General features: G+C 41.6%; 2 protein-coding genes across 3 annotated transcripts; one reads left to right on the forward strand and one right to left on the reverse strand.

Annotated features, from left to right (window-relative positions):
* The first annotated feature begins 2,064 nt into the window (after window positions 1-2,064).
* Window positions 2,065-17,859, forward strand: RTRAF (RNA transcription, translation and transport factor). Of its 2 annotated transcripts, XM_079700560.1 has the most exons (8): window positions 2,065-2,201; window positions 3,818-3,942; window positions 7,167-7,266; window positions 11,612-11,698; window positions 12,597-12,685; window positions 15,122-15,190; window positions 17,360-17,408; window positions 17,522-17,859. In XM_079700560.1, the coding sequence occupies exons 1-8, from the start codon at window positions 2,141-2,143 to the stop codon at window positions 17,674-17,676; spliced, it is 735 nt and encodes a 244-aa protein (XP_079556686.1). In that variant the 5' UTR covers window positions 2,065-2,140; the 3' UTR covers window positions 17,677-17,859. The 2 variants fall into 2 exon arrangements, with proteins under 2 accessions (XP_079556686.1, XP_079556687.1); XM_079700561.1 differs by lacking the exon at window positions 15,122-15,190.
* Window positions 17,860-18,013: 154 nt separating this feature from the next.
* On the reverse strand, window positions 18,014-97,197 carry NID2 (nidogen 2). Its single transcript, XM_079699501.1, has 21 exons — window positions 96,952-97,197; window positions 95,976-96,284; window positions 86,483-86,715; window positions 79,547-80,259; window positions 68,884-69,033; window positions 68,215-68,460; window positions 66,541-66,741; window positions 64,772-65,002; window positions 39,338-39,481; window positions 38,504-38,632; window positions 37,413-37,556; window positions 30,416-30,535; window positions 29,356-29,586; window positions 25,461-25,682; window positions 24,692-24,861; window positions 22,368-22,497; window positions 21,788-21,959; window positions 20,808-20,965; window positions 19,514-19,637; window positions 18,937-19,049; window positions 18,014-18,664 (listed from the first exon to the last, which is right to left on the reverse strand). The coding sequence occupies exons 1-21, from the start codon at window positions 97,180-97,182 to the stop codon at window positions 18,654-18,656; spliced, it is 4,182 nt and encodes a 1,393-aa protein (XP_079555627.1). The 5' UTR covers window positions 97,183-97,197; the 3' UTR covers window positions 18,014-18,653.
* Window positions 97,198-144,179: the final 46,982 nt, after the last annotated feature.

Consider the following 144,179-nt stretch of genomic DNA (forward strand, 5'->3'; position numbering starts at 1 on the left):
ATATAATTGTCATGTGTCCTGAAATATTCTTTTGATTTTTCAATTATGTAAAAATATATAAACCTTCCCCATCTCTCGTTTGCACTGAGTACTCTACTAGAACCGTCTTCCCCCTTTTATTCATGTGGCTAACTCCCTTACCTCCTTACATCTCTACATTTACCTTCTCAATGAGGCCTAACCTGACCATCCTGTTGAAAACTGCAAGCTGCATCGTTGCCCACTGCCTCCACTGTCCCTACCTCCCCTCCTATTCCTCTTATCTTATGACTTTCCCATAGGACTTACTGCCTTCTAAAATATGAAATAATTTACTTACTTATAATTATATTGCTCATCTTCCCTTGCCAGATGGCAAGCTCTCCGAGGGCAGAGGTTTCTGTGTAAAAGTCACAGGTGCATCCAAAATGCCTAGAAGACTGCCTGGCACACAGACAATATTGAACAACTTTGTTGAATAATTAAACAGATGGATTAATGACCTATCAACCCCCTGGTCAACTATTAGATTGGAGTTCAGGTCATCTGATAATAAAAGTCGACTTCCCCTTCTTGATGTAAATACATAGAGGGCTCAGTCTTCAGAAATGGAATTGTCTAAGATTCACTTCTTGTTGGACACTTCATTCAAGATAAGCCAAAGGACTCCTTCAAATGCAGGAAAAAAAAGACAAAATGGTTTATAAATAAAAAAGAAGTTGAATGCTTATAATCTGCTATACGTCTTTTCCAAAATTAGCTTTAACCCCTGCTCGAGTCTGGGGGTCCCTGCAGCCTTCTCTGTGTCTGAATCCTCTTCCAATCTTCTCACACCTGGCGGTGATGACCAGAGTTTCAAGTGGCTGATAACTTTGGGCCTGAAATAGAGAGACATGGTTAGGAGCAAACAACTTAGTTTTTTGCACTAAAGAGTCAATTCCAGAAAAGAAAATTGAAAAGCTGCTTTCCCCCACTTTTTACCTTAGTGTGGCATGAAAGGTCTTTCTTGATCAGGTCCTTGCCTCTGTCCAAGTCTCATCAGCTGTCAGTCTCTCCTACCCTCCAGCTCCCATAAGCTCTAGCCCCTCTGGGCCGTGCTGCTGCTCACTCCTTGCCTTTGTACATCCTCTTCCCTCAAAACAAGTTACCCTTTTGACTGCAAAAGGGTGTGTCTGTGTGTCTGTTTATTGCTTGTTTTCCCTCAAGGGCCTTTTAAACTTCATGAAGTAGAAGCTTAGTCTGTCTTGCTCACTGTTGTCTCTCCAGTGTCTGAAAGCAGATGGGACTGGATCCGAGAGGGTGTTAAAATAAAAGTTTTGATTATTACTAGAAGGCAACGAGGACCCACTAAAAGATTCTAAGCATTAAACTGTTATGGACAGGTTTTTGTTTTAGAAAATCAGTATTATTGCTGTGTGGGGGAATGGATTGGAGAAGGCAAGACTGGACCTAAGAAATCAGACAATTAGAGTAAGCAAAAATGATGAGGGCCTGATTGGAGGCAGCATCAGTGGGGTTGGGAGAAGATGAGGGATTTGAGAGAGACATGAGAGAGAACAGCAGGAATCAATGAACTACTGGATGTTGTAACTTCAGTGAGAGGGAGTAAAGGATAAGTCCAGGTTTCTGGCTTCAAGATTCCGTGGCTGCTGGTGATGTCTGGAACTATCACACAGTATTACCGTTGTATGTTTACCTGTGGATCACTCCCAAAGAGTCGTAAAGGAACCTTGCTAAAAGTCTTTGCATTAGCAGTGTTAGAAGAGCACCTATTATGTAGGAGGCATATAATAATTAAATGAATGAATGAATACACTGAAAATACTAAACAGTTTGTATGATCAAGACGGCGAGGAAAGCAAGAGGTAACTGGCTTCTCAGTTGCTTTTTGCCTATTGTACAACTAGGAGGCTGACAATAAAGTTTATTTGAGCGTCAACGTGCCCCGACGTGGCCCCGCCTTCCCAGCCGGAGCCGCGATTGGTGGGCATTGGCCAGCGGCGGCCGTTCCTAAGCTACGATTGGCTAAGGCCGCCGTCATTTCGGAGCGCCCGGCGCCCGCCCGCCCTCTCGCCGCGTCGCCGGTGTCTGGGCCGCCCGCTCCTCTTCGCCTCTCCTCTCCCGGCCGCAGCCCGGGGGACCGGAGCGAGCAGCGGGCACCATGTTCCGACGCAAGCTGACGGCCCTCGACTACCACAACCCTGCCGGCTTCAACTGCAAAGGTGAGGAGGCGGTCCCGGGCCCGCCGCGCGTCAGTGACCACCCCCCCCCACCCTTCCCCGCCGCCCGGCCGCCGTTCTCTCAGCGCCGGCACCTGGGCTCCCCACCCGGACCGTCCGCGGCCTTGTCTCCCCCGGACTCCTCTCCTCCCGGCCGCCAAGCACCTCTGCTTTCCGCCTTCCTTCCCCGGCTTCGGAGCCCCGTCACCCGCTCTTGCCTCGGCATCAGCACTTTCTGCACTTGCTGAACTCCAGACCCCACGCCCACCCCCCTCGCCCGCACCCTCAGCGCTCTAGAGGGAAAGTCTTCGCTTTTTGACGTAGCCCTTCAGCCCCGTGGTTCCCGGGTGATGGGGCGATACCGTGAGCACCTGCTGTGGGCCAGCACAGTGCTGGAATCCGAGGAAGATGCTGAGTAACTTGAAGACTCGTTCACTGCCTCTTGGGAACTAAGGGGTGGGGAGGGGGCAGTGGGAGCCCATCCGGCAGTTTGAGCTCGAGATAGAACGAAGTCCAGGACTGACAGTGTCGGGGCAAGCGCGTATAGGAACGAACTAATGACAGTGTGCGAGTCGTGCAAAAAAAAGTTAATAGCAGACGAGCGGGCGGTTGAATTGTAAATACAAAGGTATTTGGGATTTCACAGCATTAAAATTGTAAAAAATATTAACATTGCTACCCACTGCTACTCACCTACTACCCACTATTCATTTTCTTCCAGAGTTCTTGGCCTGTGGTAGACTAATAAGTTTGAAAGTGATGAAGCACAACCTGGGATGTTCAGACCATTGTATAAGTCTCAAGACTTCATAAGGGAGGCCTGAATTTGAATTCAAGCTTGAATTTTGTAATTGAAAATAATTTCCAAGCAGGATAGCAGTGTTTTGTTGATCTCCTGTAGAAGCATGTCAATTTATAGAATCTTGTTTTTCTGCTTTGCCTTTTATGTAACAAAAAAGGTTCAGTGGTAGTAGAGTTTAGATCTGAATTTGAATCTTTGAGCCTCAGGTTTTTTCACTGGTACAATCGGGATATTACCTACCTCGAAACGGTGTGAGAGGATTAAATGAAACAACATCTGTTCTTTTTCATGAATGCCTTTAATGTGCCATAACAGTAAATGACAATGGTAGTCAGTATCTTCTTTCTGTTTGCCCTTTAGTTTCTTGTACATTATGATTGCTGTAAATTTAACCTGGCCCAGTCCTTCCTCCTCCTCTTCCCCATAGGAACTGGAATAATAACTGACACTTAAATAGCAAAACTATGTGCTAGACACTATTTTGATCCTTAAATATTTTATTTAATCTTCATAACAACCCTATGAGGTAAGTCTTACTATTACTCCCCATTTTGTAACTCAAGAATCTGAGGCCTGGAAAATTTAGGTGATTAGCCCAAGTTCACAGAACCACTAAATGTCTGGAATCAATTTGAATTCAGGCCAGGATATGAACATAAGTTAATCCAAAGTCTGCACTTTCAACTCCTACTTCAAGCAGCTCAAGTAACTTATAATTTTGGAGTTAAAAAAAAAAATTCCACAAGACTGTTTGTGAAGGAAGTGTTTTACCTGTTACCTAGTGCTTCTCGTGATTTATATGGTGTTTTTATTGCAGATGAAACAGAATTTAGAAACTTTATTGTTTGGCTCGAAGACCAGAAAATCAGACACTACAAGATTGAAGACAGAGGTAATTTAAGAAACATCCACAGCAGTGACTGGCCCAAGTTCTTTGAAAAGGTAATGAATTAGAAAGTAAAATAAAACGTACAGAGAGCTTGTCTAAAAATTATATAAAGACAGGCAGGTTTAAAATTACTGTGTTCTTTTAAAATAAATAAAACTAATAATGATCAGTGTTAGAAAAGCTAGACTTCAGGGATTTTACTTTTTTCTTACCATACTTTTTTGTTTTTAAAGCAGATTATATTATCTCTTCCTACCAAGCATTCAGTATTAGATAGAAATAGTATGGTGAATCATTAGGCATGAGGGTGGGGGGGAGTATAGGGTAGGCTGAGGAGAGAGGAAAGCTCGTGTGCCATAAAGAGTTTGAACTTGACCCAACTGGGGAGGTATCACAGTTTTAGGTGATATGACTGGACTAGTCTTCCCACTCCTCACCTTTCCCAACCAATCCCTGGTTTCTCGAAACTGTCAGCTTTAAGCTTAAGTAGCTGGAGAGGAGGCGCTTATCCCCAGTACTTAGATGTGTGCCTGACATACAATAGAGAGACCTGTTTGTTTCATGAATTTATATATTTGTGTGTGTTTATTTGTATACATATATGTGTATGTATGTAAATGAATGATACATGAATATTCATTTCTGCATTTTCTCTATAGCAAAACTTACTCTGTATTCACATCCTTTAGGGCCCTATACCTGACTAGCCCGCTGCCCATTGAAAACTAACTTTATAGACTATTAACTAATAAAGGTAATGGCACAAGTAGACACTCAAAAAAAAGGAAGAAATAGTTTTGTCCAGAAACACTGAGACTTCTTAAATAAACAGTGACACATATTCTCTAAATACTAAAAATGGCAAAAATCAGAATTTTTACATTACGTTAAAAATATAGCAGAGAAACAGTGTTATATTAAAATAAGACATTATTGACACGCTTGAAAACTAAGATTATGTCTTGTTTTTGCTTATTTTTAACATATACAGTTGTCCCTAGTTATGTACAATAGAAATAATCCTAAAAAGATCTGCGTGTATTATCTTATTTTTGTGGCTGGAATAACTCTCCTGTTGACCTAGTTTAATTTTAGTAATGTTTTTGCAGAAAACAGAGTTGTTTTCAAATTAGAATAAAAATTACATTTTACAGTATCATTATTTACATTAAACATTTTTATTGGCTCTATTACTTTAATGAGATCTCTTCCTTTAAGAATATGAAAAGTAATGGTCACTTCGGCAGCACATATACTAAAATTGGAACAACGATATAGAGAGGATTAGCATGGCCACTGCGAGGATGACACGCAAATTCGTGAAGTGTTCCATATTTTTAATTGAGTTATTTGTAGTGAGGTGGATGGACCTAGAGACTGTCATACAGAGTGCGGTAGGTCAGAAAGGGAAAAACAAATACCATATGCTAACACATATATATGGAATCTAAAAAAAAAAAAAAAGAGGTTCTGATGAACCTAGGGGCAGGACAGGAATAAAGACACAGACGTAGAGAATGGACTTGAGGACACGGGGAGGGGGAAGGGGAAGCTGGGACGAAGTGAGAGAGTGGCATGGACATATATACACTACCAAATGTAAAATAGATAGCTAGTGGGAAGCAGCCGCATAGCACAGGGAGATCAGCTCGGTGCTTTGTGACCACCTAGAGGGGTGGGATAGGGAGGGTGGGAGGGAGATGCAAGAGGGAGGGGATATGGGGGTATATGTATACGTAGAGCTGATTCACTTTGTTGTATAGCAGAAACTAACACAACATTGTAAAGCAGTTATAGTCCAATAAAAATGTTAAATAAAAAAAGAATATGAAAAGTGACTAAACTTTCATTTACTGGTGTTTAGGTACCTAAGTTTCTAGTTTTATGAATTAGAGGATTGTGTAAGTTACATACTGCCTCTGACAATGGGCAAGTTTATTAACCATTCTGTGGCTCAATATTGTTATCAATAAATGGGGATAACAGTGGTATGTATTGCTATTGAAATATACCTATGTACCTTTTCACAGAGGTGCCTGGCCCATAGCAAGTGTTATATGTTTATTAATTTCCCTGCCTCTACTACTATTATTGCTACTACTGGATTATTTTCCTTTGCCCTTCAAGAGTATTTTTGAAAATTTTGATAGGCTTCTTAAGACTTTGAAATATATTATTAGGATTTTATATTTCTTATATTACATCTTATGATGGCCCACTCACGTGTACAAGACAATACAGAGTTCCACATGTGGAAGGGTATTGAAGAATATAAAAAACTTTCTGATGAAAAACACCCAGAAATGACAGTAAAGTAGTATAACCTAAAGATAAATATATTGGAACTTACACTGATATTATCTTTCAAGGTGGTTTCTTTGGAATGATGATGTCATTGCCTAAAGCATATTTGGAACTTCTTTTGGAATTACTTTTAGATCAGGAGACATCTTTTGAATATCCTTAATATTGACAGTTTTTTAATACTTTGAACATGGATTTGCTTTTTGCATCATGACTAAATCTTGTGAATGAGGTGCTTTTTTTTAAAGCAGGGGGATAAAATTTTTGGTTAGAAAATATGTTACGGCTAAAAAGTGCTGATTAATTAATTATCCCCCAAAGGATTTCCAAAAAGGAGTTCCAGAAGTTTTGAGTAACGTCATTGTTGGTGGAATTAGATTTTAAGTTCCTAAGAGACTTATTTTAAGGACATACTCATTTGAATATGCAGCTTCTGACATTTATTCAAACGCTTGTATGTCACATGGCTTACTCTATTCAGAAGCATTTCCACGATATGAAAGCTAAGGTTTAGATAATAATTGGTTTTGTTTTGTTTTGTTTGGGGTTTTTGGTATATCCTCCTTTTTAAAGTCCTTTTTATTTACCTGCTCTATGTGTATTGAGACCTGGAATCAGAAAGTTTAGATTCAGCTTCCCAATTTAAGTCATATAACTGTCAGCAAGTGTTGACCTCTAGGCTTCAGTTTTCTCATCTACAAAATGAAGTTATTCTACATCAGTGGTGCCCTATCTGGAATCTGCAAAAGTAAAAATTTCAAAAAGCATGATGGGCCTACTTCATTTTTTTTCCCTGAGTGGTACACTTAAGTGTTTCCTTCCTTTGGGTTATATAATCGCATCAAAGGTTTAGTAATGTAAATGTTATAAGAAATTCTTAGAGATCCAAACTAAGGTCTCTTTCAACTCTACCATTTTTTTATTTTGTGACTTTATAGTAATAATGAAACCAGACTTTTTATTCCCCTCACAGTATCTCAGAGATGTTAACTGTCCTTTCAAGATTCAAGATCGACCAGAAGCAATCGACTGGCTTCTTGGTTTAGCTGTTAGACTTGAATATGGAGATAATGGTATGTTTTGTGGGGAATGTGTGTTTTAAAGAGAGAGAGAGGAAAGGTGGGAAAGGAGTGTAAAAATGTAGGGGACTTGCCAGTTAGTCTTACATTGTTTTACCTTTGGTTCATTTTAAGTTCTGTACATCCTCATCTCACTTTACAGCATCTGTTTAAAAATTTACTTTTTGTAATTATTCTTCTGTATCCAGCTCCCAAATTGTCTAAGAAAGAATTTTCTTTTCTAAAATTAGAGTCTCCTTACTATCATAAGATATTAAAAGTACTGGTTTCCATTGGTATTTAGATTTTTCTTTTAGAATTTGAAGGTGATGTCTTCTGAAGAAGAAGGCTAATTGAATGTCTTCTCACAATGTCACATTACTTTGGTGAATTTGCCATCTTTCAGTCTGTACCTTAGCCTTTCAAGTTCACTTGTTGCTGCTGTCCCAGAATTGACAGGATTTCAAGTGTTGGTTGCAGCAGGTAATTTCACAAGAGACTGAAATATACATCTAATGCAAATGTGCACTATAGGCCAAAATATATTTATTATTAATGTTTAATGTTATTTTATTACAGTTACTTGTATCGTTGGAAGGTTTTGAATGTTAGTACCTATAGTAAAAATAGTTTTCCAATAAACTGTTTTCTCTCAGGCCATTTCATTTTGAAAGGCCTGCTAACATCTGAATGTAATATCTGATTATCTTACTTTACCTCCATCCTCTGCATTGATGTTGTTCTCTTTCATGGGACTGTCAGTTCCAGTCCTCTTAATCATTTACGTTTGAAGCCTTTTTAATGTCTTTGGCCTCTCCCTTTTCCTCTCATTCTGTTACATCCGTTTTTCCCTTGTCGTATCTTTCCTTCTCCATCCTCACTGCTGTCGCCCTAATTCAAGCTCTTGCCACTTTTTCCTGAGATTATTGGAATGTCTTTCATACTAGTCTCCCATCTATGTCACCCTCTAGTCTCATCCACATGGCCCACCAAGCTAAATTTTTGAAACATAAATGTTTTAGAATGCTGTACTTTGTTTCCAAACGATAGTTCCTTTTATATATTCAGAAACCATTGCTTTCCTATTTAACCCTATAGCTTTTTAAGTCATTCGCCACTTTCCATTTTGCTTATGTCTTACTTGCACCACTAAATCGTAAGCTGATACTCAGCTTTGTTTCCTACATGGTACCTCTGTTAGTTTCCTGTTGCTGCTGTAACAAATTACCACAAACTCAGTGACTTAAAAGACTGTTTATTATCTTACAGTTTTGGAGGTCAGAAGTCCAACATCTGTATTAGGACTGAAGTCAATTTGTTGACTGGGTTGGTTCCTTTTGGAGGTTCTAGGGGAAGATCCATTTCTTTGTCTTTTCCATCTTCTAGAGGCTGCCTGCATTCTGTGACTCTGGCCCCTTTATCTTCAAATCTAGCAGCATATCATCTTCTAAGCTCTCTGTGATTCTGCTTTCATTGTCACACCTTCTCTGACTCTGACCTTCCTGCCTCCCTCTTATAAGGATGCTTTGATTACATTGGGCCCACCTAGGTAATCCAGGATAACCCCCATACCCCCAATTTCAAGGTCCTTAATTTAATCACATCCACAAAGTCCCTTTTGCCATGTAAGATACCATATTCATAAGTTCCAAGGATTGGAATATGGACACTTTTTTTGCGGGGGAAGGAGCAGTCATGATTCTTTCTGCCACAGTACCTGACATAGTTTCTTGTGTACAGTAGATGTGCTTATCAACTATAAATGCTTGGTAAATTCAATATATGAATGTTTATACATACTGGTGTGGAGCACCAGCCAGCTTTTTTTTTTGCTGGTTCTTCAAACTTAAGTTTCAGATGCCTTATGGCAGAAATCTTAAGGAAAGCTCAAAGACTTTTTCTTTACTATGGAGCCTTTAGCAAAATCTACCTGCTCTGGTCTGAGTTGGTAGGAACTCTGTTAGTTAGTTTGCAACAAAGTATTCTCCAGCTTTTCAAGTGTTTTTCAGCTATTCCCACATAAAATTATAGTCGCATCTCAATTTATTTCTATTTTACCCTTATTTAGTCCATTTGTCCCATTTTTTATAATACTTGAACTTAGGTTGCCTAGGTTGTACCAAGAACAGTAGATGCCATATGATTGTGTATCCTTGTAGTTGACTGTAACTGTTAAGTACAGTTACTTCTCAGTGATAGCATGGTCTTTTTTAATGTATTAAAAAACTGAGTTTGCATGAGAAACACTGCCCCTTATCGGTAGGAGGCACTGCTGTGCTTTTATGGTTTTACATTAATAAGTTGCATTCTTCTTGACTTTTAAGTTATTTAAAATTTTTATTCTTATTTGATAAAACCATTGTGAATTTTTATTGTTTGTGCCTTAATGTTTTTTAAAGCCTTTTGCTAGCTTGTCAATTAAGGTGATTAAAATCTGACTTAAATTCTTTTAACTCTTTTGACATAATTTTAGATTTACAGAAAAATTGCAAGAATAGTAAAAAGAATGTTTCCATACTCAGATTCTGCAGATATTATTAACATTTTACTTCATTTGCCTTATCCTTCTCTCTCTCTATATATATATATACATACTCCTAATTTTTTCTAAACCATTTGACACTAAGTTGTAAATGATTTCTCTTTTACCCTTATGTGCATTTCCTAAAAAAAGTCATTGTCTTACATAGCTACAGTACATTTATCAAAATCAGGAAATTAACTTTGATTCTTTACTGTTACCTGTAGATGAGATTCACATTTCACCATTTGTCTCAATGTTCCTTATGGCAAAAACAAGCAAACAAAAACCTCCAAAGCAGTCCTGGATCATGTGTTACATTCATTCTCCTTAGTCTCTTTAGTCTCCTACAGTCTGGAATAGTTACTCAGTCGTCATGCTTCAGGACACTGACATTTATTTTGTAGAATGTCCTTCAGTTTGAGTGAGTCTGATGTTTCCTCATGATTAGATTCAGGGTTTGTAGTTTTGTTAAGAGTAACACAGAAGTGATGTTGTGTTCTTTTAAGTGCATCATATCAGGAGGCATGTGTTGGTGATATGCCTGAATACTGGTCATGTTATTCTGATCACTTGGTTAAGCTTTCTTCAGTGTAAAAATTACGTATCTTGTGGAGAGATACGAGATGATTTCTATATGCTTCTCCTCTTCAAACCTTAGCTGTAGTATACATTTGATGATTTTTGCCTGAGTCAATTATTATGTTGATTATGATGACTAGAAGGTGTTTTTCTAATTCCATCATTCCTTTACATTTTCTACTATAAGGAAGAGCTTTCCCTTCTCACCAGTTTATGTTTGTTTGTTTATTCAGATCAGTGTAGATATGTGGATTCTTATTTTACTCAGTGGGTCTTAATCCTTTTTTGTCATCGTGTATTTTGATGTTTACATTGTTCCAGGTTTGGCCAGTAGCTCCTTTAAGCTAACTCCTGTCTGATTTAAATTTTAATCCTTTTGTTTTCCCTTTTCTTTTTTATTAGCAAATCATATAAGCACTATAGCCAAAGATGGCATTTTGGGCATTAAGTTTGGTGAATTACTATTAAATATTTTTATTTGTAAAGTCTTTTAAAATATTATTATTTAGTATTTTTTCAGGTAAGAGTAATAAAATCTCCTTTTGGAATTCTACATTTTAAGTCTCCATAAAATAAGTTTAGGTTTGTATATGATGGTGTATTTGAAGTGATTTTTTTTTTTTTTTTTTTTTTTGCGGTACGCGGGCCTCTCACTGTTGTGGCCTCTCCCGTTGCGGAGCACAGGCTCCGGACGCGCAGGCTCAGCGGCCACGGCTCACGGGCCCAGCCGCTCCGCGGCATGTGGGATCTTCCCGGACTGGGGTACAAACCTGTGTCCCCCGCATCGGCAGGCGGACTCTCAACCACTGCGCCACCAGGGAAGCCCTGAAGTGATTTTTTTAGAAAGCAAGGTTTTTGGTTTTGTATACAGCATTCACAAGATTTGCGAAGAAACTTCTTAGTGTGTTTGTATTTAACCTCATGTGACCTATACTTACCCTTCTCCCATTCTTCTACCAAGTTTGACAGGAAGCTGAAAAGCAGGCTTTCTCCTCTAAAATTTAGATAGTGTTTGAAATGTTTTACTCTAAGAAATGTTAATGAAAAGATATTTGTGTCTGATAATCATTTCAGCTTAATTAAAAAGCTAGTCACATTGTCTTCTAGTAGATTTTTTATTATAGCATTTTTTTTTTTGAATGCTTGAGTTGTCTTATGCTTATAACCAGTTTGGCTCAGTTAAATTCAGTAAATAAGCAACGTTTGTTTTACCTTAAGTTGAAGCTCTACAAATTGTATTTTTGCCTATTTTTACAGCTGAAAAATACAAGGACTTGGTACCTGATAATATAAAAAATGCTGACAATGCAGGTAAAAATGCAGAGCCCTTGATCAATTTGGATGGTAAGTTTATAAATGCATAAAAATGATCATCAACATTTTTGGTTTCTTAAATGTTTTTTACTTCCTAGAATGAAGTCTGGGTTTATTTGGTTTTAGTAGATTAAGAATGTTTCATGCAGACAACATTTGTGTTGATATTTTATTCTCTATGCTGTTTTTTACTGTTAGTTATAGTGTGCTTTCTCCCTCCTCTTGTAGCTGAATATCTGAAACTGAAAATGCTCTTCTTTCATCTGCTCATAGTAACTTGGGGGTTTTGATTTTATTTAATCATGGTGGTGATTGTTTGCCTTCCTGGGTGCAGAAAATATTTTTTCTAATCTAATGGCAGTATGAGACAAGTGTTAAAATTTTTCATTGTTTTAAGTCCCAGATGTCTTTAAATAATTCTTTCTCCTTTTAAAAGTATTAAGATTCTAATTACTTAGATTATAAAATGTTAAATATTCTTTCACTGACTGATTGTGACCTGTAATTTATGATTTACCCTTATGAATTAATAAGCTTCTTGGATGCTCTAGAGCTGCTGCTTGGAGAAAAGGTTTTGGGAAAACTGTCCATTGAAGGGAATCTGTGTATTAAAATTAATAGCTTTGGGAAGAAAGGTTAATTAATAGTGTTACATAAATGGGCCTTGCAGAGAAAGTTACAGAACAAACCTCATGTGAGTTAATTTAGTCATTTATTGGATTGTTCACTTTGGTTGATTAGTAGGAAAACCATTGATCTCATCAATTTACCTAATTTACCCCATACTGCTTTTGTCAGCAATTTTAGAAATTAAAGAGATTTGTTGTTACTAGAAAATAAAAATATTTTTTTAAGTTTATATGTTTACATATACGTTTGTAATTACATGCTTGCAGAGCTGTAAGTTTCCATTTTTAATCTTTTATAGTAAATAATCCTGATTTTAAGGCTGGTGTAATGGCTTTGGCTAACCTTCTTCAGATTCAGCGTCATGATGATTACCTGGTAATGCTTAAGGTCAGCTTCATATTCTTGATTCTTGACAAAAACTCTGTATATAATTTTAAAAACTTTGTTTTCTAAAAATAACTGTGTTTGATATTTAAATCTATGGTAGAATGAGGGAAATGTTGGAGGAATGTGGGACATAAAGCAGATTTGTTGAATTCATTGGTTTTAGCTTACCTAACTAATATCAAGAGTGTTTACTGGGCTTCCCTGGTGGCGCAGTGCTTGAGAGTCCGCCTGCCGATGCAGGGGACACGGGTTTGTGCCCCGGTCCGGGAAGATCCCACATGGCGCGGAGCGGCTGGGCCCGTGAGCCATGGCCGCTGAGCCTGCGCGTCCGGAGCCTGTGCTCCGCAACCGGAGAGGCCACAACAGTGAGAGGCCCGCATACAGGAAAAAAAAAAAAAGAGTGTTTACTGTGTGCCTGCCACTGTGCTAAATCCTGTGCACAGATGACTCATTCAGTCCTCCCAGCAATCCTAGAGGTGGATGCTAGTGTCTTTTTAAAATATGTATATGAAGAAACTGAAACTTAAAGATAATAGATAAATAATGTTCAAGCTGACATAGAAAACGATAGTCAGGATTTTAATCTAGGCACTTGACCTTATGGTCTATTCTTTTCTTCCTTTTTTTTTTTTGGCCGCATGGCATCTGGGATCTTAGTTCCCAGACCAGAGATCGAACCCACACCCCCTGCATTGGAAGCACAGAGTCCTAACCACTGGACTACCAAGGACGTCCTGGTCCATTTTTTTTCCTATATCACCCCACTTCTGTTTAATCAGTCCTTTTAAATATTTATGGTCTGTATTCATTAAGATTGTGGAAAATGCCAAACTTGTAATGGTGAATTTGGTCAAAAACATACCCCCAAATCTCTTTGAGGAATGAATGTTTCTGTCCTCCAAGCCCCCCATCCTAGATAGGCCACTCAGTTCATACCTTACAGCAGGGAATCTGATGGCCTAAAAGAGGCCTCTTATTTCTGAGTGGGAAAATATACTCATGCTTCAGAAGATTTATGTCAAGTAATTATGATAGTCTAGTGGGGGGAAGGGGAGGGGCCGGGGAGTGGTACTTAAGATACCAGACTTGGAAGTTATTTTAGAAATTATTACTGATTTTATGAGAAATTAAAGAGCTTTAAATTACTTTAAACTGCTTTGCAGGAAATTGAATAATTTCACTCTACCCACAAGAGATCATAATTTATTCTCCTTTTTAGAATTGTATTTATTAAATGACAGTTGTAATATGGGAATACTGTTCTATTCCTAGATTATTATAATTCTGAATCTGAGTGTTAACTCAGATTTTCTCAACTCAGATTGGACGCCAAGAGACAAAAGTTGTTTTTAGTGAAATTTAGCTCTTTCAAAGGCTTGTTCCTTACTCAGGCAATTATAGAAATTGCTTTGGAACAGTTCTACAGTGGTTATGTCAGCTTTAATCGTAAACTGAGTGAGAGGAGAACAGACAATGCTAGCATATTTGGGGTGCTAAAGTACAATATAAGTCAGTTATAATCAAAAGCTTTATAAAATTCTAATCCTAGCATGTTTGTCCTTTTGAGTTATTTTAAGAAGCATTCAAACAATACATGACAATATGGAAAACATCCATATTGCAGCTGCGAGAATCAATACATTAACTGTTTGGCAACTGGACTGTGTAAATACACTTGCAATCACTGTTAGATTGGTTTAATTCTTTTTCAAATGTAGCATTTGGTTTTTATTAAAAATAATTTTTCAAATTTTCACACTTATCTTGGGGTTGCAACTGTCATCCACTAATTAAAATTCCATTAAAAAATCTTACTTTTTAAGTGTGTGCAGGTGCGTGCATGCATGTGTCTGCAGTGGTAAAATGCCTTGCTAATGAAAAAAAACAATGTGTCCTTTGAAAGATCTGAAAACATTTTACTGTAATAAAGTGAAGAAAGCAGGGACAGTGTGCATGATATGCTACCCTTTGTATCAAAGGTGCATGTTTGTGTGTGTGTGTGTGTGTGTGCGCGCGGGCGCGCATGCACTTGCATATATCCCTGAGCGTGCTTGTAATTTGATAGAGGCCTTGTGAGTATACACAAGGATCTGGTAGCAATAATTGTTTTCTGAAAGTATGGCTGAAGCTTGGGTAGAAAGGAGACATACTTTTTCGCCATGTATCCTTCTTTATTTAAAAAAATTTTTTAGCACACACAAATTACCTATTCAAAAAATGTAATTGTTATGAACATCATTCCACATTATTAAATATTAGAAGTGAAAACTTTGATTACAGTAGCTATTTTTTAATTTTTAATTTGCTGGGGAATTTGTTAATGAATTTAGATATTTCTAATTTCATCAAATTGGGCATCCTTATTCTGTAGTCTCAGAGAAGAAAAGATAAAAAACAGCTGATAAAAAGTAAAAATACTATTTTGGGATTTCTTAGGCAATTCGCATTTTGGTCCAGGAGCGCCTGACACAGGATGCAGTTGCTAAAGCAAATCAAACAAAAGAGGTATGCTGTTTTTTTAATTTAAATAACTTCTAAATTAATTATTACTGAAAGTTTCTTTTGGTTGTCATGAGTTTGAACTTTGCCTGAGAATGCTTAAGATATTCTGTGTTAGAACTGCCCAGAGAAAGAATAGCTTACTTCAGTGGGATTGAATTTGATTCTGAAGCAAACTGTTATCCAGTCATTTTTGAGTGAAAAGTGAACTTCATGTTTATCTCACTTCATTACTTTTAAGAAGCCTCCAATAGCATATCCACAGTCTTATCAGTTCAAAACCACCACATGTGCCCAGTTAGTTTATTTAAAAGAACTTACACTTGTGAAATTTACTGGGTTATTTTGACTAACTGCTAGAAAACAGGACACACCTTCTCTTTTTTAGTAATTCATTTTCTTTTCTATCTAAGGCTTTATCTTCACCCTTTTGTTTCTTCAGAGAAATCTCAGTTTATTCTATTTCCTAGCATAAATCATAAAAAAGTAACTTGTTAATAAATCTAGGATATTTTTAGATGAACTCTCCAAGAAACCCAAATGCCCCTGAAGTCCTCGACTATGGGTCAGTACAGAGAATGTCCTCAGGGGTTAGCAGCTGCAGGTGTCTGATAATGCCCCTTCCTGCTACACAGATGAATGTCTTGGGTACAGTCCACATTCTGGACCCTGGTCCTTCTATTGTGCCTCCCTCACCCTCCAATTCCCCAATGTCTTTTGTCCTCTGATCCCATCTTTATCGAAGCCCAACAGTATTAAGGTTATTAATGCCGGGGCAGTGTAGTCTCCTCTGAAAGACACTCAGTTTCTTTTAAAGGTTCTTATTGGCTTATTAATTATGTATGAATCAGGCCACTGGAAATTGGATTAAAGATCAGCTTATTTCACCCACACTATAGAACAGACAGTAAATTGTTCTGGCATAATAAAATCATTCATCATTCAGCAAAATTATGCCTTTGGTTTGGAAGGCAGTGCAAATAAAGCCATAGCCAAATCTCTTTGCTCTTGTTTGCAAAGTTAAATCAGTTTATTTTCAATGCTCCAAATAAATCTGAACTTTAATGTCATCTCAAAAGATACTATGCTATAATAATACAGTGGAAGAGTTCTATAGTTGTGTGTTCTTGTTTGCAGTCGTTCATAACTAGCATTTGGGGTGTGTGGTCATCTTCAGGGGTGCCTGTTCCTAGGTGGTCTGTTGGCAGATGAAGGGAGAACAGAAACTCTGGTACCAGACTGACATAGAAAGCTACTCAAGTACAATTCTACTCTAGTTTTTTGCTCACAGAATTTTCATACCCATTTGTTTCTTCATGTGTATAATGTATTACTAGTGATTTTAAAGCATTTTGAGTCTGGGTAGATTTGCATTAATAATTAGGCAAGAAGTGAGTAGTGACAGCTTAGCATTTGTAACGTTGCAAGTATAGTGACTTTTTTTTAAAACTGGTAATGATTTTATACAGTATAATCAGCAGAAAGTCTAGACTGCCTGTCCTCGTTTTTATTTGATAGTTATTGTGAACTTTATACAGGTTGGCGCTACCATAGTCACCATCTCTGGTATATCTGTATGCAGGTGCTGACTGGTTAGCTAAATGGTTTAGATTCTGTTCATTTTCCTAGATGACTTCAAAGTAACTTTTAAATGAACTGTTGAAAATTAATATATAGATAATCTGGTAAACATCATGCTTGCAGAAAAAAGTTATATATATTTTAGATTTGTGCAATTCATAAAGACAAATTAATGTGCTCCAAAGTAAACTTGCTTGAGGAAAATCATCTTAAAAGTAGTCCTGTTTGCCCGGTACACTGCTGCTTACTACAACTAAAACGGTGACAGTAGCAGCCCTGCTCAACCTTGCTTCCATAGCAGTAGTGACAGCACTTCTGCAAAAAAGAGCTATCCTTTTATATGCCTGGTCTTAAAGGATTGGATGTGTTATGGGACTAGCTGCCCACTACATGTAAAGGCCATTCTTTCCTAACTAGTTGTAGTAGGAAAAAACTCACTCATAAAAAGGCAAATTTAAAGAGAAAATTCTCAGGCACCATGCCACTGCAGCTAAAAGGGTTAAAATAACAATGGCTAGCTGCTTTTCAATTTGAGGTGAGAAAATGTGAACGTATAACTATACAGTCTGATTTTTGTCCTTTTTTTTCCTAAAGGGCTTGCCTGTTGCTTTAGACAAGCATATTCTTGGTTTTGACACAGGAGGTAAGTGATTTTGTTTTAATTCAAACTGTTTTTAGAGCAATAGTGAATATTTGGGGGAAATGAGTGAATATATGCAAACGTTATTGATCAATGCAGTGTTTCTCATGAAACAGATGCAGTTCTTAATGAAGCTGCTCAAATTCTGCGACTGCTGCATATAGAGGAGCTCAGAGAGCTACAGACAAAGATTAATGAAGCCATAGTAGCTGTTCAGGCGATTATTGCTGATCCAAAGACAGACCACAGACTGGGGAAAGTTGGAAGGTGAACATTTTAGGATTTCAGCTTCTCACCTACTTAGTACAGTTGGGAACCATGTACGCTTTGGCATGTGTTTGGAAATGTCATGTCTTCAAGGGAAGAATTCCAGAAAATTGACTATGTTCTAGAGCTATTTACCATCACTGCATTTTCTTTAATAAAGTTGGGAAGGTGATTTTTTGTTTTTTGACCATGAGTTATGTTTATGTATTTGTATAATTAATTAATCTGCTTCCTCCCTGGTGGTTTAGGTACATGCCACCCCCCGACTTCATTATACATATAGACAATACAGATCCTTAAGTAAGTCATAGGAAAACTTAAAATATTTTATTGGAGTAATCTAGAAAATTTGAGAACTGTTACATCTTTGATATTTATATATAAATGTAGTAATTTCTGTGGGTAATTCTATAGAGGGACTTACAGGATCAGAAAATACAAACTGAAACATTGTAGCACCTTTTAATATAAATAGAAATGCACTTATGCAGAGGTAAAAAAAAAAAAAAATAAGTTGGCTCTTTCCCATCAGTTCTGCATAGCCTTCTCTACGTCAAGATTTATGATCTTTAGGATCGTATTTTCATACTGATCACATGTACTTTAATATCTTGGCCAGGAAGAATCTGTAGCAATAGTCATATTTAGGGTCTTAACGTGCTCTAATTGGTTCTTAGTTCAATTAATTTGATCTATTAAATATGACATAAGTGTTTATTAAAAGTTGCTTTAATAAGCAACAAAATTGTTACCTTTTTAAACTTGAAATAACTTTTGTTTTTAAAAATACAGTAGTAAAGATTGAGGTATAAACTTTTCACAAAATATACTTAGTCTTTTTGCACTGAAAATGTTCATCTTATATGTCCAGAACTTCTAATGGCCAATTGCTTTTTCACTTTCTTCACCTTTGTTTGCAGTAAATGTTCTTCAGGGTCCTGATTCCGATTGTAAACTCTCAAGTCCTTTATAATACCATATTTACTTTCTTCCTGTGGAGGGAGGGGACAGCATGTGAGTATTTTATATCCAGTTTGCCACAGCAAGTCTTTTAAAGAGGAAATATCCTAATAGACCTTTTCTTTGTGTATAGTTAAGCTAGGTAGACTTAAGGTAGTAGAATGGTCACCCCTATGTGTTGGCCATTAGCTTTTCTAGGTCAGAGTGGCTCTCACCGGTGGCAGCAGCAGGCCCAGTGTGGTCAGTTACCAGATCTTTCTCTACCTGGCCGATCCAAAGGAGCCACCTGAGCATGTCCGTTTACCTGTTGGGCAGTAGGGGTAGACTGCAGTTATCCCGTAGAGATGAGATCGCTGCTCTGGGAGATACTCATCAGTAAACTGGCCACTGTCTCTATTTACTGATATAACACCATCCCTGGTAACAGAAAGGAAGAGTGAATTAAGAGGATTTAAGGTTGGATAGAAAAAGCCAGTTTATCCGGAAGAGAAATCTCTGCCAGACTTCTAGAATACATTTTTAAAAGTCATTTTAAATCACATAACTAAGTAAGATACCTCATGGTACCATTTAAAGGTAGTCTTTTATTCTCTGAAGATCAGATTCAGAGTAATGTGCTTCCTTTTTGGATAGTTTTTTACCAAATAGCTCTGCCATTTTTAAGCTACATGTGAGCAATACCATTAAATTTCTGGGTGATGTAAAAGTATGCTTTTAAAAGCAGTAACACTTGAGTGATGTCTGCTAATGGAGAGAGAATGAAATGAAAACTTCAGCAGGAGGGCTTAATAACTAGAGTTGCTTACTAACATTTGGTACAAATGGTGTGTCCTCCAAAACAGTTTGCCTTTTCAGGCTTGTCCAGAGTGTGTCAGGCTCACCTTCTCCAGTCGGTGTGGTAGAAGTGATCTGCATAGCTCACAATGCTGAAGGGGTAGTTGAGGTTGTTTTGAATAACACGCCGTCCAGTTCCATCAGGTAGTGTACACTCTAGTTTTTTAGTTCCTTTTAAAACATCAAAGAGGGAAAAGAGATCCTTTCATGCGATGGGAAAAAAAAATCCTTTACCAAAAATAGCAGCAGGTAAATTCATTCTCAAAGGAAACAAAGGTAGAACTAGAGTATTCTATCCCCATTGCAATAATACAAATTAAAAACTGTAAAATTTTCCTATTCTATTACCAGTCCTCAGTTTGTTTAAGAGCATTCTAGTTTTTAGTGGAATTTAAACTCTTAATCCTTTTTTGGAAGAAAGGATTGCATTGACAGAAATCTGGCTAAGTTTCTCCCAAAGTAGGACATTGGAGATGAAATTATATCAGTGTTAAAGTTTGTATTAGCTCTTAAATAGTTACAAACATAACATTTGGACAACTATTAATACTTGCCCTTTGTAAGCAATGTACAATAATAGCCAAGGCTGCCTTTTAACTAAAACCCTTAATTTTTTTTTTTTAAGACTGTATTATTTTCTAGTTAGGAATAAAAAGCGCCATTTTTCAATGTAAATTTTTAAATAGCTAAACGAGGCAAGAATCTCCAAGTTTCACATTTCTCATGGAACCCTGATTTAAATTTCAAATACTTATTAAAAATATAAATGCAGTATAATGAAACAGCATCTTTTCAGTTGTGCTAATAATGAAATCACACAACAGAAAGAGAGAACCTGGGAATAGGCAACCCAGATTTATTACTGAAGGAAGCCATCCTGCCACATCGCTTTTCACAGAATGTCCTCAGCACACTAGCATACTGACTGTTAAAGTAACAGATGTTTATAAATGTTATAATACTGGCAAAAAAGGAAAATAACTCCTGTTCATTTATCTAAGCCTGTCGATTCCAACAGTAGGTAATATTTATTTTTAACCTAAAAAGTGTGCCAAGTGCCCATGTGGAGGAAGGGCAAGCAGTACAAAAGTAGGCTGGACATAGTACTAGCCCTCAGACTTACCACCTGATTCAAACACATACATCCAGGACCTCAGGAAATGCATCACAGGAGGCATCACAAAGTGTCCTCTAAAAGGAGTAGATCGTTTGCTGTACTCTTATAAATGTAAGCCCGAAGTCCTAAATGGTGGGATTTGGTTTTACTGTAAAACCTGTTAGAGTGCTCACGCTTACTGAACATTGTAGTGTTCTGTATTTGCATTCCATGAGTAGTAGTACCTGCGTCTGCCCAGCAGAGCAATTTGGAGAAGGGGTCAAAGGTTAAACCATTGGGTAGTCCGATGTCTTTATTCACTAGAATTCTTCTATTTTCTCCATCTAAAGATGACGATTCAATTTTAGGAGCTTCTCGATTCCAATCTGTCCAGTACAGGTTGCTGTGGATAAATTAAATGGAGAAAGATAAACCTTCCCCAGTGTATAGAACCCAAATTTCAGAACCATCTTTGAGGCTTTTCACTAAGCATTTCTGAGTCAAAAACACTTCACTGAAAATGAAAGCTGAAGGTTATCTTTACTGATTTGAAGGTTTCTCTGGAATTTCATTTGGTAGAAGCCCCATTAAATATGGCAAGAGTTTCTCAAGGTATAGAAATCCTCCCTGATTGTAACAAGTCCTACTGAAACACAGACCAAGTTATACGTCCCAGTTGATGACCTTAGCAATTATCATAGACAGGAAACATTGTTCTTTGGACTGTTGCCACTGTGAAAATGAGGCCAGAGGAATAACATGCCTGGTGTCTGAGTTTTGCTTACTCACCAACTAATGCAGGTAACCTCACTGCAGGTTTAACACTGGGATTTCCTAATGTGTTGCTGGAGGAGACCGACTTCATTCCGGTTGAAGTGCTGTCTCAGGCTTGGCCTGATCATCTGATCCAAAGTAGCCCCCAGTCTCACTCACATACTCTGAATTCTCTATGTATCACATCACAGGCCTAATAATTTCCTTGTTATCCATTAGTTTACTGTCTTACTTCCTCCTAGTAGAACATAAACTCCATGAAAGGACAGACCTTGTCTTTGCCTAAACAGTACCTGACACCTAGTAGATCCTCAGTGAGTACTATTAACTTAATATATTTTGAACTTTTATGCCCATGTTCTAGACTCTCCCCTACAACTATACTTAGAGCCCAAGGGCTTCAAATGAGGATCTACAGGTAACAGAGGAGAATTAGGGAAGCCCGGCTGACCCTCGGATTGGATCCACAGCGATGGCACGGGGGTTCACCAGGTCCGTGTGGAAGAGGGCCCTGCGCTCAGAGCCGTCCAGCCTGGCCCTCTCTATCTTATCCAGGCCGCTGTCTGTCCAGTACATCGTTCTACGAAAGTGGTCGATGGCAAGTCCTTCGGGACTTATCAGACCTGGAATAAAACAAAGGCAGGGCTGGAGCAACTGCAGCTATGAAAGGTGAACCTGAAGCAGAGAGCTCTGCTTACCGTGTTTGAATAGTTGGGGGAAAAAAAAGTCTTGAGAGTTTCTAAGTCAAAACACACAGAGTCAATAGAGGAACAGATCCTGCGTTAGGCTTTCTGCCATCTCTAGTACCCTCTAGCCTAACAAGACCTCCCAGCCTGATGGCACCAGGCGTCCCCAGGGCTGGGGCCAGGCAGCATCAGCTGTAGCCACACCTTGAATTCTTACTGCAAGCCCTTTCTATTCAGAGTCCTATCAAGAAGGTAGAGGGGAGACTTGGGCATAAAAGAGACAAATAACTTGGACTTGGTAGAATGAAATGGAATGGGAATTGTCTTCTGGGTGAAGCTGCTGACCTGAGTTAATGATGGTCTCGGGCTCTGCTCCCGATTCCAGACGGGCACGGCTAATTGTCCGTCCAGCAACGTCTGTCCAGTACACCATCCTCTCCCGGCAGTCGTAATCAATTCCCACGACTATGGAGCCCTTTGTGACCAAGACACAGAATTGGAAGAATTAGGATTCCTTGCATTTCCCCCGACTTCATGCTCGGCTGCCTCACTCATGCATGGCTGCAGCGAACAACCCTGCGTCACATGGTTTTATGGCAGCCAAGCACAGTGGTTAGATGTGTTGGTGATGGAGGCCAACTTCCCGGGGCAGAGCCAGGCTTGGCCACTTGCTAGCTGTGTGACTTTGGTACTGAACTTCTATATGCCTTTGTCTCCTCATTTGCCAAATGAAGATAACAATACCTACTTCACGTGGCTGCTATAAACATTAATACCATAATTGCTTATAAAATATCCTAATCAGTAATTAATATACTGTAAGCTCTCAATAAGCACTATTAGTGGTAAAAACAGAAGGGACTTCATGAAAAGATTAGCCCCTTCAGTGATTAGAGGACAAATGCTAGTCTCAGCGAAGTCAGTCTTTTAATATTTCACTGGACAAAAACTGTGACTCTTTCAAACGTTATCAGCACTTTTTCAAAAAGCCTTTCTAAAATTTGCCAATATATAACAAAATCTACCCTCCCCTCCCCTCCCCTGTGAGATCTTTCTGCTATCTGAGGTGCAGTCACCCTTACCCCCATCTCGGCCTCTTACTCCAAGGCAATCATTTAGTTGTACTCTTGTGTAAAAGAAGGTATACAACTTGATGGGTTAAGGAACTGGGGAATAGTGGTCACCTCACCTCTGGCTAGGGAGCTCTCCCCTCCTTCCTTATTACTAAATAAATGATGCAGTCCTCTTTTAAATGCCGAGTCTGTGATATTCCTTTCCAAAACTCTGCACAGAAGTTGCTTCATTCAATTTCCAACCCAGAGTCCTGCTCTGAGAAGCCTGGCAGATGTGCAGAGGCAACATGCAGGGGCCACCCAGCTGTCCCTGAGGTCATGCAAGCTCCCTGCTTGCCTAACAGCCTCCTGGGGCTGTCCTGAACTTATGCCTCTGGGAGAGGAGTCAGTACAAGAAACTACAAGGCAGGATTAAGAGTGGGCAGTCTATATGGGAGGATCTGAAGGTCAAGTACAATTTTAAAATTTAAAGTCATCTGTCTCAGGCACGGGTGCACGGGCCTCCATTAACCCAGGGAATCATGAGATCCATTAACTCATGTAAATGATTTCAGGGTTTCTTGGAGGAAGAAGTCCCAGTTTAAGTTTCCACAAGATGTGCTTAGAACCCATATTCCATTGCTCTTTCAGTTCCACCACCATTACCATCAACAACCCTGCCCTCATCAGAGGCAAGTTCAGAAATGCAGTGAAGCCACCTGACTTGGCTAGAATAAATAGACAGCTTGAGGTGATGACAATTTTCTCTTTTAGAGAAACTACAAAACAGCAGCGAGTATTTGGAAACGCATACACAACTCACATCTTAAAAAAAAAAAAAAACCCACATTGTTTTCTGAACACCGGCTACTTCTAAACTTTTTTGGACCAGATAAGAGGTTATTCATTAACAGAAGTAAATGTAAACATGGACGCTGTATTATTCTTTCTCATAGATGAGCAAGTACCTGGAGCGTGAAGTTTAGAAATGGAATTAGGCGATTTTCCATTGTAAGTGTCAGTGCCTTTCTGGTGAACTCCCTTCTCTTTTCAACATTTTAGAGAAGAAATCCCTTCTCCAAAATGGAGTGCCTCGACCATAGGGAGGCTGCTGGCTCAGGAAGCAGCCAGCATCCCCTGGGGAAAGCCCTGTCCGTTCCTTTCCATGATCACACACTCCCCAAAGTTTCATCTATGACGGAGTCAGAGAAGAGGCTGGTCGACAGAACCAAATGGGAGGGCAGAGGGCTGCAGCGATGAGGCCGTCATTAGTTGGCTTCCAGGATCTCTGCAGAGATGTCTATGGCTTAAAGAGAATGCTGGGGACTTGGGTTTACCTTCTGTCATTTTCCCTTGGATCCCCACATGCCCCCTCAATATGCTGACAACTCTGAAATTCCCTTACCACATATCCGAAACCCCATGAGCCAACTGGAGAAAGCGGCCTTGGTCAGTCAGACGTGACTCCCAGCCACAGAGAGCCCCCTCCTCTTCTGTGTGTCAGGCTCCCGAAGACCGAAGCCCAGAAACCTTCCAGGATCCCCCTCCACCTCAGGCCTTGCCCAGATCTGGAAACCCGATGCAGACCCGCCCCCCCTGGGGAGAAATCCACTTTACATGCAGCGACAGCAGGGTCTTGGCTGTGTCCTTCTGAAGCCTGGTACCATTGAGGGGCAAGTGGCCGATCTGCTGGCCCTGGGCATAGAGCAGGAAGGTGCCCACAGGTGGAGGGGTCACATCGGGTCGGGGCGTGGGCCGGGCTGTGGGCGGAGCAAGCGTGGGTATACCTGCCGTGGGGAAGAGGAGGGTATGGGTAGCAGAGAGGGAAGGAAACGGGGTGGGTGGGGGGAGGGGAAGAGAAGTTACTTTCCCGCATACCAGAGCCTCCAGAAACATCAAAAGTTTTCACCCTGGGCAGATGTGCTCCAGATGTTCCTTAAATTGTAATTTCTAGGGTTTTTTCCCAAAGATCAATTATGTAAATCACTGCCAATTACTGGGGAGGAAGACAACAAAACATTCCCCTCAGAACAAAGGAGAAAGTTTTTTCTTTTTTTAAGGGAAAAACTCCAGAGCCAGTGTTGTGTCAGCTTCTCTCTGGGGCCCCAGGGTGACACGTGTCCCCTTTCACCCTGGGCTCAGAGTAGGGGAAGGGAGGAGAAACTGCATATCGAATTTAGTTCCAGATGTTCTAATTACAGAAACTGTTAATGACAAAACCAAATGTTAAATCTGAACCGGGATCTGGGGCAGACCAGGTTATAAATCAACACGGCTTATCAGCGACTTCTTCTCTTGGACCTGTTCACCCCTCATTCCCCCACCTGCACCCGCAGCTGGCAGCTTTCCTTCAGGGACACCTCAGATGCTGCCCCTGGGTGCTTACATGCAGGGGTGATGCCTGGCTGGGAGCGGGTGCCCGGCACCTCTCTGCCATCCTGGTCCACACACCAGCAGAAGTCACTCTTCCCGTGGCACTGCATGGGCACGAAGTAGCCCAGGTCATCGCACTGGGGCACGTACTGGTCGTCCCTTGGTGTGCCACCGTAGTGCTCCAGCAGGCTTTCCCTCCAGCGCTCACAGACGGTCCGGGGCCTCTGGGTGGGCTCTGAGCAGGTGGGGACAAAAAGCCTTTGATTGTGAACCAAGGACAGAATGTAGCATGTGGCTCAAGATCCCCACTCCTGGCCTCCTGGCCACCTTCCTCCTCGTGTCCATTAACGACGCCTCAGCCAAGCCCCTGGATGCTGGCCCTGAGTAGCGAAGTGCTCTAAGAAGTTCTCCACAGGAATCAGGAGGAGGGGTCGTCCTGATGCTCCTGTCTCCCTAGGCCAGAAGGATTGTCATCAAGGCCCAGCCACATCAGGAAAGAACAAGAGGAGGTAACATCCGGGGTGCAAGGCTCGCTCAGCCTGGGAAGGGGTGTCTAACAGTCCTTGGGGACTCAGGGCCTACATGATGCTTAAAGCCAATATTTATTCTTTCTTGTTTCAAACTCCAGGACTTGCGTCTGAGAGGGCTGTCTGACACTGGCCAGCGTGTCTTAGAAAGTATTACTGAATGCCCTACTTACGTGGCCCTGAGTATCTGTCCATTGGAAAACTATATTGAGTAAAAGTAAAACCTACTGTAATTAGTATGTGTGAGCGTAGGAGAGTTGGTGGCAAACAACTTGATACTGACTGTGAGACACTCCAGCTCCGTGAAGTCCTTTGGCCGCCCTGCTCTGGGCTTATCTCAAAGCTGAACCTTCTTCTGGAGGCTCCAGCTTCCCACCATGTTGCTCTGTCTCCTCCTTTCTCCAGCTTCCTTCCCCATCCTTCCCCCTGCCCCCCATGCCCATACCCCCCTTCCTCACCACCATGCTTAAACTCCTGTTAGCTGCCCTTGCAGAGCAGTTTCTCTGCCTGCAATTTTTTCCCAGCCTGCTTCCACAGGGCTGCCAAGGCTCTGTCCCAAACATGGCCGTTCTCTGAGAGGACTGCTTCAGGCAGTTTAACTTGTACAGCCTCCTAAGATAGGATTACCTAAAGGAACTTAAGTAGAAGGTACTTCTTCATTAATTCCTGCAATTCATGCCTATGGTCTGTAGAATCATACAGCCAAGTACCTACTTATACCACCATGTGGATGTGTAACAGAGATCTCGGAGGAGAACAAAAACTGGGCTTTCCCCCATCAAAGCTGCTCTCCCCTAGACTTTTCCATGTCAGTAGACAGCACCTCCATTCTTTCCATTGCTCAGGCCCAGTCATCCCTGACTCCCTTCTCTCACTCTCCACGTCTGATATGTCAAAAAATGTCAGCTGTATATCTTCACATCTCACCACACCCACCCCTGTCATCTTATGCCAGGATTACTACGACAGCCTTCTTACTGGTTTCCCTGCTTCCATCATCTTTCCTGCCCACCCTTTCCACCACCCCACTGTAAACTCAACTAGCAGCCAGAAAGAGTCCCTTTAAAAAAAACTCATTTCATGTCACTCCTTTGGTCAAAACCTCCAATGGCTTCAAAGAACAGTTGGAAACATTACATTTGGGCTCCAGCACCTACACTTCCCCTAGGAAAGGATGGTGAATAAAATCTTCAGAGCTCAAACCCAATGAGCACAACTCCAAGACTCATGACATTTGCGGGAAACGGATGCCCTTCAGGCTGTCTCTATAGCTTATGACCCACAAGAAGCAAAGCTCTTTTTAAAACATCTTGGAGAAGGAGAGACTGACTTCCTCACCCAGATGTGTCTCAAAGGAGCCAGAGAAGGAAATGCCACTCCCTCAGCCACTCACCATCCATCACAAGGTGGGATTCCCTGGAGAAGTTCCCAGCACTGCCCCAGATCCACATAACAAACTCAGAGGATCGATTCTCAGGGGACCACCCAACGAGGCCCATCTCTTTGTTTGGAATGCGACACACAGCACAGTCAGCTTCTGGGAAAGGCGCACCTCACGTCACCTACACGTGGGCATCCCAATCATTCCTTACTATTTCAAGCTACTTCTTGATCCAACCATGGATTTATTTCTATTTCTGGTTGGCAGGGTTTTAAATATTTTTAAATTTTGGGCACAGAGTGTTCTCTCTCCCTTCAAAGCTAACCCCATTATGCAGATGAGACTGGTCAGGAATGGCAACCGAAGCCAAACCAGCACCAAGAGAGAAGCTTGGCCATGGGAAAGAGTCTGCACAAAGGAACATGTTCTTCTTTTAGTAATTAACTTTTCATTCTCTTGGCTCCCTTCTGGATTACTGTTCTTAACACATGCCTGTCTTAATAAATTTCATAGAATTCTGAACCATTCCCTTAAGATGCCTCCCAACCATCTGATTTCTTCAAACCACAGCTGGAGTTAGAACCAAGACTTTTTAAGGACTAGGAATGAGTGAAACAATTTCTCTGTATTCCTTTTTTTTTTTTTTGGACCTGCAAAATATTTTCCTAAAAATAGGGACAGAGAGGAACTAGGAGTGTCACTGAGGAAGCAAGGGTATATATACATCTAGATCAAGCATTAACACTTTTTACTTATATGAATCTTAGAACCACTAATGTCCTGGCCATCACAATTCATATTATTGAAAGGATCAAAACTGGTAGTAATTCTCCAGTTCTTACTCTCATACATTAAAAGCCAAGACTAGTACTTATGGAACCCTTTTCAATAGTAAAAATGGATCTTCAGGGGCTTCCCTGGTGGCGCAGTGGTTGAGAGTCCGCCTGCCGATGCAGGGGACACGGGTTCGTGCCCCGTCCGGGAAGATCCCACATGCCGCAGAGCGGCTGGGCCTGTGAGCCATGGCCGCTGAGCCTGCGCGTCCAGAGCCTGTGTTCCGCAACGGGAGAGGCTACAACAGTGAGAGGCCCAGGTACCGCAAAAAAAAAAAAAAAGGATCTTTGAATAGCAAGCTCATGGATATGTACAGGAATTATTTTGGCTAAAACAATATAAAACCAATTCTATGTTCTTCATAATAAAGTTCTTCTGTATTAAAAGAAAAAGGTCTTCCCATCTTTGAACAACTCAGCGAGGCGTAGAAACCTGCCTTGGCAACCTGCAGTTGGCATGAACTGTGAGCGCTTGGGAACCACGCCTCACACAGGTGGGGAGTGCTCAGACGGTAACAGACAGGTTCATGTGCTGCATCTCAGATCACGCAGGCTAACAAAACAGGTTCCTGCATCTCTTCTAAAGGTGACAGGAGCAAGAGCGATTCCCCATCGACATGCGAGCCTGGCTAGAGAGGGCTGGGGTTACTTGCTTAGAGCAAACTAGCTGCATCCACCTACCCGTGTCATACTTATTTTTCCCACTGATGCTAAAACAGCCTTCAGACAGTTTCCTGCACTCCAGAAGTCAGAGTTAAGTGATACAAAGTTACATGGGAAGGCCGTTTTCCTTTTGGACAAGAGGCTGGTCTGGCAAGGTCATCAAGCTCTAAGATCTCCCTAAGCTGCAGTAACAGATATGGGCAGTGACCTCAGCCTGACCTCCACACTCAGTCTCAACTTCTAGTCTTGTACTTGTCTAAGAGGCTGGAGTCCAACATGCATGTCACGCACGGGTCTCTGTGTCCCTGTAAGATGAACGTGCACATAGGTGTGTGCCCACCATTCAAGTGTTCCTAGGAGGAAGGAGGCTACACGCAAGGATGATGATCAGCCCTGAGTCTGCGTGGTCTGGGCAGGGGTTACAATCTACCCCACAGTAAGCACCATTCTGCTGCCCTGCCCCAGGCCTGTGCTGGGACCGGGTGTCTTTCCTGACTGGCTTACCTTGTGGTCCGCAGCGAGGCGGGACGGAGCCGGGTGGGGTCTGGGTGCCAGGGACTTCCTGACCATCGGGGTCCACACACCAGCAGAAGCCAGTGCTGCTGTGACACTGCAGTGGCAGGAAGTGGCCCTGCTCATCGCACTGCGGGATGTGGAGCTGGGCGACAGGATGAGTGCGCTGGGCCTGGGCATCACGCTGCTGGTGCTCACAGGGTCTCAGTCCAGAGGTGGGGTCTTCCAGGACCAGAGCAGAGGAGATACAAAGGAGGAGTAAAAGGCATTGCAACCCATCCACTTTTACCAGCCAGCCTCAAAGTCTCCTGAGGGTTTCTTTTTTTCTATAACTGGAAGACAGGATAACATGGGAAAAATAGCAAGGCGCCGGAATTTTGGAGTCCTGGGTTCTTATTTTAGCTCTGCCACTATCTCCCTAATTTCTCCCTAATTCCCACAGTTTACCCTGTAAGTCCTGGCTGATTATACAGTGAAACAGGCCTCTCCCCTCAGCACTCAGGGTCCTATTGCTATTTGGGTAAAATGAAGAGCAACCCATGACTTCTGTCCAAACATCCTAAGAGACTCCAGAGAAAACAATTAAAAGTGTGTCCATCCCCTGAGGTCCAGAGCTGAAGTTTGAGAAACTCCAGGTCAAGGGCAGTTGCTAGACTGCACCATGTTGGCCACGTTCTACTAGAACAGTCACCATGGGGGCTAACTCCCCGCTCGCTACAGCATGTGCCTCCTGGTCGGTCAGCTTGATCTCAAGGCTTCATCTAAATTGCACTTATCAAGGCAAAGCAGATCACCAAGAGAGTTAACCAGAACTGCTACTAGGTAGGACCATGGATGGGTCATACATCAGGCCTCCCAGGATGCTAATAACCAGTGAACTATCAATAAACTAGGCAGCCAGAAATAATGCAGGAAAAAATCCAGAGCCTGGAAAATCCACCAACTCAGGCCTCAGACCCGGATAAGTCAAGAGTGGGCTGAGGTGCTGTAGAAAAACAGCATTGAAGGATCCGGGAGTTTTCTGTGCCTGATCTGGCCCCCCAGACCTTACCAGGTGTGCACTGAAATCCATCCCCATGATATCCAGGTTGGCAACGGCAGGAGAAGGAGCCAGGAGTATTGGAGCAGGTGGCTGAGGGGTGACATCTGTTTTCCGAGCATTCATCAACATCTGCAGTGGTCAGGGAGAGGGAGGGAGGGAGGGAGGGAGGGAGGGAAGGAAGGAAGGAAGGAGCATGACTTCACTGCACACAATCTATGCCACCACGTGGCTTTAGTGCACGTGGATCAACCATGAGGGCTCCACTTCAGAAGACCTTGGGCATGAGCAGAAACACGTCGGCACCTTAAAGGCAAGCTCAACAGTCCAAAGTCGAGCAACACGTTCAGTGTAGAAATCAAACATATACTTCACAGAGAAATATATCCTGGCACCTTTTATCTACAGTGAATTCCAGGAAGTTTTTACCTTTGAACTAGCCTTTAGTCCATAAACCATTCATTCCCTTCCGTTGTATTCCATATAATAAATACACGTAACAATAGTTTTTTTTTTTTTTCCTTTCCTTATTGGCACCATCTCCCTGTAGCACTGATTTACAGATGCAAAGAACCCATTGAGGCTCCAAATACTTCTTCAACTAAGTTAGAAGCACATTCAGTCTTACATAGTCAGAGAGTCCTACTACCTAGAATGCCCAATTAATCAGAAATTTTCTTTATTTTCCACCTTTAGAAGAAATAGAGAAGTATAAGAAAAATATTATCAGAGATTTTGAAACAACACATAGAAAAGAAAATCTAAATTTGTCTGGCTTATCAGTACAAACAATTCAGGTCCCAACATTCTCCATATGGTACCATGAGGATTAATTCTCACATTTCTCAAAACTGCAACGTCCTGGAACTTCAAACAAAGGCTGACTTACATTCCTTTTATTTACTGAAATCAGCACAGGCTGACGATAGCAAGACACCACCCCCGCTCCACCCTGCTGCCAAAAAATAAATAAATAAAAGTCTGAAAATATAACTGTTGAAACCAATGGCCAGTGGTTGAGATAAGCCATCTTCAGGGACAGGAAGTCTTCCTGAGTAAAAGAAGGATAAAGGGTGTAGATCTGATCAAGGCTCAACTGAAAATAAAACAGAGTAGTCACATCTGAGGTAACATCCAAGATATGTTTTTAAAATGTGTGAACAGGGAAAAATGTGGGACAGGGTGATCGGTGTAAAACCTAGAGAAGAGGAGTCCCAGAAGGAGAGAACGGCATCAATTCCGTACAGCTCGTGCAGAGACACATCGCACCCTGGAAGCCAGAGACTTACAGCCCTGAATGTAATGTCAATCAGATGTGGCTCCTTGCCCAGCCTCCGGGACCCAGGTGAAATCTCTTCTAGGGCGATCAGTGCCACCCTTGCTGTGACCATGCTTTCACTGAGCCACCTTCCCATGACTAAGGGCCTTTCCCGGGTACCAGTAAGTGGATGTGCTGGATACACAACACAGGCCTTCTGTTCAGGGGAGATGAGTCTCTGACATCGTAATTAGCAGTGTAATTACTTATACTGCTTATCCTCAGGCTCAGGGAGTTTACTGCACGTAAATCAGTTTACTCTGAAGTCCAAAACCCTTGAATGCCCGACACAACCAAGTTTAATGCCACCCAGAGAGGCTCTGCCTAGATGAGCAGTGGGCCTGTCTAGTCACCTTCCTTTCACTGACAAAGGCTGGAAAGTGGTTATAAATTCATTTGCAAGGTTAGAATCAAACAAGGTTTGCTGGTTAGCTCCTCAGTTAACCAAAAATAAACCAAATAAAAATAATTACAACAACAAAAAGCTTATCTCCAATCCAATCATCATGGCTTCTATATTGTCATATTTAATTATCTTTGAGGTTGGCCCACTGTCTCTTCAGAAGGACAACTCAAATGCCCAGCTGGATGAAGCTGGTGCCCATCCAGATCCTTGGGACTGGAAGATGCTATAAAACCAAAGCTGTAAAAATTAACGTCCAGCCAAATGCAGGAAATTAAAGCTATTCATAATGCATATGCTAAAAGTACTTCTCATGGTAACAGGAACCCCAGGCAATGGCAGGAAGCAGGAATTCCTGAGATACAGGGCCTATTTCTAGAAACCACGGATCAGTTGCTTGTGATTATTTTTGAACTAAGAGAAAGAGGACTCCCCAGAGGTACCGAGTCATGATCTTTTTTTTGGCAGTACATGGGCCTCCCACTGTTGTGGCCTCTCCCGTTGCGGAGCACAGGCTCCGGATGTGCAGACTCAGCGGCCATGGCTCACGGGCCCAGCCGCTCCGCGGCATGTGGGATCTTCCCAGACCGGGGCACGAACCCGTGTCCCCTGCATCGGCAGGCAGACTCTCAACCACTGTGCCACCAGGGGAGCCCCCGAGTCATGTTCTTAAAGCCTATGGCCTAGGAATTCTGACCAGACCCGAAAGAGCAGCCATCCTCCCACAGAAACCAAAGTCATGGGGAGACAATAACTGATGAACGACCAACAGGGAGAAAGTCTCTGAAGAGACTGAAAGCATCACAAGTGAGCAACACCTGTCCCCCAAAGCTGGAGAAGTTTAAGACCCCCTGAAGCACAGTATCCAACACCTCTTTGGAGAACCTTGCACCGTGACAGGAAACTGGAGCCTCGCCAGCTACTCCAGGGCCTGGGTACAGAGCAGGCTACACCCCTCCTTAGGCGGGGGAAACCAGAGCTTTTGTGTAAAGGAGAAGTCTTCCCAATTTCACAGGCGGTCAGGTGTCAAGAGAAAGTGCAGAGAGATTTTCAACTCCTTGGCAAGAGAGGAGCTTCCTGTTACATCACTGGGGACGGGGGCTGCTTAACCATCACTGTTGGGGTCTTCAAGGACTGGTAGAGCACTGAGGTCAAGGCAGCGGGGTCCAAGGCAGAGTGGAGCCCCTTACCCGTCAGATGATGCAAGGTGGCCGATTCTCAGGGTAATTCTCCATTCTGTCCTCTGCCAAGCTGCTAAGAAAACCTGTCTGGAAACTGTATTAAAAATTCTCTCTTTTGAGTTCATGCTTTGGTGCTTCAACATTCTTCTCCCTGCCTTACTTCTGAGCCCACACCCAAAACCAGCTGAAATCCCTTCAAAACAAACCCAACCCCTGGACTCGAGCGTCCCCCTCTCTAACTCCCCTGCTTTGCTTTTGAACCACCCAGTGAAATTTCCTGGCGCCAACTCAAATCGACCCGCCTCCAGACCCCAACAAAGGCTTCGGCCCATGAGTTCTTGCTCCCCACCTACTCGGTCAAGAACCCTGCTGCTGGCTGTGCCCTTTGGATCCTGCGTGGCATGCAGTGACCCGCTCTCTGGGACCTGTGAGTATAATCAGCTTCTTCTCTGCTTCTGCTGTGGCCACGCCAACTTTACTATACCTTACCCAGCATCTACATGCTTCCAATAGAAACCACGAGAGAAGACAGTGTAAGTACCTCTCCTCACAGCCCTTCTCTGGGTAATGGGCCATCTGTAACCCAGTACCTCAACTCACACGTGAGGAAAGGTCCCAGCTCAAAACATTCTGCTTTTCCACCCAGCAGCATCATCAAGATCTGCAGGGACAAACATGCCTGAGAAATATCCAGCTCACACCAATGCAGGGCTGAAATCAATCCCCACTGAAGGGAGCTGGAAAGATTTCATTCTGGTTGCACAAAAGTAATTCCTCTTCGTGACTCAGACTAGGTCAAGAACCCAAAGCCAAGTGCAGCCTCCCCGGGGAACCTGGTTTTGAACAAACTGGCTGGAGAAAAACCCACACACCCTTTTAATGCTAGTTTGATGGAGTGAAAACAAATGTGTGTTTCAAGTGTGCACACCTTCCACAAAATAGAGCCTTCATCTCTATTTTTCTCTTTTTTCTCTGTCGCTATGGTCACTGGGACACATGCACACTGGGACATGCCTTTAAAAATGCACACACACACACACATTTATATACTTATCCTGCAAGCCTCCTTCATGATTAGCCCAGCCTGATTTAGGCATAGCACAGGTATTTAGGAAAATGACTATTCATTCTCTACTACCCCACAGTCTGGAAGCTTGGACGGCAACCATAGGGTAACTATGGCAGGCAGCCTCTCAGATGGTCCCCAAAGATCCCTTCCTCCTGATAGTCAGTGTCTTATGTAATCCCCTTCCTTTGAGTAACTTGCTTCCAACCAAGACACTAAAGCAGTATTGAGGGGATGTCATTTTTGTGATCACTGCCAACCTGCTGGCAGACCCCCTGCTGAAGGCTTTGATGAAGGAAGCTACTTTGTAGGAGAGGTCCGCGTGGCAAGAAGCTGAAGGTCACCTCCAGGCAACAGCCAGCGGGGACCTGAGGCTCTCAGTCGGATAGTCCTTGGGGAACTGAATCCTGCCAATAACCACGTGAGGCTCTTTCCCCACCTGGGCCTTCAGATGAGGCCCCAGGTCTGACAGAGACCCCCTGACTAGACCATATAGAGAATAATAATGTGTATTGTTTTAAGCTGCTATGTTTCGGGGGAATTGGTTATGCTGCAGTAGATCACTAATACACTGGGGAAGCAATGGATGGGATTGGCCTATTTTTAAGTTTGTGGGTTCCAGATAGAATCTCAAAAATAGAGAACCAGAAATGAAACAGGGACAACTGAAAATGGCAGAAATCAGCAAGAAGACAACAATAACAAAGAATGACAACCCTATAAAATTCCCAGCATGGAAAAGTAGCTAATTTCAGGATCCTAATATGACCCCAAAATGTAACCCAAGTCCTACAGGACAAGCAGAAGTTAAAAGAAGGGAGAGAGAATGATTCTAGAAGGGGTTAGGACAAGAAGCAGCTCACCTACATTAACATTCTGATTTTAACACTCATCACATCTAAGCTGCAATAATTTCAACTTCTTTGTTTTAAACCAAAGCCCTAAGGAATGAAATACTTTCAAAACACCATCTCTGCTGACCTGAGCAGCCAGATGTTTAAATATGAAATTCTACTGACAAGATTTTTTCCTTTGTGCATTCTCGTTTCTGAGAGCCAGTAGTGTGTGAAATCGAACTGAATGATGAGTCCCACGAGGTGGAAAGAGCAGTATTTCCACTGCGGGGCTTAGCAGAAACATGAGAAGTTTATGTGTGTCACCTGACACCCCTCCCTCCAGACCTAGAGGGTACCTCTGTCTGTACAGAGTATCTATTACACATGGAGTTCTCTGGCTGGTCAACTGGGACAAGCATCTGTGACTTACAAATCTGCCTCATCCTAACTTGAAAAGCATATGAGCTCTGTCTAAGCCTGGGGGTTGGGACTTCCCTGGTGGCTTAGTGGTTAAGAATCCGCCTGCCAATGCAAGGGACACATGTTCGATCCCTGGTCCGGGAAGATCCCACATGCCATGAAGCAACTAAGCCCGTGTGCCACAACTACTGAGCATGCGCTCTAGAGCCCATGAGCCACAACTACTGAGCTTGTGTGCCACAACTACTGAAGCCTGTGCGCCTAGAGCCCGTGCTCCACAACAAGAGAAGCCACCACAATGAGAAGCCCGTGCACCGCAACGAAGAGTAGCCCCTGCTCACCACAACTACAGAAAGCCCGTGTGCAGCAACGAAGACCCAACGCAACCACAAATAAATAAAATTGATTCTTTAAAAAATAATAATAATAAATAAATAAACAAACAAACAAACCTGGGGGTGTTTTTAGGGAGAAAAAAAAAACCTCAGGGTTGAACTGAGCCACAGCTTTGGGTCATTTCAATATAAACTATGTTTTCAGAAGTAAACCATACAGCTGAGCTTCTGTACAGCAGAAGTGGAAACATTAAAGAGCCAGGTTCAGACAATCCCTAAAAACCCCACATCTGGAAAGCAGTAGAGGGGCTGTGCTGCCCTGACATGTCTGTTCTGTCAATAACATATGGCTTCAGGCTGCTGGTCCACTCAGCCTGCCCTGCTGAAACCAAAGGGAAAAGGAAGGAGGAGGAGAATCAAACATCTAGCGAGGAGGTCAGGGCCAAGCTATTCAATCAGTTAAGAAGCTCCCAGGAGTTACAAGGCTGTTCTTAGCAAATCAGCTCAGTGGGCCCAGGTATACGGGGGCAGAGGCAAGAAGCAATTTGATGAGACAGGGAAAGCCTGCATTTTAGGTTTATATTCCTAAAACCAACCCTTTTCCCACCATCCTCTGATTCCCAGTGTCTCATTTAACCATTATTTGTGTGCATTACTACCAGATGTTTTGAAGATCTTTAGTGATTATGTAGATTTACTGAATGATCTCTATATTAAGGTACTACTAATCCCAGTTTCATGAACATTTATAATCAGTATTATGCCTAGTTTTTCAGTAATAACCTCATACATTTCTAAGTTAAATTTCAACAGTTAGTCCTGCTTTCTGGTTTAGTGATTTTATAAAGTTCAGTATGAAGTCTTAAAGATAGTTAGATTTCTGGGAGAAAAGCTTTGAGTACTTAGGTATGCATTAATATCCTTTTATATCTGTGGATTTATTTCTTCTCTCTCTCTCTCCCTCTCCCCTTCCAGAGAGAGAGAAGAAGGAATAAATTACACAGAAAGAACTGTATGTATGTTTAGAGATTGCTTAAATTACCACTTCACGCAGGGGAATAGCAACTAAAAATTAGGCAGGACTGGAAGTGCTGAATTAAGCCATTAGCCAGAGAGACTGAAGGATGGAGACTTCCTCCCAGGAGGATATATGCCTTTCCCCACATCTCTCCTGGCTACACTAGCTCCAGGGAACAGAAGGTTACAAGCTGGCAGGGTCTCCCCACTGCTCCAGGCACGGCTCTTCCAAGGACAACCATACATGCTCAACAATCTGGTCCCAGGGCAATCACCCTCGGCCTCTCTTTCTGACTCAAAGGACACCTTTTCTTTCTCTTTCGGCAGTTCCACAGCGGTGTGAGTCAAAGGAAGGGAGAGGCTTCTGAGAGGCCTTGGGGATGTGCATCCAAAGCAATGTTCAGGGTCGCTGAGGCCGCCCACAGTTACTCACCGGTGCACTGGTGCCCGTCGCCGGCATAACCAGGCAGGCAGGCGCAGCTGAACGAGCTGCCTCCGTGGTGAATGCACTGGGCCTGGCTGGCGGGAGCACAGTTGTGACGGCCATCCTCACAGGGGTTGGGAGGTGGGGCGATCACTGAAAAGAGAAGAAGGCAAGGATGTCCAAGAGCCCAGGCCTGCGAATGGGTGAACCCTGCACACCAACAGCATCAGGACATCTGGGGGCTTATAAGGAATGCAGGTTCTCAGGCCCCAGAGCAGAGCCAGTGAATCAGAATAGGAATTTTAACAAGATCCCTAGATGGTTTGTATGCATATTAAAATTTGAGAAGTGCTGATCATGGTTTGTGGCTATAACACTAGGCATGAAGATCAGTCATCAAAAACTGTCCTTGATTAAAGTTTATAACTCCCCAGAGCACTGCTGCTTTGCATGCCTGCATACGTACGTACGTACACACTCACACACTCACACACACACAGAGTCTCTGTGGTCGCTACTTTTTCATCTCACTGGATTAAAAAGTGGGTTGTCTCTAATATCATCTTGCTCTAACAGTGGGATGAATTTGCAATTCTAGTTCTTTTGGATCCACTCTTGGGTCAAGTATTTTTCTGGAATTCTAGAAAGGCTATATTTATTACAGACGGAGCTCTTTGACCAGTCAAGTGGGACAGGCCTCTTTGAATTACAAATCCATTTCATTCTAATTTGAGAAACATTTGACCTCTATCTAGACCTGTTGGTATTAGAGAAGTTCATAGTCTTGTTACACGATTGGGCCAAACACCAAGATACACAGCAGTCCCGACAGAGGTGAGCATCCTTCCATAACTTACACCAAAAATATCTATTTAGAGAAAAACAACAACACAACAACACAAAAACACCCAAACAAAAACAAAACCCCAACAAACAGGGCGGAACTGAGCCATAGCTTTGGGTTATTTCAATGTAAATTGTCTGTTTTCTAGAAAACCATCCAACAAAACTTCTGTATAACGGAAGTGGAAACAGTAATGAGTCCAAGAGCAAGGTTCAGCATGATTTTGGCCAAAAAGAGGCACAGTTTTGGCACTCACAGACGCAGGTGTGCCGGTCGTCTGCAAACTCATAACCACTCCGGCACTCACACCTGTAGCTTCCCAGCAAGTTGACACACACAGAGTTGGGGCCACAGCGATGGAAGCCAGTTGCACATTCATTTACATCTAAGAAGGAATAAGAACAGAAAAGGCTGCTTAAACCAAAGTCCCCACAAGTGGAAGGTCTGCAAGCTCAATGTTCTCTCACCCCTAAGAGGTTTCAATGGGACTAATGGTTGGTAGACTCAACAGGGGTTGAAATGTACACTGTCTAAGCACCAGATGTGGTTGCATGTTGCAGATCGTCATAAAAATAAACATTTATTTCAAGTCATTCAAGTATGAGCCCCAGGGGGATATGTTTTGAACAAATATTCTGCGAATTCTTTAAACATTTAAACAATTCTGAACATTTAGAAGAGAAACACACAAAGTAACGATTTTTCTTTTAAAATGTAAAGAAATTTCCACTACTGCTTTTGAGATACAGTAAGTGAAAGAAATAGGTGAATGTCTGAAATCTGAAGGTAACCAGAAAATGTACTCTTTAATGAATGTAAAAAATACTTGATTCCGTCTTAAAATGACAACATTTGAGAATGTAAAATATCCAGGAGTTACAATAGCCATTTTCAGAGTCCAAGCCAAAAATACCCACCTCCAAACTATCCTCTTAAACCTAACCAGAATATGCTTAGTTTTTAAATAGCTGTATTTAGATGAACAGCTGCTAAACTCATTGATCCATGGAGATGACAAAGCAGACACTTGTCTTCTATGGACATAATGTTGGAGGACTCCATGAGGGAACACAGAGCGTACGGCTCTTACCCACGCAACTCCGTCCATCTCCCTGGTACCCAGATGCACACTCGCAGGTGTAGTCTACACCTGTCGTCGGATGGCACCGAGCCATGGTGGCACATGTGTGACTCCCGTCATAGCAAGGATTCACTGGGGTGGGATCTGAGTCCCCTGCATGGGTAGAGAGAAAATAAAAAACAAAAGCACAATCTGGCTGTCATAAAGAGAATGGCACAGAAGGAAGAATATCGGCAAGTCCTTGGAACTGGCTGTGGACCTGTCTGTCTGGGGCCCGCCTGGCGACCTTACTAAATTATTAATATCCAAAGCGAGGGCGGATCATCTGCGTCGCAGTTTTCGATTCCAGAATGGCTTCCCCTTGCCTACTCCACAGACAACTAACCTTTTCTTGTTTACAGCAGGTTTGTGTCAGGGAATAAAAATATCCAACACATGGCATCCTTTTATTTAAAAGTGCTTTCATTCTATCTTCTCAGGATAATTCTGTGAGGCAGGCTGTCATTCCTTTTATTGGCAATTTTCACCGATAAGGAAAATAAGCGAGACACATTAGAAAAATTGCCCAAGCTCACAAAGCCAGGAAGTGGTACATCAAGGACTTATACCCCAAATTTCTGCCTCCTAATTGAGCAGTCTCTCACTAAGTGCACTATTCCATGGGTCAAAATTCAATTAATGAGAAAATCTTGCTTTTTAAAAAAAAAAAGATTTATAAGACCAAATAAATAGGAATGGCTTTCACAGTATTTACTCTTTAGGATTAACCTTACCATGACTCCATCCATCCACTGGGTAGTGATGACTGTTAACATCTGAAATCTTCCCTAAAGACCTTTACTTCTAGATCAAGTGTAACAGAAATGTGTATTAAGCACTTATGTGCCTAGCACTGTTCTAAACCCATACATATACCATTCCATTAAATACTCATGTCTATAACGTGAGGAAGGTATTGTCATCATCTTCATTTTACTGCAGCACAGAGAGGTCAAGTAACCTGCCCAAGGTCACACAGCCAGAAGAGGTGGATGCATCAAAAAGCTGGGCAGTCTGGCTGCGGAGCCCACCCATGCTTTCCATCATTTTGCTACAACTACCACCAAAGGAACTTCATGAAATCGAGGCCAAGAGCACAGAGATGGTGGCGCTGGAGACAGCCCCAGTTGCCCAGACTGGATGAATCCATTAACTTTGGGCACTTCCATTTACTTCTCTGATTCCTCAGGTGTAAAATGAGAATAAAAATAATGCTTATATCTGCTAGAACTGCTGAAGAAAATAAAGAAAACCCAATTCAGTGTATGTGAAAGGAAACTCCGCCACAGGCCAGCCCACACAGCCCCCAGTGACTGCGTTCCTTCTTCCTCATCAGCTGGGCAGAGTTCATTCTCGCTTGAAGTTTTAGCTTCGTCTCAGTCCTGAGAATTAATTCTGACCTTAGATTCAAAAGATTGCACGAGCCCCACCCAAACCTCCCAGGCTCTACCTCAAGCCATCCCTGCTCCTAATGGGGCTCCATCTAAGTCATGATAACTAGACTTCTGTCCCCGGGTTTCTGTCTGTCTCGACAGCCAGCTTGGCGCACAAGCCTACCTTGCCCTCCACAGCTGTCTCACTGCCCTAGAAACCAGCAGCTTGGCATCCCTAGACTTTGGCAGTACCACCTCCTCCTGGACTCCCTTTGCTTTCACTCTAGCTCACACACATCTCCCCACCCCCTGACCTCATGTGGGTGGGCCTCACTCACATAATTCCCAGTCTAGATCCAAGTGCTTGCTGCTGTCGCCTGCCTCACAGATGGACTTCCCTCCAGTCCTTAGGATGCCTGGCCACTTCCCCAGTGCTAGCCCACCACCCACGTTACGACTCTTCCAGTTTCCTCTATGGGTCTGCTGTGAATGGGGATGCCTTGGCCGAGTCCCTGATGGGACGCCTTCACTCTCTGGTAAACTTCCATCATCGCTTTATAAGAAACACCATGTGTGGTCTCGCGGCGGAATATTCTCCTATCATGGATTCCCACATTATGGCCTGAAAATAAGGAGGGCCATGGGTTTACCCTCAGTTCACCTCAGTGACATTGGCTGGAGTAACGGAATCTCTGCAAGAAAACAGGACCAACAGTGGCTCTAGCATGTTTAAACCTGAGGCGCTGAAGTACGCCAGCAGAGGCCTCGCTCCCCAAATCACGCGGACATCCATGGACGTCCCTCATCCCTCCCCTCTGGTTCTCTTGCCAGATGGGCCCGGGAGCACAGCACTGGGGTTGTAGTTGCGGGGTTGACTTGGGTTGACTTGATCGTATTGCCCAACGTACTGAGTCAGTCCCCTGTGTATTGCAGTTGAGAAAGACAGGGTTGCATCCTCACTGAAGGCCCCACATGAGACAAGAACCTGATTGCCCCCCATTATTCTCTCTCCATTTTAGGAGAAGGTTTTGTACCAATTCCTGACATACCCAGTCAAAGGAAGAAGTGAGCTTTGAAATGTTTTCGTTTACAAACACTAGTGGCTTAGCCCTCATGTTCAGTACTTTCCAGTATCAAAACGTCACCGTGGCACACTCCAGCAGAGATTAGTGAGTATATGTAATGTCAGGAGTTTACCACCCGGTGAGGCATTAAAAGAAAAAATATGCAGCACAGAAGTTGATTGGCAAACTTGGACAGGACACACTAGCGTACCTGAAATTGAGGAGAAAGTGTGCATAATTACATCACGCTGACTTAAAATAGACTTCACTGACAGCACGGCCACATCATTTGCTGAGCCCAGCGCAAAACGAAAATGTGGGACTCTTTGTTCAAAAATTATTAAGTTTCAAGGTGGTGACAGCACAGCTTTAAGCCAAGTGTCAACCCTCTCTGAGCCTGAGGCCCTGTGCTCAGAATTTGGTTTCCAAACACACTATATTAAAAACCCATTTCTAAAACTGTTTGGTTATCCGTTCTCTATGGCTAGTTAGCTTTTCTCCTATTATAGTAAATAAAGAAGAGCTGTATCCTTCTTAAGACATTTTCTATTTCACCCTTACCCTCTTGAACAGCTTGACTCTCTGACAGAGGATCTGGAACTAATTTACCCATTTAATCAAGAGGGGAAGAGTGGTTTTCCTTAAAGGAACAGCTTCAACGCAAAGGAGCCCAAAGCCTCCTAAGCTGGAGAGCTGAGCGGGAGAGCAAAGGCAGGAAGCATTCCTGGATCCTGCCCTGCGAACCCACCAATACCAGCCAAGCCGCATGGGAAGCTCAAACCCTCGGGGACGGCAGGGGGCTGACTGGAGGGTTGTGGAGGTTCTGGACACTGCTTCTAGAACCCGGGACGCTGAACCTGGAGCTCCCACGTCAGGTGGGGCAGCTGTGCTGTTTCGCGCACATGCCAGCCAGATAACCGCTCCCTCCAGAAAAAGGCAAAGGCTCTCGAGACCATACTGCCATGCACTGCGAGGGGAAAGAAAAAAAAAGGTTGTGTTTTGTTTTCCTTTTAATAAATTTTCTTGGGCTTCCCTGGTGGCGTAGTGGGTGAGAGTCCGCCTGCCGATGCAGGGGACGCGGGTTCGTGCCCCGGTCCGGGAAGATCCCACATGCCGTGGAGCGGCTGGGCCCCTGAGCCATGGCCGCTGAGCCTGCGTGTCCGGAGCCTGTGCTCCGCAACGGGAGAGGCCACAACAGTGAGAGGCCCACGTACTGAAAAACTAAATAAATAAATAAATAAATTTTCTTCTTTCTTCCCCATTTTTCTCCTATTCAGGTAGAATGAACAGTATTGCTATTTTCTGTAGGGGTGGATGAGCAGGGTTGAAACCCAAAGGGTAAATCCCCACGTTCCTTCTTTTAAAGTTTGGTCTATATTACGAGGCAGTCCCGGGGTCTGTGGAGTCGATGTGGAGCCGCAGTGCCCTGAGGGGGAAACAGTGGGCTCTGGAGCTGGCGTTGGGTTCAAGTCCCAGCTCAACACTTCTAGCTGTGACCAGGCAGACTACTTCATGTCTACACCGCAGTCTCTGTAAAATGAGTAATAATTCCCTTACTGGGTAGGGCTGTGGTGGGGATTAAATGAGTTAATTCATGCAAGGTACTTAGAACAGTGCTTGGCGTCAGGAAGACTGTCCTTTGCTACTACACTAGCACTACTACTACTGCTTATTATTATTTGACCTGGGTAGAAGGGAAAAATCATGCAATTCTAAAGGCAAATTAGCAACTTGGTATCTGCCAGTTTGCTGGCTTTCTGACCCTTTACTACTTCTCCCTTTGGGTATGTCTCTAGGAAAGATACACCCAGAGATCTGTCTTTTCCTTACATGATTCCAGAGTCTGAATGAGACCTTGAGGGCTGGGAGGCTCTCCTGATAAACTACTCTTCTTACAGATCAGACGCCTACACCCAGCGAAGGGCTGAACTGGACATTCAAAGGTGAAGGTCATTTTCCCCTGGTGTTTCTGTTGAAATCTCTCCTTGAGATCTTTTCCTTCCTTCTGAGGTACGTGTTCCTGTAAAGTCAGCTGACATTTTTATACTATTAATTCACTACCGTATAATCCCTTCTTCAGACACTCAATGGCTGCACCCCCCAACCCAGTTTCTTAAAACCAAACCAACCAACCACACCAACAAGCTCAGGATTCCCGTTTCAAATCACCTCTACATCCTAGGTGGGGAGCCCTGTCCTCTTACCTTAATCTCCTGTTATCATACTGCTGAAGTGACCGCTGCACATCGAGCCCAAGGAGGCTTAGGGGGCCCTCAGCTCCAGTGGTGAAGCACAGACTCTCCAGTTACAGACTCACCTCTCTGAGGTATGGATTCTGGGCTCAGCAGTATCAATACGGAACTGAACAAGGGAAACATTCTTTCTCCTCATGTGCCTCTTCTAGGGGAAGACTGCCTACTGGTTTTCAGAATTAAAATGCTCCCTTGATCTGACAAGGTCATTTCACATCTGTAGAGTTCCCTGACTTCCCAGGCTCATCCTCTGGCTTGCCTAGAACATTTTTTAAAAATTAACATACTTAATTTTTTTAAAACAGGTTTACGTTTACCAAAAAATTGAGCAGAAAGTACAGTTTCCATAGCTACCTCCTACCAATTTGCACAGTTTCCCCTGTTATTAATATCATGTATTAGTGTGGTACATTTGTTATAACTGATAAACCAATATTGATATATTGTTATTAACTAAAATCCATAGTTTACATTGGCATACACTCCTTGTGTGGTCCAGTTCTACAGGTTTTGACAAATGTATAATGCTGTGTATCCACCATTACAGTATCATACAGAATAGCTTCACTGCCCTAAAAATCCCCTGTGCTCCACCTATTCATCCCTCTCTCCCTCCCCCCGAGCCCCTGGCAACCACTGATCTACTTACTGTCTCTACAGTTTTACCTTTTCTAGAAAGTCTAGAATCACACAGTACAAAGCCTTTTCAGACTGGCTTCTTTCACTTAATAATATGCACTTAAAGTTCCTCATGTCCTGTAGTTCCTTGATAGATCTAGAACATTTGTATCCAGATTTTTTGTGTGTGTGTGGTACGCGGGCCTCTCATTGCTGTGGCCTCTCCCGTTGTGGAGCACAGGCTCCGGACACGCAGGCTCAGCGGCCATGGCTCACGGGCCTAGCCGCTCCGCGGCATGTGGGATCTTCCCGGACCGGGGCACGAACCCGTGTCCCCTGCATCGGCAGGCGGACTCTCAACCACTGCACCACCAGGGAAGCCCATATCCAGATTTTTAATCAAGCTTCACAGGTGAGGCTAATGATGATTGAACTATAAGAACCACTGCTTTAGAGTTTTGGTTTTTTCCCCACAACTGTTTTTTCAAGTTGAGATATAGTTCACATACCATGTAATTCACCCATCTAAAGTACACATTCCATGCAAATGGAAATGAAAAAAAAATGAAAAAACATCAAGTGCGCAATTAGCTTTTAATATATTCACAGAGTTGTGTAACCATCAACCACAATTAATTTTAGAATATTTTAATTTTAATCCCCCTCCCAAAAAGCAACCTTGTGCCTTTTAGCAATCAACTCCCTATCCCACTATTATGCCTCCAACCTAGGCAACCACTAATCTACTTTCTGCCTCTGTAGATTTGCCTATCTGGATATTTCACATAAGTAGAATCATGTAATATGTTATCCTTCATGACTCATTACCTTCACTTAGCATAATGCTTTCAAAGCTCATCCATATTGTACCATGTAACAGTGCTTCATTCCTTTTCATGTTTTATGTTTATGTCTCCATGGCGTATCCTCTCCACCTAGGTTTTCAAGATGCAGCATCAGCCATTATAGAAGAACTACTACACTTTCATGATCATATGTTAATAATCATATTTTTAATCAGCTCCTTGGTCCTCTATATTATTTTACTCATATTAGCAACTAAACTAACACATACAAGTACAATAGATGCACAAGAAGTAGAAACTGTCTGGACAATCTTACCAGCCATTATCCTAATTCTAATTGCCCTGCCATCATTACAAATGCTTTACATGCTGGACTAAATAACCCTTCCCTTACCGTAAAGACTACAGGACACCAATGATACTGAAGCTATGATATACAGACTACGAAGAATTAAATTTTGACTCCTATATAATTCCAACATCAGACCTAAAAACAGGAGAATTACGACTAGTAGAAGTAGACAACGGAGTAGTTTTACCTACAGAAATAACAATCTGAATACTAACCTCCTCAGAAGACATTTTTACACTCATGAGCTGTGCCTTTACTAGGCGTAAAAACAGAGGCAATTTCAGGATGCCTAAACCAAACTCTCATATGACCATGACCAGGTCTATATTACAGACAATGCTCAGAAATTTGTGGATCAAATCATAGCTTTATACCCATTGTCCTTGAACTAGTACCACTTAAATACTTTGAAAAATGATCCTCATCAATATTATAAATTCCTTAAGAAGCTAAATAGCATTCACTTTTTTTTTTTTTTTGCGATACACGGGCCTCTCACCGTTGTGGCGTCTCCCATTGTGGAGCACAGGCTCCGGATGCGCAGGCTCAGCGGCCATGGCTCACGGGCCCAGCCGCTCCATGGCATGTGGGATCTTCCCGGACTGGGGCACGAACCCGCGTCACCTGCACTGGCAGGCGGACTCTCAACCACTGCGCCACCAGGGAGGCCCAGCATTCACCTTTTTAAGTTAAAGACTGGGAGTTAAAACTCCCTTTCATGATATGCCACAATTCAACACATCAACATGATTTATTACTATTCTATTAATAATTCTAGTCCTATTTACTATATTCCAACTAAAAATTTCAAAATATACTTATTATTCAAATCCAGAGTTGATGTCTACCAAAGTACAAAAACAATCTACCCCTTGAGAAACAAAATGAACGAAAATCTATTTGCCTCTTTCACTGATTGCCGCAACAATAATAGGACTTCCTATTGTTATCTTAATCATTATATTCCTAGGTATTTTATTCCCAACACCTAATCAACTAATTAACCATTGTATAGTTTCTATTCAGCAATGATTAGTTCAACTCACATTGAAACAAATAATAGCTCTTCACAATCACAAAGGACAGACCCGAGCCCTAATACTTAACATCACTTATTTATTCGATCAACAAAGCTATTAGGACTATTACCACATTCATTTATACCTACTACACAACTCTCAATAATATTAATAGCAATTTATAATATTAGGAATATTATAATAATAATATTAGGAACAGCAGTTTCTCTATGGGCAGGAACTGTAGTTACAGGCTTCCATCACAAAACAAAAGCATGCTTAGCTCACTTTCTACCACAAGGAACACCGGTTCCTCTTATTCCTATGCTAGCAGTCATCAAAACTATTAGCTTATTCATTCAACCAACAGCTTTAGCCATACTATTAACAGCTAACATCACAGCAGGACCCCTATTGATTCATTTAATTGGAAGAGTGACTCTAGCATTGCTGAGTATTAGCACCACCACAGCTCTCATTACATTTCCTATTCTTGTCTTACTTACTATCCTCAAATTCACCATTGCAATCATTCTAGTTTATGCATTTACCTTACTAGCAAATCTTTACCTACATGACAATACATAATGTCCCACCAAACTCATGCACATCACATAGTAAATCCCAGTCCCTGACCCCTTACAGGAGCTCTCTCAGCCCTTTTAATAACAGCAGACCTAGTTATATGATTTCACTTCAACATTATTATTAGCACTAGACCTACTAACTAATACATTATTAATAGATCAGTGATGACCAGACATCATCTGAGAAAGCACTTTTCAAGGCCATCATACATCAAGTGTTCAAAAAGGACTTTGATATGGAATAATCCTATTTATTATTCCAGAAGTCCGCTTTTTTACCAGTTTCTTTTTGAGCCTTCTACCACTCAAGTCTTGCCCCTACACCTGAACTAGGGGGATGCTGACCACCAACAGGCATCCGTCCTCTAAATCCATTAGAAGTACTACTTCTTAATACCTCCGTATTATTAGCCTCTGGGGTATCCACTATCTGACCTCACCACAGCCTCATAGAAGAAAACTGAAAACACATACTCCAAGGTCTTTTTTGTGTGTGTGTGTGGTACGTGGGCCCTCTCACTGTTGTGGAGCACAGGCTCCGGACGCGCAGGCTCAGCGGCCATGGCTCACGGGCCCAGCCGCTCCGCGACATGTGGGATGTTATAATAACATGTTATAATAACTTGGAGTGGGGAAGCCCACTCCAAGGTCTTTTTATCAAAGTCGCCCTAGGCGTTTATTTTACATTTCTACGAGCCTCAGAATATTACGAAACATCCTTTACAATTTCAGATTGGGTATACAGGTCAACTTTCTTCATAGCTACAGGATTCCACAGACTGCGTGTAACTATTGGCTCTTCCTTATTGTCTGCTTCTTACACCAATTAAAATATCACTTCATGGGGCTTCCCTGGTGGTGCAGTGGTTGAGAGTCCGCCTGCCGATGCAGGGGACTCAGGTTCGTGCCCCGGTCCAGGAAGATCCCTACATGCCGTGGAGCGGCTGGGCCCGTGAGCCATGGCTGCTGAGCCTGCGCGTCCGGAGCCTGTGCTCCGCAACGGGAGAGGCCACAACAGTGAGAGGCCCACGTACCGCAAAAAAAAAAAAAAAAAAAAATCACTTCACATCTAACCACCATTTCGGCTTCAAAGCCACTGCCTGATATTGACATTCTGTAGATGGAGTATGACTATCCCTTTACATACCCATTTATTGAAGAGGATCTTATTATTTTAGTATCAAATAGTACAATTGACTTACAATCAATTGGCTTCAGTAGAATCCGAAAAAGAATAACTCTAATATTGACATTAATTACAAACATAGCACTAGCCTCACTACTTGTATTTATCACATTCTGACTTCCCCAATTAAATATTTACACAGAAGGAACAAGTCCTTATGAGTGCGGATTTGACCTTACAGGATCAGCACGTCCACCTTTTTCCATAAAATTTTTCCTGGTAGCCATTATATTCCCCCTTTTTGATTTAGAAATTGCTCTTTTACCCCCTACCCTGAGCATCTCAGACAAATAATCTAAAAACAATACTCATTATAGCTTTATTCCTAATTTTATTACTAGCAATAAGCTTAGCCTAATGAATGAACCCAAAAAAGGACTAGAATGAACTGAATATGGTAATTAAACTAAATGATTTCAACTCATTAGATTATGATTAAGTTCATAATTACCAAGTGCTTTTAGTGTATATAATTATTATAACATTTACAGTATCTCTTATAGAATTATTAATATGTTGATCTCACCTAATATCTTCACTATCATGCCTTGAAGGCATAATATTATCATTATTCATTATAGCAACGCTAATAATCCTAAATACACATTTTGCCCTAGCCAGCATAATACCAATTCTTCTGCTAGTATTCTCAGCTTGAGAAACCACACTCAGACTAGCTCTACTAGTAATAGTATCAAACACATATGGCACTGATTATGTACAAAATCTTAATCTCCTCCAATGTTAAAAGTTATTATTCCTACAATTATACTAATACTACTAACATAATTATCAAAGAACATAATCTGAATTAATACCACAGTCCATAGCTTATTAGTCTCATAGCCTTTTTTTCTTAATCAATTTAATGACAATAGCCTCAACTTTTCACTAATTCTGTTTCCCTCATTAGCACCATTATTAATTTTAACAACATGATCCTTAGCATAATTAATAGCCAGCCAATTTCACCTACTCAAAGAATCATTAACTCAAAAAAAATTATATATTACCATGCTAATTACATTACAAATATTCCTAATTATAAAATTCACTGCCACAGAATTAATCTTATTTTATATTTTATTTGAAGCAACACTAGTTCCAACACTTATTATCATTACCCGGTGGGGTAATCAAACAGAATGTCTTAACACAGGACTTTATTTCTTATTTTATACACTAGTAGGATCACTTCCACTCTTAGTAGAACTAATACATATTCAAAATGTCACAGGCTCACTAAATTTTCTAATACTTCAATATCGAACACAAGCAATAGCCAGCTCCTGATCCAACATTTTCATATGACTAGCATGTATGATAGTCTTTATAGTAAAAATACTCCTCAACGGCCTTCACCTTTGATTACCTGAAGCACATGTAGAAGCCCCCATTGCAGGATCCATAGTCCTTGCAGCCGTACTACTAAAACTCAGAGGCTATGGTATATTGCGAATTACAACAATACTAAACCCACTAATACATTTCATAACATACCCTTTTCTCATACTCTCCTTATGAGGAATAATCATAACTAGTTCGATTTGTTTATGCCAAACAGATCTAAGATCACCTATCGCGTATTCTTCCATCAGTCACGTAGCACTTGTTATTGCAGTCATTCTTATCCAAACACCTTGAAGTTATATTGGAGCCACTGCTCTAATAATTGCCCACTGCCTCACATCATCCATATTATTCTGCCTAGCAAATTCAAATTACAAACGAATTTACAGCAGAACAATAATTGTAGCCCGAGGTCTACAAACATTCCTCCCAATACCAACATGATGACTACTAGCAAGCCTAACAAACCTAGCTCTACCCCCTAACTATCAATCTAATTGGAGGACTCTTTGTAGTAGTAACATCCTTTTCATGATCAAATATCACCATTATCCTCATAGGAATTAACATAGTAATTACCACCTTATACTCACTATACATTTTTTTTTTGCGGTACGTGGGCCTCTCACTGTTGTGGCCTCTCCTGTTGCAGAGCACAGGCTCTGGATGTGCAGGCTCAGCGGCCATGGCTCACGGGCCCAGCCGCTCCGCAGCATGTGGGATCTTCCTGGACCGGGGCACAAACCCGTGTCCCCTGCATCGGCAGGCGGACTCTCAACCACTGCGCCACCAGGGAAGCCCTCACTATACATATTAATCATAACACAATGAGGCACATATACCCACCATCATTCACATGAGAAAATGACCTCATAACCCCTTCACATTTTACATCTCTTACTCCTATCATTAAACCCCAAAATCATTTTAGGGCCCTTGTACTGTAAATGTAGCTTCAAAAAAACACTAGATTGTGAATCTAGTAACAGAAGACTAAATATTTTTATTTACTGAGAAAGTATGCAAGAATTGCTAATTCATGCTTCCATATCTAACAGTATGACTTTTTCAAACTTTTAAAGGATAGCTATCCATTGGTCTTAGGAACAAAAAAATTGGTGCAACTCCAAATAAAAGTAGTAAACTTATTTACCTCTTTCACACTAGTTACACTAATTATACTAATGATACCAATTATAATAACAAACACCAACATTTACAAAAGTAACACATATCCATCCTTTGTAAAAAAAAAAAAAACAAAAACACTATCTCATATGCTTTTATCACCAGCTTAATTCCAACAATAATATTCATTCATACAGGTCAAGAGATAATTATCTTAAACTGACATTGAATTACTATCCAAACCCTTAAATTATCACTTAGCTTCAAAACAGACTATTTCTCAATATTTGTGCTAGTAGCATTATTTGTCACATGATCTATTATAGAATTTTCAATGTGATACATGCACTCAGATCCTAACATTAATCAATTCTTTAAATACTTACTCCTTTTTCTTATCACAATACTAATTCTTATCACTGTTAACAATCTTTTACAACTTCTCATTGGATGAGAAGGAGTCGGAATTATATCTTTTCTACTTATCAGGTGATGATATGGACAAGCAGATACAAATACAGCCGCTCTCCAAGCAATTTTATGTAATCGCATTGGAGACATTGGACTTATTATATCAACAGCATGATTTCTATTTAATTTAAACCCATGAGACACACAACAAATCTTTATACTTAACCAAAATCACTCAAACCTACATCTAATAGGACTTGTGTTGCCTGCAGCTGGAAAATCCATCCAATTTGGCCTCCAGCCATTCCCTCAGCAATAGAAGGCCCTCCTCCCGTTTCAGCTCTATTCACTCAAGCACAAGAATTATAGCAGGTATTTTCCTACTTATGTGCTTTTACCCTTTAACAGAGAATAAATTTACCCAAACAATAACATTATATCTGGATAAACATAACTACATTATTTACAGCAATATGTGCTCTCACCCAAAATGACATCAAAAAAATTGTTGCCTTCTCTACTTCAAGCCAATTAGGCCTTATAATAGTAACAATCGGTATTAACCAACCTTATCTAGCATTTCTCCATGTTTGCACACATGCCTTTTTCAAGGCCATCCTGTTTATATGCTCTGGCTCCATTATTCATAGCCTAGATGATGAACAAGACATTCAAAAGATAGGAGGTTTATTTAAAGCAATACCTTTTACCACAGCGGCCCTCATTATTGGAAGTGTCTCACTGACAGGAATACCTTTCCTCACAGGTTTCTACTCTAAAGAACTAATTATCGACACTGCTAACACGTTGTACACCAACGCCTGAGCCCAGCAAATAACTCTCGTCACCACATCCCTCACAGCTGTCTATGGCACTCGCATTATTTTCTTCGCACCATTAGGACAACCTCACTTTTCTACTTTAATGAAAACAACCCACTGCTAATCAATTCTGTTAAACGTTTATTAGCTGTAAGTATCTTTGCTGGATTCATTACCTCCAGCAAAATTCCCCCAATGACAATCCCACAAATAACAATACCTGATTACTTGAAACTAACTGCCTTTGCTGTGACCATCCTAGGTTTTATTCTGGCATTTGAAATCAACCTCACTACACAAAACTTAAAATTTAAATATCCCTCAAACTTCTTCAAATTTTCCAACCTCTTAGGTATTTCCCCATTATTATACACCGCTTCCCACCATACTTAAATTTATCAACAAGTCAAAAATCAGCATCATGTCTCCTAGATTTAATCTGACTAGAAAGTATCTTACCAAAAACTACTTCCCTTATTCAAATAAAATTTTCTATACTAGTGTCAGACCAAAAAGGCCTAATCAAACTATATTTTCTTTCATTCCTCATTACCCTTGCCCTAAGCATAATTCTATTTAATTACCATGAGTAACCTCTATAATAACCACAACACCAATAAGTAATGATCAACCAGTAACAATTACCAAATAAGAACCATAGCCATACAACACTGCAATTCCTATAGGCTCTTCACAAAAAACCCAAAATCACCTGTATCATAAATTATCCAGTCCCCTAGTCCATTAAATTTAAATACAATCTCCACTTCCTCATCCTTTAAAACAAAGAATACTATTGAAAATTCTATCATCAACCCTGAAAGAAATATACCTAGAACAGTCTTATTAGAGACTTAAACTTCAGGATACTTCTCAGTAGCCATAGCTGTCATATAACCAAATACTACTAATATTCCCCCTAAATAAATAAAAAATACTATTAAACCCCCAAAATTCAACACAATCCCACAACCAACACCAACACCTACAATCAATTCAAGTCCACCATAAATAGGTGAAGGTTTTGAAGAAAAGCCCACAAAACTAATTACAAAAATAGTACTTAAAATAAATACAATGTATATTATCATTATTCTTACATGGAATCTAACCATGGCCAATGAAATGAAAAATCATCATTTAATTCAACTATAAGAACACTAATGACCAACCGAAAATCACAACCATTAATAAAAATTAGTAACAACGCAATTATTGACCTCCCAGCTCCATCAAACATTTCATCATGTTGAAATTTTGGTTCCCTTCTCGGCGTTTGTTTAGTTCTACAAATCTTGACAGGTTTATTCTTAGCAATACATTATACATCAGACACAATAACTACTTCTTCCTAAGTAACACATGTCTGCCGAGATGTGAACTATGGATGAATTATCTGATATCTACATGCAAATGCAGCCTCCATATTTTTTATTTGCTTATCTATTCATGCAGGACAAGGCTTATATTATGGATCCTATACCTTTTTAGAAACATGAAACATTGGAATCATTATTTACAGTCATAGCTACAGCATTCATAGGCTATGTCTTACCCTGAGGACAAATATCATTCTGAGGGGCAACAGTTATTACTCATCTCCTTTCAGCAATTCCATATATTGGCACAAGCCCTGTCGAATGAATCTGAGGTGGATTTTCAGTAGATAAAGCAACTCTTACATGATTCTTCGCCTTCCATTTTATTCTCCCATTTATCATTGCAGCACTAGCAGCTGTCCACTTACTATTCCTTCACAAAACAGGATCTAATAACCCCGCTGGAATCTCAACTGATATAGACAAAATCCCATTTCACCCCTACTGTACAATCAAAGATATCCTAGATGCCTTACTGCTAATTCTAATACCAATAATATTAGTGCTATTTTCACCCGACTTGCTAGGAACCCAGACAACTACACCCCAGCAAACCTTCTCAACACACCACCTCATATCAAGCCAGAGTGATAATTTTCTATTTGCATATGCAATTCTATGACCAATTCCTAATAAATTAGGAGGAGTGATGGCCTTATTCTTTTCAATCTTAATTCTAGCATTTATCCCAATGCTTCACATATCCAAAAAACGAAGCATAACATTTCAACCTCTCAGTCAATGCGTATTTTGAGTACTAGTAGCAGACCTATTAACACTAACGTGAATTGGAGGACAACCCATAGAGCACCCCTTCATTATTATCTGACAACTAGCATCTATTCTATATTTCTTTTTAATTCTAGTACTAATGCCAGTAAATAGCATCATAGAAAATAATCTCCTAAAATGAAGAGTCTTTGTAGTATCAATATATCTATTACCCTGGTCTTGTAAACCAGAAAAGGAGAATAACACATCTCCCTAAGACTCAAGGTAGAAGCTCCAGCTCCACCATCAGCACCCAAAGCTGAAATTCTATTTAAACTATTCCCTGAAGATTTATTATGGGACATTTACAAGATTACTAAGTACAATCTTAGTATTAAAATAACCTCTTTTTACCATAAATTACCATGTACTTCATGCATAATGTGTATTACATTAATAAGTACATATACATCATACCATACATAATACGTGATATGTATAATTGTACATTACCCCATGCTTATAAGCATGTACATTACATAGTACATATTATTGATTGTACACAGTACATTAAGTCAAACCAATTCTAGTCAACATACATATCATATCCACTAGATCACAAGCTCAATCAGCAAGCTGTGTGAAACTATCAACCCCACTTAGCAGGTGTCCCTCTTCTTGCTCTGGGCCCATAACTTGTGAGGGTTTCTATTAATGAACTTTATCAGAATCTGGTTCTTACTTCAGGACCATCTCACCTAAAATCACCCACTCTTTCCTCTTAAATAAGACATCTCGATGGACTAGTGACTAATCAGCCCATGCTCACACATAACTGTGGTTTTATGCATTTGGTATTTTTTAATTTTTATAGGGATGCTGGGACTCAGCTATGGCCATGTGAGGTCTTAACACAGTCAAATAAACTGTAGCTGGACTTTAATTGAATATTATTTACCAACATCAACCATAAGGTGTTATTCAGTCAATGGCTACAGGACATAAGGAAACTACACACACATACATATACATACACATACACATTGAACAGGTAAATAACCTGTTTAACAAGCCCTCCTTACGCCGCACTAAATCCCATATTCTACATGCCTATAATGCCCTGCCAAACCCCCCAAACAAGGCAAAAACATATAAATACACAGAATTTAGTTAATCTATCCAACAAACATAAACAATGCCCAAAATAGGATATACCTAGAAAATAAACCCTAATCGTACCAATCAATTACTTAGATATTTACCATTTATATAGACAGGCATCTCCCTAGATCTATGGACCATTTTTATCAAAATTTTAATACTAAATCTAGCATAAATCACACAAAACAACTATATACATGTTACTTCACAATATAAACACAACTTGTTAATGTAGCTTAAAACCTAAAGCAAGACACTGAAAGTGCCTAGATGAGTTTATCAACTCCATAAACACAGAGGTTTGGTCCCAGCCTTTCTATTAGTTTTTAATAAAATTACACATGCAAGCATCAGAGCCCCAGCGAGAATGCCCTCTAAATCATTAAAAGGACCTGGCATCAAGTACACTAATACTAGTAGCTCATAACACCTTGCTTAACCACACATCCACAGGAAACAGCAGTGATTAAAATTAAGCCATAAACAAAAGTTCAACTAAGTTATATTAACTAGGGTTGGTAAATTTCGAGCCAGCCACCACGATCAAACGATTAACCCAAATTAATAGAAATTCAGTGGAAAGCGTGTTAAAGAGTAACATAAAGTTAAATTTTAATTAAGCTGTAAAAAGCCATAGCTAAAATAAAAATAGACTACGAAAGTGACTTTAGTATTTCCTAATTACACGACAGCTAAGACCCAAACTGGGATTAGACACCCCACTATGCTTAGTCCTAAACGCAAATAATTATTATAACAAAATTATTTGCCAGAGTACTACCAGCAGAAGCTTAAAACTCAAAGGTCTTGGCAGTGCTTCACACCCCTCTACAGGAGCCTGTTCTATAATTGATAAACCCTGATAAACCTCACCAACCCTGGCTAATTCAGTCTATATGCCGTCTTCAGCAAGCCCTAAAAAGGAATAAAAGTAAGCATAATTATACATAAAAACATTAGGTCAAGGGGTAACCTATGGAGTGGGAAGAAACGGGCTACATTTTCTATCTCAAGAATGTATTTCTCACTACACGCAGGTTTTTATGAAAACTAAAAACCAAAGGAGGATTTAGTAGCAAATTAAGAATAGAGTGCTTAACTGAATAAGGCCATGAAGTAAGCACACACTGCCCATCACCTTCTTCAAGTATTACAATCGCTTCCTACAATCTATTACTAAACACTAATTATATGAGAGGAGACAAGTCGTAACAAGGTAAGCACACTGGAAAGTGTGCTTGGATAAATCAAAGCATAGCTTACATAAAAGCACCTAGTTCACCCCTAGGAGATTTCATAATTTATGAACGCTTTGAACTAAATCTAGCCAACCCCCCACAAGTTTTACTAATATAAGCAAATTAAGTAAAACATTTACTCAACATTTAAAGTATAGGGGATAGAAATTTAAAATATCCTCTGGCACTACAGAGAACCTACCCTAAGGGAATGATGAAACATTAAAAGTAACAAAAAGCAGTTAACCCCTTGTACATTTTGCATCATGATTTAACTAGTACACATTTAACAAAGAGAACTTAAACATCCTGAAACCAGATGAGCTACTTATGAACAGTTTATTAGAATAAACTCATCTATGTAGCAAAATAAGATTTTATAAGAAGATTTATAAGTAGAGGTGACAAGCCTAACGTGCCTGGTGATAGCTGGTTGTCCAGGAAAAGAATCTTAGTTCGACTTTAAAAATTACCCAAAAAATTATAAATTTTAATGTATTTTTAAATGTTAATCTTAAAAGGTACAGCTTTTTAGAAATGATACAACCTTATCTAGAGAGTAAAAACAACACCATAGTTGGCTTAAAAGCAGCCACCAATTAATAAAGAGTTCAAGTCCAACAATAACTTTATCTTAATACCAATAATAAGCAAATCAACTCCTAGCTTTATACTGGACTAATCTATTGACCAATAGAGGCAATAATATTAATATGAGTAACAAGAAATATTTCTCCTTGCATAAGCTTACATCAGTAACTAATACTATACTGATAATTAACAGCAAATGAGCACAATGCAACATTAAATTATTTATTTGGTAAGCTGTTAAACCAACACAGGCATGCACTCAAGAAAAGATTTTAAAAAGTAAAAGAAACTCAGCAAACATAAACCCTGCCTGTTTACCAAAAACATCACCTCTTGCATAACTAGCAGTAGAGGCACTGCTGGCCCAGTGACAACTGTGAAACGGCCATGGTATCCTGGCCATGTAAAGGTAGCATCATCATTTGTTCTCTAAATAAGGACTCGTATGAATGGCCTCATGAGGGTTTTACTGTCTCTTACTTTCAATCGGTGAAACTGACCTTCCCATGAAGAGGCGGGAATAATAAAATAAGACGAGAAGACCCTATGCAGCTTTAGTTAACCCCCCAAAAAACTAACTAAACCACTAAGGGATAACAAATTTTTATATGGGTTGACAATTTTGGTTGGAGTGAGCTCAGAGAACAAAAAAGGCTCTGAGTGACTGAAGTCTAGACTTACTAGTCAAAACATATTATCATTTCTTGATCCAAAAATTTATCAGTGGAACAAGTTAGCCTAGGGGTAACAGCTCAATCATCTTCTAGAGTTCATATCAACAATAGGGTTTACGATCTCGATGTTGGATCTGGACACCCCAATGGTGTAACCTCTATTAAAGGTTCATTTGTTCAATGATTAAAGTCCTACGTGATCTAAGTTCAGACCGGAGTAATACAGGTCGGTTCCTACCTATTATATATTTCTCTCAGTTCAAAAGGACAAGAGAAATCAGGCCCACTTTTAAAAAGCACCTGATAAACCAGTTAATGATATAATCTTAATTTAATTAATATATACAAAATATTACCCAAGAACAGGGTTTGTTAAGGTGGCAGAGCCCAGTAATTGTGTAAAACTTAAACCTTTGTAACTGGAGGTTCAAATCCTCTCCCTAACAAAATGTTTATAATTAACATCTTAATACTCATTATCCCCATTCTCCTAGCCATGGCATTCCTCACGTTAATTGAACGAAAAATCCTAGGTTATATGCAACTTTGAAAAGGACCAAATATCGTTGGACCATATGGCCTATTACAACCTATTGCTGACACAAATTATTCATTAAAGCACCATTACGACCAGCTACATCCTCCATTTCCATATTTATTATTGCACCAATCCTAGCCCTAACCCTAGCCCTAATCATATGAATTCCTCTACCTATACCTTATCCTCTCATTAATATAAATCTAGGGGTGTTATTTATAATAGCTATGTCAAGCCTCGCCGTATATTCCACCTTATGATCCGGATGGGTCTCCAACTCAAAATATGTATTAATTGCAGCCCCACGAGCAGTAGTACAATTTCATATGAAGTAATACTAGCAATTATTCTTCTATCAGCCCTTTAAATAAATGGAACTTTTACTTTCTCAACCCTCATCACAAGAACATTTATGAATAATCTTCCCATCATGACCCCTAGCTGTGATTTATCTTCTCTCTAGCAGAAACTAACCAAGCCCCCTTTGACCTAACAACAGAAGGAGAATCTGAACTCATATCGGGTTTCAACGTAGAATATGCAGCAGGCCCATTCATTGTATTTTTCTTAGAATATGCCATTATAATAAATATTTTCACAACAATCCTCTTTCTAGGAGCATTCCACAACCCCCCCCATACTAGAACTATATACAACCAACTTTATTATAAAAACGCTATTATTAACAGTTTCTTCCCTATGATTTTGAGCATCCTACCCTCAATTCCAATATGATCAGTTAATACATCTACTGTGAAGAAACTTCCTACCACTAACACTAGCCCTATGCATATGGCACGTCTCACTACCTATTATAACATCAAGCATCCCTACACAAACATAAGAAATATGTCTGATAAAAGTTACTTTGATAGAGTAAATAATAGAGGTTTAAGCCTTCTTATTTCTAGAATCACAGGAATTGAACTTATCCTTAAGAATTCAAAATCCTTCATGCTACCATATTACACCATATTCCATACTAAGGTCAGTTAAATGAGCTATTGGCCCCATACCCCGAATATGTTGGTTTATATCCTTCCAGTACTAATAAACTCCATCATCTTTATCATCATCCTAACAACAATTCTTGTTGTTAATAACCAGCTCTCACTGACTACTTATCTGAATTGGATTCGTAAGAAATATTAGCCATTATCCCTATCATAATAAAAAAGTTCAACCCATGAGCTATAGAAGCGCCCACTAAATATTTTCTAACACAAGCTACCGCATCAATATTACATATAATAGCTTTTATCCTTAACCTATTATATTCCAGCCAATGAACCATTACAAAAATCTTTAATTCAACAGTATCAGTAGTAATAACAATAGCCCTAACCATAAAACTAGGACTATCTCCATTCCACTTCTGAGTGCCTAAAGTTACATAAGGTATTTCATTACTAGCACGCCTAATCTTATTAACATGACAAAAAACTTGCACCCTTATTAGTATTATACCAAATTTCACCATCCATTAACCTAAATTTAATACTGTCCTTATCCATACTATCTATTATAATTGGAGAGTTATGACATTCTAAAAATCTATTCATTAATTGATGGGCATTTGGGTTGTTTCCACCTTTTGGCTATTATAAAGTTTTCATAAGCTTTTCTTTCTCTTGGTATATAACTAGGAGTAGAGTTACTCAGTCAAATAGTAACTTCGTGTTTAACTTTTTTGAGAAACTGCCATTTTCCACAGTTACACAATTTTATACACATACCAGCAACATGTGAGGGTTTCAGTTTCTCCACATGCCCATAAACATGTGCTATTATCCATTTTTGACTATAGCCATCCACATGCATATAAAGTAGTATTTCATTATGGTTTTGATTTTTGCATTTTCCTGATGATTAATGATGTTGAGCATTTTTTCATGGGCTCATTGGATGTCTTCTTAAGAGAAATACCTATCCAAATTTTTTGCCTATCTTTTAATTAGATTATTTGTCTCATTGAGTTGTAAAAGTTCTTCATATATTCTAGATACAAGTCTCTTATTAAACATATGATTTGCAAATATTTTCTCCCATTCTGTAGGTTGTATTTCACTTTGTTGATAATGCCCTCTGAAGCACAAAAGTTTTTTAATATTTTTTTTTGGCCGTGCTGCTTGGCTTGCAGGATCTTAGTTCCCCAACCAGGGATTGAACCTGGGCCACAGCAGCACTGAATCCTAACAACTGGACCACCAGGGAATTCCCAAAAGTTTTTAATTTTGATGACATCCCATTTATCTATTTTTTTCTTTTGTTGCTTGTACTTTTAGCATAATATCGAAGAAACCATTGCCAAATTCAGGGTCACAAAAGTTCACCCCTAAGTTTTTTCTAAAATTTTAATTTAAGTACATTAAGGCCTTTGACCCATTTTCAGTTAATTTTTGTATATGGTGTGAAGTAGAGGTCCATCTTCATTCTTTTTCTAATGAGTATTATTCAATTTTACTGCAATTCTTGTTTGTCTAGAAATAGATTTAACAATACTTCAATATTTTATAATGCTTTACAATTAGGCAAAACGCTTTCAGGTTTGCATATGCAACATCTACATATGCAACTTCATTTTTTAATTGAAGTATAGTTGATTTACAATATTATATAAGTTTCAGCTGTATAACATAGTAATTCAATATTTTTATAAACGATACTCCATTTAAAGTTATTATAAACTATTGGCTATATTCCCTGTGTTGTACAGTATATCCTTGTAGGTTATTTATTTTATATATAGTAGTTTATACCTCTTAATCTCCTACCCCTATCTTGTCCCTCCCTCCGTCCCTCTCCCCACTGGTAACCACTAGTTTGTTCTCCATATCTGTCTGTTTCTGTTTTGTTATATTCATTTCATTCATGTTTGTTTTTGGATTCCACATATAAGTTACAGTATACAGTATTTGTCTTTCCCTGTCTGACTTATCTTACTAAGCATAAAACCCTCCAAGTCCATCGTGTTGTTGCAAATGGCAAAATTTCACTCTTTTTCATGGCCAAACAGTATTCCAATGTGTGTGTGTGTGTGTGTGTGCGCGCGCATACCAAGTGTTCTTTATCCATTCATCTGTTGATTTGCACTTGGGTCCCCCTCCATGTCTTAGCCATTGTAAATAATTGTGCTATTAACATTGGGGTGCATGTATCTTCTCGAATTTTTTTTCATTTTCTTCAGATACATACCCAGGAATGGAACTGCTAGATCATATGGTAGTTCTATTTTTAGTTTTTTGAGGAAGCTCCAAACTGTTTTCCACAGTGGCTGCACAGATTTACATTCCCACCAACAGTGTACAAGGGTTCCCTTTTCTCCACATCATTGCCAACACATTTATTTGTGTTCTTTTTGATGACAGCACCTCACATCTGTCAGAATGGCTATCTCATTGTGGTTTTGATTTGCATTTCCCTGATTAGTGATGTTGAGCATCTTTTCATGTGCCTATTGGCCATCTGCATTTCCTCTTTGGAAAGATTTCTATTCAGTTCTTCTGCCCATTTTTCAATGAGCTGTTTGGGTTTTTTTTTATGTTGAATTGTATGAGCTATTTATATATGTTGGATATATACGTTGGATATGTTGAGCATCTTTTCATGTGCCTGTTGGCCATCTGTATGTCTACTTTGGAAAAATGTCTATTCAGGTCTTCTGTCCAATTTTTAATTGGGTTAGTTTTTGGTATTGAGTTTTATGAGCTGTTTATAAATGTGTAGGTTTATTTCTGGGATCTCTATTCTGTTCCATTGATTTATTGGTATGTTTTTATAACAGTACCATACTGTTTTGATTACTGTAGTTTTGTAGTATAGTCTGAAGTCCAGGCACATGATACTTCCAGCTTTCTTCTTTTTTCTCAAGATTGCTGTGGCTATTTGGGGTCTTCTGTGGTTCCATATAAGATTTCAGATTACTTGCTCTAATTCAGATTATCTGTTTTCATTCCTGTGAAAAAAAATGTCCTGGGTATTTTGATAGGGATTGCATTAAATTTGTAGTTTGTTTTCGCTAGTATGGGCATTTTAATATTAATTCTTCCAGTCCATGAACATGCATATCTTTCCATTTCTTTGTATAATCTTCAATTTTCTTCATAAATGTCTTATACTTTTCAGAGTATGGGTATTTCACCTCCTTGGCTACGTTTATTCCTAACTATTTTATTCTTTTTGATGTGATTCTAAATGGGATTGTTTTCTTGCTTTCTTTTTCTGATAGTTCATTAGTGTATAGAAAAGCCACAGACTTGTGCACATTTATCTTGTATCTTGCAACTATACTTAATTCATTTATTAGTCATAATAGTTTTTTGGTGGAGACTTTAGGGTTTTCTCTATATAGTGTCATGTCATCTGTAAATAGTGACAGTTTTACTTCTTCCCTTCCAATCTGGATGTCTTTTATTTGTTTCTCTTGTCTTATTGCTGTGACCATCTTCATCCTTTTGCATGTGGATATCCAGAGTTATCCCAGAACCATTTGTTAAAAAGACTACTCTTTCTCCTTATTGAGTTGTTTTGGCATCCTTGTCAAAAATCAATTGACTCTAAATGTGAGTGCTTATTTCTGGATTCTCACTTCTATTCCCATTGTTCTGTATATCTATCCTTATTCGAGGACCGCACTGTATTGATTACTCTTAAGTTTTGAAATCAGGAGGTATGATTCCTCCAACTCTGTTCCTTTTCAAGATTGTTTTGGCTATTCTGGGTTCTTTAAATTTTTATATGAATTTTAGGATCAACTTTTCAGTTTCTGCAAAAAAAGCCAGCTGATAGGATTGTGTTGAATCTATAGATCAATTTAGAAAGCACTGCCATCTTAACAATATTATGTCTTCTGCTTGTGGTTTCTAAGGGGGATGGTGGGGAGGCGAAGGATGGACTGGGAGTTTGGGGTTAGTAGATGCAAACTATTACATTTAGAATGAATAAACAAGGTCCTACTGTATGGCACAGGGAACTATATTGAATCTCCCGGGATAAACCATAATGGAAAAGAATATATATATGTGTATAACTGAGTCACTTTGCTGTACAGCAGAAATTAACACAGTATTGCAAATCAACTATACTTCAATTAAAAAATAATTAAAAAAACACAATATGTTTTCTGATCCATGAACTTAGAATGTTTTTCCATTTATTTAAGCCATCTTTGTTTTCAAAAACTTTTAGAGATGTCAATGTAAAAGTATTGCACTTCTTCCTAAAAATTTATTCCTAAATATTTTATTCTTTTGGAAATGGAATCATTTTCTTAATTTCCTTTACACTTTACTCATTGCTACTTTATAGAAATACAATTTTTGTATACCAATCTTATATCCTGCAACCTTACTGAAGTACTATTAGTTCAAATAGTTTTTTTTTTATTAATGAATTCCTTAGTTTTTCTACAAATAAGATCATGTCAGAGGAGAATAGAGATAATTTTACTTCTTCCTTTCCAATCTAGATGGCTTTTTTTTTTTTTTCATTTTCTTGCCTAACTGCCCTGGCTAGAACTTCCAGTACAGTGATGAAGTGAAGTGTCAAGAGCAGGCATCTTCTTTCTGATCTTAGAGGGAAAGCAACCAGTCTTTCCTCATTAAGTATGATGTTAATTTGGTTTTTTTCATACATGCAAGTTCTATTTCATTTTGTTCTTTTAGGCACTGGCTCTTTGTCCCACCTTGATTTGGTGAAATCCTTCTCATCTTTTAAGTTTTAGCTAAAATTTCACTTCATTGGGGACATCATTCCTGAACCTTGCAACTAGGCTCACAGCACCCTGCACTTATCACAATCATAACAAATATTTTTCAGCATCAACCTCCCTCCTAACTTGGCCACACCTTGTTCACAGGTGTATCCCCAACACAGACAGCACACACAATTGGGTGTTGCAGCAAACCAGCCTCATGTATATGCTCTATTCCTGATCTTGGCAGGAACAGTATTCTAAAAGTTCCATTTCTACCCCTCAAGGACAGGACCCTGCTTTATTCATCCTTACACCCAGCACCTAACAGAGCCTGGCACTCAGTTACCCTTAGTAACCTATGTGAATCATTCTGAGGCCACTCAAAAGGCATGAAAGAAAGAAGGTTGGATGTAATTTTTGCCCAGCAATAACAAAAAAGGGAAACCATACCTTCAACAGGGCCAATTTGATTGGTCACAGCGAATCTGAGCACTTTTTCTTCATCCGTGTACAAGGCAAAGACCCGGTCCACATTCAGCTGCTGGGTGGTGGGGATGGTCCAGTGTCTGGGGCCATGCCTACATGCCTGGTAAGTGATGTTCTGGTGGATGCGGTAGGACCGTGTTTGGTTGATGGCACCCAACGTGAGAGAGTAGGCTCTGGAACTTGTGGAGGTCACAGCTGCAATAGACATTATTCAGTCAAATGAGGAAATGTACAAATATTAAATACAGAGGTTTTTTATGTGAGGTGAGTTTCTCTGCACATTTTTCATGTAGTTGCTGGAGCATGTCCCCTTGGGAAGTTTGAGTTTATATGGGAAACCCAAGAACCCACGTAGATGTAAAACCAAAGCACTGAGAGGGAAGAGGTATAATCACTGCTGTCAATATTCTCAAAGAATAAACTTTACTATATGCCAGCCATGCCCAGCACTCTATAAGCAGTGCCTCATTTATTCCTTACAACAGCCAGTGAGGTGGGCCCTGCCATCTTGTGTGGAGAGTCTCACAGAGGTTAGAGAGTTAATTAAGTAGCCTAAGAAGCAAAGCTGGGGGCTTCCCTGGTGGTGCAGTGGTTGAGAGTCCACCTGCCAATGCAGGGGACACAGGTTCGTGCCCCAGTCCGGGAAGATCCCACATGCCACGGAGCGGCTGGGCCCGTGAGCCATGGCCGCTGAGCCTGCGCGTCGGAGCCTGTGCTCCACAACGGGAGAGGCCACAACAGTGAGAGGCCCACGTACCGCAAAAAACTAAAATAAGAAGCAAAGCTGGTATGCAGAGCCGGAAATGGAACTCAAGTTAGCCTGACTCTACCCCGCTCCCCCCAAGTTTTCAACCAATCCATCCATCAGTGCACAGAAGGCTTCCAACACCTCGCACTGAAGTCTGGAGGCTTCTGGGGAAAGGGGTGGGGGTCTTTTATCTCCACCTGAGTGCAGAGTTGGGAGGCCAGGCAGTTTTCTAGCTATCAGCTACCCTGTGCCCAGGCCAGATCTCTGCTACCCATCCTCTTCCCTGTGACTCTTGCCTGGCTTCCAGCTCTCACACCGCACGAGAAGCAAAGGCACAGCTCAAAACAAACCCCTGTGCTGCAGGACAGCAACTGAGATTGGGGCAGCATCTCAAAATCAGGGGGTGTCTTACAGAACACATCACACCTTATACATATCAACCATGTAAGAGAGACAGAAAAGGGGTGATTATTCTCATTCTAAAGATGAGAAATAAGCTCTCAGTAAGTGATCTTATTCCCCACATATTTTAAACACATCCATGATAAGAATTCCTGTCTTCTGACTCCAAATCTAGTGGTAGTTTTACAACACTGTACGGCATCTCTGATTTCAAAGCAGGCTGAAACAAGGTTACAGAACAAGTATAAATTCCAATAATCAATATTTTTCCACAGCCCAGAGAACAGGATGGTTAAAAACTGTACAAAATTATACCATCCCTCCCCACCCCATAGACAAGGTTGTTATTATGTTATTATTATCTGCAAATATTGGGTAGGGATGTTGATATTCTTGTGTACAACAGCCAGCACTTTTCTCACACTAATAAAATAACGAATAATAAAAACAACACTGAGCTCATTTCATGTGTCACACACTGTTCTATAAGGACATGCCACATAGTCACTCACATAATCCTCACAACTATCTTGTGAGATGTGCACCATCCCCATTTTACGGAGTGAGAACTGGTTGCACGTACCTGAGTCCGAGTAGTGGTAGAGCTCCTTGTAGGGAGCAATGTGGGCTGTGAAGTTTGCTGGGATGTAAGGCACCTGGCCTTGAATGTTGGTTTGAATGCTCAGATAGTTCTCTGGGTCCAGCCCCTCAGCACTTTGAGTGATTCGAACTCTTTCCTCTCCTGGGTAGAAAGTAACTTCCATGTCATGGATAAAGGTAGCACCTGGAGAGGAAAACAATCCAGCACAGGGATGAAAGGAGGCCTTGCATTTTCCAGCAATAATCACCAGTGCATACTTCCACTTCCCAGTTTCTGCTACTGTTGGGGATGGTGCCTAAGGAGCTCTGATAACCAAGGTTAAGTACTCTCAGCTGTTGATCTCACCAGTTCCCCGAACTTTCTGTTAAAGAGCATGGCTCCATTCTATCCCATCTCACATTGCTTCTCTTTGTAGGAACTTGTTTTCTGTGAAAAATAAACCCCTAGGAACATCCTTGACCTTTCTCTTTCTATGGCTGTCAGACTTAAAAACAATCAAAAATCCCCAGGACACCCATTTACATTTGAATATCAGATGAATAAAAAACACTTTTAGTATAAGTATGTCCCATACAATATTTGGGGCATACTTCTACTAAATTATTCAATTTTTTTTTTTTTTTTTTTTTTTTTTTGCGGTACGCGGGCCTCTCACTGTTGTGGCCTCTCCCGTTGCGGAGCACAGGCTCCGGACGCGCAGGCTCAGCGGCCATGGCTCACAGGCCCAGCCGCTCCACGGCATGTGGGATCTTCCTGGACTGGGGCACAAACCCGTGTCCCCTGCAACGGCAGGCAGACTCTCAACCACTGCGCCACCAGGGAAGCCCTAAATTATTCAATTATTAATTGTTTATCTGAAATTCAAATGTAACTAGGTATACTGTATTTTATTTATCTACTTTTGACTCAAGGTTTTATCAAAACTTGATTAAGAGCAAGATCCTACAAATGCCTATTGAGTTCTACAGCTGGAGATGGGCCAAGAACTTTTCTCTCACACTTCACGTGCAATAAACATAAATCCACTAGGAAACAAGGGGTAGTGAGGTGAGAAGCCAGGAAGTGTTCTCTACACCCTTGCTATCAAAGGGTGGTCCTTAGGCCAGCATTATCATCTCCTGGAAGCTTGCTAGGAAAACAGGATCACAGACACCCCAGGCCCGCCACCCCCAACCTACTGAATCAGAACCTGCACTTTCCCGAGGCCCCAGGTGACGTGCAGGTGGGTTAAAGTCTGAGAAGCACTGTCTATACTATTATAGATCAGAGTCATCAGGGGACAAAGAGGAAAGGCACCCCTCCCCCATGAAGTAAAATCATCTCCAGATGCCCTGGAACTACCACCTGCATCCCTCTTTGGCAGATCTGTGAGTGACAACTGAATTACATGGAGTCTGACAAAGAAGCTTCAACAAACTGGGGTAAGAGGGCACAAATGCTCCAGATGGGATCATCCTATTTCTCAGAACCACCTGGAGAACCTTTAGAAGAAATCACTGTCTTTTAAAAACAGTCCTGCAAGGCCAAACCATCCCCAACTACCTCGGGGCAGAAAAACTACACCTGTCTGGATCTGAAACATTGGACAACTGACTACTGAATGAAAACCCAAGGCTCCACGCCGCCAAAGCCACGGTGACCTGTGGCCCTCCTCACCTGTGAGGCTGAAGCCGTTCTCCCAGCCTGGTTTTTCTAAAGCAAAGAGCCAGCCAAACAGGCCTCCGATCGGCGTGAGTGGGAGAAGGGCCTGGGCGGCGGGCTGCGGGATGTGGCCGATGGCCAGGTAGGCTCTGCCGTCGTCGCCCACCACATAAGCGTGCAGGTCCGCGTCGGTGAAGTGCACGGGCGTGTGGCCCACGCGGAGGTGCCCACTCACCTTCCCATTGACTCGATGAGGTGTCCCTGAGAGACAGCAAACCCTGTCAGCCTTGACCGTCATCCACATGCACAGATAAAACTATCCCACTGACAACTCCCCACACTCCACTTTCAGGCCTTTTCACGATTCCCTAACCCACCCACTACCCATCGAGGTACGAAACACTTTGATCTCACTTCTCCCATCCTCCCTCTCTCCTGTCCACTTGCACCCTAAGGAGCTAGCCAAAAGGGAGGAAACATTTCTGTTTCATCCTCAAGTTGGGAAATCAGCCCAAACGTGTTCATTCCTCAAACATTTACGGAGCACCTACAAGTTGCTTGGGCTTTGATTCAAGCAGTAGAGAGACAGGTCCATAAACAGAGCTCACGGTGGCAGCTGGAAACAGCAAGCGACGGACACAGACCCAGAGCAGCCCCCGCCCCAATCAAGCCAGCACCCCTCACCTTTGGGCAGACAGTGCTTCCCGTTCCCGTAAAAGCTGGACTGGCAGTGGCAGCAGAAGCCCGTGGCATAGTCAGTGCAGAAGGCGTGCCGGGAACAGCGCTCATGGTTGTGTTCGCAGGTCTCCCTGTTGGCAGTGTTGTACATGAAGACTGAAAGTAAAACAAACTTGCATGTAAAGGACTAAGTGATTCCAGTATCATGGTTGCCAAGGCTCATCACGGACACAGCATCTGCTCCATAAAATCCACTTAGATTGTAATAAACAAATGGGGGTTTGATGATTAAGAGACGGAAATGACATTCAACTCGGGAATTAACTTGCTTTGTCTTCTGGCAAGAAGTACTGCCGACTGCTCCCATCTGGTCTCTCTGCAGAGCTGGTGAGCGAGGCTGAGACTGCGCCCCTCGGTGCAGTGACAGGAAAGCCAACCAGGAAGTACGTGTTAGGTTGAACTGCCATTTTCTGGGTCAAAAATGGCCAAAGGTCAGCAATTTTATATGGTTCAAACTAATATTAATGAGCTCCCGAGAGGAATACCAAAGAGAGAAACTAATGAACACGGTCTTATGTCTAACCATTCTTTTACTTTTGGTAACCCTGAACTTGAAGAGAATATAACCTATAGCTTGTCTTACTTCCCAGAAAAAAAATTTTTTTTCTGAAAGAGAAGGGCATTGAAGAAAGAACACACATACACACACACACCCTAAAGAAAGTGTATAGGAGGCAGGTGGAGATGGAGGGGAAGGAAACAGAGAGCCCAGCTGCGAAAGGCTCTGTGCCTTTGCAGGGTTTCTCGTGGTGGGTGTGGCCCGAGCCAGATGTCAGGGCAGCAGCGGAGAGCCTGGCCATAGTCACCATTCTCTAGGAAGCCACGTGGACCTGGGTAAGCTCAGTGCTCCAGTAGCTGTTCCTTCCAGCTCTCGCTTATTCTGCCCATTAAAAAAAGAAAGAGAATCATTTGTGCTACCAAGAAACAAAGGAACTGGAGCAGATGCTATTGTCCTTGAACGGAATGGCCAAGGAATTGGGGGTTGCTGACAGATAAGAGAAAGCTTTGTCAGGGACACGGGGGATGATCCCAATCCCAAGCACGGCCACCAGGAGGCAAAATGGCTGTGCACACCTCTGCATCCCCCGGAGCAGGAGTTGGGTGGAGACTCCAGGAGCTGACTGAGCAAAGATGGCACAAAACTCTAGTGCTAGACTCCAGTGCTGTTGTGAGGTGCCGGCTCCTGAGGAAGACAGATAAACTGCCCTTGGGAAAACCTGGGTGGCAGTTGTGTTCCACATCTAGGTCTGAAAAGGAGGAAATGGGAAGGGAAAGAAGAAATGGGAAGATCAGTACTTACCCAGTACTCCGGGGAGAACAGAAAACAAACCAACGTTGGGGCAGGATGGGAATGTAGCACCATAGAAGTAACAACGGAGCCAGCGTCGACTTGTATCAGCAAGTGAGACTATAACAAAGTGAACCTTGAAAGAGTGCCTAATATATGCCAGGTACTATTCTACGAACTTTATTAACTCTTTTAATTTGCACAAGAGCAGGGACTTTTTTAATCCCTGTTTTGCAGGTAAACAAGCTGGGCACAGATTAAGGTGACTCTCCTGAAGTCACACAGGCAGTAGGTGGTGGAGTTGGGATCTGAACCTACGAAGTCTGGCTCCAGATTCTTAACAGCTGCACTCAACCACCCTCCAGCAGAGCCCAAGGACATCGATCATGAGAGCCAGGCAAAGGATCTGCTCAGCTGACTGTGGTTAATCAACACAGGCTTCGGACAGGCAGGTTTGAGTACTACTTTATAAATCAGGCTTAGTGGGAGAAGATAGCAGAGATTGTCCAGATGGCTGTCACAGCGGACAGAAAAGCAGAGGTAGGAGAACTGAGTAGCAGCAGTAGCATTAACTTCTGGACAGTATTTGACTGCTGCTTACAGATTCATGAGAAAGAAGTGAGCTGAGGGTTGGCAGGACAGACGATCTTGACTCAAGTGGAATATCTGACTGGGAACAGAGTGAGAGCGAAGTCGGTGACTCAAGATTTGGTACCAGGCCTACACGGCTGAGAAATTCCAGCTTGATAAAAATAGAAAATTAGGCATCACCATGAACACTTTTTTCCCTTTTTTTTTTTTTTTTTTGGTATGCAGGCCTCTCACTGTTGTGGCCTCTCCCATTGCGGAGCATGGGCTCCGGACGCACAGGCTCAGCGGCCATGGCTCATGGGCCCAGCTGCTCCACGGCATGTGGGATCTTCCCGGACAGGGGCACGAACCCGTGTCCCCTGCATCGGCAGGCGGACTCTCAACCACTGCGCCACCAGGGAAGCCCCCATGAACACTTTTTAAAACAGGAGAGTGACACAAAACTCAAGGCAGAAAAACAGAATGGATAATAAAGAAGATTATAAGAGGTTGCTGTGAGAAAACGATGTATCATTATCTATACCATTGGTTTGATAAGGGGGGAAAAATTCCAGTCTGAGTAAAAATAAATGAATGTAACTTGTCAAAATCTTGGGTTTCTCCAGCTCTGAAAAGTCACACGTATTAAGAAGTGGCCCCTGGAGCTTCCCTGGTGGCGCAGTGGTTGAGAGTCTGCCTGCCGATGCAGGGGACACGGGGTCGTGCCCCGGTCCGGGAAGATCCCACATGCCGCAGAACGGCTGGGCCCGTGAGCCATGGCCGCTGAGCCTGTGCGTCCAGAGCCTGTGCGTCCAGAGCCTGTGCTCCGCAACGGGAGAGGCCACAACAGTGAGAGGCCCGCATACCGCAAAAAAGAAAAAAAAAGAAGTTGCCCCTGGAGGGACTGGCACAGTTGTGAGTGTGTTCATGGCATCGGCTGCCATCAGGACTCTCCCTCGAGAAACACAAGCAGGGGCAGCAGAGGGTCCCAAGCTCTGACGTCCGACAGCAGCCTGACTCAGGTGTCTCTGCAGAAACCACAGAATTGCACCATGTCTGTTTCCTCCTCTCCAAAATCAGGATGACACCCCTTCTCACACCTCATTGCCAGAAATCACATTATTTCTTAGTGTACTTCTGAGCACCAAGGTAAAAAGGCAATCTGATGCAGGACTAAAAGCTAGTCATTTTCAGGAAATTCAGGTAAAAATAAAACCACATTAACACTGTTCTGTCCTCAGATTAAAGAAATGATGGGTTTGTATTGTGTTCCCTCTATTTGTTGTTTTGTGAAGGCTTGTTCTTCCGCCCGATCCCTCTTCTAAGAGAGGATTATGAAACAGGGAGGGGTGAGCTGGCGGAGGACTACAGATGTGTTGAGTTGGGTTAATTGAACTAAAATACTAGGAGGAGGCATAGCTTTTCTATGGGTAAAAAGAGGCTCAGCAGTGCAGCCAGCAACTTACAAATGCAACTGTGACAAAGTTTATAAGTTCATGGACACACAGACCGCACATTTCTAACAAAAAATAACAGGGCCCCATGAAAGGCTATTATGAGACAAACTATAATTACGATGGGTTAAATTAACTATTGGTAAGCTGGCTTGGGGATCTTTTTCAGCTCTGTGTGTGTGTGTGTGTGTGTGTGTGTGTGTGTGGAAAGCTGCATGCCCAGGATGGGACTTACTGAGCCAAGAACACAAGCTCAGCCTTCCAGCCCACGCCAGTCGCACTGGGGAAAGATGGGTGCACTCCTAGACAGAGGAACACACAAAGGGATCCCTTTTCCGTGCCTGCCTTCACATGCAGACGTGCACATGTAACACTGACAATGTCAGCTTAGATGAAAGGTAAATGCCTGTTACAATTTTCTTTCATTCTTTCAGTAATTCAAACAAATACTTATCGAGCACTCCCTGTGGGCCCGGCACTGGACTAGGAATTAGGGATACAGCTGAGAAGAGACAAAAATTCCTGTCCTGGAGCTTACATTCCCCCCTTTAGGCAGCAGTCAACAGACAGGTCAATTATTCAGTACGGCAGATGGTGTCAAGAACAGTGCAGAAGCTTAAATCAGGGTGGAACAAGAGGGCTGGAGATGGAAGGTGACTTTGCTTCTTCTAAATGACACAGCCACGGAAGGCCTGGGGAGAGGATGAACTTTGGGCAGAAGCCTGGAGGAGGAGAGGATGAGTGGGGGCAAGAGCTCGCGTCAGGCTGGCAGGGTACGTGGGAAGGACCGGAGCAGGGAGACAGGAGAAGGCGGGAGAGGTAATCCTGGCCCGTTCTCACCCGTCAGGCCTCACAGGTCAAGGGAAGGATTTGGGCTTTAGTCTGAGGGAGGGGGGGATGCTGCTGGGGAGCAGAAGAGTGACACGGTCTGACTTACGGGAACCTCAGGAATGAGCCAGTGCCTTGAGAGGAGGAGGTCCTGGTGGAGAGGATGAGAAGGGACCAAATCTGGAGTACTTTGAAGGTGGAGCTGCCAGGGTTTGCTGATGAATCGGATGGAGGGAGAGAAGCGGAGGAGTCGGGGGAGGGTAGAGAGAGGGAAGGAGAGCAGGGTGGGGAGGACGAGAGGAGAAAGAGAGGGGTCCACAGGGATGTTCGTTTCCTGGAGTGGGAACTGGAAGGCTGGAGGCGCCATTTACTGGAGCAGGTTTGTGGCAGAGCAGTTCTGGCAACGTCTTTGAGGCATCTGGGAAGCCCCACCCCGCCCCCTGACAGGGACTTATACCCTCAGCACGGCACTACTCAACCATTCAGAGGGACAGCTGCGTTCCTCCCTATGGATTCTGGGAACCACTGCATCAGAATCACCTGGGATGCCAGTTAAAAATGCAAATTCCCAGGGCACACCTTAGACCTACCAATGCAGACTCTCGATGGGCGGATCCCAGGAGTATGTACCTTAGCCACTCCTGGGGTGACTCTTACGTCCAGAGGAGACAGTGTTCAGGATATTTGCAAACTTTCCATTTCTGAGCCAGAGAATGCTGATTAATGTAGTGAATGAATTTCACCTGACCAATTAGCTCCTGGGGTGGCTGGGATTTCAGGGAATGCTCTAGCATTCATTCCTGGCCTGGCTGAGAAGTGGAACGCTGTGCTTATGGCCCACTTAGGCCAAACCCCCAAGCAGGGCACGTGAAGATCCTTAGTGGAGGCAACTGGGAGCCCAGGAGTCATTTCCCTTCCCTGATGAAGGAGGAGAACAGGACCTAAAAATGTGACCCCACGTGTGGCTCTCTAAGCAGGAAAGAAAAGCCAGACTTCTGGCCAACGTGACCTCTCAAATTTCTATGGGAACTGCAGGTAGATTCAAAGATGCTGAATTCCGTGAAGGTGGGGAATCCGTGTCTAAATCCCAGCTGGATGAGATGTGCAGTGAGCAGATGCAAAAAACAAAGTGGCACTTTTTCTTTTTCTGTGGTCATTTCTATGCCTCTGTACCTCACAGTTTTGAATGTGTTTTCACACACTTCTTCCTATTCTGGTGAGGAGGTGGTATCCCCTCTTTACAGATGACACCAATGAGGCCCACAAAGATTATATGATCTTCTGGCTCTAAATTCCACGTTCCTTCCATTACACCAGCAGTACTCAAGTGTGATGGGCTTCAGAATCACCAGGGGACCTGGTTTAAAAAGGCAGATTCTGGGGACTTCCCTGGTGGCCCAGTGGGTAAGACTCCGCCCTCCCAATGCAGGGAGCTTGGGCTCCATCCCCACTTAGGGAACTAGATCCCACATGCGTGCTGCAGCTAAGAGTTTACATGCCGCAACTGAAGATCCCGTGTGCCCCAACTAAGACCCGGCGCAGCCTAAATAAATAAATATTAAAAAAATAAATAAAAAGGCAGATTCTGGGTCAGAAGGTGGAGGAAGGGTGTGGAATCAGCATTTTAAACCACGGCCACGGGAGAAATAGCCACAAGTGGACTAGAGCCAAACTTTGAGAAATATAGTTTTCATTCCACAGATTCCTCTCTCCTGAATTTTACCCACTGGGGCAGGCTGTCTTCCAGACCCTCCGGGGACCCACGCTCTGCCTGGCAGCTCCTGTCACAGAGAGTCAAAAACGATAGGGACAAGTCTGCTGGCAGCTCGGGCCCAGCAGGAGGGCGGAGGCCAGCCAGGTTTGAATGAGCTCAGTTTGCAGCAGCTTTGTTAACTGAGGTTAGACCGTTGCTAAAGGAAACTTCACGTGAGGATTTTTAAAATCTCATTTCTTTTTTCCAGTTAATGCTTTTCACTCTTCTCCTATCCTTAACAGAAAGAAAAATGGGGTAGGGCTAGGGGGCTATGTAAGGGAAAAGAAGCAAAGGTGCTGCCAGGGTACTTGAGACTTGTCCTAATTGGGAGTTTTTCACACAAATGGAAAACTCCTGTGCACTTGTTCTGACCCACCCTTCAGTCTTCATTTCTCCAGAAACACTTAAGCACTCGTCTTCTGCCCTGGCCCGGCCACATGGAAGGCCAGCAGGCTCCACGGAGCAAACCGGGTTCATCATGCAAACGGGGACGGAGGGCTTCCTGCGCAGGGCTGCCCCTGGCAGCTGAGCTGTCTTTTACTTTTAACAGCTCTTCCTGCTACCTCAAGAAAAAGGACTTACATTTTCACTGCAGGACAGATTTTTCTTAGGTTTCCCACCTCACAGAATGATAGACAAATAAGAAAAACCACATCCAACTAACCACATCCAACTTTATAATGAAAAACAGTGGTATGCTACTCCCTCCAGTTTTCGTCTGTTTTTGGGGTATGTGTGTGGTACATAGTGAAGCTCATTGGGCAAACAGTTATTAGGACCCTGTTTTTCTGTGGGGGGAGGGTTACATCCACCATCGTGAGACTAGCAGGCTCTCCCGTGCAGGTGTCTTCGCAGGTATGGGGGTCCTCTTGTTCACAGTCCCTCAGCAACCTGGGGGTGCACCTAGGAGAGGGGCTTTTGTGCCTGGAAGGCTGGGCTGGGCAGCAGAGCCTGTTCGAATTCATTCCAGGGTAGAAGCTGCTTGAGCAACACATTCCTAAGGCCTCTCCCAAGGCCAGAAGTAGAGTTGGACCAGAAGCTACAGGGAAATCCCTGTTCACACCCTGGGCCTGCCCTGCGTGAATGCTGTCTAAGTAGAATCAACAGGATCCCACGGTGGAGTGAGAACATCTGAGGTCTCTGAAAGGTAGGTGTCCCTCCCCCTTTCTAATTCATCATGCAGACTGAGGTCACATTAAGCTTCCCATTACATCACCTGGGCAGGTTTAAAAATCTCTACGACCCCTGTGAATCAAGCTTGTCCTGCTGCCCACAACACTGGCAGTCTCTGGTCCTAGGCGTCTGGAGCCTCAATGGCAGCTGCCTCTCACATCCCCTGCCCCCAACTCACTCACTCACTCCCTCTCCATTTCCACCTCACCACCTCCACTCCTGTCACTCCTCTGTCCAGAATATGCCCCACTTTCTCCCTCTCTAAACTGAGACTCCGACCCCACGGCCTGGCTCAAGACCCCCTCCTCCACGAAGACTTCCCTGATGGCACCACAGGTGAATCTGCCCTGCGCTGTGCTACCTGACAGCTTGCTCTAATCTTCCGTGGCTTCGCTGCAGTACTGGTCTGCATCTTATGAAGGCAAATCACTCAGTATTTTCAGCCTTCAATTTCCTTCTTTGTACTGTGAGAAGGATAATAGTACCTACCCCACAGGGCAATTCTGAGGATTAACCGTGCTAGTGCAATCCAAGCAAAGTTTCCTCTCAGAGTCTGAGTGGACATTTGATAAATACCAGTGAAAACTTCCACTAGTGCCCCGGTCAGAGAAGGGCACATGGCAGGTGCTCAGGTAACTTTTGGTTTGACAACAATCTTCCAGAGCTGCTCGGAGAAGTAAGACCCCTGAGACAGAGAAAGCTTGTGCATCCAATTTACTGCCAGTTCTGTGGTCTATGAAAACAGAACAAAGCAAATAATATGCTCGAGGCTAGAACTAGAGTGAAACTGGGACATTCTTGCCTGGTGTGGACATGATCTAAAAAGAATCTAGATTTCTCAATAAAAAGTCTATAAAAAGAGTCCCTAAGAGGGAAAAAAATTTTTTTTAAAGAGAAGGGAGAGCTATTTGGGGGAGGGCTTTAAATTTTAATTTCCTGGTTTACCGACTACTATGAAGCTTCAAGGGGAAACTAAAATTTATTGGGCACGGTGCTTCCATGCCCAATTTTAATTCTCACAACTCTTTGATGAGGTCTACGTTATCTCCATTTTATAGCTGAAGAAAATGAGAGTCAAACAGAAATTGTCTTATCCCAAACCACATGGCAGAGCTGGGAATCAAGCTCAAGTCCATCAAACACCAAAATCCACACTCCTTCACTGCATCAGTAGGAAAAGCTGAGCAAGATGGCTTGAGGCTGGACAGTTAGCAGGCTCTCTTTGGTGTGAGTCTCTGCCACCCTGCCCACTGGCTTTCCCAGAGGGAGTCCACTTTTGCCTAATGGACCTCTGGGATGCCAATGTTTTGCTTGAAAAAACAAAGTTCACTGCCAAGAAATACCAAGTAATTAACAATTGCATGGTTCTATACAGTCAGCTCCCCGGTATCTCCGCGGATTCAAGGAACGGCAGATCCTGTGCAATGTTAAGGATCTGCGGTTAGGGGAACCTGCAGTTGAGGGGCCTGAGGATGCAGAACCGTGGATACGGAGGGCTGACTAAGGGGCTTGAGCATCCAAAGATTTTGGTATCTGTGGGGGGATCCTGGAACAAATTCCCCATGGATACCAAGTCTTTCTAAAGCCTGAGGTGAAACCAAAGGTTCACCTATTTTTCCCTTTCTGCTTTCAAGTTTTAAAGCTTTCCCTGTCTGCTAATATGGTGGTTGACTTTTTTTCTTCGAGTTTCAAAAACTTCTAGTTAGATTTATTTTCCTAAATGTTTCATTGTATTAATCAGCTGTTTCGAAGGCATTTTGCCATTTCTAAGATGTCAGTGGTAGACGTCATCCAGAAGCTGTTAAATATCATAGTTCATGCCCCATGAGGGTTCTGGCTGCTGCCTGTTTTTCTCTATGGCCAGTTCCCTAGACCCCTACAGCAATTCGAGCTTATCCAGCCCCTCACAGTTCAAAGCAGGATGTGCAGCCCCTTCTTCTTAACCCTTTAACAACTCACTCCAGGGATCTGCTTTCTAATATTCCAAGCTCTTCCCAGAGCAGGGAATCACAACCCACAAATGAAAAGACCACATAGGAGCACGTCTTTACCTCAAAATCTCTGTGATCAAAGTGTCTTTGATACTTGGCTTTACATTTTGTTTAGATATACGGCACTTATGCTGAAAATTCAGGAGACTATCAGAAGGGTGTGAAGGTTCTGAAGCCTTCCAATAAACTTCACATCTTCAACATGAGAGAAACGTGGTCCTTAGGCACAAATTAAGGCACAAGTATTTAACAAGCCCGCTCTTCATTCTCTACTACCCCATCCCCATTCCCACTGCTTTAAAGCCTCTATAATTAGTAACAGCAGCCAGCATTTATTAAGATCCAACTAGTACAGACGTTAGCCTAAGAACTTCGTGATCCCTTTTAATCCTCTCGACAAATTTAGGAGAAACTGGAGGCTTGGGCACTACATAAAGTGTCACCCAGACAGCGTGACAGCCAGGATTCAACCTACACCAACGTTCTCCCTGTAATCATTACACAATGCTGCCTCAGTCACAAAACAGTTTCACCTCTCCCGAAAGAAGGGCTTCTTCAAGCAAATTCTTGCAGATCAGGACCACAGCAGAACCACCTGGAAGACCCTCTGCTAGGTCAACCTGTTTTACCATAAAAAGTAGGGGAAACAGAAAAGGTGAAGGAAAAAAACAAAGGTCCTAAAGAACGCTTTCACCTCTGACCTCTCTCCTCCTGTCAGAGGTCAGATGAGCAGTCCCTGGAACAAATGGGATGAATCCGTGGCCAGTTTCCCATTCAGGTGTTTACATCCCTGACTGGGAAGAAAGAGCTGAAATGACAAGTCTCGCCTTCAATAGAAGGTGACATGGGCTCCGTGTCTGTATTAATTAACCGTCACCTCCCCTGGGCATTTCTCTGCTGGCCCCTCGCTCTGGTCAGTGAGTCATGAAATGAGGGCAAGGCTCGGGGGAGCTGACTAGCACAGCTGCACAGCCGTGAACCAGAAATGACAAGACACAGGTGGTTTGCAGTTTTCTCTCCCCAGGGGTCCCCTCTCCCACAGCCCACCGCCGTGTCTCTAAGCGAGGGGAGCACCGGGGTCATCCCATCACAGAGGAAGAATCTGGAATGTTCATCCGAGCCAGCACAACTCGCTGCTTGAAACTAAAGCCTGAAGCCCTCCATTATCGTAATGTGTGCGAAGCCTCAAAACGCTTTACCTTTGCTGAACTTTCAAACTGAAATAACTTCATTCCACGTGAGAGCACAGCTGGCACGAGCAACCCCGGTTCTTCCCCACGGGATTCATGAGGCCCATTTTAAAAATAAATAAATAAATAAATAAATAAAACATTAGTAATGGTCAAGAGATTCCAAACAGAATTTGCCTGCCAAGATTTCTTTGGCAAAGGAAAGATACTCTATCTCCTGAAACAACGGGTTTTAGAAATCAGTCCCAAGCTTCTTTTTGCGAAACGCTTCCTCAACTCGCTTGAGAGAAAATTCACGACTCTCTGGAAGATCAGCATTTTTTTCAATGAATTCTTAGTACCCAGGGTTCAAACCCACTTACCCTCAGTGTTGGAACTGATGTCGTCCTCCACTCCGACCACTTGCCTCCTGCGACCCAGGGGTGGAGCGTGATCCGGCCCGGGGTAATTTGCAAGAACGGCCTCTCCTCCTGGATGGGCTGGAGGAACATCCCTGTCTGCAGGCTGTGCCCGTCCATCTGGGTAGGGAGGCGGGGCTTGCTGGGAAGGATCCAGTGAATCTCCAGTCTCTGGTGGGGCAGGGACTGTGGTCCCTGGCTGTTCAGAAGACTCAACACGGCCTTTTAAATCCGGGGCATCTATCTCCCCCTGAGGTCTCCCCTCTTTGGTTTGAGGGTTCAAGGTGGCAGAGTCTGCTTCAGGCCCGTCCCTAGATGTTGGACGTGGCAAAGGGGAAGCCAGGTCAGAATCTGGCGGAGAGATCGCACCTCCTAACGGCCTCGAATCAGCTTTCGAATGGAAGGAAACATCGACTGTGCTGTGGCCATTCGATGCTTCCTCTGGCTCAGCAGCGTGGGGGTATTCGACGTCCTCCTCGTTCTCATCATAATAATCCAAGTTGTCCTCAGTGTAGTCACCCTCCAGGGCCGCAGCACGGCTAAAGGAATGTTCCAGGGGAGCTGAAGGGTTGGCTTTGGAAAGGTCTCCTCCAACTGTCGCTGGCCTGACATTGTCCAATGGGGAGGTGCTGCCGATATGAAAAGCCCACACTCCAGGAATCCCCAGGTTGCTGTGTCTAAACAAAAAGGAAACAGGACTTTGTCACAGAAGTGTCCATCCACCACCTTCCCACAAAGGCGAGTGATTTATTTTAAAACTGAAAGACTATTAAGATCAGATTCAGAGTTTTCACTGGCAGGAAACCCAAATAAAACCAAACTTACACGGTAACTAAAGATTATACTGGAATTTTGATGTAAACTACCTCTTATTTAACAATGGGTTTCAAAGGCCATGTGTCTACCGAATGCCAGACCCTCAAATCAGAATTCTGCTCTACATGTTTTATGCCAGACCCTCAAATCAGAATTGCCAGACCCTCAAATCAGAATTCTGCTCTACATGTTTTATCTAAATGGCTATTTGAAAACAAATAGGGAATGTGGGAGTATTTTATCCTTCCTCTACTTTTTTTTTTTTTTTTGCGGTACACGGGCCTCTCACTGTTGTGGTCTCTCTCGTTGCGGAGCACAGGCTCCGGACGCGCAGGCTCAGCGGCCATGACTTATGGGCCCAGCCGCTCTGCGGCATGTAGGATCTTCCCAGACCGGGGCACGAACCCGTGTCCCCTGCATCAGCAGGTGGACTCTCAACCACTGCGCCACCAGGGAAGCCCCCTTCCTCTACTTTTAACAAACTCAAGAACACATATGCTTAAACATTTTTGCCAAACCCTTAAACAACATTTTTTATTTGAGAGTTAGTTACATGCCCAGTGTTTAACATTCTTCAACACAACTTGCAAGGTAGGGGCAGTGATCATGACCAATTTTTCAGAGGAGAAAACAGGTTTAGAGAGATTAATCGTCTTAAGGTTGCACAATTAATAACTGACAGAGCTTGGACTTGAACTTAGCACTACGTAGCACCAAAGCCCATGTTCTGAACATCCACAGTACGTCAGAAAACTAATACACTAGTCAGTCCACATCCTAATTATCTTACTCCACATTACAGAATGTTAGAGACAATTTGCGGTTTAGTCACATGGATTAATCAATCAACTAATTCACAGAGACTGGTGAACCCATGTCAAAAAATTCAAAGAAATAGAAATGCCTAAGTCTCAAAACTGTTGAGCAAATGTAGAACAAAGTTAAGGGGAAAATAAGAAAGCAAGTTAATCAAACTGCCAACAGGTCACAGGTGAGAGGTATCCAGAAATCTGGAGCCAGGGAGCTCACGCGTTTCCCCCACTAGAAAAGAACACGGGCTCCATTCAGCCTTCCAAATATCCCAGCGATCCATTATTTTAGTCAGTGATACATTCCAAAGAGGATAACCCCATACACAATTTCAAAAAAATAAGAAAACACCTGAAGGAACAAAGGGTCTGGCTGGCTTGAATACACCCATTTCTGTACTCTCTGGCATATGGCCCAAACACCAGGCTCTAAGTCTCTCATGCTGTGGGATTTCCCCAAAAGTCAGTCCATGAGAAGTCAGTTAATGACTAATAAAACAACAGGAAATTCATTGAGTCATATAAGGACAAGAGACTTTTGCTCATTTGGGTTGGTACTCATCATATTCATGTGGATTTCTACAGCAATAATATTTTTAACACAATTCCAAGAATCAATCAGTCAATCCCCACCCCCTTGCATATTGCTGTTGTTGCCACTGCTGCTGTTGTAATTAGTTCAGGGAAACAGGAGCATAGAAAGCAAAACTGTGATCCTTTGTGCAGTATGCTATGTAGACTTGGTAGGTTCTAAGAATTAATGCCGGTGCTTTTTGGCAAGCAAGCAAGGAGCGCTAAAAGAGGTAAGAGAGAACTCTGAACATCTGAGGATGTTGAGTTTATTATCACATCAGAGGTGTTGCAGCTGTGAAATTTCTTCTTGAAGTCAGGAACAGAAAACTATAAAAGCTTAAAAGAGTAGGAAAATACAAATTATGACAGATAAAAGCTAAATAAAATAATCTTCTAATTAAATATAAATCACTACCCTGCCTTTTGTCATTGTGCATGATGAGAAAGTAGCCAGTTTGAGTTTATCCTAAAATTCAAGGTCATTTGGAAAGCTTAGTGACAGAAAGAACTTTATTTCCTAGAAAGGAAAACAAGGCTACAAAATGAGATGACGGTGCCTTCCTCCCTGGGTTGTTAGGAGGATTAAGTTAGAAAATCACATAAAATGTTCAGCATGGGGCCCTGCATGTAATAAGTACTTAGTAACTACTGTCTTCCAGGAGATAGAAAAGTATAATCTCAAAAAATACAGATGTGTACATTCATGTTTAAATGTGCAGAAGAAGTTATGACAAACACACTATGAATTATATAATTTATGACCTCTGAGCTTATAATTATGAGACAAATTTGAGGAAGACAACAATTCCACTGACTAGGAGAATAACTTTATTTTTTAGAGATGCATACTGAAGCACTGAGGAGTGAATGGCATGCTGTGTGTCACTTACTTTAAATTACTTATGCAAAAAAGAAAAAAAATGATGAAGATGGCAAAATGTCAACAGCTTGTAAATCTAGATGATTCCCTCCACTTTTCTGCATATTTTTGAAATTTTAACTAATGAATGCTGGAGAGGGTGTGGAGAAAAAGGAACCCTCCTATACTGTTGGTGGGAATGTAAATTGATAACAGCCACTATGGAAAACAGCATGGAGGTTCCTTAAAAAACTAAAAATAGAGTTACCATATGATCCTGCAATCCCACTCACTCCTGGGCATATATTCGGAGAAAACTATAATTCAAAAAGATACATGCACCCCAATGTTCATTGCAGCACTGTTTACAATAGCCAAGACATTGAACCAACATAAATGTCCATTGACAGATGAATGGATAAAGAAGATGTGGTACATATATACAATGGAATACTACTCAACCATAAAAAAGAATGAAATAATGCCATTTGCAGCAACATGGATGGACCTAGAGATTATCATACTAAGTGAAGTAAGCCAGGCAGAGAAAGACAAATATCACATGGTATCGCTTATATATGGAATCTTTAAAAAAAAAAAGATACAACTAAACTTATTTACAAAACAGAAACAGACCCACAGACATAGAAAACAAACTTATGGTTACCAAAGGGGAAAGGCGGGGAGGGATAAATTAGGAGTTTGAGATTAACATATACACACTACTATATATAAAATAGATAACCAATAAGGACCTACGGAATGGCACAGGGAACTATATTCAGTATCTTGTAATACCCTATAATGGCAAAGAATTTGAAAAAAAAATATCTGAATCACTTTGCTGTACACCTGAAACTAATACAACACTGTAAATCAACTATACTTCAATAAAACACACACACACACACACACACACACACACACCAGATAAATAAATAAATAAATATATAAATAAATGTAAAATAGAAGATTAAATTGAGGAACATTTCTATAATTTGGAGGTAGAGAAGGCCTTTCTAAGAATAATACCAAGACCTGAAATCATAAAGGAAAAGGCCAATAACTTTGACAACCCTAAACTTATACCTTCTAGATCATAACTAACTTTAAAGATGAACAACTAGATAAAAATATTCACAGCATTTGAGAGGAAATATCTTTACTAGGTTTTTTCTTATTTGTTAAAGGTCTTTGTAAACACCTCAATAGAAAATAGCAAAGAAATGGCTATTAACCATATGAAAAGGTGTGCAGTTTTACTAGTAATCAAAGAAATTAGAGTGAAAATATGAACATTTTACACCTATCAGATTCACAAATACTAGAAAGACTAGAAGCTTGTAGGAAACAGACACTGTTGATCACAGCCCTCCTTACTGGTGAGAATGTAAGTTGGTGCAGGGTTTCTGAAAGGCAGTTGGTTAGCATACATTAAAATGTTACACTGCATATATCCCTTCTCAGCAATTCTACTTTCAAGAATTTATCTTTAAGACAAATGAGCATCTGAGCAATGTGTATTATTTTGTTTACTGAAACAATAATTATAAAAGGAAAAATGAGAAATAAGTTAAATGTTCATCAATAAGTTATTGTCTTAATAATACAGGCTATATATGATGCCACATTTGATAGCATTCAAATAATAATATAACAGATATCTTACTGAAAGACACCCATAGACAGTAAATGGGAAGATGCCAAATGTATAACAAAAGAACCATTTTGGTTTTGAAAAAGGTTTTGCATAAACCTAAAATTCTGGAATGACTGTTAATAATGGTTATCACTTGAAGTAGTGAGAATGGGTAAATTTTACTTTTATTTCACATTTCTCGGCATTGTTTGTACTTTATTTTAGTTTTTATACTAAGTACAGATTCTACTAAAGAAAAATTCCTCTGACGGTCATTTTGGCCCCATATCTTCCACTTTCAATCAAGCAACTCAGAGGTTTCTATGAAGCATGAAAGATAAAGATGAGGTAGGCATGGAGGGAGGTAAATGGAAGTGGTGTTTGTGTGTACGTGTGTACGTGTGTGTCTGTGTGTGCGTGCGTGTGTCTGTGTGAGTTCTTAGAGGCCGTTATGGCTATGGTGGGGGGAACACGTCTGCTTTTTCCCTCCGGCTTTTCGGCCCTCACTGCCTCCTGTACCCTGAGGAGGTGTTAGCACTTACTCCCATGCTCTGGAACTGTTGTTTGTCCATCTACTCTAGGAGAGTGCAGGTTGCTTGCATGCAGGGCCTGGGCCTCAGACATCTTTCTCTTTCCAGCTCTTGGCCCATGGTGAGCTCTCGATAATCTCTGAGAGGCAGAGAACCTGTGGGCTCCAGAGTAGAAGAGGAGGGTGGAACCAGGGGAGAGGGAACAAGGAGCTAAGTTTTCTCCAGAGTCAAGACTAAAAGGCAACCTTGCTGGAGCTCAAAAGATGTCCGACATGAGTCATGAGAAGGGGAAAGCAGGCCAGGATTCAGCATAAAATAAGTAGTTCAGAGCTCCAGACTTGTGGTTGAATTTTGGCTTTGCCACTTCATAACTTTGAGATTATAGGCAATTTAACTTCCCTAAGCTCATGTGTCACATTGAGAAAAGAGAAGAACTTACCCCCTGAGATTCTTGTTGAGTTTTAATTAAGAGAACTTCTGGAAAGTGTATAGCACAATGTTGGCATACAGTAAGCTCTCAATAAATGTCAGCTCTGAGTAACCCTATTTGGTTGTAGGGCCTGCTCTCTGGTCTCTGAGTAAAGCAGATGGCATGCAAAAGTGTAAGATGTTCCAGTACCCAGGACTCATGTAACGAAACTTAGAGGCGTCAAAGGAGGCCAGGTAACCAATGTATTCTGTCTGCCTTCTAGACCAGTATTCAGGGAAGGGATAAAAGCAGAGATTTTTTTTTAGAGCCTGGAAATTATTAAATATCAGCAGGTGCCAACCCAGCTACTGGGCACGATGTGGACGAGCAGAGTGAGATTATGTGATGGGACTAAGGAATGTGCTTGGTCCCAGGCATTGCATGGAAAACCCTCAGGACGATTTCAGATAATGAAGCTACTGAGAAATCCTGAGGCTTCCAAAAATCTACCAATCTGTTTGTTTGGTTTTCCTTTTTTTTTCCCAAATTACACTACTCTTAACTTTTTTTTTTTTTTTACATCTTTATTGGAGTATAATTGCTTTACAATGGTGTGTTAGTTTCTGCTTTATAACAAAGTGAATCAGTTATACATATACATATGTTCCCATATCTCTTCCCTCTGGCATCTCCCTCCCTCCCACCCTCCCTGTTCCACCCCTCTAGGTGGTCACAAAGCACCGAGCTGATCTCCCTGTGCCATGCGGCTGCTTCCCACTAGCTATCTATTTTACGTTTGGTACTGTATATATGTCCATGCCACTCTCTCGCTTTGTCACAGCTTACCCTTCCCCTTCCTATCTGTCCAAAAGACTAACTCACAATGTCTCCAGCTGTGAAAGGATTAACCTGGAAAAACCTCAACCTGGGCAGTTGTATTACTGGGTATTTTTATGCGGTTCCAAAGGCAATGTTTTCCATGGCAAGCCTCAGTGGCTGTGCTCACACACACACACACACACACACACACACACACACAGTTCTGTTTCTGGTATCTATAGCCAATAGGGCAGGAAAAATAAAGGACCGTTTATATTTTGGTCAATGTGCTCCTCCCAGGGTCTAGCCTAGTTCCTGGTTTTGATCTGATCCCTTGCTTAGAAACCATGGAGATGATATTTAATGGGTAGGGCCACTCAAGTTTAGGTAGCTCCTAAGGGTCTTTACATTCCAACAGGAAAGGGCATAAGCCCTATGTTACTTACTGGTAGAGATTTTTCACAGACTGTTCAGTGCTAGTCAAGCTGAAATATGGTCCCTCTCTCTTCAGGTCATCGATCTCCCCTCTGCAGAAGCCCACCCTGGCTGGAAGCTCGAGCTGGACATTGTAAGATTCTTTGGGGCGGGTTCCAAAGAACTGAAGGCCATTGGCAGGATAAAGAAAGAGGGCGTAGGTGTCAGACTTATCAGATGCCAAAACTGCTTGGAAAGTATTCAGCTGTGAAAAAAAAAAAAGAAAATATTCTTAATAAAACAAACAAAAAACAAAAAAAAACCCCCAAAGCATTATAAAATGCAAAGGGTTGTCCCCCTTCTCAGGATTTCTCTAAATTGTTTTTACACATAATATTCTTTTAAATTTCCTCTCCAAGTTATAAACATAATTACATCAGCTATATTATTGTTATAATCATCTTTTATCAATTTAGATTAATAGTTGAAATATGCATAGGTAAAAAAAACACTGGTTAAAAAAATCAAACTATTTTTTAAGGTTTCAAACTTCTTTCATCCAAACTTCTTTCAGAGCTGAGAGCAAGTAGCAAAATTAACTTGTACATTCCCACAGCCACTGCCCTAGTTTTCTGCCCTGGGCACTCATCTGGATCATTCATTCACTCATTCATTCAATCATTCACTTATTTACTGAATGCCCATTATGGGCAGGGGTGGTATGAGGCACTGGCTGATCAAAAGGTCTCCTTACTGTTCCCAAAGCCTTACTCTCTATTCTCTTCCATCCACCTTTTTTTTAATATATAAATTTATTTTATTTATTTATTTTTGGCTGTGTTGGGTCTTCGTTGCTGCACACAGGCTTTCTCTAGTTGCGGCGAGCGGGGGCTACTCTTTGTTGGAGTGTGCGGGCTTCTCATTGCAGTGGCTTCTCTTGTTGCATGCAGAGCATGGACTCTAGGCACATGGGCTTCAGTAGTTGTGGCACGCAGGCTCAGTAGTTGTGGTGCACGGGCTTAGTTGCTCCGTGGCATGTGGGATCTTCCTGGACCAGGGCTCGAACCCATGTCCCCTGCATTGGTAGGCAGATTCTTAACCACTGCACCACCAGGGAAGCCCCGATCTACCTTTTGACACCAGCACCAGAGTTACCCTACCCTTATTTCTCAGATGAGGAAACAAAGACATAGGGGCTAAGAGATCTGCCTAAGGTCAGGCTACTAGTATGCGGTGGCAGGCCGGCCAGGGTCCCTGCCCTGCACCACCAGGCTGCCCCAACCACTCCTTGGCTGGCCATCTCAGGTGATTTATAAGCTGCAAACTCTCTTCTCAGGCCCAGATCCCCTGCATCTCCACCAGATTATTTAATATTGCCCATTTGCCCCATGTACTTTGATGCTTCTGAACATTTGCTCACGTTTTCCCATGCATGGGAACACTCCTGACCTTCTAATGCTGCCCCTCTGAGGAGTTTGGCGATTCCCTGTAGATTTATTGCTGTTCTCTGACCCTCTGCAGTATCTTAGTGTTTCAAGTTAGCACTCACCTCATTTTGCCTGGTTAGCTGCTTACATGTTTGTAAACTCAGTTCGTTAATTCATTTGTACATTACTTCAAACAGCCAGGTGCCTATTAAGCACTCGACAGTATGCTTGGCGCAAAGAGGCCAAGGAACAAAGGACACAGCCGCTGCCCAGGACAGTCTCAGAGCTTAGGACAGAGAAGCAGCCATGGCTGGGATTCTAGGAGAATTGCTGGAGGAGGTAGTGGAGGCCAGAGAGGAGGGCGTGGGCCCAACACCTTAAGGGCTGGGGTGGGGAGGCGTTGCAGAGGCTGCCTGTGAACATTAATAAACACTGCAGAAGCCAAAGCAGACCAGAAAGAGAGGCCAGGAGCCTGAGTTAGCCACAGACTCAGCACCCAGGTCCTTATAGAATCACTCCTTAAGGTTTGACATACTCTCGTATTTTCAACAAGACACATTTTTGCCTTTACCTACATCCAGCTAACTCCCCCCACCCAAATGATCAGTTAATGGTGCTTGAGTATCTTAAAAAAGATGTTGTATTAAGGTCTCTGAGAACACCTCTCACTAAATCCCACTCCTTTTACAATTTAGCAGGCAGCAGGGGAGGTATTTATAAATACCATCACTTCCTAAATAATGGGGCTCCTAGAAACGTTATTTACTGATAAGTAGCACGGTTCCCCCATTTTGCTAGACAGACAAAATTAGGCAGAGAGAAGCACATCACATTTTACTAAATGAAATAGCAAACAAGAGGCATGGGTCTGCATTTTGTCCTGTCCTGGGTCCTTCCCCATACGGTGGTCAAGCTCTTTCCTAGTGTTGATTCTTCTTTCCTATGTTTAATTTCAAAGTACAGTTTTGAGGGTTTGCTTACAAGACAAAGAAATTCAGGTGTTAAAATGCTTTTCCAGAAAAAAACCAAAATACTATCCAAACTTTCTTTTAGATCTCCAACACAGAAAAGGTCACCTTGCTTGGCTTGGGTTTTTGCTTTTCTTTCTTTCTTTCTTTCTTTCTTTAAGTTCAGAAACTTAATGATGGGGGGCAGGGGCAGTGTTCATATATTTGTTACTGTTGTCGTTGTTGATCGCTTCATCCGAAAAGCCTGACTTTTCCAAAAACAAAAGGCAAGGGATGTTTTCTAGAATTTCCCAAAGCTCGGAAGCCATAACTTCTGCCAAATGTAAACAAAGGCTGTCCTGTATCATGTCTATACAGAGTATATGCTATTCACTACATCATCGATGAATGGAGATTCAATAACTTCAATTTTACTTTAGTCCAAATAAAGTTCAACTAGAGAAAGAAAGGTACTTAAGGAAGAAGGCAGATTCTGTTTTAAAAAGCAAAGCTTTCAAAGTTCCTGGCATTGATTGCCCACAATAAACGTCAGATAGGAGGAATCCTGGGTCTAAGTCTAGAGAAATTCTATAAGATAAGGAGGTCCCATAGATTGTGAAGGAATTGAAGGGGATGGGAGGGGAGGGAAAAAGTAAACAGAGCTGTGCAGGGGAGAGTCTGGCTTTTTACTGTGGGGTCTGGGTATATAGCACTTGATTTTATTCATTCTTTCAGCCAGTCAACAAGTTCATTTCAATGAAAATTTATTCAATGTCTTTTATATGCCATCCTGAGACAAGCACTTATTACAGGTGGCAAGCATTTATTTAATCTACTTGTCTCCACCGAAATAGGCAAATACAAGCATTTTAAATAGAATATAGGATCCCAGAGACCGGCCAAAAAAGTTTGGCTGTTTAAAAACCACCCGCATACCAAATGATCACTTTTAAAGTTCTCTCCGTTCCACAAAATTCTACATCTAATCGCTAAAGTGCCCTCTTCGTGATGTCCTGCAGGGCTCCTCCCCCAGGAGCATGCCTTGACAGGCTTCCAGACCGGAAAGGTCTTCACATTCCTGGAGAAAAGTCTTCGCAAGAACCCCACACGCTCTGTCCCTGAAGGGAAAGCCTCAGATGGGCTGCCAAACCCCACAAAAGGGTCACCAGTTCCCAACTCCCTCAGTATCCCAGGGAGGAGAGGGGGAGCGCCATGGGAAGGGGAACAGGGCCAGTGCTGCAGAGCTTCAAGATCTGCCATCCTGTTATCAGAGAGAAAAGCCAGAGCCCTCGGCAGAAATCAGGCAGCGCTGGGCTCTCCCTCCCAGGTGTGGGACATTGCTAATCAGTGTTGACGTGATGCTTGGCAGAGCCAGGCTGATAAATAGGAAACATGCCCCTCAAGGAGCTCCTGATTTTTTGCAACTGATTTAATTAATTTCAGCCATCTGGCCAAAAAATCACAACAGTGCCATCCATGTCCCAAAGGGGCTTGCCTAGGGTGGTTTACAAAAACTACAATGAAAATTAAGAAGTAGGGTGTCTCCTACACATGTCACAAAGTTCTCTTCCCTGTCTTCTCTAGGGTCACATGCTGTCTACAGTCATAGCATCGTTGACTTCTGGCCTCCAGTGTTTGGTGTGAACAGTAATCTCCATTCCTTAGTATATTTCTCCATCTCCCGTTACCTATAGGTCACTGTCATATGCAAGATTTTCCCGCGTTCATTTTTTTCTTCCCTAAATCCTACAGATCCTGCCAAAAATTCAAAAATAAATGCTCAGTACTATCACATCACTAATATTATAACCTTCCTGACACTTAGTCTTTAGCAAAACTTCAGCATTTCTTTAACCAATTTCCATATATGTCTCTGTTCTCTATGTCTGCATAGCTATATCTCAGACAGAGGCTAGACTCTTTCAGGTAGACTGTAGACCTCCCCTCTTCTGGACCTCAGCTTCAGAGCTCAAAGAGCTACAACAATGTCCTGCTTTTACCTCTCATTTTCTCCCTGGATCCACCCCTCTCTGTCAATGACTATCATTCCTTGAAACAAGTCAGCATGCCTCACTCCCCATGGTGAAGCCTCCATTGGGAAGTCTTCTGCTCAGCTTATGTTACTGCTCCACACCTGCCTTCACCCATTTCTCCAGCCTCAGCTGTCTTGGCCTTCTCCCAGGACACACCCTAGGCCAGAACAATCTGTCCTGCTGCCCCATTCTCAATATCCATTCTTTCAGCCCAACTTAATACAGGTCAACAATGCATTCCCTGTACCACACAGATCTATGTAGCCCAGTTCCCTATCCCCCTTCATCCTTCAAACAACAACAAAACAACAGTCTCACCTACCCCGCCCCCGAAAAAAAAAAAACACAGCTAAAGGAAACATATGGGCAGTATGTCTCCTGCCCATAAGTTCTTTGAAGGTCAATACTGTGACTTTGCTCTGTGAAGTACCTATGACAGTTCAAGGAGTCTCAGATTGAGTGAGTTGATAAACACCATTTGGTGATATGTTTTTAGATGCAGTAACACCTTGACATTCCTGCAATATCAGGTACCACATCCTGTCACACCCACCACAAACATCCATGGCGAGAAAGGGCAACATCTGAAATAGTTTTAAATGGTAAAGATGCCATTCCTCTGATATCTTCAAGTTTCCAGTAACTCTGCAACATGAAGTTAGTATGCCAAGGTTTAAGAAGGCCATGTAGAATTCACACAGTCCTTCAAGCAAAGTAGATTATTGCTTGCCAAAATCTATCTCCAAAGAACTATTAAAACGAGAACTCATGTCACAGAGCTCTTCAAAGTATTCAGAAGAAACTTCAATGTGGGTAATTAAAGAAACATCCTCTCTCCAAACAGAATATCTCCTTTCTAAATGAAACAAATTCTGAAGCCAACTCAGCATATGGCAATGTCTGAAGATTGATTTTAATTAGAAAAGTAAGAGATGATGGATTCTACAAATCTTCCCCCACTCTGCCCCCACCGTAAAAAGGCCTAGACAGAAGTTGCAATTTAGAAAAGCTTGTATTTAAAGAGTCCTTAAGTAGAGGACTTACATCACAGCATCCTTACAAGACAGAGAAATAGAGAAATAAAAGAACCAGAATCTGGTCCCATCAACCCAATGTACAGGAACACAGATTGGCTGAGCATATGCACTTGCTAAGTCTAAGGGACCATAATGGCTACTTTAAAATGTCACCTTAGTGAATTCTCACAACAGTCCTGTAAGGTAGGAATTGCTACTTTAAAATGTCACCTTAGTGAATTCTCACAACAGTCCTGTAAGGTAGGCATTGCTACTTCATTTTACAGATTAGGAAACTAAGACTGAGGCTGGATCATTGCTTCCAAAGTCACTGGATAACCTTTCATAAACCACTTCTTTCAAAATGTTTTTTATTGTCATTATCTTCACATCAGAAGCATTATTCCCATGCTGCAGATGAAACTGAGAAAAGTAATTAAAGTCACCTTGTCTGTATTATAATTTTCAGTTTCAAATAAGCCCTGATAAAATTGGAATCCTAAAGCTCTAGTGTGACCTCATCACCCCAGAGATTCTGTGCAACTGCTCATCTCTCCGATTCCTCTCACTCAGCTCAACATTGTCTTTCTCTGTTGAAAAAATAAGATAGATGCAGCTGAATTCACTTAAGAGCACTGGAATAGTAATTTGGAAGTAATAAGGAGTCGGTAGTGTCCTTGGAAAATTTCATTCCAAATTCATTCTTCCTTTGAATGAAATATGGTTCCAAGGACTCTTCTGGTACAAAGATCACATCGAGACAATAAAAAAAAACCTCATTTATTGGAAGTCTTTGGAAAAGGTACAACTATTGTTGTGTCTACCTACATCATTTGTGCCAAGGAAATGGGTCCTGCATGAAAAGTCTGGGTAAAAGCAACAATAACAAAAACCTAAGAACCAAGAAATCTGTATTCAAAAAAAAAAAAAAGAAATCTGTATTCTAAACCTCCCTTTGCCTCACTACGTACAGAATTCTAGACAATTGCCTTAACTTACTAGGTAATGGCAAACAATAAGTCTTGCTGTACTTATCTTAAACATGCAGCATTGTTGTGGGAAGACAGCATGATAAAATGTTGTTATAAGAATTAACAAGATATCCTGAATAAACAACATATATAATAATTGTCTAAGTAGTCAGTCTTTCCATTGAACCTTTACCTTCTCAATACAGTCAAAAAGAGCTCTCTTTAAAAAATAAAATAACAGGGCTTCCCTGGTGGCGCAGTGGTTGAGAGTCTGCCTGCCGATGCAGGGAACATGGGTTCGTGCCCCAGTCCAGGAAGATCCCACATGCCACGGAGCAGCTGGGCCCGTGAGCCATGGCCGCTGAACCTGCGCGTCCGGAGCCTGTGCTCCGCAACGGGAGAGGCCACAACAGTGAGAGGCCCGCGTACCGCAAAAATAAATAAATAAATAAATAAATAAAATAAAATAACAACAAAAAACTTCTGCTTAAAATCCTTCAAAAGCTGCCCAATGCCAAAGAACCAAGTCCAAACTCCTAGCATAGCATGATCTGCCCCTGCTCCATGGCCTTCCCAGCCCCATGTCCCACCACCCTTCCTCTTCAGTACTAAGATACCACATGGAATGCCCCAAACACATTATACAATATAGTCTATGGGTGATATGTCATATGCTACCTCTTCTATTGGGAATGTTCTACTCTACTCAACTCAGATGCAAAGATAATTGCTCACCGAAACTTTCCCAGATCAGGTCCCCTAACAAGGGAGGGATAGAGTTAGTCTCCTTAAGTCAAGATGCTATTTCACTTATCATACTGAATAATAATCAATATCCCTATTAAACTATGACATCCTTAGGAGTAAAGAATGTGTCCTTTCACAGTCTCTACATGTCCTGACATACAGTAAGTGCAAAAAAGTTTGCTGGATGAATAAATCTCAACTATGTTTAAATATAAATTACTTACATACATATACATATATGAATATGTCACATATAAGATATATGTTTAGAAAAGAAGACTGGAAGAAAACAATAAAATACTAGCAGTGGTGACCTCTGGTTAGTATAATTATAAACATTATTTTCTAAACTTTGTATTATAAGTATGTTAAACTTTAAATGCTTTTTAAACTTATGGACAAAAGTGAATTAATGAATGCAACATACCTTATTCATTTCTCCAACCCTCCACCTAGACCAATGCCCTGAACAAAGAAGGTGCTCAAAGTCTGTGAGTCTGTTCCTGTTTTGTAAATAAGTTCATTTGTATCTCTTTTTTTTAGATTCCACATATAAGCGATAGCATACGATATTTCTCTTTCTCCTTCTGACTTACTTCACTCAGTATGACAATCTCTAGGTCCATCCATGTTGCCGCAAATGGCATTATTTCATTCTTTTTAATGGCTGAGTAATACTCCATTGTATAAATGACTTAGAGAACAAGCTTATGGTTACCAGGGGGGAAGGGATAGTTAGGGAGTTTGAGTCTGACATGTACACACTGCTATATTTAAAATGGATAACCAACTAGGACAGCACAGGGAACTCTGCTCAATGTTATGTGGCAGCCTGGATGGGAGGAGAGTTTGGGGGAGAATGGACACATCTATATGTATGGCTGAGTTGCTTTGCTGTGCACCTGAAACTATCACAACATCGTTAATTGGCTATACTCCAACATAAAATTAAAAATTTTTTAAAAAGGTGCTCAGTGTATTTGTTTGAATTGAATGTACTCTGTTGAATTGAATAACTGAAATGTCAAACCTATGCATTAAAAAACTATGCAATAAACAAAACTAGATGTTGCCTGACCCAAAATTAAATGAATGGCAAAAATCAATTCAAATGATTTTTATTTCTAGATCTTCTTTGCTTAGTAAAGCCTGTAGGAAATATTCCTCTTACTCAGGGAGCACAGAATAAGAATGGCCACCATCTTGAATCACTCATTGAGAGTGGGCAAGCTAGTTAAACTCTCTGAACCTACGGAGGATATGTGTCATCTTTCTATAGCTAAGAATCACTTTGATGAGTTAAAATAGAGATAAACTCAAAGAGTTTCAGCCTTTAGAGCTGACATTTTAGATTCAGGTCTAATTTCATAAGAGGAAGCCCTTACCTACCCCAGGAGTGAGGCAGCTCACCTTTTGCCAAGCCACCCTGGCGCCACCTGATGTCCATTTGGAGTACCTTAAATGTTGCTGCCAAGCCTAATGACTGGGCGCTTACGCTGTTTCACTTTCTCAGGTAGGGACTATACAAGGAATCAAGGGCAGTCTCCTGTAAAGTACGGAGCATGTGAACTGGTACCTGGAGGGCAATATGGCAAAGGCTGTTAAAACCTTATAAAAAATGCATCACTCTGGCCCACCAATTCCGCTTCCTGGAATGTCAACTAGTGACATGGTACAAAGATTTAGCTTAAGAAAGAAAAAGTGCTTCACAAATTTATAATGATGAAAAATTGGAAATAACCTTGCTGACCACTGGGCACAATGAGAAATCCACTGGATGGAATATATGCAAACATTAACAGTGATGTTGTAGAAGTATATTTACTGACAGCTAAACATATTCACAATTTACTAATTAGTGAAAAAAAATTACAAAACCGTATGTGCAATGTGAACTCATCATTAATAGACAGTGATAGATACAGATATGGATAGGAAAAAGCTCTGGCAGATGCACACGAAACTGTTTAACAGTGGTTATCTTTGAGTGGCAGGAAAATGAGTGGTTGTTCTTTTTAAAATTGCCAGCATTTTCTGATGTTTTTCCTTCAATGAACATATAATTAGAAATAATTCTTGTATATATGAGGTGATTCTAAAAACAATCAAACCATAAACCCCTTCTGCATGTGCACTGGGGCACTCACATCCCTTAAGCAGTTCTCCTTGCAAGAGTGACCTCTCAGACCCTCAGAGAAAGCTTGGAGAAAACAGCCTTCTTCACTTCCGAGCCACTTCAGCCCTGGTGCCGCCAAACTATACATCAGAGTTAGCGGGAGAGCAGACTCCGGAAAAATTTCAAGCCAGTCCCTGGGTTCCAGCCCAGAATCCAAGCCCATCCCTCGGTTGGCACAGAGGCCAAGCAAGCATCCCTGGTCGCTTACCTCTCCCGAGGGCGGGGCCCAGCGCGTGGCCTCCTCGTAGGCGCCCACCTGCTCCCAGGTAGCCAGGAAGGCGTGGGTGGGGGTGAAGTGCGCGCCGGAGCGCGGGAAGCCTGCGCGCACGTAGCGGGCGGCCAGGCCAAGCACCGCCGGGGAGGTGTCCTCGCGGTAAAGGACCCGGCCCCTGCCGTGACTCGTGTCGATGTCGGCCAGGAAAGGGGCGATGGCCGGGAAGTCTGTGGGGAAATCATCGTCCACATACTGGGTTTCCCTGGGGAAGTCCTGGGTGGAGATGATGCCGTTGGTGACCACCTGGGGGAAGAGGGGGACAAAAGTGTGACGGTCGCGTATGTTGCAGGAAGCCCAAGGAGGGCCACCACAGGTCCGGACGCGAGCGCCCACCCTGGCTCCGTGAAGAGGGAAGGGAACCGCCCCGGGCATGAAGCTCTCCCTTCCCCATCGGCTGGGAGCCCGATTCCTGGTTCAGGGCGACCAGCGCAACTTCAGCCGGCGTCCCACCCGTCACCCCTACCCCACAAGCGCGGTGCAATAGGTCCAGGAGCCCTAAAACTCGTTCACGTTATCTTCTCACTTCTCGCACAACCCTGGAAAAAGCTACGGGTCGGAGGAGGGAACACCCAGCTTTGCAGACGTGCACAGCCTCCTCGCTGTCCTAACTGGAAACCCCACTGGCCGGCTTAGCAATCCCACCTTCTTTTCTGCCTGGGACTCTTATGCGGCTGCGAACAATTCTTACCCCCTCCCCCCGCCCCCCTGAAGCAGGGAAAAGCAGCGGGTCCCGCAACAGCATCGCTGCAAAGCCAGGTCCCACCCCGAGGGCGCTCGGGGACAGCCGACTGTGCAGACTATTTCCTCCCTTCGGAAGGCAGGGGTTCGCTGAGAGCCGCACTACACTGACGCCTGTTCAGAAGCTGCAAGAAACCTGCAGAATCCCGCACCAGGAAGAAGCTAAACTTACGTAGAGTTCGCTGAATTGGGCTTCATAGAAGCGCAGGGGAAGCGCCAGCTTCACGGCAGCCGAGCTTTCGTCGTCGCCTTCCTGCAGGAGCTGGTCCCCTAGCGACTGCCCGTAGGGGAAGAGCTCGCCCGGGTGCAGCGCCGTGGCCCGGGACAGCAGCAGCAGCAGCAGCAGCAGCAGCGGCGGCGGCGGCGGCAGCGCGGGCCGCCCGTCCGCCCGGTCCCCCCGCATGCTCTCTCGGCCCTGGACTGCCCCGCGGCAGAGCGCGTCGCGGCCCCGCCAGCCAGCCCACTAGCCCAGCCGCGCTGGCCTCCAACCTGGATCCCGGCGGGGTCCCGGGCGGGGCGGGACTCCGGGCCCTCCCAGAGCGCTGATTGGCTGCGACCCTGGTCCCGGGACCAATCGCCGGTTCTGAGAAAGTTCGACAGCGGCCACCACATCTGGTTCTCGTTTAAGTTTTCTAAGGCAGTGGTCACCGGACCGGCGGGGCTGGCGGGGTGAAACATCCCGGCCAGGGGTGGTCTGAACCACTTCTCCTCCGCCTCCGCCTCCGCTCCCCGAGAGCTCGCGGGGTCACCCTCACCCTCCTCTCGGGGTCACCCTCACCCTCCTCTCGGGGCTGCCCAGGGGTGCCGGCAACTCCCGCCTCCGGGACCAAATGGCCCGCACGGTCCGAAGGAGCAGCGTTGCAGGAGATGACCTCAGCGCCAAGGGGGACCTCGCGGCAGCTTTGTGCAGCTGCTGGCTAGCGCGAAGTGCCCCGCCAGGCTGGCAAGGCGAGGATGGTGCCCTGCCCTGGGGTGCCGGGCGCCCCTCGCCCTCGAGGTCAGGCTCTCGGGACGAGAAGCAAAAGGCACTGTCGCAGCCACAGCTTCCTCGGCCTCATCGCTCCACCCAGAGACGCTGCGGAGAAGCGCGCCTTTGTATGAAGCCGGGGGACTGACTCCTAAATTCCGTCCCCCTCCCGAAGGCCGCCTCCCGGGAGAGCTGGACCGCCCGGGGAGGACTGGGCCACCGGGCCGAAATGCCTGCCAGTTCGGGTCAAGAGCGTTGTTTACCTTCCCCGGGGAAAACCGCACCCGGGAAGGCCATGAAACGCGACAGTGTGTGATCGGCTCTGTTTGGGGCATGGAATGAGGCATTCGGTTTGGACACCAAGCAGAAATGGGTCAGGGGCCACGGTGGAGGGACCCCGGGTCTCTCGCCCGCTCCCCGCGGGCATGGAAGCTGCCCTTGACAGCGTCCACGGAGGTGGTAACCCGAGCTCTCCGCGGGACTGGAAATCGCACAACCTCCAAACCAGCTGCGAGGGTGTTCAGGAACCCCATCTACCATAAACATCCCTGCTGCGAAGCTCCAGGAGCCGGACGAGATTTTATTACCAATTTTATTATCAAGAGCTTGATATTTCCCAGATACACTGTTTTCTCTCTCGGGACCTCCATGGGGTCCTTGGAAGCAAAGGTATTTAAAAAGAAGGGAAAAGCAAGCCTTTGGAAATGCCTTAAGGGATGCTCAAAAAACAGATTTCTTTTTGTGGGTGTTTATTCCAGTTATACAAATCCTTACTGGCCCACAGGGACAAGCCCTGAAAACTTTGAAAAGATCAGACTGTGAGACTCACAGAATCAACACAAAATGGAAAATTGCCCCAAAGCAGTTTGCTTCCTCAGACTGTGGAGATTTTGTATATTTGGTGTTACAAAAATGTATTTGTGTTTGCATACATGTTCTTTCTTTTGGAGACAGATACTTTCATTGTACTGAGGAGGAATTAGAAGCTCAAAGGCATGAGGTGACTTGACTTGCCCAAGGTCACCTAAAGTTACTCTTTGATATGAAATCCTTCACTGGCTTTCTGTAGCTTTTGCAAATCTCTCAAGTGAGAATAATAATAGTTAACATTTATTTAGTGGTGATAAGCCATAAGTTAGTGGGTCAGGCAGACCCTAAGATGGCCCCCAATGATCCCCAGTTCCTGATGTTCACTCCCTTGCATAATCTCTTCCCCTGGAGTAGTAGGCTGGCCTAGTAACTTCTAAACCAAAGAATGTGGCAATAGGGATAAGAAATCATTTCAATGATTAGGCTAAATCTGTCTTGCTAGCAGACTCTCTCTCCCTGGCTTTGATGAAGCAAGCCATTATGCTGGGAAGGCCCACATAGCAAGGAACTGAGGGCAGGCTCTGGCCAACATCCACAAGGCACTGCCAACAATCATGTAAGTGAGCTTGGAAGTGGATCCTTCCCCAGTCATGTCTTGAGATGGCACATTAGCTCTGGCTGACACTCTGACTGCAGCCTTGTGAGAGACCCTGAAGCAGAGGACCCTCACTAAGCAGGGCTCAGATTCCGGACCCACAGATACTTGAGAATTTAATAAAGCCATTTTGTTTTAAGCTGTTATGGTTTGGAATAATTTGTTATGCAGCAACAGATAAGTGATAGAGCTAGACAGACACTATGCTAAAGAAATCAAGACTTGGGCTTCCCTGGTGGCGCAGTGGTTGAGAGTCTGCCTGCCGATTCAGGGAACACGGGTTCGTGCCCCGGTCCGGGAGGATCCCATGTGCCGCGGAGCGGCTGGGCCCGTGAGCCATGGCCACTGAGCCTGCGCATCCGGAGCCTGTGCTCCGCAGCGGGAGAGGCCACAGCAGTGAGAGGCCAGCGTACCGCAAAAAAAAAAAAAAGAAATCAAGACGATTTCTGGGTAAAAAAAAAAGAACAGTTACTGCTACATGGCTAGTAAGTACAAGAGCTGTGACTTGAACTCAGATCTGTCTGATTTCTAAACCTCTGCTCTTTAGTTCTAAACCACACTGCCACAAGGCCCTCTGCAAGGCACCTCAAGACTACCTCTCTAACTTCAGCTCTGGCCACCACTGGCCTTTCAGCTGAGACTTTAGTTCTCAAATGCAACCTCCTATTATATGGTTTGGAACATCCCCACATGCTAGTCCCTCTACCTATAATGTTTTTTCCAATCAATCTCATCTAGCCAAAAACTTATTCAAGATTTGAATCAAAACCCTTCTCTTCAGGAAGCTTTCCTGGAAACCAGTCTAACATAGAAGCCCCTTCTCTGTTCCATGTGCCCAGCGCTTGTCATTATCATATCTCCTGCCATCCCTGGTCTCCTCATAGCCCCCTCCCTACCACTACAACACTTGGAGGAAGGGGACTTGATCTCATTCAGGGCCTGCTACAACTCCAGCCTGGCTTGTTGGAAGACCCTTAAAGAAATATTTGTTGAATGAGTGAAGCCAAGCAAGGCAACCTAGGCCTAGGATCCATGTCTACAGCTCACATGAAACATTCTTGTCCCTACACCACCTTTCCTGCTAATCTGACCTGAGTTTTGTAATCCTCTTTACCAGGCTGCCTAGCGACTCACCTACCACTGCTCTCCAGTTTTTGTCATTCTTTCATTCATTCGTCCATTCAGCAACTATTTCCTGGGAGTTTACCACGACAAACACAACTCTGCAAGAAATAACAGAGCGCAAGATGTGACCCTTGACCTTATGGATCTCATAAGCAGTTGCAAAAACAAAGCATAAATATGGGGAAAAAAGGAGCAATGCTGCAATTTAGCATGCATTTAACAGGAAAACGGGCAAAAAATGCCCTTGAACTGAGAGGCTGTCACTAGGTTTGGATCTGATGTTATCTGAATAGGAAAAAGTAGATCCAACAGGGAAGAGGCTGAAATGAGCAGTCCTGCCTCCTGTCTGCATTAAAGAGGCCGAATTCTTTTTGAAATATGAAGCTTTGGACAGCTGTGCTTGAGCAGACACTCCTTTGAACTCTTATTCTAATATTGTTTTTAAAAGACTCTATGGTACCCAAAGAGTGGTTTCTCCTTTAAAATGTCACTTTGGGTCTTGGTGAAAAGAAAAAAATCTGTCATAGCTATTTCACTGGTCAAAGTAAATACTGAAAAAAATATTTCTCTTGTATCCCCAGCTCCAGAGTAGAATTTCCATGACCTGCCAGACTAGCTAAAGAGGCAGAGGCCCTTCCAGGCTGGAAGTTATAGAGGACTTCTCTAGACATTTTTAGTCCTCTTGGATTGGATCTTCAGAGTAATTGCTTGAGAGGTAAGATTCTCAAGTGCAGGAGTTTTTATCCCAAGCCAGGGATGGTACCAGATGCCTTGCCAATAGACTTCGGAAAAGTTTTATATTTATATACACTTGTGGTTATATTTCTGTTATAAATACCATGACTTCAAGAATGATGACATTTCCTGTTATTTTAATCAAGAGAATGAAAACACATTTGCTCCACGGTATGGCAAATAGATTTTAGTATTCAAGGCCAAGTTCTATGTATAGCACGGACTGGTGTGTGTACATGTTTGTATTGGAGGTGGCCTTGGCAGAAAATGTTCTGGTTCTTGTTGCACACAGTGATTCTCTACATGACTTTACTCTCCATTAAATTCCAGCCTGGGTGTTCTAGCAGGTAGAGAAAATAGAGTTGTGCAAATTCGCACATCTCCACAGACTCAGGATTGATTGAAAATTATGTTAGGCCTATGAAAAACCATTCACTACTTAGAAATTCCTAGTGCTTGGGATATATCTGAAGGTCATTACAATGTAGGTGGGATGCCCTACATTTGAATGACCTCCAAATATATCCCAAGCCCTAAGTCTTCACTTGAGTCTTTCATTTATATCCAACTCCCTGCTGAATATCCTCTTGGGATGATACTTCAGACCGACATCTAAGAGAATGAGATCCACTACTCAGAATTTCTGAGTTTTCAGTTTCAATTAACGGCAACAGTATCCACTCCCTCTCTATTACCATTGCCCATTTTGGGTCCTCATTATTTCCCACCTGCTAGCTTTTGTGGTGGAAACTACAGGTTAGCTACATACCATACCTAATAACTACCACTTATTCCCAACCTCCTCCCTTGCCCAAATCTACTACATAAGTAAGAAGGTCACTGATTTCCCAGCTTCTCTTACAGCTAGAGGTGGCCAGATAGTGTAGTCCTGACCTGACCACCAGTAGTTTGCTCAAAGTGGTGGTCCCTGGGAGGGCTTCTACACTGGTGATTAAAGGGAAGAGTAGCATCTTTCCCTATTCTTGCTTCCTTAAACACAGATGTGTTGTTTTGAGCTCAGACGGCCATCTTCTGGCCATGAGGTGACAACTGTGAGGACAAAAGGCTAGCAAAGCAAAAAGACAACACGGATGTGAGTGTCTTAGCCAGTGAGGAACTGCCTACCTCCAGACTTAGAAAACAAACCCTGTTGGCTTAAGCACTGTTCCACACAGCAGTACCTAATCCTAACAGATACTTTGCTAAATCCTTCCTCTATGTGTATCTAAAACACAAATCTGACCATCACATATTCCTGTCTAAGACCCCCTGGTGGCTCTCCCTCACCTTTAGGGTGCATCTTAATCTGGAAGGGCCCTCGTGGGTTGGCCTCATCTGTCATCTCTTGCCCCTTCCTGCTGACACCTTTAGCAACACCCAAATGTTTCTAGTTCCCCATGCAGACAAGTATTTTGCTTCTGGTGTTCCTCTGGTCATGCTGTTCCTGGACTGGAACACCCTGCCCATCTCCTGATGGTCTCTCCTTCCCTTCAAGATTCAGTGCAGACATCACATCACATGGGCAGCCTCCCTAAATTCTGGCAGAGAGCCTCTCCTCTGCATGGCTGTGACACCTGGGCACACTCCTGTCTTAGCTCCTCACCGAAAATACTGAAATGGCCTTTTTATGTCCGTCCCTTCATCTGGTTGAAAGGGCCTCGGTTGTAGTTTTCCTGTAATGGCACTCTTCTGTGTTCTTTTTTCTTATGCACTCGAATGTTTATTTCAGACTGTTTATACCACAAGCCTGAGCACGGAAAGAAAGATAGGCCTTGACAGTCCCACCTGGCCACTAGAATGTGAACCAGCGCTCGAGGGCAGGATCGGATCTTCCCATATTCTAAATCTCATGGGTCTAGCACAGTACCTGCTACAACCCTCTGGGCTGTTTAGTAAACCACTGTTGGTTTGAAGGGGGAAAAATTGTTGTAAATAAATCTTTCTTAACTCCTGTACTTTTTCCCGAACAACTCACTCCCTGCTTCTTCACATATAATTATATTCTGGATTGTTGCGGGGAAAGTAGAAATTAAAAGGTATGGCTTTTATGTTGGTAGACAAGATTCCCACTGCTGATTATATTTGAAGGTATTCCGGTTGATGGCATTAGATGCCTATAGAAAGAAGAGTGCAGAAAGGCCAGTACTGCTCCCTCTACTCCTGTGACTACCCCAAGCACAAGTTAGCATTTAATTACTATAACATCAACATGCAGCTCCTTCACAAAGACTTCTCTCCCTACCCAGACGGTAAGTTCCTCAAAGGTCCTGCTTTTCACTTCCTTTAAGACTCCCACAGCTGTCTAACACAATGCTGAATAAATAAGGGCTAGTCAACTTCTAATGAGTTGAGTGACTGCCCGGGAGTGATCTCAGTGTGTGCTGTCTCATTGGGTAGTGGCTGTGGTCTCATTGGGTAGTGGCTGTGGCCGTGTTTCCAGAGGCTGTTGTCCTTGGCTTCATCTGTGCTGCTTTCCTAGACACCCTGTGCTTCTTACCGAATTGAATCACCTTGTTTCTGCCGCATGTGACCTGCTGGCCATTGTCACTTCCTCTAGAAGTTAGTGCATGAGTCAGAACAATGCTAATAAAGCCAAAGATAATCATGGCAAGCCTTAATTGAACCTTGATAATGTACCAGGTTCTAGTTAAGGACTGAATAAGAATGATTTCATTAATCCATTGTACACATCCATTTTGCAGATAAAGAAACTGAGGCGAGAGGGATTAAGCAACTTGACCAAAAACTTAGCCAGCAAGGGTTGAAACCAGCATTCAAATCCAGGCAGTCCAACTCTGTTAGTGTATATCTGTGGCCTCCAGAGCTTTTTTTTTTTTTTTTTTTTTTAATCATATGCTATACAGTAAATCCTTATTGTTTATCTGTTTTATATATAGTGGTATGTCTATTAGTTCCATACTTCTAATTTATCTCTCCCCTTTCCCTTTCCCCCTTGGTAACCATAAGTTTGTTTTCTATGTCTTTGAGTCTGTTCTCCAGAGCTTTTTTTGATTTGCCACACTGAACATTGCTGTGTCAGGTACCAGGCAGAGAATCTGATCCGAAATTAACCAAAATCCACCCTCAGCAGTAGTTTCCCAGATACATCTGATATTTGAAACACAGCCTACAAGACATATATTCTCTACATTCCTTCCCTATACTAAGTTATGTCATCAGAAAACAATGCAGTAGGGTTATGTTATCTTACTGCTTCCAAAAAATACCTTGACTGAGTTAAGATTTAATTTTATGCTTTCAACTTTTATGGAAGGTCTTTATGAGAAAAATCAACTTGATAAACATTTCAGTATCTTTTTATAAAGCTACATTTAATGATACTATTTTAATGAATTTTCTCATATAAGGTTTACAAGAAAAATGCCTCCTAAAATTCAGGACCAGGAATAAGTAAGTATCTCCAGTCTAATCTGGGTGTCTCTGGGAATCAAACATTGATTAAACTGTACAACTCCACATAGACCACATGGTGCCAGTCACAGAACCCAAGAGTTAATCCTGAGCTCATTTCCTTTCAGGAAAGCATTTTAATTCTATAGCAATTCTCCAAGTTCATTGTGCTGAAAACGAATGTGTCACCTTTCACACCAACCCAGTCCTTCTCCTGCCTCCCATTGCTGTCAACTGTGACGCCATGTCCCCAGACACTCAAGCCGAAACCTCAGCCACCTCTATTTGACTTCTCGCTTTCCCTTTCCATGTACATCCAATTACTTGACAAATGCCACAGACCACAGATTAACAGAGATCAAGATTTTGTCTTTTTTGCTCACTGGTATATTCCCTGCCTCTAATGTAATACCTGACACATGGTAAATGTTTCGTAAATATTTACTGAACAAATAAAATTCTGTAGATTTATTTCCTGCCTGCTGTTCTCCAGTCTTTTACCCCCTTCCAATCCTCCCTGCCGTCACTCAAGTCCAGGCACTTACCACCTCTCCTTGTCATTAAACAACACTCTAATCCACCCAATCTTAGCCCACAAGTTCCAGTCTATCAGAGTTCAGCTGCTGTTAAGTAAGCTTCCTAAAATACCTGAATATGTGCCTTCTTTGTTCAAAGGCTTCCCTTGACCTACCATTCAAGAGGAGCGTTGGATATTATTCTTACATCTGCTTGCAATAATAACTATATGGCATGAGTGAAAAGGTGGGGGGAGCAGAGGCCAGACCACGGCAGCTGGGGAGGAAGACGCTGAGTAGAACTAAGCACAGGGTCAGGATGAAGACAGATAGCTTACGCACCTTTCAGGTTGTGGGAATGAAAGGAGGTTATGCAAAGCAGGGAAAAATGATAAAGCGCCACAGACAGTTAATGTTTTATCTATCAGTAATACATGTTCCTGTAGATGCCAAAAAAAAAAAAAAAGCAAAGACATGGCAGAGAAATGGATGTATCATTTTAGAAAGACTTCTGTCATAGGTTTTCATTCATTATCTTCCTAGGTCATAACAATCCTTACATTAGCAGAGGAGTTTGTGGTTTACAGGGCACGATTTCACATGCATTATCTCATGCAGTTCATTCCAACATCCTGAGAGGCAAGCATTAGTATCTTCAGGGGAGACCGAGGCTTGGAGAGGTCGGGAGACATGGCCAAAAGTTGCCTAGCTAGTAAATGGTAGTACATGCCCAATGTCACTGACACTGTGGAATTTGTTTGTGGGCACGTTCTTTGCTTCTGTGTTATCTTGAGCTAAAACCCTAGACTTTGTATGCCAAGGCTGGTACCTCAGTCACTCCACCAGTGCCATCCCACTACCACCATCCACTGCTCTATGTAGTTCTGGAGTATTATCATTCACTATATACTCTATGTAGTAGTAGCAGCAGTAGCAGCAGTAGTACTGGCAATCTACTTCAAATGTTTCATGATCCAGGCAAGCATGCATTACTTCATTTAATCCTCATGGCAACTCTTTGAGGAAAATATTATTATTTCTTTTTACATCTGATGAATTTTTTACATTCTGATGAGGCCCAGAAAGGCAATTCAGCTAAGGATACACAGCTACCAAGTACCGAGGCTAAAATTCAAACCTGGGCAGGCTACCTCGAAAGCTTGAGTATTTAACATCATTATACCATGTGTCCTAGAATTTTAAACATCTCCATCCTTCTAAATTGTCCTTTAATAGGGTCCTTCATCACCCCTTTACCACTTCTTTAATTTTTATTCTATATATTCAATGAGCAGTATCCTGATAAACAGGTGAGTTCATGATTCAGGAACAGTCCTGAGCATTATGTATCCTTGAACTCCATTACTGATTTGATCTCATTGGGTTTCATATGTTTTTCCCCTCTTATTTCATAGACTCATAGCCTTTTAGAACTGGAAGAGGCCCAAGAAATCCTGTACTCGAATCCCCTTGCTTTAGTGTGACAAAACTCTGACTCGGAAAATTTCAGTCTCTTGTTCACACATCGTAGCAGTAAGAGAATCAAGTTTCAAGTTCCCAGGCTAGCAACCATGGAGCCAAAGCTCCAGCCCTTTCTGCCCCATGCAATGCCGGCAATAGACAGAGATGATGGGAAGAAGCACCCTCTCTCAGATCAGTCCAAAGCGCTGGTGATGTACTCTGCTGAACTCTCTGGCTATGATCTCTTCAAAGACAAGGCATACGGGAAGGACTTAATAGACGCCTGTTCCCTTGACTTCAATGTGGAAGCATTCACTTGGTAGTTTCGGCTGAAAAGACCACCTTTTAGCCCTTAATTGAAGCACCTGGCAGCCACAGTAAACAGAATAACAGAATCACATAAGCAGAATGGTAGCTTCCCAATGTTATTTTCCGCCGTGGGGGGGTGGGTGGGGGGAGAAAGGTGTTCTATTCCAAGAAGGGAAATAAAATGATAGGCATTTGGGGGAGGGTGCTTCCTTCAGTTGAGACTCCTGGGTAAGCTGTTCTGTGAAGTGGTGACTTCACTAAAAACATCTGGTGCATCCTAACCATTACTTACGGTGCCATTTTAAAGACTTACTTACATAGAATGATCTGTTTTGGCCCTTCTGTTTACAACCCAAAGCCTGACTCATTAATAAGCCACGTGAATAGGACAGGCTTCATCTCTACGCTGAGCTGGGAAATGAACGCAACCAAGAAAAATTCAGCCTTCCGGCCTCAGGCCAGCAGATTTTCTTGTGTTGTTTTCTCCTTCTCCTCCTCCTTCTTTTCCTATTTTTTTAAAAATTGCCCTTCCATAATACACACAAACTTAAAGGAAAAATATAATTGAAAACATTGCTTTATATTCGGCAAATACCATGCTAACTGCTAAAGAGATTATTCTCACGCCGCCCACCAAAGCATTCCATTGTACGTTTTGGAGCCCAGGCAGATATACACAGTTAGGGTCCATGAAACTGTCACAGGAGAGAGGACCTTGCTTACTGTGTCCCTTAAGGGACTTCTATACTCATGGTTTTAATAAAAGGAAGAAGGAGCATAGGAATTTAAGACAAGTAGGATGAAACAACCTTTTGCATCTAATTGGTGGGTGGGGGAAAGGCAACCCTCAGGCGTGAAGGGGGTTAAAGCCTTAATGGACGTACGTCTTCCACATCTGTATCATCCACTCCTGAAGAACTGAGCCCTGACCTACACTTCACACAGTTTTCATTTATAAAGAGAGTTTGCAAGTGATGGCTCTGAACTCCCAATCTCTCCTCAAGTAGCAAGAGAATCACAGTTCATTCACACTTGGCAACTGCCTTTGCCAATTTAAAAGCAGTCTCTCTTAACTCTACCCAGAAAATTTACAGGAGGAATAGAGACTTGTAAAGAAATATATATTTTTCTCATAAAACACTAATTAAATCTTTTCTTTCAATAACATTTTTCTGTTTTAAAAGTTATTTTAAAACGTACATACAGGGCTTCCCTGGTGGCTCAGTGGTTGAGAGTCTGCCTGCCGATGCAGGGGACACGGGTTCGTGCCCCGGTCCGGGAGGATCCCACATGCCGCGGAGCGGCTGGGCCTGTGAGCCATGGCCGCTGAGTCTGCGCGTCCAGAGCCTGTGCTCCGCAACGGGAGAGGCCACAACAGTGAGAGGCCCGCGTACCGCAAAACAAACAAACAAACAAAAAAACGTACATACAGGGGCCTCCCTGGTGGCGCAATGGTTAAGAATCCGCCTGCCGATGCAGGGGACACGGGTTTGTGACCCAGTCCGGGAAGATTCCACGTGCCGCGGAGCAACTAGGCCCGTGAGCCACAACTACTGAGCCTGGGCGTCTGGAGGCTGTGCTCCGCAACGGGAGAGGCCGCGACAGTGAGAGGCCCGCACACCGCGATGAAGAGTGGCCCCCGCTCACCGCAAGTGGAGAAAGCCCTCGCACAGAAACGAAGACCCAACACAACCAAAAATAAATAAATAAATAAATAAATAAATAAATAAATAAATAAATAAATTTAAAACGGACGTACAGTAAATTTCGCTTTTTTGGTATACAGTTCTACGAGTTTCGACAAAAGCTTAGAGCTGTATGATCACTACCACAATCAAGAGACAGAAAGTTCCATCACACTAAAACATTGCCCAGTGCATCCACTTCCCTCCCCCCACCTCTCAGCCCTAGACACCACTAATCTGTTCTCCAAATGTCATATAAATGAAATCACAGAGCTATTTGAGCTGGACTTCTTTCACTTAGCATAATGCATTTCAGATTGATTTATGTTGGTACATGTACCTGTACATTATTCGTTTTTACTGCTGAGTAGTCCATTTTATGGGTGTACTGCAGTTTCTTTATCCACTCACTAGCTGAAGGACACTGAGCTGTTTCCAGATGTTGCTGATTATGAATAAAGCAGCTATAAACATTCATGTACAGGTGTTTGTGTGAAAATAAGTTTCATTCTTTTGTCCTAGGAGTGCCATTTCTGGGTCATATGCTAAGTGTCTATTTAACTTCATACCAAACTGTCAAACTGTTTTCCAGAGTTGTGGTACCATTTTACATTCCCATCAGCAATGTCTAAATGATACGGGTTTTCCTCATCCTTCCCAGCATTTGATGTTGCCACTATTGTTTACTTTGGCCATTGTGATAGATGTGCTGTGGTAGCTCACTGTGGTTTTAATTTGTACTTCTCTAATTATTAACAATGTTGAGCAACTTTTCATATGCTTATTTGCCATCTGTATATACAGATTTTAAAAACAGTCTTTACCTGGTTTCAAATGTGATACATGCTTGTTATAAAAAATTTAAATGTTACAGAAATATGTTATATTGAATACAAAAGTTTCCTTTAATAATTTTACTTTCTAGTCATAGCTACTGTTAACACCTTAGTGTATATTCCTCCATGTATATACTAACATATACAGTATTTATAGAAGTGCAAAAATGGTGGCATTTTATACGTACTGTTTGAAAACTTGCTTTTAATAACTTAATAATAATCCTGGATAGCTTTCCACATTGTGGTGTTCAATTGTCTTGTGTTATATTTTCTAATAAAATAGAATTTTTTTCTGATTTTAAGTCCAAAAAGTCACATTTTGACAATCCCATATTTTTAAACATAATAGCAATTAGTGTTTCTACTATATTGTAGTAAAATTTTAAAGTTGTACCAACATCCTGATGAAATTATACACTTTTCCCAGCTTTGAACTGAGAACTTTGTTGCAGCAATAAGGACTATTTTAGGAAGATGTAACCAGTTGAAAAAAATTATGTGGAAATATAAAACAAGGTCCAGTTAATTTCATGTTTGTGTCTTAAGAAACTTGGCATATGGGTAGCTGCTCTATCATAGGGAATAGCAAGACTACAAAGAAATTTATTATACTGTATTATTGCTTACCACGGTTTTCCATATTAAACAAACGGATTTTGGTATGTACTTCTAATTATTTCACTTAAAGTCACTTCCTTTCTGCATCAATCACTCCTATTAACTCATAATATTCTCACGGGGGTTAAATTACTATCAGTGCCCTTTTATGAATGATTTCATAAAGAATAGATATGAAGGCAAGGGAATGTAAATGATTTATTTCTTGTGACTAAAACTTAGACCCCCATGCTTGTTTAAATTTAAGGAAATTAGGGGGAAATGCTGACAATATGATTATTCTTAAGTAGAAGAGGTTTTCTTGTTTTTTTTTTTTTAATAGCCATAGATAGGCATATTTAATCTTAGAAAGCTATTGAGAAGTAGGAAAGAAAAAGGAAATATCAGAGACCTTAGTGGGTATTTCCTCTCTCTCTTCTAAGAGTATTTAATCTTTTGGTTTTCTAAGCAAATCTTTTGCAGCTGCCTAGGCTCTGTTCGTGCCAAGGACCCTCTGTTTATACTAACTACACCCAAAGAATTCTTCTTACACAAGTTGTACTACTTAAGCTCTTTTGCAAGTCTCAGACTTTATCGCATACGTGGGGAAACAGAGCCATACTTTTCTTTCTCAACATTCCTTCTGGTCAAAGGAGAATGTACAGGATTCAATTCCTTAAGCATCAGTCTTAACCTAAGACTGCTTGTGACTTGCACGTATCAATGTATGAGAAAATTCTCATAAGCCTTTCGCTAGATATACCTACTATTACCATGCAATTTGAATTTAGGGTGACAGCTCTAAGAAGGGACCAGGAATAACCGTTTAGTCCATTTGGATTCAGGTGGTCTTCTAACCTAAACTTAAAATCAGCAAGAACCAAACAGTCTAAGAAACAGAATAACACAACTAGACCCAGTTCTCCTGGAGAAGACTGGTTCTGGATATTCATTCATAAGTTCACAACGTTTTAATTCCATGAAAAATACACTTATCTTGGACCTATTTTTTAAAGCCCTTAAAGATTAAGGAAATTATATATCATCTTTTTATCACTGAACCCCAAATTATACAATAATTTAGCTAATTCTCAACTTTTAACATTTTTCCTAAAAGCTCAAAGGCTGTGAATAAAAGGAAGTTCCTTCTGTCCAGCTGTGTCTGTTCAACCCCCATACTTAATATTATGTAAACATTTGGATAATAAATGCCATTCACTTACATTGTCTCTGTTGATGCCCGTTCAACTGTTTTAGAAATGAGACAGTCAAAGCTAAGAAGGGTCAAGGGACACATCCAAGATCATGTAGCTGATGTGGCTGAAGGTGGACTCAGTCAACACCCTTCAATTCCTCCATATGTTTACTGTACCACAATTGCTTTTTTCCAGATTATCCAGATCATAAAAATGAAAATACAGCCAATCATTCTGATGTTTGCTATCACCCAGATACCAGTGAATGACAGCTTTTTTTTTTTTCCATCATATAGATAAAACTTCATCTATGTCCAACCTTGTTTGGCAAACATTACTCTCTCCAGCCTCTTATTTATTTCCCCGTTCCTCCCTAAAAGTTCATCAGGATTCATAGACTCGGGTCTAGCCTTAGTCTAGCCACACCTCACTCACTTGTGAGCTGTGTGACCTTCACTAAATTCCTTGAGCACTCTGAGCATCTGTTTCCTCATTTTGTGAAATAAGGAAGACAACAGCAGTCTCCTCAAAATAGCTGTAGGGAAAATTAGGTGAGAAAAGTCTTTAGGGCAGTGTCTGGCCAGGGTAAGTACTCTGTCTCAATGTCCCAAGAAGGCCCCCTCCAAGAATAAATGTAGGGGTACATGAAGAGTAGAGAGACTGGGGACCTTGTCACTAATTCGTGGGTAATACAAGTTTGCTCCAGGCTCCAAAATGTGTTTGATGACAATATAACATACAAAGTAAGCTGTGGTGTGCTGGAGGCGGCTGATACCAGCAAGAGTCGATTTTCTGTATTTCTTCCCAACTCCATGTTTGATGAGGTCAAGTAGGTAGCTTGAAATCAGCCATGGTTGGGGGTATTTACACTCCAGGACACTGGCAAGCACTATAAAGCAGACCTCTCCTCCCCTCCCAGGGAGCCGGCTGTTGGACATTCGCCAGCATACCACAGATAGAGACCAGGCCTTTAAGTCAAACAAACTGACTTTGTAGCCAAACCTAAACTCTGAAGTTTACTAGTTCACCCTAGTATATAGTAGACTCAAGCCATCTGAGTCTCTGCTTCCTCACCTTTGAGATGGGGATAATAGTACTAAGTTTAGAGACTGTTGAAAAAATTAAATGAGATAAAGTATGTGAAACACTTAGAACAGGACCTAAGACCTAGCAAACATTATACATCAAAAAATAGATGAGACTGGTTGTTATTATTGTTGTAAAGAGTCTGTCAGCCTAGGTTAGGAAAGGCTTTGTTTCATGGAAAAAATTTCTATTCAAGTTCTTTTGTTGTCTCTGTTTGAGAAAATGTTTAAACAAATTTGAACATCTAAACAAAGGCAGTTTTAAAGCCAAAAATCTAAGCACTCTGAGTCTCCTCTGAGCATTTTTCAACAATGTTAGGCCCCAAGCCAGAACACGTTACAACCTTTTCAACCCACCCCAGGCTGCCTCAACAGCAGGCCTCCCCCAGAGAAAAGAATCTGATGCAACACCAGCAAGAGGATCTTCCTCCTTAGACTATCTTAAGTCTTTCATCCTTCTTGTTTAAAAAAAAAAAAAAAAAAGCTAAAAACTTGAGATGCAGCAGGCTTCCAAATATTCAAATGCAGAGAGTCCAGAGAAAGGAATATTCAAAATATAAAAATCTGAGGTTCAAAGGCATGTGGATGAAGGGCCTGGGCCTGAGGTCCTCCTTGCCATGCTGAAGGAAGAGCCCAGACGCCCACACATGTCCCCTCTAGCAGGGTAAAATCAAGATTTTCTGTGGACAGCTGCCTCTTTATTCCTATATAGAATTTCCCCGGCACAGCAGTACTACGAGCTGTACCACCACTGTCCCATTACCATGGAAGATGAAAGACAAAGAGAACCTTAAAATTGCACTTTGTTCTACGGACAGGACTCCAAGGGGTGAAATCCTTTTTCTACGGTTGCATAGCTTATTAACTGACTGTGTCTAGAGCTCAGATTTTTTTCACTTCCGTCCAAGTGCGATTTTCCCAGTCTGCAACTTTTCAAGTCCAAGACCTTAAACTTCGAGTCTCCTCCTCTGAATTGACTGTTGGAATTCTGCTTCTTCAAGCTAACCTTGAACCAAATTCCCACATGGCAATACCCCTCCTCTTCCATTTTTTAGGAACACTGACCTCCTTCTGGATTCACTTCGTCCCGTGCAGAGGCTGGACCCCAGGGTCTGATTCTGTAGGCCTCCCAGCATCATCAGCCTTCTCTGGATCTCTCCAGCCCTTGACTTTTCCATTCACAATCTCAGGCTGCCGGGCCTGGCTGTATTCATACAACATTAGCTGGGTCCTAATTGCTACTCAGAACCCTTTCTTTGGTTGCTTATTCCAACATTCACCACTGAGACTGACCTAGGCTTTTCCCACTGTCCAGTGCTCCTGCCTCTCCATGACCCCCTCTCTGAAAAGCCTAGAGAAGTGAATCACAGCATACTAAGAATGAGTAGATCCATTAAAGATTATGTCGGGCTTTCTTGGTGGCGCAGTGGTTGAGAGTCCACCTGCCGATGCAGGGGACGCGGGTTCGTGCCCCAGTTTGGGAAGATCCCACATGTCGCGGAGCGGCTGGGCCCGTGAGCCATGGCTGCTGAGCCTGCGCGTCCAGAGCCTGTGCTTCGCAATGGGAGAGGCCACAACAGTGAGAGGCCCACGTATTGCAAAAAAAAAAAAAAAAAAAAAGTTTGCCCCATGGAGCATTACTGCCTTCTGCACTTTCAGGTCTGCATGTGTGAGTACCCAACAGGGCCTGTCCCACACCTCAGCATCAGTAGGGAAGCTAAGGGGCTGGAGACAAGAGGGGTACAACATATACAGAAGGGGGAGTCCTGGCAGGGGGCACCTGCATGCAGTTTGCCTGAGCCCACAGCAGTGCTGGTCCCCACAGGGGGGCTTGAACAAGACCAGGTAAGGCCTGATGCAGGTGTCTGATATGACGGCTATTGACATTGATCCTGCTCTCTGTTTCCTTATAAAGACAGGAATGACAAAAGTTGCTTGCAGTTGCTTTTGATTGTTCTTTAGCCCATGGTTCTATGGCCACGAGCCTGAAAGGGCTAGGTTGAATGAGCTCAGTACGAGGCGTCCAGGTAATCATACTCACACAAAACTCATACCTTAATAGATCCTGAGAGTCAGGGTTGATAAGACTCATCTTCTAATTGATCAGATAAACATCGTAACACTGCAAAAGAGAGCTGTTCTATGTCTCCTTCTTTTTAACTTTAATTTTAATGATTAAATGCCTGCTATTAAGAATTAAAACACATGTTCTCTATACAAAGGATATGGCTTTAGTGCAATGTACTAGGAGTGGTCTTTATAGACTATTAGTCTTGCTAATAGATTTTTGCCAGAAATAATGGCTTAAGAATGAATCTTAATAAAAATGATCAACGTTGGTGTATGTTTCCAATTTTAATCAGAGTCTATCCATAATTCTGAATGACAGATGTGGTTGCTCCCCCTTCTTCCTTGTTAGCAGAACCCTGATTTTGTTTTAATAGCCAACTCTCCCCCAGCAGACCCTAGATTCTTGATGATGTCTTTTAGTCACTAAACTAACCAACTCTGGAGCTGCTCAACCTGTGGGTTTGTTAAATGAGATAATAACTTTATTATTTGGGCCAGTTGAGTCAGGGTCTCTGCTACTCGCCATTGAAAGTATCCTGATGCAGGAAGTCAAATTAAGTGGTTTAGCTGGGAATTCAATGTACAATTAATTTATACCGGAGAGCAAACCAGAAAGGTACATGCTTAGAATCAGAAGTTGTATAAGAATTTTATTTAAATTTTTCTATGACTTTTGTGGGAAATGAATATTATCTTCTTTTAAAATGTTCTAATCTAAAATGATTTGTTCCATGCCACAGAAATTCAGAGTCCTGAGTCTTTCTTGCTCATCTATAAGTCAGAGTAGCTTCAAACTTGTTTCCTGGAGATGATTTTGATTCTGCTGTGGTTCTGTCCAGACAACTCTCCTGGTCAGTCTCCCTAATTTCAATAAGAAGATCATAATTTTACCCTTGGCTCTACTGATTGCCAAGGCATTTGGATTTGGTTTTAAAGAGCAACCCAGAATATCGCAACTCCAAGTTTTGGCTAAATATTGTAAGTTTCAACTCTCTGTGGTCCAGGACTTATCCAAAGCTCAGCTACAAGAATGGAGCTTGCCAAAAGACACATAATCCATCATTCTACTAGAGATTAGAAACTTTGCCCTTGGCTCAAACAGACTGTCCAGCAACCATGGCTGTACTGTTATGCCTCTTTCCCTCTCCCAAGTCACCCATCAGCCATAAAATTACTTTTTGAAGTTATATTTTCAATCGAAGAATGTTAAAGAAACAGCCATGTAAATTCTGTATTATACATAACCCTACTGAAGCAATGGCCCAGAATCTGAGTGGAGTCCTGGTCACAGAAAAATAGTTTGGCAACTAAACAGTAACTCTGAAATAATGAAAACGCTTAACATTTGTTTCTTAAATAGAGCAAAGGCAAGACAAAATTCACAGGATATTTCTTAAAATTTCATCTGTAAGTTCACTATCTTGATTGTGGTGATAATTTCATGGGTGTCTACATATATCAAAACATCAAATAGTACACTTTAAATATGTGCAGTTTATTGTATGTCAACTCTACCTGAATAAAGTTGTAAAAAGTAATAAATAAAGCTTCCAGAAAAAAACGCCAACTATGTTCTACAGTCATGTCTACAGTTCCTACAGAGTCTCTCAACTCCCAAATCCGTAGAAAACTCCTGACTTGTCCTGACCAGCCTACCCCTAGCCCTTCTCCATCCTACTCCCTTCCCTATCAATTCTCATTATGAAACCTCAGAGGAAGTGGTCTCCCAAAGGCAGGACCCTGCTTACAAAACAGGGAAGGAGGAAAAACTAATCAGCCAAAGCCCTAATTTTCTGTGGGGTGGGATGGAGGTATAGGAAGGAGAGGCTAGGAATACTAATTTTTTGCAGTCCTCACAAAGAAATGTTCTATAATCATATGTGCCACTGGGACAATCCTAACCATGCAGAGTGTGGATCTGGCCTATACCTCTTCTTGGAGTTGTCTTAAGAAAGGCATTCATCTGTATTGACCTGGAAACCAACAAGTTGCCATTTCTTGAGCCTTCTTGTTTTGTTACTGATGAGGCTACCTTTATTTAGTGAACACACACCAGTACCTTATCCCTTAGTTTGCAACTCTTAGTGGATCAAGTCTTAAGTTTGGCCCCTGTTTCAGTGTTTCAAGGCCACCTGTGCTGTTGGTCTAACTGTCAGAGAGACACTGTGCTCTCAGCTCAGATCTGCAGTGAGGTCAGTCTAGCCCAGGGCAGGAGTGCAGCACTTTAGGTCCACCAGCCCACCTGGTAGCCTCCTCATATCTCCATAATGAAACAAGGATCCACATCCTCCAGTCTCCAAGTAGTGCCAGCATCCATGGAAGAAATGCCAACAACCAGCTGTGATTTCAAAATGAAACAATTCCTGATTAATATTTCTCAAACCTTTTGAAGGAGATATATAATCAACAGTAATGTTTCTTAAAACCATTTTGTTCTCCTTGTGCTTCTTTCATGCCTCATGGCTCCTCCAAGCCGACCTCTCCTCCAGAAACTCCTTAAAGAGTCCCTCTCCCAACCTTAGTTCACATATACGCCTTGGCTTCCCATCCCTCTCCCTTTCCTCGCAATTAGTCATCCACAAAATCCAGAAAAAAAAAAAGAAGTCTGCAAAAGCAGAACTGTCTTTACATGGTGGATGAGGAAAAGAAACTGAACGAACAAAGCCAAAATACTCCCTAAAGCAGGGCAGAGGGAAAGGCCAGCAGCATTCATATATTAATGCATTTGCTCCATCACAAATCCCTGTAGGGATCAGGCAGGAGACTACATCATCTGTTACATCGCTGTGTCCTCTTTCTGTGAACAACAGGAAAACAGTCACAGGTCAGTATCATGAAAAGCTGTGCTCCTACTAAACAGTAGATTCATTTTCATGGATACTGGGAATCTTCTACTGTAGTGCTTCTGTCCCTGCACAGGTTATTAAGAAGTCTAGAGCCAAATTTACATTATAAACCTAGTAACATGCAGGGTAGTGTCTACAGTATGTAAACTTATGTGCTAATATCACATCTGGGTTTGATAGTTCCTATGCTTGTTTCTCTCATCTACCAGTTCCCTCATCTACTCATATTCTATGTAATTTTACAAACGGTTTCAGATCCACTGTGGCATGAAGTGACAGAAAGAATGAATGAATGAGAAAGCACATATCTTTCCTTCTATTGCTTCCTTTACAAGGTTACAGTTGCCTTTTCCCTGGACTGGTTTTTTAAAATTAGGAAATCTGCTATATTTATTTATTTATTTATTTAAATTTATTTTTTTCCACTTAGGAAATTCTAAGGTTTTTATTCTTCCAGGTTTATTGAGATATAATTGACAGACAGCACTGTATAAGTTTAAAGTATACAGCATAACGATTTGATTTACATACATCATGAAATGATTATCGCAGTACGTTTAGTGAACATCCATAATCTCATATAGATACAAAATTAAAGAAACAGAAAAAAAAATTCCTTGTCTTTTAAATCTCAGCTCCACCATACTACAAATGCATTTCTGTCCTGGGTTCCCTTCTCTCTCCCAGTGACCCAGGATCAAAAGATAGACATCATCTTCACCTGCTCTTGTGCCTCCCCTCACAGACAGTCACTAAGTTCTGCCAGTTCTCACTGCATTTGCCGCTGCACGTCTGTTCCTTCCTTTCCAGTCTCAATGACAGATTCTTGTTTGTGCCCTCATCACCTCATGACTGGACCACCACGATATGTTTATAACATACGTCTGCCGCAGACCCTCTCCACTCCATATCATCCTACAAATGCTGCATCATTATTCCTATCACACCACCTGATACATATACACTCCTTTTCTTGTCTTTCCCAAATTTAAACCCCCAAATCAAATTTTACTAAAAAACTGTTAATATTTTTTTACATCTAAATTATCTTTGAGGTTTTCCAGATAGTCCCTGGGTAACCAAAAAGATCTATCCCTTCACCTTATGAAAGGAGCAACACTAAAATAATAAGCATGGTTCATGCTCTTCATACTTTATTAGCTCTGTCAACTATACAAGTGACTGGAACCATTGTGTCAATGCTCACTTTCTGAATCCAGATGCCAAATGAACCTCTTCCTTTCTTAAGCAAAAACTAGACTAAACCCCTACTTTGAACCTTTCAACCTATGCCAACCTCTTCTCACGCATTGTGCATTCAGGACAAGGTTACATTTTAAGGGTACTTATTCAAAACTAGGAGCTTATCATAAGCTCATTACTTATGTTTTTCTCAACCCCTCATCTAAGGCTTATCCACCTTGTTTATCTGCTAGAGGCAGCCAAACAATAAGCAACACTTTGGGCCATTTGATTACCACCTATAAAATTCTTGTGTTGTCTGCTTCCTACACACGGCTAAATGCTGCTCTGATCTAAACCCAGTAACCCTACCTTTCCTTCCTAATATTAGCAAATCTGCTCTAAGCATACCCTGTTCTGACTGGCTCATGTATGACCCTGATGACAACCCTAACATGATATTATTTGGTGATCACTACATCTTAAGAATAACCAATGCATATTTAGTGCTGTATGAATAATAGATTCTAAATATTTGGTTACCAGTAGCTTATTCTCCCCAGAGAGCTCTGACATGAGTATGCCACAATTAAGACAGGGTGAAGTTTACATTGTTCATGATTTTGACATATCATTTTTTTAAAAGGGCTTTTCTAACTTCTTTGGACACTCCAACAAAAAATTTAAAAAATAAATTAAATTTTAAAAATAAATTAAATTTAAAAAATAAATTATCTACTTATTGTAAACAATCTAACATCTAAAGGAAATCAGTAACTCAGACTGAAGCACATCTAAAAGAAAACACACTGGCCTACTATTCTACAAAACAAATAGCCCTTATTGGTGTTACTACCATTAAAAGACAGTTGTTCAATCTGATTTCTGAATAAAATGGACTTACTCAAATATAACAATTTACTCCACTAGAAAAAAAAGATACTATTTCAAAATTTTCTCACATCCTTTCATGCCTTTCCAAGCTACATCTCCAGGCCTTTATACTTATGCACCAAAAAAACCCAACCAAACAAACAAAAAAACCCAAGTGGGAGTGGAGGGTCAAACTGGCTCAGACTTTACAAAATTATGGGTGGTAAAAAATTTACCTGAGCGACTCAACAGGTCATCAAATTTTGCCCTATCTATAACTATCATAATCCAGGGAGAATTGGATGATTTTTTTTTTTTTTTTTTTTGCGGTACGCGGGCCTCTCACCGCTGCGGCCTCTCCCGCTGCGGAGCACAGGCTCCGGGGCCACAGCCCACGGGCCCGGCCGCTCCGCGGCACGCGGGATCCCCGCGGACCGGGGCACGAACCCGCGTCCCCTGCATCGTCAGGCGGACCCTCAACCACTGCGTCACCAGGGAAGCCCTGGATGATTTTTTTTTTAATGTCACTTTACAGTTAAAATATTTAAAGAAATAGTTAGAGAAGCATGTCACTGACATGTCATTCCTGAAACATAAAATGAGTTATTTTATAATAAAAACTATCCCAATTTTCCATTTTAGTGGTATCTGTCAAAATGCCTATAAATTCTCATTGTATAAAATTGTTATATAAAGCCCTGTGAGACTCAACTTGACCCTCCCTCTAAAAGATTCCATTTGGAACATTCTGGTCTTGTCAGACATGATCAGGTTGATATGTAGTCATAGGTCTAACAGATGTGAGCTGCAATTCTAAAAGGTACTTGGCTGAATTCACCACCACATGTTACAGATTTAGGAGACCAAATATACTCAAACAGACTACAATGAAAGCCAGCCTTCAAACTACACAGAATAGACCCATTTCAGGTGTTCTTAGCCACAAATAGTGTTCTTAAGTTCCAACACATACATCATAGACATGTTTGCCCATAAACATACTTAGGATCTCCATCTGAATCTTCCAATCTAGACCACTGTATATCTGACCCTAGGCTCACTAAAAGGCCTGCAGAAGCTGACAATTTCTGCAAGTTATCAGCTTCCTTCCCAACCCTCGATGGATGAAAAAGGTGACATCAAGTATAGACAGTTTCCTTTTAATGCATTTGGATGAACATTTATGGTTGGGTCAAAGGTCTTATCATTGAACTTGAAATTTATTGTTCGTCTCTTTCTTCTTTACTTCAATTCTTTTGTGTTAATCTCTTTTGCTCTCTTAACTTCTTCCTTTCCCATGAATGTCTCTGAACTAAACTTGCCTTTCTCAAAGAATTGGAGTGACCATCAAACTTTCTAAATATTACTTTTGATATACAGCCTCAAAACTCACTAAAATATATATTTTATATATATATATATGATATATATATAAACTCTGACACATCTATATTTTTAATAGGATTCTAGGTACCTACCAATTAGCTGCTGTTACTGATATTTCTCAGAAACTCAAAGGGATCCAAGGACATCAGAAAACAAGGAAACACATGACTAATTATGCAAACTGGTCCAATTATTTTCCCAAAAAGCTATGCAGAATCATTGCATGATTTTTTAAAACTCTCCCAGGGATTTTGTCCTCCACAATTAGACCAATTAAGATCAAACTGTTATTAGTACCTATTCCCATTAAACAGAACACAAGGGCTATTCTTGAATCTCTTCCTCTTGACTAATGAAACAGCCTTTTTGTCCTTACCATACCAAAATGTGATCTATTCTTTGGACAATCTAGTCTTTCCAAGTATTCAAAGCCATTCCTTCATTTGCTCATATTTTATCAAGAGTTTTATATGACAACTTACCAAAAATTGTCCAATATAGTGGATTTCATTAGTTTACACAAGGATTCCTGAGCTATAATAAAAAGCTCCATAATTTATCTTGACAATGGACTTATTATCAAGTAAAAAAAATGCAAATTTGAGTTGCTCAAGAAACTAGTATAAATTTGTTGCCTAAAATAGTTCTAAAAAATAAAATTGCCCTAGACTATTTCCTGGCCATCCAAGATGGAGTCTGATAATACTTAATGTATTTTACTGTGCTTGGGTAAATACATCAAAAAGGACAAAACAATTAATCAAGAAAGGAAATAAAAGTCACTTGGTTAATTAAAACTGATCAAACCAATCCTTTGAGACTTATTCTCCAGATTGGATCTAGACTGACTAAAAATTGAATACAAAATCAGTTCTAATTTTTAAAAATATTTGTTATTATTCTCATACATGTTTGTCTTTCTCTGCCCTTTACTGATGACACTGCATCAAAAAGCAACTAAAGCCCTCATGGTAAACTGCTTCTCTAGGAGTTTGTTCTTACAAAATTGTGTGCTTGTTTATTGTCTCTCTCCCCCACTAGAAACATAAGTTTCATGAGAAGAGGACTATCCCCTAAGTTCCTAGATTTAACAGTGCCTGGCATGTAATAGATGCTCAACAAGAATTTGTTGAGCAAAGAGGTTTCCCTCCCCTGCAAAGATGGAGAACAATATAGAAGTATTCTCAACCCTGGGAAGGGACAATCCAGCTGTCCTCTTGGTGGTGGCCACATGTATGGCTCTGACGGTTGCCATGCTGGGTGAGCCACGTTCCACTATCAGAGAGAGACCTCTGAGGGGCTGTCAAAACCAGGAGCGCAGAACCTTGGCTTTGTCACCCACTGTTGCTTCAATAACCAAGACTGGATCTTAGACCCAAATGTGCATCTCTGGGAACCCCAAGATTTATTTGGGAAGAAAGACTGGAAGAAATAGGATTTGTAGTCAATTGCCATGAAGACTTGGATATGTGTGTTCATGGAATCACATTTGTGTTTACCAGCTTTAGACACTGGGATTACACTTATATTTTCCATTTTGAATATGTATAATCGGCCTCCCTGACTCAACTGTAAATTTCTCAAGGGCAAGTATTCAGTATGAATGGGGAGTTTTATTGGTTGATGATGGAATGAGAATAACCCCTAGAGGTTTTGGGGAAGGGTAAGCTGGGACGAAGTGAAAGAGTGGCATGGACTTACATATACTACCAAATGTAAAATAGATAGCTAGTGGGAAGCAGCTGCATAGCACAGGGGGCTCAGCTCAGTGCTTTGTGACCACCTAGAAGGGTGGGATAGGGAGGGTGGGAGGGAGACACAAGAGGGAAGAGATATGGGGATATATGTATAAGTATAGCTGATTCACTTTGTTATAAAGCAGAAACTAACACACCATTGTAAAGCAATTATACTCCAATAAAGATGTTAAAAAAAAAAAGTAGGTCAAGACCTTCCTATCTTATACTATGCTCTACTCAGAAGGTCCCTGAAAATAATTTTTAAACCATGTGACATTATAAAATGCAGCAATAAGGAGGTTAGCTGAATAAATATAATTTAACATCCAGTATGATCTGGTGGTGGTGTCTCCTTAATTATCTTTCAGAATAGCCAAAAATAAACTTCTTTTTTTCTGCTTGTTATTCAGAGAGAGTAGCCCAAAAGAACCTGACCAAGACTAATGGGGTGAACTTGATTTAGCTACTGACTTGTGTGATTCTGATTCTGACATTTAACTTTCTTCCAACAGTATTTCCTCATCCTTGTTAAACAAGGATCATATTTGTCTGTGTCTCTCAGAGCTGTTATAAAAGCTTGTATAACATATAAAAGCATTTATAATGTAAACTATTCTATATTAGAAGTGTTTGAGCACTCTTCAGTCAATGAATGCATTTTAAGCAGTATTCATGTTGTAGGCCGTTTGCTATCACTGAGAAAAACAGATAGTCCTCATGGGGCAAATTTATGAAGATAAAAAGGTCACTGCTTTGCAAAAATATATTGAAAGCAGAGTCCTCTGCATAAAGTGGTCCTGAGGGTGAAGCCATTATTTCAGCCCAGAAATGGGCTGCTCCTGGCTCAGAGCAGGCAGCATTATCCCTGCTGATGCCTACAGACTATATTGTGCACTGCTAACCTCAGCTTCTTGCTAATGCAGAGGAAGCATCACTACATGGGAAGCATTTCTTACAGACTAAGTTAAAAAGTTGAATGGATTAAGCAATAAATGTTAGAAAAAAGAAGTTCTATGCATGGGACATAAAACATTTAAAAAGACTCCCAAAAGTTTCAAATACTTCCTGTCTGTTTTTTAAAAATTTATTAGTACCATGCAATACAGTTTGGTGTTTGACAAATACAAATCTAACTAAGAAAAAGAAACAATACTTTTTCCTGGTGAGTGAAGCAGAGAGAAGCCACGTGGCAGTCTTCAAGTCTTTTAATCTCAGGATAATGTGAGAATCAGAGAACCAGAAAGAGTGTCAGGGAGATATTTAGATGGCAGACACTTAGAAGATTTTCTATCTTGTCTTAAAAGATTTTGCAAAGATGAATATTCTATTCTCACCTCAAGTGGTCTAATAATGTTTGAGCTCTCTTAGATCAACAGAGAGCTTCTCTTTGCCTGAGCTCTCCTTTGCTTCAAGTTCAGCAAATATTGCATCTTCACTGAGGAAATGGAAAACATCTATCTAGCATTATCCCCTTGACTACTGTTTCATATACAATGCCGTCATATATTTACATATAAATGTGCAAAATCTACACAGCACCTTCATGAGAATGAAAGGGGAAAGATACCTTTTCTGGGTGGATGTGTGTCCTGGCAAGCAGAAGATGGCTTACTGTGAGAAAAGCATTCTTGTCTTCCTTATGGATTCAGCCTGAGCCAGAGCAGCTTGGCAAGCTCCCTTAGCCTTCTTAGCTGCAACCCTTTGTGCAGTGCACAAATCCAACACCTTATGGAATAATTCTTCAGGACTTGAGGATAATCACTGTCACAGCCCCGCTTTCTATCAATAACAGTGTCCCACATCTGTTTGTGCTTTAGAATTTACAAAGTTCTTTTAACATTATCTCATTTAATTCCTTCAAGAATCACTTAAGGAGATAGTTCTACTTCATAGATAAGGAAACCTAGATAAAGAAGCTTAGATAGGTTAAAGTAGTTGGCTAATAAGTGGCACGGCCAGGCATTGAAGACCAAGCCTTCTGTTTCACATCCAGTCTGTGCTCTACAGCATCAAAGCTATTCCTTCTTCATTCTACAGTTTAAACACACCAGCTTTGGGGGCCATTTTTCATCCATCTATTTCTCCCCACTTACAATTATCTTTGTAGAACCCTCAGTCCCATGTCTTTGTAGAGTTTGGAGCTCCAAAATCCAGATACCAGCATATATATCAGCTCATGAGTCAACAGCCTTTATGGAGTGCATGGTGAGGGGATCCAAAGAACCAAAAAGCTCAGCTCCTGGGCTTGAGGGAAGCATTGTTTTCAAGCTGATAGGAATGTCACTGTTACTAAAGCTTGCCTGTGTTTGCTTCTCTTGAGAATGTGAGTTACTGTTTAACACTACCACTTGCCAACATTCATCAGAATGTTAATGCCATACTTTCCCTCAGGCCTTCCTCAATTTGTACCTGTGGTATTTCATTTTAGATCCTAAATGCCCACTTCAACATAATCCTTTATCATATTCATTTTTAATTCCTTTTCTGACATTCAATGAACAACTTTTTCTTCATCCTGCCTGATTTAGAGGCACCTACAAATTTAGCCAATATAGATCCAACACTTGATTTTAAGTCATGTGGGCCATCTCTCTTAGATCTTCTACTGTTGACAGAACCCCTCGGTAAGGGTGTTAAATTGTGTCAGGCTATGTCTCTAAATGCACTAGAGCACAAGTCAGCAAACTTTTTCTGTAAAGGGCCAGAGAGGAAATATTTTAGTTCTTGCAGGCCATATAATCTCTGTCACAACTATTCAACTCTGCCCTCATAGCACAAAAGCAGTCATTGACAATACATAAGTAAATAGGCATGGCTGTGTTCCAATACAGCTTGATTTATGGACACTAAAGTCTGAATTTCATATAATTTTCACATGTCACAAAATTTTATTTTGATTTTTTTCCTGACCATGTAAACATCTAAAAACTCTTCTTAGGGCTTCCCTGGTGGCGCAGTGGTTGAGAGTCCGCCTGCCAATGCAGGGGGCACGGGTTCGTGCCCTGGGACGGGAAGATCCCACATGCCGCGGAGCGGCTGGGCCCGTCAGCCATGGCCACTGAGCCTGCGCGTCCGGAGCCTGTGCTCCGCAACGGGAGAGGCCACAACAGTGAGAGGCCCGCGTACCGAAGAAAAACAAAACAAAACAAAACTCTTCTTAGCTCACAGACTGTACAAAAGCAGGCTAGGATTTGTCAAGGTTTGCTAGCCGTAATATAGAGATCAAAACTTATATTAACATATTGTGAGTTAGCTAAATATATATCTGATAAAGGTTTAATACCCAAAATATATAAAGAACTCATACAATTCAGTAACAACAACAACAACAACAAAATCCAATTAAAAAATAGGCCGAGGAAGTGAATAGACACTTTTCTAAAGAAGACAAATAGATGGCCAACAGGTATATGAAAAGGTGCTCAACATCACTAAATATCAGGGAAATGCAAACCAAAACCACAATGAGATATCACCTTACACCTGTTAGAATGGCTATCATCAAAAACACGAGTGATAATAAGCATTGTCAAGAATGTGGAGAAAAGGGAACCCTTGTACACTGTTGGTGGGAATGTAAATTTGTGCAGCCACTGTGGAAAGCAGTATGGAAGTTCCTCAAAAAAATTAAAAATAGAGCTACATATGATCTAGCAATTCCACTTTTGGGTATTTATCTGAAGGAAATGAAACCACCATATCCAAGAGATATCTGCACCCCGTTGGTCAGTGCAGCATCATTCACAATAGCCAAGACATGGGAACAACCTAAGTGTCCATTGACAGATGAACGGATAAAGAAAATATGGTATATATACAATAGAATATCACTCAGCCATAAAAAAGAAGGAAATTCTGCCATTTGCAACAACATGGAGGAACTTGAGGCCATTATGCTAAGTGAAACAACTCAGAGAAAGACAAATACTGTATGATCTTACTTGTACATGGAATCTAAAAGAACCAAACTCATAGAAACAGAGAATAAACTGGTGGTTGCCAGGGGCTGGTGGTGGGGTGAGGATGGGGGAAATGAGTGAAGGTGATCAAAAGATATAAAATTCCAGGTATAAGATGAATAAATTCTGAGATGTAAAGTACAGCATGGTGACTAAAGTTAACAATACTGTATCATACATGAAAGGTGCTAAGAGAGTAGGTCTTAGAAGTTCTCATCACAAGAAAACAAAATTCGTAACTATGTGAGGTGTTGGATGTTAACTAAACTTATTGTGGTGATGATTTCACAATATACACACATATCAAATCATCATGTTGTACATCTAAAACTAATACAATTTATATGCCAGTCATATTTCAATAAAACTTGGAAAAGAAAAAAAAGTCCATTATCTTCCTCATATATTATATTAATTTTATACAAAGGTATATAGCCTACTTGATATATTCTTTATGAAAAGCCATTAAAATATAAGTAAATAAAAATATTTCATAAATTTTAGATGCCCATGGTAATTGAGCCTACTCTAAACAGTATCACATATACATTGATAAATATTACATAAATAGATAATCACTTATGAAAGAAATGTTTATTAACTGCTTGCTATGAACTTAGATGAAGGACACATGAAAAAGAAAGATGCACTCACTATCCTTAACATTTTGGTGGAAGAAGCTAATATTAAACACACAAACAAATAAATCTTCTTAGCTCATAGATTGAACAAAAGGCTAGGATTTGGCAAGTTTTGCTAGCCCTGATGCAAAAATCAATACTTATATTAACATACTGTGAGCAAGGGACAACTAACTATAACTTTCATGCTGCCCCCTCTCAGTTTCCTGAGCAGTAAAATCACTAGAATCAAATCCTAAAGTCCAGAGGTAGAAATTAAGAAAAATACCTTTAAATGAAATAAGTTTCAAATTCAATCTAGAAACAACTGGTCCTGTCAAGTGTGATTACAGATTGCTCTAGCTAAGTATATTCATTTATTCAAATGAGGTTTCAGATTTTTATATTTCCCCTTTCCCTCCAAACTTTGGCTTCATGAAGTGTTCAGAGAAAGAAATACATGAAAAGCTGTTTGACTCCACGTTCCCAGTAAACAGCTCCAGGCAGTGAGTGCCAGCCACTCCCCATGGTGCCCTTGGCTTGGAAGTCTGAGCGGACACCTTGGCCTCTCCTTCCCCTGTCTTAGGTGATTTTAATTCAGCCTCACAGTCCAGGTTTCGTGGTACCTGTTTTCCAGTTTGGTTACACGGCTCTGTGAGTTAAAAAATGATTCAGATTCCAGACAGTAGGCTCTGGACAAATCTTTTTCAAGAGGAATTTCAAGGTGGTAGGATGAACTGGAGAGAAGGAAAAAGAAATGGTGAAATTACCTGTGACAGAAAATGTAAAGTGGCCTCCAAGACTACCAGCCTCATTAGGACTTTGGACCTGAAAACATTACACGCTAGAAAATGAAAAATCTGTATTCTGTAGATATAGCTATTTTGGGCTTTGGCTATGAGGTCTGGATCATAGACTGTTGCCTAAACTTCCTTTTTTTTTTTGCATAGCCCATTTCTAGGAATATATCCTAGCAGAAGAATCCTCAATAGAGAAAAAAGCTTTCAAGCAACAAAGATATTTATTATAACATAATTATGACAGAAAAAGAAAAACCTAAATAGGTAACCATGTGCGGAAGACTAAGTTAGCTTAGCTGCACATAAAAAAGCTGGATATGAAACTGTAAGTGCAATATGATCCCACTATTAAAAAGGATATTTGCATAGAAAACATGGGAAGAAAATATTACAAATAATAGTTACCTTGCTCTTTATACTGTTATGCACTTGATATGTACTATTTCATGTGCACTAGTACAATCAGACAGAAAACATATGGAAAGGCTAGTGAGATACTGCTTAGAGAAAAGAACTGAACATAAAGTTGTGTGGAAAAAATGAGTGCGATGATTAAAAAATCAAAAACTTCTACATCAAGAGCATCAAATTTAAATACCAACAGGAGCCAAACAGGCAGCATAAAGAAATAAAAGAAACTGCACTGGGACAATTTTCAAATTGGCAAGCACCGGCTCCTTCTGAGGGGGACTGCCGCTTCTCAGCTCCTGACATTTGGGAATGAATTTCAATTTTTCAAGAAAAATTCTAAATATGGATTTAATGTGAAATCTCTTCATTTTTGCATGTTAAAATTGAATTTAAATCATAAATATATTGCACAGGCCAAATAAAACATGCCAGGGTGGGAAGCAGCCGCAGAGCACAGGGAGATCAGCTCGGTGCTTTGTGACCGCCTGGAGGGGTGGGATGGGGAGGGTGGGAGGGAGGGAGATGCATGAGGGAGGGGATGTGGGAACAGATGTATATGTATGACTGATTCACTTTGTTATAAAGCAGAAACTAATAAAAAAAAAAAAATAAAAATAAAAAGAAATAAAAAAAAAATAAAAAAAAAAAAAAACATGCCAGATATTTTTTTGGCCCCAAAGCTGCCCATTTACATCTTCTGCTCTATATCTGAATAAATAAATATCTAAATAAATAACATCACACATCAATAGATGTTAGAGACAATCCAACCAAAATGGACCTGAAAACACGACATGTTAGAAAACAAAAAAATCTGTATCCTGTGGATTTAGCTATTTTCGGCTTTAGCTATATGCTTCCATATAGTCTAAATTTTCTTTAATATGCATGGATGCTTTTATCATGAAAACATTAAAGCATTATTTTGCACTAAAGTACAGAGTTTATCGTTTTTGAAGATTTCTCAGGATCTGGAGATTCTTTTTCTTATTTCTCTCTACATTTTATAGCCATTAAATTAAGCTTTTAATTGTTCTTATAAGGATGTTACAGATAGCACCGCCAGTCATACATACAAGACTTAAAGACACCAGCATGAAAAATGACAACTATGTAAAGTTGCCAGTAAGAGACGATGTCATTTCCACGTGGCTGCCTAGTCACTCTCTCTCCCCACCCCCTTGCCTTCATCCTACTCTAACCCAATCAGAGGAAGGACTCATGTCCCTTGAGCCTACTTTATTACAAAAGTACAGCCCAGGAGGGGAGGAAATGGGAGGAAAGTAACTGCACTTAAGAGAACTTATGATAATGCAGGGAGAGTTGACGACTTAGAAAAAGTGAAAGATTTTACATCCTGCCCTGAATTCTTTCAATAATTCTACTTGGAAAGTTGAGCTGTTTCTCCAGACATTTAAAAAAAGGTAATGAAAAACCATCTGCAATTGTATTCAAGACAGAGCTGCAGATGTTGGAGAAAAAGTATAAAGGAAGTGAGATTTGCTCTTCTACAAATTCAAGTGCCATTAAGGGCCTTTTAATTTCCTTTATATGTTCCTTATAAGATCAAAGGGATAGTTCAAGTTTCACTTTGTGCTCAGAGGTGGCATGCCCTGTGCATGGCAGGAGTCATATTTTCATTCATTCTTTTGCCTCTCCTTGAGAATGTACCCTGTTTTCAGGCCTGCTCTAAGAGCCCCGGGGAAGCTTCCTGCTTGGCATAACAAGAAAGTGTTTGGGGAGGTGGGTTTTCAGGGACTGCAGTGGGCAGGGGGTAGTGAGACAAAGTGGCTGGGGAAGGGTTTGTATACTTTTGAACTTCTGCCAGGACTGCTTCATATTCTCTGGATTTTCCTTTGAAAGGTTACTGTGGTTTGTCACAGTGATGCGCTGGTAAACCTTTAACAACTAGTTCTCCGAGGAAAAGAGCCCTGATCTATAGCATTTGCTCATTTTGTGGTGTAAATGCTCCCACCATAGCTGATTTCACTAAATGCAGAGCCAGGAAGAGAGATGCACGACGGGCTCCTCCAGCTCACCACGAGTCTGTCTTCTGCATCATCATGAAGCCAGAGAGGACGCTCAGCCTGTAAGAAGTGCCTGTTATGAAGAAACCCAGCTCTAGCCTCTGCTTTAACCACCTTTGTTCAGACACAGTCTTACTCTGATCTTTTTTAGCTGATCACATTGTTGAACAATTTTATGTTTCTGTTATTTCTCTCTCCCTATAGTTCAGCTTTTCCATTTTATTGATTTTATTTCTTTGCCATCATCTATTTCAGAAGGGAAACACTGAAATCTGGAATTGCCCCTTCTCTGAAAAAGGCAGAGAGCTCATGTCGGGGTCGACAATAAGAGGTCCTCTTGTACTCACTTTGGCAGAGCAGGTACTAAGATTGGAACGATGCAGAGATTAGCATGGCCCCTGCCCAGGGATGACACACAAAATCATGACGTATTCCATATTTTTTTTCTAGGAACCATCTATCTATATGATGGCGCCAAATGATTCAGACAGATGCTTAGGCTGAGGATGTCTTGTTTCTCCGCTTTGAGTTAACTTTGTCAGCGCTGCCACCATCATAAGTCTCCTCAGAAATTACTGAGATGACATGGGTGGAATATGTATGGTGCTGAAAATCAGTCTGACTTCACCTCTAGCTTCCTGTGTGACCTGCTGCATGTCACTTAAGCCTGTTGGGAATTTTATTTTTCCTACACTGATCCTCAAGCAATAAAAGGTTGCTCAATTCTGACTCATGGGGAAAATATAATGAATTGAAAATTCTCTCAGTTGGATCTGTCCCCTCCTCCCCAGCCAAGGCTTTATAGTAAAATAACCTACAGGCCTTTGGGGATGGGAAGGTATCACATCGTGTTGATTTGGACTCCATCAGGAAATGCAAATCCCAAGCTCATCGGTATCTACTTAACTTTTTTTTTTTTTTTTTTTTTTTTTTTGCCGTACACGGGCCTCTCACTGTTGTGGCCTCTCCCGTTGCGGAGCACAGGCTCCGGACGCGCAGGCTCAGTGGCCATGGCTCACGGGCCCAGCCGCTCCGTGGCATGTGGGATCTCCCTGGGCCGGGGCTCAAACCCGTGTCCCCTGCATCGGCAGGCGGACTCTCAACCACTGCGCCACCAGGGAAGTCCTCTGCTTAACTTTTTATAGGAAGGGCACAGGAGGAAATCCATCTTACCTATGCTGCCTATATCACTTTGGTAACCTTGCATTTCATGCCCTTTATATATGCATGCCTGGACCTTTACTGTCTTCTTTATGAACGGAACCACCTCCATCATCATCCTTGTCACCTTTGTGTTAAAGCCCATCATTTATTCCCAACCCCTGAGTGTCTACAAAATGAAATAAAAAATTAAAGAGAAAAAAAAGAGGAAAAGAAGTCCTCTCAATCCATCTAAAACAGTTGTAAGGGTCAAAATAACAATACATTTGCTTAATTTTTACTGCAAAATTAAAACATTAGGAAATATGGTTAGTAAAGGAAGACAAAAAATATAAGCAAAATGAAATAAATAAAAATCACCCATAATTCTAACAACCAGATATAACCACTGTAAATAACTGGCATATATCTTTCTAGACATATACATGTATTTTGTGTTTACAAAATGAGTTTATACTGTTCATTCTGTTTGTTAACCCTCTCCTTTCTATGTCACTAAGTAGATTTTTATTGCATCACTTTTAATGATTACAGTGTATTTCATTCTATTGATATACCTTATTTAACCAATCCCCTATAGTTGGTACTTAAGTTGTTTCTTTTTTGTTTTTATTTATTAAAATTTTTTTGTTATTTTTAATTTTTTAATTGAAGTATAGTTGCTGTGCAATATTATATAAGTTACAGGTGTATGATTCACAATATTTAAAGGTTATATTCCATTTATGGCTATTATAAAATATTGGCTATATTCCACATTTTGTATATGTCCTTGTAGCTTACTTATTTTATACCTAATAGTTTGTACTTCTGAATTCACTCCCCCTATACTGCCCCTCCCCATTTCCTTCCCCACTAGTAATCATTAGTTTGTTCTCTTTATCTGTGAGTCTGCTTCTTTTTTGTTATAGTCACTAGTTTATTGTATTTTTTAGATTCCACATACAAATGATATCATACAGTATTTGTCTTTCTCTGTCTGACTTATTTCACTTAGCATAATGCCCTCCAAGTCCATCCAGGTCACTGCAAATGGCAAAATTTTGTTCTTGGATTGGAAGAATCAATACTGTTAAAATGACCATACTACCCAAGGCAATCTACAGATTCACTGCAATCCCTATCAAAATACTGATGACTTTTTTCACAGAATTAGAACAAATAATTGTAAAATTTGTATGGAAACACAAAAGATACTGAACAGCCAAAACAATCTTGAGAAAGAAGAACACAGCTAGAGGAATCATGCTCCTTGACTTAAGTCTATACTACAAGGCTACAGTCATCAAAACAGTATGGTACTGGCACAAAAACAGACATGTAGATCAATGGAACAGGATAGACAGCCCAGAAATAAACCCATGCACTTATGGTCAATTAATCTACAACAAAGGGGCAACAATATAGAGAAAAGACAGTCTCTTCAACAAGTGGTGCTGGGAAAACTGGACAGCTACATGTAAAAGAATGAAATTAGAACATTCTCTAATACCATATACAAATGTAATCTCAAAATGGATTAAAGACATAAATGTAAGACCAGATACTATAAAACTCCTAGAGGAAAACATAGGCACAACACTGACATAAATTACAGCAATAACTTTTTAAATCTGTCTCCTAAGGCAAAGGAGATAAAAGCAAAAATAAACAAATGGGACCTAATTAAACTTAAAGGCTTTTGCACACAGAGGAAACCATCAACAGAATGAAAATACAACCTACTGAATGGTAGAACATATTTGCAAATGATATGACCAATAAGGGATTAATACCCAACATATATAAACAGCTCCTACAACTCAACATCAAAACAACAACAACAACAACAACAACCTGATTGAAAAATGGGCAAAAAGAACTGAATAGACATTTCCCCAAAGAGGAAATGCAGATGGCCAACAGGTACATGAAAAGATGCTCAGCATCACTAATCAACAGGGAAATGCAAATCAAACCACAATGAGATATCACCTCACACATATCAGAATGGCTATCATGAAAAAGTACACAAATAAAAAATGTTGGCAAGGATGTGGAGAAAAGGGAACCCTTATACACTGTTGGTGGGAATGTAAATTGGTGCAGCCACTGTTGAGAGGGGAAGTGTAGTGGGCTGCATCTGGAGTTTAATTGAAGTGGCAAAAATACTATTACAGAAAGTGTAAACAGTGAAATAATTTGTACTTAAAATTATACCCGAGGGGAGGAGAGGAAAAGGAGACATGACTTTAACTCAGAAATGGATTTCCTTAAAAGGTGGAAGCATGCTAAAATGGGAACCTGGAAAAGTGAGGTATCGGGACCTGCTGTCAGGGATCTTGGAAATTTGAGCTTTGGGACTAAGTTTAGCTTCTTCCTGAGAGATAAATGATATCAGTTCTGCTATTCAGATTGGGAATATGCAACTAATAAGTCAGTTCCTGCTGCAATTCTACTATGTTTCTGACAGCCCCCATCTCAGTAGCTTAGAATAACAGATATTTATTTCTCACTCATGGTCTGCAGGTCAGCGGCAGCTGCTCCTCTTCAGACTGAATACAGGTTTCAGGATGCAGGTCTGTCCTGCACACCTTCTTCCAGGATGCACACTGAAGGACCACGGGCTTCTAGAGCTGGATCTAACTTGCGAAGCCCCTGAAGTTGGTGCTCGGAAATATCACGTGGACTTCTCCGTCCACATCCCATTGGCCAAAGCAAGTCACATGGCCAAACCCATGTCTGAATTATGGGCAAGTAGACTCTGCGCAACAGGGAAGGGGAGCATAGAGAGGAATACAATCAATTACAGCAACTCTTGAAGGTATTGTACATTAATGAAGGTGTTGCATGAACTAGCTTCCCCTGGAAGTGCTCCCAAGAAGAAAAAAGTGGAGAATAAAAGAGAGGGAAAACCACAAAATGAACAGCTTGCTGTATAATTCCCTGGAGGAAGTCCCTCAACAAGCTCCTGACCACCTCTAAGTATAGGAAAAGGAAAGTAGGTTGAAAGTGTGGCCCTAGGGCAGGGTGGATCCTGGTTTTGAGGGGTTGCAACTTATACATATAACTTGGGGGACTTCCTTTAAGAAAAAAATACAAAATTACAAATATAAAATTATATTTTAGGGCTTCCCTGGTGGCGCAGTGGTTGAGACTCCTCCTGCTGATGCAGGGGACACGGGTTCGTGCCCCGGTCCGGGAAGATCCCACATGCCACGGAGCAGCTAGGCCCATGAGCCATGGCTGCTGAGCCTGCGTGTCCGGAGCCTGTGCTCCTCAACGGGAGAGGCCACAACAGTGAGAGGCCCGCGTACTGCAAAAAAAAAAAAAAAAAAAAAAATTATATTTTAAAGTTTTTATTTAAAATGAGAAAATAAACCACAAATCACACATTTTGAAAAAAATTGATAATTACCAAAAAATCCCCAAATTCAGAAAAATGATTTTTAATTGACTGACTACCTGACATACCACTATAATAGGTTTTCCTAGATTTTTTGGCTGTAAGTATTTCGATAGTCTCTGACAACAATTTTGTAATATCACTTCTGTGGAAAGAATAGATAGATTTAGTCATTCCTCTAGCATGAAAGCTTCTGACTCTATTCCAAATCTGTTTTTCCTCTACAGCTCTCACACTTCTGGCCTCAGGGACCCTGAGCCATGTTCATAAAATAATACCACCACTGGCCCTGGATCTTCATGCTGAACGAGTTAACACACTGGTTAGGAAGAGCATTCCTGGGAACAACCCAAATATCTATCAACTGATGAATGAATGAACAAAATGGAGTATTATTCAGGCATGAAAAGGAATAACATGCTGATTCATGCTACAACATGGATGAGCCTTGAAAACACTGTACTAAGTGAAAAATGCCAGACACAAAAGGCACACATATTGTATGATTCCATTTATATGAAATGTGCCGAATAAGCAAATTCAGAGACAGAAAGTAGATTAGGAGGGGATTTAGAGATTAGGAGTCAGCTGGTGGGGGGAAGGGAGAGAACAGGTAGTGAACTGATGTGGCTTCTTTCAGGAAGTGATGAAAATGTTCTAGAATTAGTTGTGATGGCTGCACCACCTTATGAATATACTAAAATCACTGAATTGTATGCTTTAAAAGGGTCAAGTTTATGATATATGAGTTATAGCTCAATTTAAACCATTTAAGAAGAGAATTCCTGAGAGCTATTCGTATATTCAAGCCACCAGAAATAACTGTACCCAGAGTACCTGCAAACTATACATCACACTGAACCCAAACTCAATGTGTGTCTTTAACACTCCTTTAGCCAGACCCCAAAATACCCCAAAATATCACATGGCTGCCATGTGATATGAAGGGATGGTGATGGAGGGAAGTCAGCATAGAAAGAGACTCCGGTTTTACTCTTGCAAACTTTACCAGGTGAACACATCATCAGGGCCTAAAACTATCCTTTCCCACCCAGTCACCACCCTACTTCCCTAACCCCACCCCTGTGTAGGTCACACACATTTAAGTTTTAGAAAACGGTCAAGGGGTCCTGGATCTTTTTATACAGCTTCCTGAAGGCAAACAAAGCAATGCTTTCTTAACTAAATTATTAAATCCTATTTACACTGTATTAATACCTGAATAAACCGACACACTTGCCCTTTAAAAAAAAAAAAAAGGAGAGAGAGCTTTAAAAGGTTTCTTTCCTTGTTCAGGACTTTGCAATTTTCCCCCTTCTCCATGAAATAAGAGAGTAGCCTCTGATTAGAATCTCTCTCAACAGGGTCTGACCCTGCTCAGAGGATCAACACCCAAATTTCATCTCACCACCAAGGTCTAATGAGACTTCCAGAGCCCTCCGAATCCTCTCTGCTCTTCTGACTCAGCCCTCAGGCTGACCCTCACCCACGTGGAATCCCCTCTCCCCAGATGTAGCCCTAAGCATGGCCGGCACCTGGCTGTCTCCCGCTCAAGTCTCTCCCCTACTCAGCTGGATTGGACTCAGGTGTCCATAAATTCGCCAGCTGCGTGGACCCAAACTGCTTCTCAGCCTAGAGGAGGAGCCCTGCCAGATGCAGGGGCTTGACATCCACTCATGTGGGGATTAAGTAATTTCAAACTCCAACAGGCAAATACGTGGAGATATTTTTCTGTGTTTCTGACTTTGAGCGGCCTATTTCCTAAAGGACAAAAAAAAATTCTTTGGATGCAAACTTCTAACTTCCCACTCAGATATTAACAGGAAATCAGTTTTAAGAAAAATAAATTGTCCCTGCTTCCTAACCAAAAGTTCATGTCCTCTTCTTATCTCACTTTTGGCAAAGGTGGGTGAATAAGCACTAATCCCAATGGCCATCGAAGGGTTGGCTTCTGAGATACCTGGCTAGTTTAGCCCAAACTGAGACTTTAATTTCAAAATGGTGTACTAAGTACAAGTTGAAGTTTCCTCTGAGTGCCTAGAAATAATTTTGCTTAAAAACTAGATTAAGAATCTAAAGAATAAATGTTGAGGCGGTTGGATTGAAAAGGAAATCTATAGACTAGACTCATCTGAGACTGCTGAGAAAGGCAGGCACAGACTACTGGGGGTGGAGGGTATACCTGGAGGCTACACAGACTTGCAGCAGAAAGGGCTCCAGGGCAATAGACAAGGCATAGATACCATAGCAAGAGCAGCCAGGAAGCAATGATGGGGTGTCTGTCCCCAGGCTCTATCAGGTCAGAGACAGCGCAGCAGCCACTGATGACCTCAGGAAGGAGTGGTGAGTACCAACATCTAACAGACCAACCACGAAGGTGCCCTGACAGGTGGCACACCCTGTCCTTCCTCTTCCTGAAAACAGGCCAGGATGCAAGCTACAAGGGCAACTCTTGCCTCTTTCCCAGGCAGACCATGCAAACAGATGCAGCAGAGAATCTAACAGGGAATCTCAATCACAAAGCTAAATTCACAATCAAGAAACATGAAGTATTCAAGAAAATCAACCTCCATGAGTGAGACAATGAACTAAAGCAATGGAAGAACTTACATATGATGAAACAAGGTTAATGGAATAAACAAAACTTATTAACAATCAGCACTTAAAAACTAGAACCATATTTCCTCATTCTCAGGCCACCAATATTTTCCCTCTTCAAACTGCAATCCATTCCAAAATAGGGCACTCCCTATATAGTAGGAGCATTTTTAAAAAATTTTTATTTATTTATTTATGGCTGTGTTGGGTCTTCGTTTCTGTGCGAGGGCTTTCTCTAGTTGTGGCAAGTGGGGGCCACTCCTCATCGCGGTGCGCGGCCCTGTCAGTATCGTGGCCTCTCTTGTTGCGGAGCACAGGCTCCAGATGCGCAGGCTCAGTAATTGTGGCTCACGGGGCCAGCTGCTCCGTGGCATGTGGGATCTTCCCAGACCAGGGCTCGAACCCGTGTGTCCTGCATCGGCAGGCGGACTCTCAACCACTGCACCACCAGGGAAGCCCCAGTAGGAGCATTTTTTAAAAATAAATTTATTATTTTTTAAAATTTATTTTTGGCTGTGTTGCGTCTTTGCTGCTGCACGCAGGCTTTTCTCTAGTTGCGGCGAGCGGGGGTTACTGTTCATTGCGGTGTGCGGGCTTCTCATTGCGGTGGCTTCTCTTGTCGTGGAGTACCAGCTCTAGCCGCGCAGGCTTCAGTAGTTGTGGCACACGGGCTCAGTAGTTGTGGTGCATGGGCTCAGTTGCTCCGCAGCATGTGGGATCTTCCTGGACCAGGGCTCGAACCCGTGTCCCCTGCACTGGCAGGCAGATTCTTAACCACTGCACCACCAAAGAAGCCTCAGTAGGAGCATTTTAAAAATATTTCTTTATTTTCCCAAATAAAAGCTATTTGGGGGAACTAACTTGCATTTGAGTGAGGAAAGGTCCACATATATGGATACCTGCTTCATTTCCTCTGCCCATTACTTTAAAGCAAAGCCAGGTATCTATTGGTCATTTCATCCATAAACCCCTTCTGAAGGAAGAGGTTTTCATGTGGACTTGGAGAATGGACAGCCCATAGATAGGCAGAGAGGAAGGAGTGTGGAATGAAATGAAAGTACAAGGAAAGGTTTGGACAGGAGATGAAAATTGTATGTACAGAGGCAGGAGGAAATGATTTTGGATGGATGGAAGGTTGTACACATCAGGGGGAAATAATTATGAAAAGTTTCAAATGCCAGCCTGAGGATGTGGGTTTCTACAGGGAAGTTTTAATTAGATAATCATGCAAGGTTTTAGGGGTGATATGAGTCAAGCAGTGTTTTAATGAGAATCCTCTGGGGTGAGCATGGGCCCAGTGGACCCAAGGAAAACAAAATGAATAGAGGGTGGAGGAGCATAGAGGGCCCCGTATTATAATTCAGCCCAACAAGGGCCCAGACCACCTGGTGATGGTAGAAATGGAGAGGAGGGATGAGCTAGGATACATTTTAAAGATTGAAAGTGCAGAATGCAGTGCCTGGCTCACCATAGTGGTTAAGGAAAGAACTAGAGATGGCTACGAGGCTCCAAGTCTGGGCAGCTTGGAGACTGGAAGTGTCATTTACAAAGTTAAAGAAAATGGGAAGAAGAATCTCTTCGGGAGATTATGAGTTTTATTTTGGATTTAATAATGGGATGCCCAATTATAAATATCTGGTAGTCTGTTGGAGAGGCAGGATTGGAACCTGGTGTAAGTGATACAGAAGGTTTCCATTTATTCATCTAAAATTGATAGTTGATATTAGTTTTATGTATGGAGAATGGAAAGAGAAAGAGGGAGAGAGGATGGGAAGGGAGAGGAAGGAAAAGGGAGGGGAGGAAAGAACAGGGGAAGGTAGGGGAGAGGAAAAGTGAGGGAAGGAGAGAAAAGGAGAGGAAAAGGAGCAAGTCAGGAGGAGGAATCATGGCTAAGACAGGAAAAAAAGGTAAAAGTACCAGGATAGTAAAACGATCTCAGAAGTCAAAGAAGAGCGCCTTTCTAAAAAGAAAAATTTTGGTCATTAGTGGGACTCTGGTGGCTGGAAAGTCCACTGAATATGCATGATGTCATTCAGTGTACATTCACAGCACACACAAGGCCACATTCAATCTGCTGACCTCGAGGTCAGAGCACAAGGAGCATTTGTCCCCCCAGCCCTTGCCTCTGAAGAGAAGGAGAATTCTGTACTGGGAGGGTTTTAATTTTGAATCAGGCTAGTTGTTAGCTGTGTTGTGAAAAAGCGTTTCCAGAAAGTGAAATATTCATTTCTGCTTATGGTCACTGTAGTACGTAGACGGTGGGTAACAGGCTTGGGAGAAAAACGGGCCCCTATTTTTGTGTCAGGGATGAAGTGGCAAAGCCTGGACTCACCAGTGGAGAAGAACCAACCTAGCTTAGGAGGAATGAGTTGTATTGTGACTTGTACTGTGACTCAAACAGGGCTTACTTATGTAACTTAGAGGCCTCCTTTAGTGACTTCTGGAAAAATAAAGCTAAGATATAACCTTGTAAGGCAAACTGAAGTCCTGTAAATCATATCAGTCATGGGAAATTTTGTCATGGCCTGGATTAGGTGGCATTACGAATATAAACAGAAGGGAGATCGCTCTAAGAAAAGAGAGGAATTGGGATTTGTCTGTGTATTACTAGAATCATATGGAAGAGAGGTGATTGGGTTCTAGAAAACTTGTTGGTGCCAGTATAGGGAGGAATGGAACTATATAGAGGAGATTGTTAATTCATCAGGTTATTTTGTTCATTTAAATATTCTTTTAGAAACGTCCAGTTTCAGACTATGCTTATTAGAGATATCTTAGATTTTATTCACCAACAATTCATCTTTTTCTTAATTTTTAAAACCTTTAATGATAGAAAATTTCAAACTTAGAAGTACAAAGAATAGTATAATGAACTCACATGTACCTATTATCCAGTTTCACCAATTTATCGGCAGTTTGTAAAAACCTATTCTCCTTTTTTTTAATCACCCCATCTTTTTTTTTTTTTTTTCTCCTGGAGTATTTTAAAGCAAATCTCAAACCTCATACTTACTTGCCTGGAAATACTTCGATATGCAACTAACTTTTACTATAAAGAAGTTTAAAAAATGGCAACCATGCCATTTTGATAATAATACAACTTAAAATAATTCCTTTATAAAACTGAATACTAAGTCCATCTTCAAATTTCCCTGATTATCTCAGATATATTTTACAGTAAGTTTGTGTAAATCAGGATCCAAACAAGGTCCATACATTGGATTTAGTTATTCTATCTTTTAAATATCTTTTATTCTCTAAAAATCAATCCCTCTGTTTTTTATGCCATTAGTTTTTGGAGAAACTAGCTCATTTGGCTTATAGAATATCTCATTCAGGATTTGATTTATTGCATCTTAGTGGTTTTGTTTAAAATGTTCTTTTTTTGTCTTGTTTTCTGTAAACTGATAGCTAACCTACTGGCTTGATAAGATTCAGGTGATTTTTTTAGGCAAGAATACTTCTTAGAGGGTGGTGTGTTTTTCTTATTGTAGGACATCATTATACAGTCCAGTTGTTTTACCTTTAATGATACCAAGATTGATCAGTGGCTTCAAGTGATAGCAGTCTAATATTTCCATTATGAAGTTCTTCACTGAGTTTAACCTAATTGTTTTAGCAAACATTGATAATTGTTGCCTAGATCCATTATTTTATTAGGGGTTGCAAAATGATGATTTTATAATTCCATCATTCCTTCTGCATTCACTGGTTGAGTTATTCGATAAAGAACTTTTCCACATCAACAATTTGGTTACCATGAAATACAGTACATATAGGAAAGGCAGAATAAAATCCTTGCTATTTCCCTTTTTAATACATTTTTTAGTAATGATTTGGTGCTCTAGCAACCTCCAAAGATGACCAATGACATATTTTTAAAATCACTATAACCTCATGAATTTTTAGTTATCTAATGTGTTCTAATTATTTTTCATGTTCAAACTGCCCCTTCTTTGGCCAGTGAGAGCCTCTTAAGGATGGCTTTTGTGTCCTTTTGATGTGACTCTGTTTGTTTTGAAACACTTCCTTGTTTCTTCTTTGACATAAAACTATGTCCCGGACTCACCTTTTAATTCCTGCCCTAGACTTGGAATCAGGCATTTTCCCAAAGAGTTCTGGTTCCTCTTAGTGGGAATGGTATTTAGACACCATAATCTGAATGCTTGTTGGGCTTATTACTACTAAATTCATTGCTTCTAGCCCTTTTTAAGAGACAAAGCCATGAAATATGTTCTTTTTAATTTAAGAGACAAAAAATGAATTCATACTGATATTTCCTATTCAAATACAAGATTATGGGATTTTTACTTAACTTCTTTGATATTATGCTCATGTCAGTAATCTTACTGTTATTAGTAATACTGATGTTTTAGTATCTCTTATTTTTGAATCAATGGCCAAGGTTCACCAGATCTTTAAGAAAATTTGAACAGTGAAAACAGAAACAATAAAAGGAATTAAAAATATATCAATGCAAAAAAAAAACCCCTATAATTAATATCTTCAGAGACATAAGAGATAATATTGCCCCCACGGAATTATTACAAAGAAATCTTAACCTGCATTAAACGTGTTGTAAACTAAAGCTAATTAGTAATGATATTAATATCATAGAAACCAAACTGTTCAGCAAGGGAGAAGTGAGATGCAAACACAAAACAAGTAAGTTAAGAAAAAACCCTGTAATCTTAAATTTAAGTTGTAAATATCAGTAAGAACTCAGCTTTTCTCATTTTCAAATGTATATATTTTCTCATTGTTTACTCTGAAAAGTCCACAAAACAATGACAATTCAGTAGCAAAGAATATCCCTCATGCCCAGATGGTGGTCTCTAAATACCATTTCCCAATGAAAAGGAACTAGGAATCCTTGGAAAAATACCACAAGGATGCAATAGCCAAATCTAGGTTATGAAAACTCTATAGGAACATTTGATCAAAATTCTCCTACAAATAAATGGCATGAAAAAAAAAAAGAGAGAGGAAATAATGTGTGTTGTGTGTCAATCTTGTTTGAATCCTATGGTTTAAGAAATATATGGTCTTTGTCCATGGTTATATAATATTAAAAAATTACTAATTTTATTACATATGATAGTAGTGTTATTATGTGGAAAAAAAGAGACCTTACTGCTAGCAATATATTCTCAAGGTTTTACAGTTGAAATGATGTATTTGGGATTTGCTCTAATACACCGTAGGAAAAAAAAGTGGAGGAGACGTAAGTGAAAGAAATTTGGCAAAATACTGAAGCTGGATTGTGTGGATTCAACATACTTTCCTTTCTATTTTTTGTATGTTTGAAAATGACCATAATAAAAAAAGATTTTAAAAAAAGACTTTATTTAGAAACACTGAAGAAGACCCAAATAAATGGAGAGATATTAGGATGCTTAAAAAGTAATAAACTAATTAAGTTAATTAAAGGAGCACAGGAAGCAAGAGAGAATCCAGCCCAAATCCCATGCCTCGGGGTCTAGCAACCAGCAGGATGTGCCTGAAATTCCCCCAAAGCTTCAGTTTACGGCCTGGACTTGGCTCCAGATGTCCTATGACCCTTGGGCCTCCCTGGCCTAGGGCAGCAGTTCCCCTTCCCAGCCTGCTGGTGGGAGGCCCTTTATATAGTGGGCTGCACGTGCAGCCTCATAATTTACAGAGCCCTTTTGGACACTGAGTGAATAGTTGGTTACATTCTCCACATTTTTATGCAGATGACATTGCACAGGGTGGAGACTAGAGACTGAGGCAGCTGATTAGGAAATCATGGAGGGCAGCTCTGGAAAACAATCTCCCTAAGGGACATCACAGGAAACCTGCATAAACTCACATCCCTTTTGGTTTGTTCCTCTGCCATGGTTGTCAGCTTCAGTCATGCTGCAGTGTCCCTTTCTCCAGCTTCCATCTCCCCCACCCGCTGTCGTTTCCCCTCACTCCCTCTGCTCCCACCCAAGGTACAGGAGGACTTCATTCCATTTAGAGAACTCCTGGTGTTTCCTGGCGGCTGGTGATGATTCATTTTTATTCCCTTGAATCTTCTCCGTGGCCAGAGCATTGTTTTCCATATCCTTCCCACCCCCAGGAAAGAACAAAAGGCAATATTTGGTCTTCTGGCTGGAGACTATGCTAGATCATCACATCCCATACATAGCTTGGGCTGTGGGTCCCTCCAGCTCTTAGATTTCACAAAGCATTTTGAGATAAACTCTAACAAGAGGATACATTCACTTTCCGGTTGAAGTGATGTATTATATGATTCATCTGCTCCTTAAGATTTCCAGTTATAGTCATGAAATCTGGCCTCTACCCCTAAAGCAAACCCTTGTGTTTATATAAGAAGTAACCCAAGTAACCCACACATTTTCAGAGCTGGAATCATGCTTCCATCCCATGAGGTTGTAAACTCAGCAAGATAAAATTTTCTCTGTTGCAAATCAACCATGCTTGAAAAGTTGGTACAGTTGAAATAAGTTATAAGTAAGACAGGTTTGAATAAGTTCTAATTCAAGAATTTCATTTTCTCACTTCTACCCCAAACTGTGGCCAGATCAATGGGACTTTCAATTGTCTTTTATTTCACGTTGTGATCCCAAAAGGAGCCATACCCATTTTAGAAAGGTGAAGGATGCAAAATTGACTCAAGCCATCCAGAATTAGATTTGCAGCAGAAGGTAAATAATGTTCTTGGAATCAAAGAATGTTAGGGGTAGACAGATGTTAGCCAGCATCTACCCTCTCCTTTTACAAGTGAGAAAACTAAAGTCCAAAAAGAGTCATATTTTGCCTAAGGTCACAGAAGTAGTAAGTGAAAATGGGTTCAAAACCAGGTTTACTACAAAAGACCCCAAACCCACTCTCTCCCTCATGCCAACTTCTGAAGGGTCCTCCTTACTGGGCTCCACGTCCTCACTAGTCTCTTCTCCTCCCTTCTACAGCACCCCTCCGCTCATGTC

Source organism: Hyperoodon ampullatus (assembly GCF_949752795.1).
Source record: "Hyperoodon ampullatus genome assembly, chromosome: 3".
Lineage (NCBI taxonomy): Eukaryota > Metazoa > Chordata > Mammalia > Artiodactyla > Ziphiidae > Hyperoodon > Hyperoodon ampullatus.

Excerpts from the sequence above, each read along its gene's own strand:
- RTRAF (XM_079700560.1), top strand. The coding sequence starts at position 2,141 with ATGTTCCGACGCAAGCTGACGGCCCTCGACTACCACAACCCTGCCGGC. Across the intron at positions 12,686-15,121 it reads ATTACCTGGTAATGCTTAAG|GCAATTCGCATTTTGGTCCA; the intron begins GTCAGCTTCATA and ends GGGATTTCTTAG. Across the intron at positions 15,191-17,359 it reads AAGCAAATCAAACAAAAGAG|GGCTTGCCTGTTGCTTTAGA; the intron begins GTATGCTGTTTT and ends TTTTTCCTAAAG.
- NID2 (XM_079699501.1), bottom strand. The coding sequence starts at position 97,182 with ATGCGGGGGGACCGGGCGGACGGGCGGCCCGCGCTGCCGCCGCCGCCG. Across the intron at positions 86,716-95,975 it reads GGGCCCCGCCCTCGGGAGAG|CTGAATACTTTCCAAGCAGT; the intron begins GTAAGCGACCAG and ends TTTTTTTCACAG. Across the intron at positions 20,966-21,787 it reads GCTGTGGATCCAATCCGAGG|CAACCTGTACTGGACAGATT; the intron begins GTCAGCCGGGCT and ends ATTTATCCACAG.